The sequence below is a fragment of the Lycium barbarum genome, chromosome 8 (assembly GCF_019175385.1).
Source record: "Lycium barbarum isolate Lr01 chromosome 8, ASM1917538v2, whole genome shotgun sequence".
Classification (NCBI taxonomy): Eukaryota; Viridiplantae; Streptophyta; class Magnoliopsida; order Solanales; family Solanaceae; genus Lycium; species Lycium barbarum.
The window spans coordinates 123,386,749-123,530,927 of NC_083344.1; the positions used below are offsets into that span (position 1 = coordinate 123,386,749).

General features: G+C 37.2%; 7 protein-coding genes, 5 long non-coding RNA genes and 1 pseudogene across 36 annotated transcripts; 2 read left to right on the plus strand and 11 right to left on the minus strand.

The window, feature by feature from the left end:
- Positions 1–2,605: 2,605 nt before the first annotated feature.
- LOC132607085 (subtilisin-like protease SBT3) lies at positions 2,606–5,724 on the minus strand. The gene has a single exon (XM_060320904.1). The coding sequence runs from the start codon at positions 5,047–5,049 to the stop codon at positions 2,752–2,754; it is 2,298 nt and encodes a 765-aa protein (XP_060176887.1). The 5' UTR covers positions 5,050–5,724; the 3' UTR covers positions 2,606–2,751.
- A 9,348-nt stretch (positions 5,725–15,072) lies between these two features.
- LOC132607086 (subtilisin-like protease SBT3) lies at positions 15,073–18,781 on the minus strand (annotated as a pseudogene).
- Positions 18,782–41,488: 22,707 nt separating this feature from the next.
- On the minus strand, positions 41,489–42,313 carry LOC132608278 (subtilisin-like protease SBT3). The gene has a single exon (XM_060322327.1). It carries the CDS (start codon positions 42,311–42,313, stop codon positions 41,489–41,491), a length of 825 nt encoding a protein of 274 aa, XP_060178310.1.
- Positions 42,314–48,383: 6,070 nt separating this feature from the next.
- Positions 48,384–62,025, minus strand: LOC132608279 (subtilisin-like protease SBT3). Its single transcript, XM_060322328.1, has 2 exons — positions 61,569–62,025; positions 48,384–48,751 (listed from the first exon to the last, which is right to left on the minus strand). The coding sequence occupies exons 1-2, from the start codon at positions 62,023–62,025 to the stop codon at positions 48,384–48,386; spliced, it is 825 nt and encodes a 274-aa protein (XP_060178311.1).
- Positions 62,026–64,406: 2,381 nt separating this feature from the next.
- Positions 64,407–68,207, plus strand: LOC132607087 (uncharacterized). Of its 22 annotated transcripts, none has more exons than XR_009570181.1 (5): positions 64,407–64,847; positions 65,659–66,681; positions 66,754–66,912; positions 67,325–67,860; positions 67,951–68,207. It is a non-coding gene; the product is annotated as an uncharacterized LOC132607087 (long non-coding RNA). The 22 variants fall into 22 exon arrangements; XR_009570171.1 differs by lacking the exon at positions 64,407–64,847 and adding an exon at positions 64,856–65,414; XR_009570186.1 differs by lacking the exon at positions 64,407–64,847 and adding an exon at positions 64,856–65,336.
- Positions 68,208–72,925: 4,718 nt separating this feature from the next.
- Positions 72,926–74,853, minus strand: LOC132605402 (uncharacterized). Its single transcript, XR_009569172.1, has 3 exons — positions 74,676–74,853; positions 74,280–74,335; positions 72,926–73,243 (listed from the first exon to the last, which is right to left on the minus strand). It is a non-coding gene; the product is annotated as an uncharacterized LOC132605402 (long non-coding RNA).
- Positions 74,854–79,611: 4,758 nt separating this feature from the next.
- On the minus strand, positions 79,612–81,974 carry LOC132605403 (uncharacterized). Its single transcript, XR_009569173.1, has 3 exons — positions 81,412–81,974; positions 81,016–81,071; positions 79,612–79,929 (listed from the first exon to the last, which is right to left on the minus strand). It is a non-coding gene; the product is annotated as an uncharacterized LOC132605403 (long non-coding RNA).
- Positions 81,975–102,334: 20,360 nt separating this feature from the next.
- On the plus strand, positions 102,335–106,029 carry LOC132607094 (uncharacterized). The gene is made up of 3 exons (XR_009570196.1): positions 102,335–102,997; positions 103,901–103,966; positions 104,872–106,029. It is a non-coding gene; the product is annotated as an uncharacterized LOC132607094 (long non-coding RNA).
- Positions 106,030–106,064: 35 nt separating this feature from the next.
- On the minus strand, positions 106,065–108,350 carry LOC132607093 (uncharacterized). 2 transcript variants are annotated; one of them, XR_009570195.1, is made up of 4 exons: positions 107,812–108,350; positions 107,432–107,663; positions 106,294–106,524; positions 106,065–106,200 (listed from the first exon to the last, which is right to left on the minus strand). It is a non-coding gene; the product is annotated as an uncharacterized LOC132607093 (long non-coding RNA). The 2 variants fall into 2 exon arrangements; XR_009570194.1 differs by having other exon boundaries at positions 106,294–106,421; positions 107,812–108,344.
- A 937-nt stretch (positions 108,351–109,287) lies between these two features.
- On the minus strand, positions 109,288–112,061 carry LOC132607089 (subtilisin-like protease SBT3). The gene has a single exon (XM_060320905.1). It carries the CDS (start codon positions 111,744–111,746, stop codon positions 109,431–109,433), a length of 2,316 nt encoding a protein of 771 aa, XP_060176888.1. The 5' UTR covers positions 111,747–112,061; the 3' UTR covers positions 109,288–109,430.
- A 10,364-nt stretch (positions 112,062–122,425) lies between these two features.
- LOC132607090 (subtilisin-like protease SBT3) lies at positions 122,426–125,761 on the minus strand. Its single transcript, XM_060320906.1, has 2 exons — positions 122,962–125,761; positions 122,426–122,849 (listed from the first exon to the last, which is right to left on the minus strand). The coding sequence occupies exon 1, from the start codon at positions 125,354–125,356 to the stop codon at positions 123,056–123,058; it is 2,301 nt and encodes a 766-aa protein (XP_060176889.1). The 5' UTR covers positions 125,357–125,761; the 3' UTR covers positions 122,426–122,849; positions 122,962–123,055.
- Positions 125,762–130,607: 4,846 nt separating this feature from the next.
- Positions 130,608–132,586, minus strand: LOC132607092 (small ribosomal subunit protein uS12). 2 transcript variants are annotated; one of them, XM_060320908.1, is made up of 3 exons: positions 132,429–132,586; positions 131,235–131,390; positions 130,608–130,936 (listed from the first exon to the last, which is right to left on the minus strand). In XM_060320908.1, the coding sequence occupies exons 1-3, from the start codon at positions 132,431–132,433 to the stop codon at positions 130,717–130,719; spliced, it is 381 nt and encodes a 126-aa protein (XP_060176891.1). In that variant the 5' UTR covers positions 132,434–132,586; the 3' UTR covers positions 130,608–130,716. The 2 variants fall into 2 exon arrangements, with proteins under 2 accessions (XP_060176891.1, XP_060176890.1); XM_060320907.1 differs by having other exon boundaries at positions 130,608–130,984.
- A 2,215-nt stretch (positions 132,587–134,801) lies between these two features.
- LOC132607095 (interactor of constitutive active ROPs 2, chloroplastic-like) lies at positions 134,802–139,879 on the minus strand. 2 transcript variants are annotated; one of them, XM_060320911.1, is made up of 5 exons: positions 139,770–139,879; positions 138,136–138,225; positions 137,339–137,519; positions 135,263–136,894; positions 134,802–135,162 (listed from the first exon to the last, which is right to left on the minus strand). In XM_060320911.1, exons 2-4 carry the CDS (start codon positions 138,159–138,161, stop codon positions 135,278–135,280), a joined length of 1,824 nt encoding a protein of 607 aa, XP_060176894.1. In that variant the 5' UTR covers positions 138,162–138,225; positions 139,770–139,879; the 3' UTR covers positions 134,802–135,162; positions 135,263–135,277. The 2 variants fall into 2 exon arrangements, with proteins under 2 accessions (XP_060176894.1, XP_060176893.1); XM_060320910.1 differs by having other exon boundaries at positions 139,578–139,860.
- Between the last annotated feature and the right edge of the window lie 4,300 nt (positions 139,880–144,179).

The window sequence follows — 144,179 nt, forward strand, 5'->3', positions numbered from 1 at the left end:
AGATCTTTAATTTAGAACCACAAGATTCCAAAGTCTTTCTTCATTTCTTAACTACATGCCTATATAATCAAAATAATACACTTAAATTGAGACGGAGGGAGTATGATCTTATTGTTTTTATTTTACTCTCACTGAAATGACTTTTGGTACTTGATATAAAATGAAGTTCGCATTTTACAGGAGAGAAATATAAAAAAGATGTGTAAATCTCATCACGTCTTTAGTTGTGGTAAGGAAAATTTTGATAAATCATGTATATTTAGCTTACTTGCTGAAGGTCTTCGTCTAATTTTTTAAACTTTTTGCTTCATCAAACACTGTTGCATAAGATAAGAGAAAAAAGTACAATTTTGGGATTGTGACCTAATCTATTGGGTTGGTTGATCTACATATATAAAAAGTTAAATATTTTTACACGTATAGTCGACCAAAATTTATAATCTAGTGATATGAGTGGTAGTTTCTCACATAATAAATGTGGATACAATTTTTTTTTATAATTGTGATGTTCAGGCCAACTGGTGCGTAACTCGATTAATGTCACAGGCTACCTACTACGCCTCCCAGCAATAGTTCGATTCTCACTGTCCCTTTTCCCACATCTTATGTAATAGAAAATATTAACAAAAAATATAGACCACTCCAATATTCTAATTGATGATGAACAGAATTCTGATAAGCGTTTATCCCTTTTCCCCTTGGTTCAGAACATGATTCAGCATGCAGCTAGCTAGTCATCTAGAGTCTACTGTGAAAAAAATCTTTGTATTCTGTATAAAGCGTGCAACTTTTGTAGTGTCGTTTTCTAGCTGAGTCTTTACTGCTGTTAGTGTTTTGACTATTGACATGATAGTTGTTGTCTCTAGATAACTTCCTTTCATCTTTTATCGCTATTATATTTCCTTCTTGATATGGTGAAGTGCATGCTTTTACTGCAGAAGGGATCTTTCTATCCTGTTGTAGATTTCCCAAGTTAATATGGAATTATTAAAGATCAGTTGAATATAAGTTTTTTCTTAACTGTGTAAAAAATATTTATATAGTCACTCAGGGCCGAATGCTCATCTGGATCCTTTTCGCCGTAAAATTAGACTATATATGTATATTCAACTGATATTCTTTTTATGGGTATATAATAGATGTTGAATTATCTTGGTTTTTTGCGTTTACTTCTTTATATTTTGAAAATCCCCTTAGTGCCGTCATTGTTGTCAGTACCGACAGGATAGTCATACTCGGGTGTTAATATACAAACTCAGAAGAGGTGGCTACATTGCAAGTCTCATTATTGAACCAATTTTGGACAATTCAGCTTCTACTGACTTTCCAAAGGGAAGAAACATTAGTTACATAGTGAAAATAAATGTGGAAATCTCTGCTTTCTTAGAAACTTGTGGGTTTCATGTAATGTTAAAGAAGATAGACATATGGCTAAATGTCAAAAGCATTTTAAGCACAAAAAAGATGATGCAATTGGTAAACTGCAATTTCTTCTAAGAGAGTCCTTTAGTTGGCCAGCTTAATTTAAGATGCTATTGCTTAACTCCACTTTATATTTATGGGATGGAACAGATTACGTTGTGATCCAATTGTTTTTCAAGAACCTTAGGCTATGATCCAATTCTTAGCTATTGTTGATAGGAAGAATTTTTGAGTTTTGGCTCTGAAGGTTGACAATAACATGGTTGTCTTTTGTCCTGTTGATGAATCTCTTGAAATTATGTTATTGATAGCTTTTGATCTGTAGGTGATGTGTTCAAACATACTCTTTGAGGTCAATGGATATGTACTGAAAGGATAGCTATTTCCAGGTGTTGTTTGATCATCGCTAACTTTTAATCAATGCAAGATTTTTTATGCGATAATTTCTTGTTGACAAGGAAATACTTGCGCGTGCAGTCTCCATGTAAAGCCTACTGTATGAACGTTGCTGCTGATTAATGACCCCTGTTTCCGTTCTTGGCGGCTAGTAAAGATCTCCCTTTAATGTCTATTACTCTATTAGCAGAAATGGAATAGAAACCTCTGCCCTATAGTCATACTTAACTACTTATCAACTAATGCAATAGTGGTATGCACAGTTTAGAGCTTCAAACTAGACTTTAATCTGTCAAGGTACTACTATAGAACTCAGTACCGTATGTTTTCCCCTCTTCAACCGATATGACTGAACCTAAGTTCATTGGTTTTCTGTTTTGGTGTAGCTCTGCTTGTAATAAATGTCTGGGAGTGCAAAGAAGCTATAGAGTTGTAAGCGCTACAAATTTTCTAATTTCCTCGTGTGAAAGTTTATTTACATATCATTTGTTGGCTAGGGCAAGAGGTCTACTCAATACTTGTCAGTTAAACACTTCTTTGCATCAACATACTGTATTGTTTGCGCGAATTTGAAATTTACCATTAGTTCCCCTGTATAGGTCCAAGATAATCTTTTCTTCCTTAATCAGATTAGAATTTCAGTTATACTAGCACTGCATATTTTATGCAGCCATAGATTCTCCCATGAGTTCAATAAGAGGATATACTACTTCATGGTGATATCTGCAGAAAACATCTAATGATGTGAAACGTCTGATGACTTTCGGTTCTGTGTAACAACAAAATGTTAAAGAGCAAGAAAGCCTTGCATTATTGATGACCCAACAAAGACATATATGTCATGAATTGTCAACATGTTTCCAGCTACTATAACAGAACTCTCTTAGAGCGTTACAAACTTACTAGTGCAACAGTTTTGTCAACTGCAGCATTTCAGGTCCAGGCATCAATCTCTGGAGCTACTACTATAGGACTTCTTACAGTGTGATGACCGTTCTCATCCACCCAAGTGATTGAACCAGATTGTGCTTGGTCTTCTGTATTGCCTTTGTAACGTATGGTCAGAGTGTAGTCCTTCTTCTGATTTTTCTTCTCAAAAACCAAGGTCCGCGGTGAGATAGAAATTGTCGTGTTTTTTGGTGCTCTCACTTTTGCTTTATACTTAACTGCACCAGCTCCAACATTCGTGACTGTCCTCCTGAATTTCTGCTCCAACCAAGTGTAGTTACCAATTGGGCTAAAGAGAGCAATAAATGATGGGTAATTGATATCAGTGGATGGATTTAAGCAGTCGTGCTTAGCTGATGATCTAGCAATGGATTTGAATTGTGCTTCTGTGAAATTCATAGAGCAGAGAAGGTTCACGTAGTCTTGTGGAGTGGCATCATATATCAGGCCTGGATCAACAGCACGGTTTGGATCAACGAGTCCAGCTCCCATGGATAATGATGTGGCATATTTCTTATCATCCGCGGCTTTGATGGGTTTTGCAGTATTATCCAAAGGGTTGGCAGTGGTCATCATGGCAGACCGAATAGCTGACGGACTCCAATCAGGATGTGCTCCTTTCAGCATTGCAGCGATTCCAGCAATGTGAGGAGCAGCCATGGAAGTACCTGATAAAAGACGGTAATCACTATCTAAAAATGTATTGACACCAATAACAGCAGCTGAAACATTCGATGGCCAGGCTGCTAAAATTAACACTCCTGGTGCCACAATATCTGGCTTTGCAACTTGCAGATAGCTTCGTGAGGGGCCTCTCGAGGAAAATGCAGAAACAACTGGAGCTGGCTTTACATCAATATGTGTTTCCTGGAAACTGATGCTGGCTTTAGGTCTAACACTTTTGGTTGCATAGCCTATCACTCGTTTCCCTTCCTTGGTGCTTATCACAGCTCCACGATTTGTAAAAAAATTGGATGTCAATACATCTGGATCATCAGAAATATAGATGGCTCCTCCAAATCTTGACTCTGAGATAGCCGCCATTTGTTCCTCTACTTCTACTGCACTGCTATAACAAATTATGATGCTACGTTCAGCATTAGGGATTTGGGGTAATTGGTCTGATGAATCACAAGTGGATAAACTTTCATTCTTAACGAAAGCAAAATCCTTGATGGTGGTTCTCACCGGAAACAAGCTAAATCCAGCAATCTTTAAGCCATTCCCAAGAGTTAAAGTCCCGGAAAATGATCGGTCAGTGCTGCATGATGCCACGGTAAAGATCCAGGGGACTCCATTGGCTAAAGTTCCCATTTCAGGACCATTATTTCCAGCTGAAGCAGAGACTAAGACACCCTTCATCATGGCACCAAAAGAAGCTATTGCAATAGAATCTTTATACAATGGAATATTATCCCACCCATAAGAAATTGTTATTATGTCAACACCATCTGCAACAGCTTGGTCCATAGCAGCAATTAAATCAGAAGTAAAGGTTCCTTCTTCAAAGCTAAACTTATACACAGCTATCCTAGCCCGTGGGGCGATACCTCTTGCTGTTCCAGGAGCATATCTGAAATATGAGACTCCTTTAGCAAAACTACCAGCAGCAATGGAAGCAACATGAGTGCCATGACCATTAGTGTCTCTGGCAGAATTCATAGAAATCTTCACAGTAGGATCGCTAGCCAAAAGCCCCTTATTGAAATAATTCGCTCCAATGAGTTTTCTGTTGCACATTGAAGAATTGAACTGTGTTCCTGGCTTGCAAATTCCCTTCCACTTTTTGGGAACTTCAGATAATCCATCATCACTGAAACTGGCAGATTCTGGCCAAACACCAGAGTCGAGTACACCAATGATCACATCTTGACCAAAACCAGAAGCCGGCCATAGCCCAGAAGCAGGATTGAGCTTAAGAAACTCAGAGGTATGAGTAGTGTGAGCTTCAACAGTCCTATCTTTATAAGCCGAAAGGAAACCTGCTGAAGTCTTGAGGGATTCAAGCTCATCTTTAGACAAGACAGCACTGAATCCATCAATGACATTGTCATACGAATAAAGAAGTTTTGGAGCTAGATGGTGATCATTTTTTGAAATGGGAACTTCAATCTTGATGGAATCAATAATGGAAGAATGCCAGTTCTGATGACTAGCAAAGATTTTAGGCATAGAAGATGTGTCCAAGTGGACAATGTAAGTAAACCTCTCTGCTGAGGTTCCTAACAATAAAGAAGGACCAAAAAGAAACCAAGAGAACAGAAGAAAAGGTACTCCTAGCATAGTTTTTTCTCTGAACTTTGTGTTTTCCTACCATAAGAGAGCCTCCTCTTAATATACAGCCATAGGTTGCTGGTTTGGTGAAATAGATAATGCAATTTGACCAATTGGTTAGCTGTCATTTTCTAAGACATGTTGCTTTCTTTGAAAGAGAATAATGGAGTACTAGGAATTAGTTTCAGCCAGTGGACCTGAGGATATATTTGCTAGTCTAAATTAATGTTGTGTGCTTACTGTGTACACACTAAACGGGAAAAATGTTAACCATATTTCTAAGAATCGTAACAGAAACTATGTGACTGTGTGCTCATTGGCAATTTTTTTCTACACCACATATTGCCGGTGCCTTGACAGTTTTGACTATTATTGATGAGCAATTTGGTTCATTCTCAAGTGTCTTCTTTTACGTGGCTTATTAAACCTTCTAAAGCTGGCTTCTTTGATCAAACTTGGTTCATGGAATTAGCAAGAACTGCTGAAAAATTTGATCTATTTCCCTGCTGAAGCACAAACTGTTGTCATTAACACTAACAATGCAATTTAGCCATCTCGCCAAAATATGTCTACTTTGGTGGCACCATTTAACCTTGTAACTTAAAATGGTGATAACCAACTGTTAAATTTGTTACTGCAGCTAACAGAATTAGCCTGCATGTAGCTAAATTTTTAATGAGTTGATTTTGTTAGTCTAAATTAGAGTTTTTTGTGCAATATGATGGGGCTTGAATGGAGGGAAAAAGTACCTGATGAGAGTGTTTTAGTGGTGAAAGTTTGTCCTGTTGCTTTACAGGGTAGTGGAAGTACTATCATATGCAATCCTCAGCTTTGATTTTAGAATCAAATACTAACATGATTCTTGTCCCTATTTGTAAGTGTTAGCAAGTAGGGATGAAGTGTGAGAGGAAAGGCTCTTTACAATGACCCTCTATTTGTACACTTTCTCCTCAATTATTAGAAAGTGACTGCCTAACAATTACTCCATCCGTTCCAAAAAGATTGTCTTAGTTTGATTTAACACGGAGTTTAAGAAATAAAGGAATACTTTTGAAATGTATGATCCAAAACAAGCATTAGATATTTGTGTGGTTGTAAATTATCTCATCAAGTTAAATTGTTTATAAATATAAAAATGTGTTAATCTCTGGGACAAACTAATAAGAAAAGTAAGACAATCTTTTGGGACGGAGGGAGTACCTTATTACCATATCGTGGGATGGATTCCTCCAAACTACGGGTGGCATCATGACCTGTCCAACCTACTCAAGTGACTTGCCTATTTTAGCCCAATCCATTTCCTTTCATCTAAAAATTGGGCTGATATGTAGCCTAAATTGATCCATAGAAACTTTGTCAAAAGATTTTCAAAAAGATTTTTTTAAATTGATATGTTATATATAGCCATAATAAGAAGGAAAAAAAATAGTTTTATTAGGCACTTAAGAAATTATAAAAGAACAAACAAAGAAAGTAAAACTTACTAAAAATTGGGAGGGTTGTGTTATGATCCGCATTTAGCCAATTTTAACCCAACCAATTACAGCCCAAGTAATAACTTTTGGGTGAGTCAATAACTGACTCATTGGGTGAGTCAATAACTGACTCATTTATTAACACAGTCCATTTTGACCGCCTATGACATCCCTACTACAAACTTATCAAGAGGTCTCGGGTTTGATCCTGAGAATGAAGTTTTTGTTGGTAGGGAGCGTTTCCCCTACAATGGACTTTATGCCATACGAATACGCATTAGTCGGGATCCAAAACGAGTACCAGATACTGAGTGGCAAACCAAAAAAGTTACCTCAAACACCTTACTTGATTTCTACATTAAGAACTAGTTTTCAGCTTATAAAACCCTCTCACATAAAGTCTTCATTAGTCTTCCTGGCCTCACTAGAGTAGCGGAGCTACATAGGCCTCAAGGCGATCAATTGAAAAAACAACTATATATGTGTCAATCATTTTTTTTAATATATAATTTGGAATTAAATCTTGATTATTCTTAGTAAAATTCTTGATTTCGGCACTGATCACACCAATCTTGATTATCCTGGGTGAAATCTTGATTTTGCTCAACCTCGACCTACACAAGTGATTTTTTAACCCACATTTTGAAAAGTTCTTGCAGTTTGAATTGTAATCTCCTGGTTATTCAATTGTACCTTAGAAATTAATTAGATTTATGGTTAAAAAATTTAAATGGTTGATTGAGTTGGCACGCTTTATATGGATATGGAAAAGAAAAAGGCGCGTGGGCATGTTAACCAACAGAAAATGGGAATCGTGGGCCAGTGGTGTAGTAGCCCTAAATGGAAAGCCCACTATAATATACAATACCTTTACGGGCTGGGCCCATTAGCATATGCATATACATATAGGGAAAATTTACAATCCATAACTACATTTAAGACTTATTTATTAGTAATAGTTATTTTTTTTAATTATTTTTGGTAGCTTAATTATTTATCAAATTACCATTTATAACTTATTTTTGTAAATAAGGTACCTCTCTCCCACTTACCCACAATCTCTTTTTTTTTTCAAATATTTTTCTCACATCTTCAATTCACAACCGTATTTTACTCCCGTTATTCTTCACTATAATTAGCACGGTTTCTTCTTCTTTCTTATCATTTACCCAATCTCTACAGGTAACTAATTTTTGTTATATTATTTGTTGTATTTCTCTTCAATTTTTCATAAATTTCATCGTCTTTACCTTTATTTTTCGTTCAACTTTTTTAAAAACAATATTTTCAGCCATTGTTAGAGTATCTTCAACAAGCTCTAACTCTTCATTTTAATGGCGGATATTGATACTCCAAGCAAAAATACACTAGTGGCAACAAGAAAAGCAGTGGAGGATCTCCAGCCAATGGCTGAAGCTCAGCCATAACAATTCATAAATCTCCATGGATAGGCCGAAATAAGAGGAAAATCCTTCTCATGTTTGCTAATCATGTGGTGTCGTTTATCTTATGAGTGATGAAGAATAGTATTGATTATAGCAATATGATATTGTAGCATCATCTAGGAGCAAGAAAATAGGTTGTTGTTGTAGAAACACCATTGATGAGAGTTGTGGAGCTTCATGCCCACCAAGTGTTCGATAAAATATTTCAGTATATTCAGTGTATCAACAAACAATATATCTAATTTTCAGCATATTTCAGTGTATTATTTCGCTGTATTTAAATGTATTTATCTTTTTTTTGGTGTATAGCCTATTTTTACTCCACTTTGTTTTCACGATTTTTGTATTTCATTGCATTTCAATGTATTTCTGCATTTTGCATTTCTAATTTATGAAGTAGTTTCTGATATATTTCATTGTATTCCATTGTATATATGCATGCTACAACTTTATATTTCTTAAAAAATCAACCATATTTCATTATATTCCAGCGTATATTTTTCTATATTTGGAAGTTTTCAGATCTTTAGTGGTTTTTGAATTCAAAAAGTTTTGATTGTGATAAAAGTTGAGAGAGATTCGTGAGCTGTTATGGAATGCGTGAAATATGGTTGATTTAATTTAACTTACCATTTAAAAAGAAAAAGAAGAATATGTTCCAAAAATATAGGCTATTTTTGCTCAACCCGATTTTGTATTTCCGTGTATTTCAAAAAATCTGTTCCATAAATAGCTTCTGATTTCATTGGAGCGTGTTTACTGTTCACTGTATTTCTCTATATTTAAAAAAAAATAGAAATACACGCGTTTTTAAAGAAAAGTAGCTACACTTGGTAATTTTGCATTTTATAGTTATATTTAGTTAGAAGCCAATAAAAGGTAGCTATTTATGTAAGTTTCACTTCTTCTTTTTTTTTGCGCGGGTTGGCCTTCATTTGGGTGGTCTTTAATTTTTGTCTTTCAAATTGGTGGTCTTTAAGTTTTGTCTTTCGCCTAATAACCTGAGGTTGTGGGTTCGAACCTCAGCTCAGTAAAAAAAAAAAAAATCGTCAAGGCAGAACAAATTTTGCCTTAAGGCAGAATTTTGCAAATCCATCCATGCAAATTTGGGGATTAATGTCACACCCCAACCTTGGGAGGTGTGGCCGGCACCTGACACCCGAAGGGCCGAGCAAACCAACTGTGACATATGAACTCTATAACGTGAATTATAGGCCGACAAAGCCGCTGAATAATAATTGTAAGAAATATATCATGACAACTTGCAAGCAGAAAAGACCCAACAATACATATATGCATAACTAGGGCCGACAAGGCCACAACCAAGAAAGAGTCAGAAGGCCGGCAAGGCCAAACGCAATACCTGTACACTGACTGATAGTCTGTAAGCCTCTAAGAGCACTAATATGCATCAACTGATCGGGACAGTGGCCCCGACGTACCCATAGCCATACTTATAATACATATATATATATATATATATATATATATATATATATATATATATATATATATATATATATATATATATATATATATATATATATATATATACATGCATGCATCTTATTTAATGACTCTGACCAGCAGCTCTGGAGAATGGAGTGCGAACATCCCTGCTGAACTCTGGTATCCTATTGAGAAAGGTACACCAATCCGTCTACCGTACCTGTGGGCATGATCACAGCGCACAAAATGCGTCAGTACGAAAGATGTACCGAGTATGTCAGACGGTAAGTGTAAACATAACATAAGCATAAGAGATATAGATAACAGGGGAAGAGATGTAGAGACAACCTGAAATTCTGAACGAGGCCACTGAGGGCAACCATAACCATGACAGGAATATAACTGTATGCTCATAAAAATCATTCCTCACGGTGGAGGCTTATAGCATAGCATATCATATCATATAATAATATATATCCCTCTGTGGGGTGAGCTCATCATCATATCATCATCATCTTTGCCCAATTGATTAGTGGCAATGCACAGCTACGTGCCTACCCGGCCGCTTACAACACGGCTCGGTAAAGAAAGAAATACATCTAGGTGCACAGCTACGTGCCTACCCGGCCACCTACAACACGACTCGGTAAAGAAAGAAACATGTCTAGGTGCACATATAAGTGCCTACTCGGCTGACTATAGCACGACTCGGTAATGAAAATAAATACATATATAAAAGTGCACTGCAAGACTGACCTCAGAAGAGATATCATAAGAAGAGTCGGAGTGACCTATCGTTGTTACCCTCTGACTATCGTTATTGTCGCTACATTCTTTATCTTTCAATTCAAAAGACAACAACATGGAGAACATGTAAGATAATTGGTATGAGTTACACATGAAGTAGAGTTCAACTCATTCGGATGGTATATGATCAATCCAATTTTAGCAGAAACATTCCAATTCGGTGGCCAAAAGAGATATGGAAGCATGAAACACGTTTGATGCAATTATCTATGAAATAAAGATTAGTCAATTACAAAGAAGGGTATTCATCTCATATTTAGTGGAAACTTATGTCAATGGAAGGTCCATCATCTGTAAGTGATGGACAATAAAGATAAGGATGTGGGAATACTTTAATACAAGCTATTTCGGAGAAGAGGTAAGCTTAACTATTTCGGGATACGCCCGACTGAAGTTTTACTAAAACGTTTCAATCGATAACCAAAGAAACATGGAAATATGGATAGCACTTTAATATAAGTCATGTATGAAGTAGAGGGCTGCTCAAGTAAAAGAATATGATCGACTTATGTTTTCACGGAATGAATGTATAAATGAAACGTTCGTCGAGTTCTAGTCATGCCACAAAAGAGAAGAGAAAGCTTTACATACCTTGTTGATGGAGTTATATATGTTTCCCGAGTCCTCGAATGCCTTACGAACGATCACTTACATCATACGACCAATATGGGATCAATTCCAAATGCATAGCTTATGGAAATACTCATTGAGGCATTTCGTCGAACAACTTGCGGGCGTAAGTTCGTAGGGTCATTTGTAGTTTAATTTCTTCATTCAAGACTACCATTTTTCTTCTCCTTCACTCCTATTCTTCCTTATCAATCCATCCATAACTTCATAGCTCCAAATAATACATTTAAACCACAAGAAACAGCCCAAACAATCAAGTTCCTCCATAAGAGTTCCTTAGGGTTAATAAAGACTTGTCCTATGGCATTTCTCCTCCAATTTCTAGGTTAAATACTTGTAGAAGCTTAAGAGGACCATGAGAAGGGTAGAACATACCTTCAACTTCAAGAATCACTCCAAAACAGATATTACTTCAAGTTGGAGATTTCTTCTGAAAAGCGAAACAACGAAGAAATGGCGATTCTACGATTACCACGTGATTCCTTACGTTAAAGTTACTTTATTAGCCTTTGGATTTGCTTATGATTGATGGAGAAATGTTTGAGAGAGTATAGGGAGTGCTTAGGGTTTTTATCTTAGAGAAAATGAAGGTCCAAGATGATTTGTGGGTCTTTTATACAAAAGGGAATAAGCTGCCACCGACCTAGCGCACTATTTCCGCTGCAGTTTATGTCCCTAGACGGAAATGCAAATATCTCTCTATTCCGATGTCGTATCGATGAACGGTAAAATGCGTTGGAAACTAGACTCGTAGAGCTTCGATTTGGTGGGTGGATCACCCCGTAACTCCAAGTAGATTGAGATAAAAGCTCTTCGACATCTGACCCAAATTTCAGTGAAATTTACAAACTTAATTTGCGACGACCTTTGTCGACTTTCGTATTACAACTCGTTTGAGTACCAACTTAACAAGAGACCATTATACAATTCAAATTCTTCATATCATTACTTGCTTAGCATGTGAAGCACTCCTAATCTCTCCCAAAAGTGCAAGTTATTATATTGCTAACTTGCCGACTTTTGACGAAACCCATGCTTCTTTGATTCATCCACCCTCCAAATCTTCCGCCACTTACTAATATTATTTACAGACTCTTGTAACCATTTATATTAATAAGCTCAATCCCTTTTAACCTCAAGATAATTTCTTTTTGAACTTGCGTCGATTAACCCATGATGCGACTTTAACGTGTGAAAATTCGGGGTGTAACAATTAAGGCAGTATTTGCATAGATAGAATTTGCAAAACTGTACATACAAGGCAGAATTTGGGCCTTAAGGACAAAAGTTAAAGATCACTTATTTGAGGGACAAAAATTAAAGACCACCCCCAGCGAAGGACAATCCTGCAAAAAGCCCAAATCATTTTATCTATTTTAATAGGTTTCAGAGCCTCTTTGTTTTTCTCTTTACGTTTCTACATAATTCTCATGATGAGTATTACCTCGTTTACTTTAATTGTTCAATATTCGAAAAATAGATTTTTATTTTTACTGTCCACGATTTTAAAAATAGATTTTTACTTTTACTTGTCTACTTTCGTATATCAAGAGAAAAATAATTTATTTTTTCCTATTTTACATTTCAGTCTGTCTTTCCCCATGCCATAACAGACTCCTTTAACATCTTCTTCATTGAAGCTTTTCATCTTTGTTTTTCTATGTGAATGTCATACTAGTATTAATTTCTGTATTTCAAAACTTATTTGATCTTACTTGTTTTTTCTGCTCTTATTGGCATGACGTTTGGAATTAACTTGATATAAAGTTCACATTTTTATCAAGAGAGAAATATAAATGGATATGTGTAGCTCTCATCACGTCTTTAATTGTAAGGAAATTTAGCTTACGTACCAAAAAATATTCATTTCTTTTTTAAACTTTGTGATCATTTAAATACTGTCACATAAAATGAAAAGAAAAAGTACCATCTTTGGAGTGTAACCTAATCTATTAGTAGTTTGGTTGATCTAAAAATATTAGAAAAGCTTTATCTTTTTCCACCAAGGTTTATAATCTGGTGATATAAATGGTAATTTTTCACATAATAAGATGCCGTTTGGCCATAAATACCAAAAATAAATTCACTTTTTTTGGAACTTTTGAAGTTGGATTTGGAGTTGGAGTTGTGTTTGGTCATAATTTTTGAAATTGTAGTTTTTGATGAAATGTAATTGTAAAAAAGTGATTTTTTTTTTTAAAAACAAGTTTTTCTTGTTTTTGGTATTCCGGAACATAACTCCGGAGTTGTATTCCGAATATTTATGGCCAAACGCCTAAAAGTAAAAAAAAGTGAATAATTTTTATGGCCAAACGACTACTAAGTGTAGATTCAATTCTCACTGTCATTTTCTAGCTGTCTTTAGTACTGTTGGTGTTCTGACTATTGACTTGATAGTTGTTGTCTCTTGATAACTGACTTTCATCTTTTATCACTAAATATATTTATTTCTTGATACGGTGAAGTTCTTGCTTTAACTGCAGAAGAAGGGATCTTTCTATCCGGTTTTAGATTTCCCAAGCTAACATGGAATTATTGAAGACCTATTGAATATATGTTTTTTCTTAACGGTGTAAAAAAATATTTATATCGTCCGTCAGGGCGGAGCTAGGGGACGCCCATCCAAGTTCTTTTTGCTGAAAAATTACACTGTATATATATGGTTAGGTCAAAATTACTTTTATGTGCTTATAATAGATGTTGACAGTTGAATTCTATTGGCTTTTTCTTATATTCACTTTTTATATTTTGAATTCCTTAGTGAAAATTTTGACTTAGCCGCTGTCGTCAGTACTGACAGGCCAGTCATACTCGGGGGTTAAAATAAAAATTAAGAAGAGGTGGGCACACATTGCAAGTCTCATGATTGAACTTCAACTGATTATCCAAAGGGAAAAGACTAATTTCATAGAGGAAATAGATGTGGAAATTTCCATTTGCTTAGAAATATGTGGCTTTTCCATGTAATGTTAAGAAGATAGATATATGGCTAAATGTCAAAAGCATTTTAAGCACAAAAATGAAGAAGCAATTGGAAAGCTGGAGGAACTTTTAAGAGAGTATTTAGTTTGCATGCTTAGTTTAAGATACCATTGCTCAACTCCACTTTATACTTATGGAAAGGAACTGATTATGCTATGATGCAATTCTTACATATTGTTGATAGGAAGAATTTTTGAGTTTTAGCTCTGAAGATAGTTAGTAACATAGTTTTGTTTTGTCCTGCTGATGGATCTCTTGACAATAATGTTATGGATAACTTTTGATTGGTGGATGATGTGTTCAAACATACTCTTTGAGGTCAATGGATATGTGCTGAAAGGATAGCTTTTTGAAGGTGTTGTTTTACCATCAGCTAACTTTTAATTGATACAAGCTTTTTAAGCAATAATTTCTTTTTGACAAGGGAAAACTTGAGGAAGCAATCTCCATATAACATGCTCTGTAAAATTATCTTGTGAAACTAAACCATGGAAAGCCTACTGTATGAATGTTGCTACTGATTAATGATCCCTGTCGCCGTTCTTGGCGACTAGCAAAGATCTCTCTTCAGTGTCTATTACTCTATTAGCAGAAATTGAATAGAAACCTCTGTTCTATAGTTATACTTAACTACTTATCAACTAATACAATAGTCGTATGCCCAGTTTAGAGCTTCAAATTAGACCTTAATCAGTCAAGGTAATACTATAGAACTCAGTACTTATGTTTGCCCCAATTCAACCCATATGACTGAACCAAAGTTCATTGGTTCTCTGTTTTGGTGGAGCTCTGCTTGTAATAAATGTCTGGAATACAAAGAAGCAATAGAGTCGTAGGCGCTACAGATTTTCTAATTTCCTCATGTAGAATTTCATTAACATATCATTTGTTGCCTAAGGCAAAAGGTCTACTCAATGCTCTTATTCTATAGACAAAAAGCCCTTTCCCTCTCATTTGTCAGTTTAACACTTCTTTACATCAACAGACTGTTTTTTTTCTGGCCCTAAATGGGAAAATACCATGAATTTCCCAGTATAGGTCCAGGAAAATCTTTTCTTCCATATCCTGGGGCTCTTTACAACAGCAGGATTAGAATTTTTAGTTGTACCCTGCATCTTTTATGCACCATAGATTCTCCTGAAGTTGAATAAGTGGATGTATACTTCATGGTGATATCTGCAGAAAACATCTAATGACTTTAGTTTTATGTAGCAACAAAATTTTAAAGAGCAACTAAGTCTTGCTTTATTGAAAACTGAAAAAATATTATTCAACAATTACTTCAAACATGTGCTTTTCCAGCATGCTTCCACCTACTTAAACAGACCTCTCTTTGACAGTTACAAAATTACAAATGAAACAGCTTTGTCAGCTGCAGCATTTCAGGTCCAGACATAAATCTCTGGAGCTACTACTATAGGACTTCTAACGGTGTGATGACCGTTGTCTTCCACCCAAGTGATTGAACCAGATTGTGCTTTGTCTTCTGCAATGCCTTTGTAACGTATGGTCAGAGTATAGTCCTGCTTCTGACTTTTCTTCTCAAACAACAAGGTCTGAGGAGAGATAGAGATTATCGAGTTGTTTGGTGCTTTCACTGTTGCTTTATATTTAGCTGCACCAGCTCCAACATTCGTGACTGTCCTCCTGAATTTGTGCTCCAACCAAGTGTAGTTACCATTTGGGCTAAAGAAGGCAATAAATGATGGATAATTGATATCATCAGATGGATTTGAGCAGTTGTGCTTAGCTGATGATCTAGCAATTGTTTTGAATTGCGTTTCTGTAAGATTCATGGAGCAGAGAAGGTTCACATAGTCCTGTGGAGTGGCATCATATATCAGGCCTGGATCAACTGCACGGTTTGGATCAACGAGTCCGGCTCCCATGGATAATGATGTGGCATCTTTCTTATCATCCGCAGCTTTGATGGGCTTATCAGTATTATCCAAAGGGTTGGCAGTGGTTATCATGGCAGATCGAATAGCTGAAGGACTCCAATCAGGGTGTGCTCCTTTCAGCATTGCAGCGATTCCAGCAATGTGAGGAGCAGCCATGGAAGTACCTGATAAAAGACGGTAATCACTATCCAAAAATGTATTGACGCCAATAACTGCAGCTGAAACGTTGGATGGCCAGGCTGCTAAAATTAACACTCCTGGTGCCAGAATATCTGGCTTTGCAACTCGCAGATAGCTCCGAGAGGGGCCTCTCGAGGAAAATTCAGAAACCATCGGAGCAGGCTTTACATCAATATGCGTTTCCTTGAAACTGATGGTAGCTTTAGGTCTAACACTTTTGGTTGCATAGTCTATCACTTGTTTCCCTTCCTTGGTGCTAATCACTACTCCAGGATTGGGAAAAAAATTGGATGACAATACATCTGGATCATCAGAAACATAGATGGCTCCTCCAAATCTTGACTCTGAGATAGCCGCCATTTGATCCTCGACTTCTACTGCATTGCTATAACAAATCATGATGCTACGTCCAGCATTAGGAACTTGATAATAGGTCAGATGAATCACAAGGAGATATACTTTCGTTGTAAAGCACAGGCAATTCCTTGATGATGGTTCTCACTGGAAACAAGCTAAATCCAGTAATCTTTAAGCCATTCCCAAGAGTTAAAGACCCGGAAAATGATCGGTCTATATTGCACGATGCCACTGTAAATATCCAGGGGACTCCATTGTTTAAAGTTCCAATTTCAGGACCACTATTTCCAGCTGAAGCAGAGACTAAGACACCCTTCATCATGGCACCAAAAGAAGCTATCGCGATAGAATCCTGATACAATGGAATGTCAACCCACCCATAAGAAATGGTCAGTATGTCAACACCATCTGCGACAGCTTGGTCCATAGCAGCAATTAGATCAGAAGTGAAGGTCCCTTCGTCAAAACTAAACTTATACACAGCTATCCTAGCTCGTGGCGCAATACCTCTTGCTGTTCCAGGAGCATATCCAAAATATGAAGCTCCTTTAGCAAAATTACCAGCAGCGATGGAAGCAACATGTGTGCCATGACCATTAGTATCCCTTGCAGAATTCATGGAAATATCCACACTAGGATCATCAGCAAGAAGCCCCTTATTGAAGTAATTAGCCCCAATGAGTTTCCTGTTGCACAATGAAGAATTGAACTCTGTTCCTGGCTTGCAAATTCCCTTCCACCTTTCTGGAATTTCAGGCAATCCATCATCACTGAAACTGGCAGATTCTGGCCAGACACCAGAGTCAAGTACACCAATGATAACATCTTGACCAAAACCAGAAACTGGCCATAGCCCAGAAGCAGGATTGAGCTTAAGAAACTCGGAAGTACGAGTTGTGTGAGCTTCAACAGGTCTGTCTTTATAAGCCGAAAGAAAGCCTTGTGACTTCTTGAGAATTTCAAGTTCATCTTTAGATAAAACAGCACTGAAGCCATGAAGGACATTGTCATAAGAATAAAGAAGCTTTGGAACTGGATGGTGGCCATTTTGTGTAGCGGGAACCTCAATCTTGATGGTATCAATAATGGAAGAATGCCAGTTCTGGTGACTAGAAAAGATTTTAGGCATAAAAGATTTATCCAAGTGGACAATGTAAGTAGACCTCTCTGCTGAAGTTCGTAATAACAAAGAAGGACAAAATAGAAACCAAGAGAACAGAAGGAAAGGTACTCCTATCATAGTTTTTTCCCTCTGCATTTAGTGTTTTCCTACTATAACAGACCCTCCTTTTAATATACACCTTAAGAAACAGCTACAGTTGGCTGGTTTTGTGAAGTAGATAATGCAGTTTGACCAATTGGTAAGCTTTCATTTTCTAAGACTTGTTGGTTTCTTTGAAAGAGAACAATTACTAGGAAGTTAGTGCCAGTAGACCTGTGGAGACTTTTGCTAGTCTAAATCAAAGTTGTGTGCTTGCTGTGTACACACTATACAGGAAGAATGTTAAACCATGTTTTTAAGTGATCAATTGAGGTTGGAATATACAGTAATTAATACTAATGATTAAGTTACAAACACCGACTAGAAAAATCTTAGTTTATCTTCCTTTTTCTGGAGTTATATTATGTTAGGCATAATACATAAGCAGACTCTCAAACTTGGTTTCAGCTGGTAAGTATGCCCTCCAAAATTGGGTGTGCATAAGTATGCACCTCAACTTGTATAAAGTTGAACACGTAAATACAAATGTTGACGCGGCACATAAATTTTGGAGGTGTCTAGATGATCATTTTGTAAGTTGGAGCGATCAACTGACAAAGTGGAGACAAGTTGAGGTGCCTACTTGTGCACACCCAAAAAAGTTGGAGGGCATTCTTGCCAGCTGAGACCAAATTTGAGGGTCTATTTATGTATTACTGCTATTATTATCAGGATTTTGTGGTAAACAAATACCAACTAGAAAAATCTTTTACAATTATTTGGAAAAAGTTATATGGCCATTATTTGAAGAGTTTCGTTTCTTTCAAACAGGTTCTTTAAAACAGAAGTGCTATGAGATATTTTCTCAAAGTATCTTTTTCCTCACATAACACTTGCAAAAATTTTAAGAAAGATTTACCGAACATACAACTATTCAAAACAAAATCCTGTCCACACCTCACCTCATGTTGTCCTCTCTTAGAATCCCAACAAAGTCTTTCAATTCACTATGAAAAACCCACCTCTTCTCCTCTTCTTCTTCTTCAAAAGTCTTGTGTAAAAGATTCCTTAAATCTTCCTATCACCTCTCTTTTTCTCATTTAAGAGTGAGAAATATTTCAAGCTAAAGAAAATTTCATTCAAGACTCTCACTAAAAAGTCAAAAATTTCAGCATCTCTTTTGGTTTCTCTCCTATTTCTTCTAAATTTTGGGATAAATTTTATATGAAGCTGTTTGGCTATACATATACTCTTTTCGTCTCACTTTATATGAATGGAGAAAGTTGTTACTATTAGATTAGCCTTTTGATATCACGTATGAAGGAATGTTTTTTAAAAAAGTAAATAAGCATAGATAAGTATGGATTGTCATTGTCTGGACAAACACAGTGTTTATTTGGTGATAAAATTAGTACTAGCATTGGGAATTTGTAGCAAGTGGGACGTTTGTGTTGAGTTACGATGAAAAAAATGACCCTACCATATTGTGACTGATTGGTAAATGTCCTATATTGGAATGATTTTATAGTCACCCAATCATCCTGGGAGGTTCATACTTTTCATACTTTTCTAATGGCTGAATACATGTGCGACCCTTAAATTTGTTCGGATTTTTCATTTAAACACGTCAACTAAGAACAGAACTATGAAATACCTGAAGTCCGTGAAAACTGTGCTTATTGAACAAGATGCGCTGACATAGCACAACGCGTACTTTCCACCCCTTCTCTGTGCGTTAAATGCCTTCAAATGACTAATTCAGTTTTGTTTTTGCCTTTTCTTTTTCTTTTTGTTCCTTTTTCATTTTTTTGCTCTTTTTTCTACTATTTCCTCTCTTTCTCAAGGCAACTTTTCTGTCTTTTACAGAGGGTTCCTCGTCACTCAAATACCAAGTTTAATCTCTAGAAGCAGATTTATTGGAGGGAACATATATATATATATATATATATGCTTCAGAGTGAACATTTAAATGTGTAACTTGCATACAGATCTTGGATCCCCCACGTCAAGTAAACGGAAGGAGGACGCTAGATGAAAAAGTGACAATTGTTAGCATACATCAAGGTGCTAACTATGGCTGTAGATTGTTCTGCATTCAATTTTCTAGTTTCCTTCATGTGTTGGCTAAGGCTTTTTGAGTTATATTATGTTGTCAGGATTTTTTTTTGGTAAACACACACCAACTTGAAAATGTTTTACAAGTAAAATGTTTTATGGGCATATTTCTTTCAAAAAAGTTCTTTTCCCACTTACATAACACTTAAAAACTTTACCAAAAAGTAAAATTGTTCAAAACTGAATTCTCTCTTAAGATTCTTGCAGAAAAGAACAAAGTCTTTCAATTCATCGTGAAGAACCCATCTCTTCTTACTCAAAAGTCTTGTGTAAAAGTCTAAAAGATTCCATATATCTTCTCATCACCTCTCCTTTTTTCCTTCAAATTGAAAGCTCAGCAACTTTCTTCTGATTTCTCCTCTTCCTTTTAAGTTTTGGAATCGTTTTATATGAAACAGTTTGGCTAGATATATACTCTTTTTGTCTCATTTTATACGAATGGAGAAAGTTGTTACTATGAGATTAGTCTTTTGGAATAACGTATGAATACTATTTTATTTCAAAGTAAATAAGCCTAGACAAGTATAACTATGGATTGTCATTGTTTGGACAAACACATTTTTTATTTGGCGATAATAAACAGTACTACTAGTATTGGGTATTTTCAGCAAGTGGGACATCAGTCTCAAGTTGCTATTAAAGAATGACCCTACCATATTTTGATTGATTGGTATGTCCCATATTGGAATGATTTTATCATATTTTGATTGATTGGTATGTCCCATATTGGAATGATTTTATAGTCACTCAATCATATTGGAAGGTTCATACTTTTCGAATTGTATGCATGCCGATCCATTATCTCCTCTCCCTCCTTCTATACACACAGAGACTCTCTTTTTCCGTGTATGTATATACACGTTTCTATTGGCGCATATGTACTATTTTATACTCTTTTTTTGTATTAGTGAATTGCTCATATGTCATTAAATTCATCAAACCACGACATTATTGTCTCAGTTGGTATATTGTCTTTGTTATTTCATTTATTGTCGTTCAAAATTTGTATGGTAAGCTACCGCATGATATCTTTTTATTTCAACCCTACTGTATGAATGTTGCTACTGATTAATGACCCCTATTTCTGAGCTCTCCTACAGGGGCCGGCTCAATAAATTTGGTGGCCTAAAGCCAAATTTAATAAGAGGCTTTAATTTTTTATTTTTTTTTAAATTACGTATAAATATGTTTTTGAAATCTATTTTCATAACTTTTTGAGATGTAAAGTTGTTTTATTTTTATTTTTTATAATTAATTTCTTCTAATATTTTTTCAATTGATAATATATATATAACTAATCCGGTTAAGATCTCTTGAGACATTGTTGATTATAGGTTAGAGTTTATCAATTTTGGAAGACTTTTTTTTCGCATATTCAATTGTTCCAAGAACTGTTAACATTATTCTATAAGCAATATAGACATTAAATTAAAGAGTCATGTCTTTTTTTATCTAATTAAGTATATTAATTAGAGTATTATATTCTACTTGTACCATTTTTCTTTACTTTAACTCAAAAATAAATATAAACCCTCAATATCAAAGTTACTACTATGCTTTAAGGAATTTTCGAGGTCAAGGATATTTTTATAGACTAGTCTCTGAGCACGCGCGTTGCGCGTGTACGCTTTTTCTAAGATTACAAAAGCTTTGAGAACACCACATAAAAACATGTCGGACTTGAGAGATCCTACATCTTATTGCATACTTCTCTAGTAAATCAAAGAACTTAACGAAATATTTGACACGATGGAAGTATCCATTAAATATTTAGCTATTTTTCTATCCATGAAGAAATTACTAAAAAGAAATATCTTCATGTATTTACATCTATATTGATACATATACCAGAGAGGAAGCGATACAATAACATAATCATAGCTAGAGAAGATTTGGGGCAATTATATTAGGAACATGACTCAAGTAGAAGTAGGGATAAATTGCTAGCATGCTTTTTTGCAATTCAACTTTTGTCTCTCAACGTCGTATATGCATACATCAAATCAAATACTCAAATATTTGAATTTTGTCAACAAACGGTGAAATATCGTACGAACATCATATTGAAGCAGCTGTATTTATATGCTATGAAATATGGCCCAGATATCAACTGGAATTCTGCAAATCAACTTTAGACGAAATAAAATGTTGGAAAAATATAAAGACTAATAAATATATGTACAATCTTAGTTATCGTTGCTCTGCATACACCTTCCCCCTCCTCACAAATTTTCCTTGACTTCGAGCTTCGCCTTAGCTGATTCTAACTCCATCGCATTTTGTGTAGCAAAGCTTATTCCCCGCCGCTTCTTTCCTCTCATGAAATAACAACTTTATAATGCAGAGAAGTGCATCTGTTGGTTTTCTTGGATTGATGAGATAATTCATTAACATGATTGCCGTTATAATTTGTTTGAATAATAATAGCTCTACTCATTACACTTTGAAAGGTTACAATTTTTAATATAGTAAAAGCTAAACATCATTAGTATCCATTACTCAAAAGAAATAAATTGCTTTAATTATATAAGCTTAGTGCTTAGATACATTGTACTCGAGAAAATCAAAAGCCTCTACAGCTGACTCTCTTAATATCTCACATTTGATTTTTTTTATTTAACTTTTTATTTTTAAAACTTTTTATTAGGATGTATATTTACATTTTTATACAAAGATGTTTTTGGAATTGTAGTTGATTCAAGGAAAAAATGACTTTTAAGTTTTATATGGATGTTCTTATATGATTGAGCACTCCCTTTTTATGGCAGATATAATTTAAACTATGGATAAATATTTGACACAAAAAAGGTACTCTAGAAGTGATATGAAATGGCAATATATTATACATTTTATTAATTCATAGAATAAGAAAAGATTGTGAAACAATGACTTTAATAGCTAGTGGAAGCTCAAAGGAACAATCAGATAAAAAACGTGGAATTCAATTATAGAAAATGAATAGAATTTTTTTCTGATTTGATTCAATGCAGTTTAAAATTCATTACTGCTCCAGAAAAGTTTGATTCAACTTTCATGTAATAGAAATATTACTTCTTAATATTTAATGAATTAGATATTTTACTGCATTGCACGTGTATTCCATGCTAATTAGTACAAACTTCGTAGAATATTAGAAATAATATTTGAATAAGTATGATGAATTGCACTAAATTAGAAAGGGATGAATGCATGCTCAAATTGACGAATAGTGAGCTTATACAATTGGTATTCATTACCGTCGCAAATACTATCTTACCAGAAGTTACTATCAAGTGAAGTTGAAATGATACGCTTCATTTTCAAGAGAGAAAAGAAAAGTTTCTTAGCATTGTTTTCTATTACTTCGGTCACTAATACTATAGTATGTAGTTGTACACAACCAACAAATTGTGTAATCTTTTCTTATGCAGTTTTTTTAATATATCAAATATTCAGTTTATCTGAGATTTCAACAACACATAATTTAAATGTGAATATGATCAACACCACCTATGGTCACAAATGCTTCATGTCTTAAAGTTTTTGCCTTGTCTTTAAGAAATTGTAATCTCCGTCTTTTTATAGCCGCATACATATTAAGAAGTTGTCGTCGAATGAAAGTAGTATTTCGTAGAAGTTGTACGGAAATTCGATTAACATTTGTCTTTATTATGATGGCTACTAGATCATTGTCCTAAATTTCATGGTGTACACCTACAAAAAAAGGTAATAGTTATTTGTTATAGATATATTTAATAATTATTGACATAAGTTGCACGTATACGTAGCCTTAATTTATCCGATTCAAACTTGTGAGTCCTTTCATCTGTAAATGTGATAGAAAATATTAATTGAGTTGTGTGTGTGTGAGTGTAATCGTATTGTAAAATATAATACAATAATAAGTCAATATAGATGTGTTTTGTGCGAGCATGCAACTCCGAATTAGAGAAAATAAATTCAAATTTAAATGAAGCATTCTAAAATGTATCAACTTCTCAAGTTCTTCTTCTCCACATAGTCCATCCACCATTTTGTTTGTTTTTTGTATTATATATATATATATTATAGTATTTATTAGTATATTGTAGGTATATTTACATATGTTATACAACTTTATAATTAAAGTTTAAATATTTACTGACTAACAGGCTAATAGCAAGTCAGCAATACAGAATAGTGCTTTTCGTATACATATATATGTATAACTTAATATACTTATATATATGTATAACTTAATATATATTATAAGTATATACTTATATATATGTATAACTTATATATACTTATATATATGTACTATGTACTATATATACTTATATATATGTATAACTTAATATATATACTATATATACTTATATATATGTACTATATACTTATATATGTATAACTTAATATATATATATATATATATGTGTGTGTGTGTGTGTTTAAGTTAAAAGTGTCGGTAAAATGTTGTTGCATTGCCTCATGACCTAAAAGTGGATTATTTCCACCAACATCAATACCTAAATTAGGTGTTTCTTCCACAAAGGTTTCCTCATTAAGCGCACCCCTAACAATACGACTACTACTACCGGCACCACGTCTTAATCTCTTTGACATTATTAAATAGAATTAATTTAAATCACAATCAAATAAATCACAAGAAAATAAATTACAACAAATTAAATTGCTAGAATTAAATTGTGTAAATTAAATTGCGAAAAATAAATTTCTAGAATTAAATTGCGAAAAATAAAGATAGAGTTGGAACGAAGGTACCAAATTTCCGGATTAATTTCCAACAAAGTGAAGGCGGCTAGAATTGCAAATCCACCAAAGCTACTTCGGATTGTTGCAAAATCACCAACTCCACCAACAATATTATAATTGCAAAATTAATAATTGAAAGTTGAAACTATAATAAGACTTTGTGGCTAATTATTGCAAAGTAATTATAATTGAGAGATTGAGATTTGAGAGAAAGATGAAGAAGAGTGAATTGGTGTGAATTAAAATGAAAATGAAGAAGGGTTTATATAAGGGTGGGGATGGGTTAAAGTGTTAAAAAAAAATTTGGGGGCCAAAAATTAACAAAATGATCGTTTGGCCACAACCATTTTTGCAAATGGACCGTTGCCAACGGTCCATTAACGCACAGCAGTGAGCAGCCCAACGACTTTTTTATTTATTTTTATTTTTTAATTTCACCGGTTTAACCGGTCCGGTTTTGATTTTACCGGTTTAACCGGTTCCGGTTTCAAAAATATCAAAACCGGACCGGTAAAATTTTACACGGTTAACCGGTTCTACCGGTTCCGGTTTAACCGGTCCGGTTATCGGTTTTAACCGGTTAACAGGTTTACATATGGCTACAGAAAATAGGGACCCCAAAATACTAGGGGCCTAAAGCCCTTGCTTGGGGGGCTTTACCTTTCAACCGGCAGTGAGTCTCCTATTAATCTCTGTTGGTACAAACCGAAGAAAAACTTCTGCTCCATAGTCATACTTGTATACGGTAAAAATCGGATACGAGACAAACCGGAGGAACGAAGCCGGAGGAAGGAATGAGAATGTGGTGGCGGTACCGTTCGCCCTTGACCGGGGTAATGCTTGGACCGGAGCTGGGCATGAGCACTGACAGTCCTGCCTTCGACATCGTTAGAACATCCAAGCCCGATGGCCGGAGCATTCGTGGCCGTTAGGCCGAGTAGCCGTTGGTCTGCGTGACCGGTGTATGCGGGCCACGCGCTAGTAGCGTCCTGCCATAGTCAACTACCTACCTTGCGTGTGTCAGACGGCGCCGTCAGTCCAATCCCATCAAATCCGTGCAGAGCTGTCCTAGTTGCTATTATTTTACTAGTTCCCATTGTATGAGGACTCATGGAGGTAACACTATAAATAGGGCATATCCTCCTCCTTTAAGGGGGTTGGCTCCTTTGATATCCCAAGAACACTTGTAGTAGAAGAATTCATATATACAATCTCTCTCATTATTTGATTCGGCCAAGGCCACCCGTTATTATTATTATTGCATTCCATCCATCAAGTATCATACATTGTTCACAAACATTCGTATTACTAGCCAACTATCATCATTAGCCGCTTCACTAAGGAGCTCCCAAATATTTGTTTTCTCCTCCTAACACACATCAATAACAAAGTGCATATCTTATACCCATTTACAAATTTAATTGATTATCCGAATCCGGGGTAAACAGTTTGGCGCCCACCATGGGGCTAGGATAATAGTGGTCTTGGCCTTGATTTCTACCATATTCATCAAAACCAAAAGCGTCCCTACCCATCTCTGTGAAAACGGTCCAAATGGCTGACGTCGAACAATCCGGTCATGTCAATAATACCGAGATCGTGGCGAAAAACGAAGGGAGCGGACTGCGGGCATTGCCGAACCCCGCTGACCCGAACCCCGTTGATTCAAGGGAAGGACTCAACCGGCAAAATACCGTAGATCAAGAGAACGCCGCCTTACCGGCCACCGATCCACTAAACACTCACCATTCCGTTACGTTGTCCCGGGATCGGGGCCGGAGAGAACCGGACGCACCAAACGACGGCATTAACTTACGTTTAATTTTTGAAATGTTGCAGGAACAGAGGGCGGCAATCGCCGAGCAAGGATTAGCAATTGCCCAACTGCAGACCGGAAAGGGTGAAGCAGGTCCGGTAAAGGCAAAGGGTACAGTCGAAGCCGGAAGAAACGAAGCACGAATGGTTGAGAGCGACGGCTCATGAGCCGGCTCCTCAACTGAGGTCCTAAAGATGCTCGAAACTTTGGCGAAACGGCTGGACTCGACCGAAAAGAGGGTCGAGACATACAATTCTCGGGTGGACCAGATACCGGGGGCTCCACCTTTACTGAAGGGGCCGAATTCGAAAAGGTACATCTAAAGGCTTTTTCCACCGAGTGCGGCCCCGAAACTGATCCCGAAGAGGTTCAAAATGCCCGACATACAGAAGTATGACGGCACCATGGACCCGCACGAGCACGTGACCTCATATACTTGTGCCATAAAAGGCAATGATATGGAAGAAGATGAGATCGAGTCGGTATTGCTGAAGAAATTTGGGGAAACTCTGTTGAAGGGAGCGTTGACGTGGTATGACTATCTACCCGAGCACTCGATCACTTCTTTCGAAATGCTCGCCGATGCCTTCGTAAAAGCACATGCCGGTGTCATAAAGGTGCAGGCCCGTAAGACCGATATCTTCCGGATAACTCATAGGGACGATGAGCTACTACGGAAGTTCGTCACCCGGCTCCAGAGGGAACGGATGGAACTCCCCCAGGTGCCGGAAGAATGGGCCGCACAAGCTTTCACAAAAGGGCTCAACATGCTAAGTTTAGTTGCCTCGGCCAAGTTGAAAGAAAATTTGCTGGAATACGAGGCCGTGACATGGGCCGATGTCCACAACCGGTATGAATCGAAGATTCAGGTAGAGGATGATCAGTTTGAGCTCTCTCCGGTGAAGTTAAAAGTGGATAGAGGATTCGAGAAGTCGAGGAAAGGTTATGAAGCGAAGTCTGAATCATCAAAAGAAAGGTTTCGGCCATACTCCCACTCGGAGAGACCAAATTTCAGGTCGGAAAGGTCAAGGGAAAGCCCAAACCACCTCTCCGGTCGAGGTAGCAAGCGGGTCGAGCGCCCGTCAAACAGCCGGGGACTCTCTTTCAGAAGTGACGCCGGAATTTCCGTCAACAATAAGGGTCCACCGAAGATTTCGGAGTACAACTTCAACGTCAATACCTCGGGCCTTGTATCGGCCATCGGCCGCGTCCCGGATGTGCGATGGCCGAAACCACTAAGGTCAGACCCGGGACAGCGGGATCCGAGCGTGGTGTGTGAATATCACGAAACCCATGGTCACAAAACGGAGGATTGCCGCCAGTTGAGAGAAGAGGTAGCCCGGTTATTAAAGAACGGTCACCTCCGAGATCTATTGAGCGAGCGTGCCAAAAATCACTACAAAGAAAGGGAAGCTCATCGAAGGGTCGAACCGGTTGAACACCAGCATACAATCAATATGATAGTTGGGGGTATTGACGTCCCTCGGGGACCGGTAATGAAACGGACCAAGGTCTCGATTGTTCGTGAAAAACGCATCCGAGACCATTCGACCAGGGGCTCTATCTTCTTCTATGACGAAGACGCGGAAGGCATCGTTCAACCGCACAACGATGCACTGGTAATTTCTGTACTCGTCTTTAAAACTAAGGTTAAACGTATTTTGGTTGACCCAGGTAGCTCGGCCAACATCATCCGACGGAGAGTGGTCGAACAGCTAGGGTTGCTCGATAGGATTGTACCGGTGGCTCGGGTACTCAGCGGGTTCAATATGGCCAGTGAAACCACGAAGGGAGAAATATCGTTGCCCGTGAACGTGGATGGCACCATTCAGCAAACAATGTTCCATGTGATCGAAGGGGACATGAAATATAATGCGTTATTGGGCAGGCCTTGGATACATAGTATGAAGGCAGTTCCCTCAACACTGCATCAGTTGCTGAAATTCCCCACTCCGGAGGGGGTAAAAACCATCCGGGGCGAGCAGCCCGCAGCAAAGGAAATGTTCGCAGTAGAAGAGGCGACTCCCCGTCCCGAGGAGCCAGCTCAGGAAGAGAAGGGTACAATCGGAGGAGAGGTCCCCCAATAGCAACTATAGTATACTGGACCGGATCCAGTGCATGAAGAGGATGACTTGGGGATGCCCAGATCCTTTGTCATGCCGGATGACTCGGACGCGACCAAGTCCACCGTGGAGGAGCTGGAGCAGATCATCTTGTTCGAGTTCTTACCGGACAGAAAGGTATACCTGGGCACGGGGCTTACCCCGGAGCTGAGACGTAAATTAATTGAATTTCTTCAAGCTAACGCCGATTGCTTTGCATGGTCGCATATAGACATGACAGGTATATCACCGGAAATAGCGTCACACAAACTCAGCTTGGACGAAAAATTTCCCCCGGTGAAGCAAAAAAGAAGGCCCATGTCAGAGCAAAAACACGCCTTCGTGAAAGACGAGGTAACAAAGCTTTTGAATATAGGTTCCATCCGGGAGGTGAAATACCCGGATTGGCTTGCTAACGTGGTGGTGGTGGTGCCCAAAAAAGGTAATAAACTTCGAATGTGTGTCGATTACAAGAATTTAAACAAGGCATGCCCGAAGGATTCATTTCCATTGCCTCACATCGACAGAATGATCGATGCGACGGCCGGGCACGAGATGCTAAGTTTTCTCGATGCTTACTCCGGGTACAACCAAATCTGGATGCACCCGGAGGATCAAGAGAAAACATCCTTCATCACCCGTTATGGAACTTACTGTTATAACGTCATGCCTTTCGGATTAAAAAATACCGGTGCAACTTACCAACGCCTAGTTAATGGGATATTCGAAGAACAAATAGGGAAAACAATGGAAGTTTATGTTGACGATATGGTTGTTAAGTCCCTGGAAACAGAGGACCATTTAAAGCATTTGCAGGAAACCTTCGATGTACTCCGCAGATATAACATGAAACTCAACCCGAAGAAGTGTGCCTTCGGCGTAAGGTCCGGTAAATTTCTGGGGTTCATAGTGTCAAACCGGGGAATTGAAATCAACCCGGACAAGATCAAGGCCATCGAGGAAATCGAGGTCGTGAACAACATAAAGGGGGTACAGAAGCTCACCGGGCGGATAGCGGCGCTGAGTCGTTTCATTTCGAGGTCCTTGGACAAGAGTCACCGTTTCTTCTCTTTGCTCAGAAAGAAGAACGACTTCGTTTGGACATCGGAGTGCCAAGAAGCCCTAAGGGAGTTGAAGAAGTATCTGTCCAGCCCCCCGTTGCTGCACACACCGAAGACCGATGAGCCACTTTTTCTCTACCTAGAAGTCTCTGAAATGGCGGTAAGCGGCGTTTTGGTCCGAGAAGAATCAGGTACGCAATTCCCTATCTATTATGTAAGTAGAACTTTGGGGGATGCAGAGACCCGTTATCCCCATTTGGAAAAACTGGCATTAGCATTGGTAAGCCCTTCCAGAAAGCTCAAACCTTATTTTCAATGCCACCCCATATGTGTAGTAACCACTTACACTTTAAAAAACATCATGCATAAACCTGAGTTATCCGGTAGATTAACAAAATGGGTTGTAGAAATTAGCGGTTACGATATCGAGTACAAGCCTCGAACGACCATCAAATCCCAAATCTTGGCCGATTTTGTGGCAGACTTTACCCCGGCCATGGTCCCTGAGGTCGAGAAGGAACTTTTGCTGACCTCGGGAAAGATCACGGGCATTTGGCCTCTACATACGGACGGGGCCTCGAATCCTAGAGGTTTCGGACTAGGGATTGTCCTTAGGACCCCGGCCGGGGAGGTCATCCGACAGTCCGTTAGAACTGCTAGATTGACTAACAATGAAGTCGAGTATGAGGCTATGATTGCAGGTTTGGAATTAGCTCGGAGCATGGGAGCCGAAACAATCGAGGCAAAGTGCGACTCGCTTTTGGTCGTGAACCAGGTGAACGGCGTATTCAAGGTAAAGGACGAACGGATGCAGCGATACCTCTAAAAAACCCAAGTGGTACTTCATCAATTTAAAGAATGGATCATGCAGCACGTACCGAGGGAGCAGAACAGCGAAGCCGATGCATTAGCTAACTTAGGATCCTCGGTCGAGGGGGAGGAAATTAACCTCGGGACAACGGTGCACTTATCGAACACGGCCATAGAAACCGGGCACGCCGAAATATATACAATGGGCTTGACCTGGGATTGGCGCAACAAGTACATCGACTACTTGCGTGATGGTAAGCTCCCAAATGACCCGAAGGAGTCACGATTGCTACGGACCAAGGCTGCCCGCTTTTGTTTGGTGGACGGCCAACTGTATCGACGCTCTTTCCTCGGCCCTCTGGCTAAGTGTTTGGGCCCCGGTGAAATGGAATACGTGATAAGAGAGGTACACGAGGGAACCTGCGGCAACCACTCCGGTGCAGAAGCTTTAGTTCGAAAAATTGTCAGGGCCGGTTATTACTGGAACCGGATGGACGAGGACACAAAAAGTTTTGTCCGAAAATGTGACGGGTGTCAGAAGCATGCTCCGATGATTCACCAGCCCGGGGAGTTGCTGCATTCGGTCATCTCACCTTGGCCTTTCATGAAGTGGGGAATGGATATTGTGGGTCCGTTACCTCGGGCACCAGGTAAGGCCCGTTTCATTTTGTTTATGACTGACTATTTTTCTAAGTGGGTTGAAGCGCAGGCCTTCAAAAAGATAAGAGAGAAGGAAGTCATAGACTTCATATGGGATCACATCATCTGCCGTTTCGGCGTCCCCTCCGAGATAACCTGTGATAATGGCCCCCAGTTCGTGGGTGGCAAGGTCAACAGTTTCCTCGAGGGGTTGAAGATCAGGAAAATCGTGTCAACCCCGTACCACCCGTGTGCAAACGGACAGGCAGAATCAACGAACAAAACAATAATCCAAAATCTGAATAAAAGACTTGAAGCATCGAAGCATAATTGGAGGGAAATACTCCCGGAGGTGTTGTGGGCTTACAGAACCACATCCAAGTCGAGCACGGGGGAAACCCCGTTCTCATTGGTTTACGGAGCCGAAGCCCTCATCCCCGTTGAGGTTGGCGAACCGACCCTCCGTTTCAGGTACGCCACCGAAGAGTCAGACGGGCAGGCTATGGCCGTGAAGCTCGACCTCGCGGATGAACTGCGCGAAGGAGCGTCGGTCCGCATAGCGGCCCAAAAACAGAGGATGGAAAGATATTACAACCGACGAGCCAACTTTCGGCATTTTTAAGTTGGGGATTTGGTACTTCGAAAGGTTACCTTGCACACCAAGAACCCCAACGAAGGAAAGCTGGGTCCGAACTGGGAGGGACCGTACAAGATAACCGGTATAACGAGCAAAGGGTTGTATCAATTGGAGTCCATGGACGGGCAGCGTCTGCGTAATAACTGGAACGTGGCCCACCTGAAGAGATACCACTGGTAAGGTATGGTCCCCCCGTATTCTCTTATTGACTTTTCTCTTTTTTGCAGGAAGGCAAGAGTGGGACAAAATTAGAACCCGGACCTGAAAACACGTGTTGCACTCTTTTCCTTAGTGAGGTTTTGTCCTAAAATGGGTTTTCCGACAAGGTTTTTAACGAGGCAACGAGTACAACGTGTTACTTGACAAATATGAAGGGCAGTACCCGGATACCCGGTGTCGCATCCTCCGATTGGGAACATGATAGCACTCACCCGACCTTGGAGATCGGATAAGTTCTAGGGGAGTACTATGCCACACCAAGGATGATACCGATTAAAACAAACGGAGAAGCTCAACATTTGCTACGGCAAAACTAAGGCCCGGCCACCGGCCATAGCCTCCGATGTAAGGACCAAACGATCATAATGAATCGTGTCCCATCCAACATTTGCTACGGCAAAACTAAGGCCCGGCCACCGGCCATAGCCTCCGATGTAAGGACCAAACGATCATAATGAATCGTGTCCCATCTTACATTTGCTACGACTAAGGAAGAAAGAGTTAAAATTCTCATGTATACAAATATTTTGCAAACACAAGTTATCAAAAGATGGGATAACAGCTCTCTGTTAAATATGTTTTGCCTAGTCGATAACCATCGTATCTCGACACTACCTCATTCGCATACCCTACGCCGGGTACCTTGGTCGAAATTCGGCAAAGGAAACGAGATCACTACGATCCAAACCAAAATTTGGTAAGACACCGGCCCCAAAATATCGGATAAAACCGGCGGACACAATGAATTAACGACTATGAGTCGACCGGCCCTAGAACGGACCAACAACTATAGCAAAAACAGTAAACGAGTATTCAAACGAAGAAGCAAGAAAGATGCACTTTTCATTTATACAACGGATGTCCCTTACATCAAAAGAAAAACAAAGCCCTACAAAGGCAAAAAACAAAAACAAAAAGCAAGGCACAAGCCCTCATACTATCCGGCATGACTAGAGGTGGTTGAGTGCTCGAACTCAGTTCGCTCGGATTCATCTGACTCGGACCCGAGGGCACGATTGGCCTCTTCCTCCATCCTCTTGGCCTCGAGTATCAGGGCCGGAAGATCCGAGAGACCATGCTCAGCTTGCTCGAGGGTGATCCGCCGAGACTTTCACTTTTCATACTCGGCAACAATAGCCGTATGAGCCTCGACCGCCTCAACACTTCTCCATATTTCTTCCAAGTCGGTCTCAGCCTTGGCCAGTTTTGTTTACAGATCAGCCCAGTCCCCCTCAAGGACACTTATCCTACCAGTGGCTGTCACATCCCATTTTTTACCCGGAGGTTAAAATTAGAAGTATGACGTATTGGAGATTCCTGTTTTTTGTTTGTTGTTTTTAAGGAGTCGCCACCTAATTATTTATGGTGAATTAGGACACCTAAAGTTTATTAAAGTTATGTTTAAAGTTAACTCTGTTTAAGGTCTGCGAAACTTAAGATTCTAGGTAAGGGTTCAATTAGTCTAAAGGGAAGGTATTAGGCACCCTTTAAGACCCATTAAAAATGGTTAACCGACCGGACTAAAAATTAATTAGGCTAAATGTAAATATAGTATTATAGAAAAAATAAAGTGGCTTTGTAAGTATGGCTAAAATTATAAATGAACATGTAAGAATGCTATTTAAAATAGAACTTGTAGAAACAATAATTTGTAGAAAAGAGTACTTTTAATGCTATTTTAAAATGCGACTTAAAAATGTTGTTAAGATTTCAACTACAGATGTTATTTTAAAAATGAAGCTTGCCAAAGATAGTTTATATATGAGCAGACAAAAATGTGAATTTATGCAGCGTTTTGATAAATATTTGAAAAATCAAATGGTGAGATATTAATGATTTTTTTTTATTTTTTAGAAGTATGAATAAAGTACGAAAATAGTTAATGTGAGTTTTTATCTCTTTTATTATTTCTTATAAACTATACTCAAATCAAAGTATGTGCAATTTGGATAAAAAATCATTTACAAACGTATACGTTAATTCATATTGGTCTATTCGTTACGTTTGAATTCTTTAAGATAATGAAAATAAGTTATGATTCCCTTAGCTAGAAAATATAGTCATACTATTTTTAAGAATCAATTATTCTAAAGAATATAAATATTATAGATATTATAAATAGTTTTAACATAAAAGGGAAAGGAAACCTATGGAAACTAATTGTTAGTCTCTTTTTAAATCAACTATCTATTATTAAAACTAAACCCCATTAATGTCACTAAGGTTTATCTAAATTAGCAAGCAACAAAATGTTAGTCATACAATACACATTAAATGCACACAAAAACAAAAATAGAAGAGGAGATATAATGTAAATGGGCTCAGCCCATTTTCTTGGACTGCTGTGGTCTGTTGACTGTTGGGCTTCGGCCCAACAAATTCCTTCATATATTGCTGCAGATTAGCCGCTACTGTACGAGGCTGACTCGAGAGAAGTGTTGGGCCTTTGGCCCAACGCCGAAATGCGGAAGAAGATGACGAGTCGCTGGGACTCGTATGCGAGATATCATGCATAAAAAAAAAGGATTAGTACATGATTGACGAATAAAACTAAAACATACCTAATGTAAAATTTGAGAAGGAAAATGCACAAATGACCTTACAAACTGCATAGTTAGCCTATTATGAAGTAAGGGAGTTCAAATAGCAACCAATTTGTTCACAGAATCTTAAACAAGAAAAACAAACGACTCACGGGATGGGCCTCCACAACCTTAAAATTTGCAAAGAGGAAACAGGAAAGAAAAAAAAATAAAAGACAAGGCCATTTCTTCCAGTTTTTCAGAGATGAAGAGTCAAGCGAAAAAAGAATCCTGGCTAAATACCCAACAGTTTAAGACAAGAGGATGATACACTCGACTAGTGCAAGTATGCGTAGCATATGCAGTCTCAGTTGAACAACATAAAAAAAAAAAAAAAAAAGATTCATTTAACATGTAAAATCATACACCTCATTTCCAGGTGAAACTAAGTTGATAACCTAGAAGAGACTACTCATTTTAGAAGGCATGGAAATGAAACAAAAAAAAGCTGAAGGCTGCCTGATAGCAGAATTATATCACATAAGCCTACCACTGCACAACTAGACACGACCAGGTATAGAGATCAATCAAGCAGTGGCCTAACAGCGCAATTTTAACGGAAGGATGAAAGGCAAGAGTAATCAAAATAAACAAGCAACAAACCTTAATAGACAAACAACCACTATCTAACAGAACACCATTTTTAGAAGCAAGAACATGACAACATGGTGATCAATCACATAGGCATCAGTAACTAGATTCGAAGAAATATGTTAAGTTCAGAAAACTTGGACAGCCTTAGAGTCATGGACAGAAAAGATATTGAATGGAAAGGACTGAACCGACTTAATCAAACGCATACTAGATCACAATAAAAAAAACTGAACAGATTCAAGGTTGTATAACATCTAACCAAACATGTTCCATTATATATACAGCACAAACAACTTCAATTAAACAGATACAGCAGAGTTATTTAAGAAAAATAAATCTCTGTAAACAAGGTATATAGGCAGATTTTAACAATATACGCGTTGAGCAGAATTTGAATTCCCCAACTATAAGCAAATGATTAACATAGAATTTCCTGTGTCTAGGAACCAAAAGAGTAGACCATACAAGTGCTAACTCCTGCTACCAGAAGGGTCAGGTCTTGATTTTCTTTTTACTGCAAACAACCTTGAGCTTATCTGGTTATTTGAACCAATAGAAGATTTCACCTCAAGTCATGAGAATTAGGGGATGATATTCAGAAACAGCAGACATGATTTATTTCATAAATTTTCATAAATGAAACACTCGGACATAACTGATATCAGGGTCTAAGATATGTTTTTTTTTTTTCTATAACATACTAATCAGACAAAGATAGTACTAGGCCTAATATATGGTCTCTAATAGATCTGAGCATAGAGCACAAACCATAGACAAAATCAAATCAATAAATAACATCAACAGGTCATATAACCATTTCGTCGTATCAAACCAAGCAGATTTTCATGACAGGGTAAATTGTTTTAAAAAAAAGAATAAAAGAGAGACAACGCTGGCCTGCTCTAATCATACACTTAATATGCCTAAGATATACGCACTATGGGGTGTATATCAGATGTATATCAAATGTATATCTTCTTCTGATCTTGATAACTCATTGTATATCCTATGTATATCCGATTTTTAATAGATTCTACGTCCTGGAAATTCAGTCTCATGATCCAAACCACAGTATATGTCTTTCAAATCCGTCTATTAGCGATTGTTATTCTAACCTAACAGCTCCCAAACATCAAACAAATAATGCGACGACAGAGAAACTACATAATTAGAAAAGTAGCATAATCAACTGAAACCTTAACCAAAAAAACAGAAACTAAAGACCATGGGTAATAAATGTATCGAAGTTTACCTCTTGCGAGTGCAGTGAAGTGAGGCGTCGACGGCGTCGAATCTACTCTCTCGTTATGAATAGACTCGAACCTTGATCGAAACGAATCAACAGGTTCTATGACCAGAAGTGTTCAAGAATGAGCTAAAGTGGTTCAAAATGATTTTCAGGTTCCATCAATGGCTAACAAAAGACCTCTGAATTTTCATGTACTCGAATTTGAAACTATAACTGGGCAAACAGAATAAAATGTTTGGAATTTCAATCGATGTCAAGAAAACAAAATGGTATTCCCCTTTAAACACTCAACCTTCCCTTTTTCCAGAATCCAATCCCCCCTTTTTTAGAACAATTCCCCCCGAATTTATAGGGCTTCGTCTTTGGTTTAAGAAAAGAGAGGAGCGTATGATAGAGTTTAGGAGTGGGGGACAAGCGTGGGTATGGCAGGTGGAGATGGCAGGTGAGGGACAGGGGGTGTGTCAGACGCGTGCAAAAGGAGTATGGGAGAGAGGAGAGTGGAGAGAACGTGGGTGGTCAGAAAGGAAACGTGGGAGAGAGGTGAGTGGAGAGAACATGATGGAGAGAGAGAGGGAAGAGAGAAGAGGGAAAAAGGAAGACGGCGGAAGGGGATGGCGATGAGAGGAGAGAAAGAGGCGGAGGGAGGAGAAGTTGAGCGAGAGAGAAGGGAGCAGGGGAGGCGTGAAGATGACGATGACAATGACGGAGAGATGAAAGGAGAGAGATGAAGGGGAGAGAGGAGGAGCAGCGGCGAAAGAGATGAAGGGAGAGATGAGGTAATGAGGAAGAGGAGGGGATTAGGGTAAAGGAGAAGAGGAAGTGGACCGGGTCGGGTCAAAAGAATGGGCTGGTCGGTTTGGGCTGGCCCATTAATTTAAATGTGGGTTGAAAATGTGGATTGAGTATTAAAATGTGGGTTTATTTATTTGGGTATGAAAATAATATTGTATTTGTATTTCGGGTCATGAATTTGGCTGAAAATTGTTGTTCCTTCCTCCGCTATTTAATTATTCTTTGGGCTTCTAATTTAATAACTGGTATAATATATATATTGTGTAAAGATAATAAATATGTAACAATAAATATTTTGCAAAGTGTTGTCTTGTAATTAATTTAACGAGTCCAAACCCGAAAAAATGAAATGATGACGAATCATCTAAAATTTGTAGTAAAGTAATACTTGTAATGTCGAAAACAAAAAGTAATGATATTAGTAGTAGTGGCAATAAAATATTGTAAAAAAAATAAAGTATTTAGCTCGTTAGTAAATTTAGAAACCCGGGTAAATTAAATAAAGGGAGGGACAAAATTGGGTGTCAACAGTGGCCGCATCCAGTTCGGCCTTAAGGGCATCGTTGGCAAAAGCCGCCCCCTCGAGCTCGGTTCTTAGGCCTTGGCATATCCGAGATCGCTCCTCGGCTTTCTCTTCGAACACCCTCTTGCGCTCGTTGGACAAAGCAGCCTCAGACTCGAGCTGACGGTTCCTCTCGGCCAGGGTCGTTGCATCGGCATTCACTGAGTCCAGCTCCCCCCGGAGTCGAGAAACCGTGGTCTCCAGCTCATCTAGCCTCAAAGAAAACTGGGCTTTATCCCAGCTAAGGCCGATCTTCTCGGCCTCAAGGCTCCGGTTATAGTCGGTCATGGCAGCCAGTTCACTCTTCAAACGACGGTTTTCGTCCTTAGCCGCATCGAGCTCAGGACGGAGGTTGGCCAGCACGGCCGCCCGGTCCAACTCTTCCTCCTTCTCCTGAAGGAGATGCCGGTATTTCTCCGTTTCTCAGCCTTGGGCATCCAAGTGGCCTCGAAGATCATCTATCTCATGTTGGGCACGGATGAAAGCTTCATTAACCAGCACCACACTCTACAAGTAAAACAAGTCAGAAGGCTTAGGCGAAGTAAGGTTAAAATCCACAGATAATTGTACAAGGATGACAGAAGAGCTTACCCGGTTGCTTGCATGCATACCCTCGTTGATGAGGCACTGCCAAGTGAGCCCGATCATTTTGCGCTTGTCCGAGTCAGAGATAAGGGGCCGGGCGCGACAGAAAGTTGCATTCCTCGGGTACGGTGACTACGCCGATCTGGTTCTCCTTGGCTCCACGTTCGGGGCCGGGAAGATATTTACCAAGCTGTCTCTGGCCCCTGAATCGGAGATCCGGTTAGCCGGCCTTGTGGCCCGAGGAATAGGCAGATGACCAAAGCCCGCTGCTTCTCCGGTACCGGGGGGAGGGGGGGTGCTCGAGAACATATCATCAAAATCATCCACCCGCATAGCCGGGGTAGATGAACTTGGAGCAGCCTTAATATTTTCGGCAAAGGCCGAGGGCTCCGCAATTGTATCAGGCTCGTGCTTGGGAGACGGACGAGCGCCTGTGGGGCCTTCGTTCTCCGGTACCGGGGAGACTTCTTTATCGACTTCAACGGCAACCGCTTCCCCGGACCTCTTTCTTTGCAGGGGAGCGTCTTCCGAAGAGGTTTCACCTGAAATGTCGACAAATTCAATCGACCGAAGAGGAGCTGGTGAAAGTATTTCTTCCACACCTGAACGTGGAGCAGGAACCAAGAGACCTTCGCCGATGGAAGGAAGGGGCGGAACGGAGACCGCCTCCTCCGGTATTGAAGCCACGGTGGGAACGGAGCCGACTCTCCGAACAATGATGTCGGGCTCTGTCTCTTCCCTCGAAGGATGGGCAACACTCCTTGCCTTCTTCCTTTTCGGCGTATGCCCCTTTTCAGGGGGCCGCTTTCTTTTTGCAGCATCGGAGAGGACACGGGAAGAACCCGTTGTGTCAAATTCGGGTGCCGGTGCTGGAGGGGCGCTCCCCGACTCCGATCTGGGGGCTACCGAGCCCTTAGGCAAGCCTGAAAAGACAAGGTGTTAGCAAAGATCAAAGGACGAAATGAATAAAGGAGAATGCAGCAGAACAAAAATAGAAGGCTACCGTGATTTTGGGCGATCCATCGGCCATGAGACAGGTGAGCCCATGTCCGGTCGTCGTAGGGATGCTGGACGAGGAGCACGGTGACCCAATCGTTCAGGTTCTGGATGACCAAAGGAACGTACCCATTGGCTGGCAAAAGTAAGAAAGAAATGGTGAGAAAACAGAATCAAAATTTTGACGAAGCAATACCGGTGCAGATTGTTCGAGACTTCGGGCTTACGCTTGTTATTCCACTTCTCCGGAAAAGGCATGTGCTCGGCTGGAATTATGTCCTCGGTCTTCACCCAGAAGTATCGCCCCAACCATTCCCTGTCTCTATCTTCATCCATTTTCGAGAAGAACTGATTCCGGCTCCGCTTGGCCAGTTTCATTACGCCACCCCGGAACAGCCTCGGGGAGTAAAGGCGTATCAGATGGGCCAATGTGAACTCCTCCCCGACGTTGTTGGCTAACATCCGGAGACACGCTACAACCCTCCAAACGTTTGGGCCGATCTGAGCCAGTGTAACGCCGTAAACCCGACACATGTCGAGAATGACCAGGTCCACCGGGGGATCGAGTTTGAGAGTGAAGGGGTATGTATAAACATACAGGAACCCTTCACGATGGTCGGTAACGGATTCATCTGGTCCGGGGGCGAAAACCCGAACCGGACGATTGTCCCACCCGCAATCGGCCCGGACTATGTCGAGCCTCTCCTCGGTGATAGACGAGGGATACCGCCTCACGTCATATCCCCTATCTGAAATGGAGGAGGGATTCTCGATCTCAAGGTCTTTGTTAAAATTGAATTTAGCCGGTATATTATCCGAGGCCGTGGGCTCGAATTTAACCGGAGTCGCAGGCTCGGCCCCCGGGGACGATACCGGTGGAGCATCATGAGAAGTGGATTCAGTCATCGTTATAATAGGAAAGAAGGAAGGCCCAAGAGAGGGATTTTGGGAAAGATGAGGAGACTGTTAGCGACTAAAAGAAGGGGAAGCAGATTTGGTTCTTTTGCACGCTGAGTGAATCAATGAACAAGCTGCAGATCAGATGAGAAATCGATTGTGTGTGGTGCAAGTAGAAAAAATGCAGAATTGAAGTAGGGTTGAAGAGGATGCAGAGCGTGAAAATGGTAAAATGAAGGGGTAAAAGGCCTTATATAGGCATAGGAGAGAAACGGTTACCGAGGACGACCAATCAGATGGCGCCACGTGCCCCATCATTAATGAGAAGCGACTCGAAACGACGTGAAAAAGGCGGTTGACAGAAGTGGGCCACCAGGGTTGAGACACGTGGCCGATAAAAGGGCATGCGTTACGCGATCGTTCCCGCCAAAATGTGAAGACAACGTCGGGATGACAGAGCCACCAGTTTAAGAACTTATCCACTCCCCGTTACTCCAATAGATCGGAGATCCGGGGAGTGTGGGGGATATCTGTATATGGTAAAAACCGGATACGAGACAAACCGGAGGAATGAAGCCGGAGGAAGGAATGAGAATGTGGTGGCGGTACCGTTCTCCCTTGACCGGGGTAATGCTTGGACCGGAGCTGGGCATGAGCACCGATAGTCCTGCCTTCGACATCGTTAGAACATCCAAGCCCGATGGCCCGAGCATTCGTGGCCGTTAGTCCGAGTAGTCGTTGGTCCATGTGACCGGTGTATGCGGGCCACACACTAGTAGCGTCCTGCCATAGTCAACTACCTACCTTGCGTGTGTCAGACGGCGCCGTCAGTCCAATCCCATCAAATCCGTGCAGAGCTGTCCTAGTTGCTATTATTTTACTAGTTCCCATTGTATGAGGACTCATGGAGGTGACACTATAAATAGGGCATATCCTCCTCCTTTAAGGAGGCTGGCTCCTTTGATATCCCAAGAACACTTGTAGTAGAAGAATTCATATATACAATCTCTCTCATTATTTGATTCGGCCAAGGCCACCCGTTATTATTATTATTGCAATCCATCCATCAAGTATCATACATTGTTCACAAACATTCGTATTACTAGCCAACTATCATCATTAGCCGCTTCACTAAGGAGCTCCCAAATATTTGTTTTCTCCTCCTAACACACATCAAGAACAAAGCGCATATCCTATACCCATTTACAAATTTAATTGATTATCCGAATCTCGGGTAAACAATACTCATGAACTCATTCAATATAATTGCTTGGTAACTTCATACTCAAAGATATACGTTGCCATGTTTCCAATTATTTCAACTCAGTTCTGATCATGTTTACAAACTTATAGATGTTTGATTCCCTAATGTGCTCCCTCTCATTTTATTTTTGTTAGTTTTAGTTTAGAAATCATAAAAAAATTCTTCAAATTTAAAGTGCATTAGAAGGAAGGGTGAGGAGTTGTGATACATGTATGCACAGTTCTATACGGCAACAAAATATTAAAGAACACGAAGTTATCCTTAGTGATAACCCAAGAAAAAAACATTATTCAAGAATTACTTCAAACATACATGTGCTTTGCCAGAATGCATCCAGCTACTTTAACGGTACTCTGTTGGAGAGCTACTAACTTACAAATGCAACAGTTTTGTCAACTGCAACATTTAAGGTCCAGGCATTAATCTCTGGAGCTACTACTATAGGACTTCTTACGGTGTGATGACCGTTATCTTCCACCCAAGTGATTGAATCAGATTGTGCTTGGTCTTCTGTATTGCCTTTGTAACGTATGGTCAGAGTATAGTCCTGCTTCTGATTTTTCTTCTCAAACACCAAAGTCTGCGGAGAGATAGAAATTGTCGAGTTTTCTGGTGCTCTCACTTTTGCTTTGTATTTAGCTACACCGGCTCCAACATTCGTGACTGTCCTCCTGAATTTCTGCTCCAACCAAGTGTAGTTTCCATTTGAGCTAAAGAGAGCAATAAATGATGGGTAATTGATATCATCAGATGGATTTGAGCAGTTGTGCTTAGCTGATGATCTAGCAATTGTTTTGAATTGTTCTTTGGTGAGATTCATGGAGCAGAGAAGGTTCACATAGTCTTGTGGAGTGGCATCATATATCAGGCCTGGATCAACTGCACGGTTGGGATCAACGAGTCCGGCTCCCATGTTTAATGATGTTGCATCCGTGTTACCATATACAGTTTTGATAGGTTTTTCAGTGTTATCCAAAGGGTTGGCAGAGTTCATCATGGCAGATCGAATGGCTGTAGGACTCCAATCAGGATAAGTTCCTTTTAGCATTGCCGCAATTCCTGCAATGTGAGGAGTAGCCATGGAAGTGCCTGAAAGAAGACGGTAATCGCTATCAAAAAATGTATTGACACCAATCGTTGCAGCTGCAATGTTCGATGGCCAGGCTGCTAGAATTAACTCTCCTGGGACCATAATATCTGGCTTTGCAACTCACAGATAGCTTAGAGAGGGGCCTCTCGAGGAAAATGCAGAAACAACTGGAGCTGGCTTTACATCAATATGTGCTTCCTGGAAACTGATGCTGGCTTTTGGTTTAACACTTTTGTCAGCATAGTCTATCAGTTTTTCCTATTCCTCGCTGCTAATTACAACTCCAGGGTTCGAAAAATAATCGTCAGTCAATACATCCTCATCCTTATATTCATAGATTGTGCCTCCAAATTTTGACCTTGAGATAGCATCCATTTGATCAAAGATTGGTAAGATATCTTGTGCAATGCTAGAACAAATCATGATGCTACGTGTAGCATTAGAGACTTGGGCTAATTCGTCTTCCGACTCACACATAGATAAGCTTTCATTGTGAACCAAAGCAAAATCCTTGATGGTGGTTCTCACTGGAAACAAACTAAATCCAGTAATCTTTAAGCCATTCCCAAGAGTTAAAGTCCCAGAAAATGATCAGTCAGTATTTCCTGATGCCACAGTAAAGATCCAGGGGACTCCATTGGTTAAAGTTCCCATTTCAGGACCATAATTTCCAGCTGACACAGAGACTAAGATACCCTTCATCATGGCACCAAAAAAATCTATTGCAATAGAATCTTGATACAATGGAATATTATCCCACCCATAAGAAAATGTTATTATGTCAACGCCATCTGCTACAACTGTTAGGATTGGAAAAGTCTTCTATTCATAACCGGAACAGAATTACAATTGGAGGAGCAACTCTCACACTCAACTATTACAAAAAACCAATCCTAAACTTTAATACCTATATCTCACTCAAGTGTTTTCCTTACTGTTTTTCTCTCTTGCTCTTGGTGATCCTACAAATGATAGAAGGTTCCCTATTTATAGGGATGAAATGAACCTATTGATGTCATTTGTGACTCAAGCAAGCACTTGACAATTTGCCAAATACAAGGAAGATGTTTTCTTCCTTAAAACAAGGAATATGTTTTCTTCCTCAAAATAAGGGAAATGTTTTCTTCCTTGTTTTCTTCCTTAAAATGAGGGAGATGTTTCCTTCCTCAAATTATGGGATGGACCCAACAAATCTCCCCCTCCAGTCCCATACACCTGAAGGAGGGTACACTAGTTTTTAGTTTGAGTGTATGCCGACAAGTTCTTTGCACAATTCGAACTTGTCTCTTGGTACCACCTTGGTCAGCATGTCTGCAGGATTGTCGTTTGTGTTGATCTTGGAGAGCTTCAGTTCATGTTGCTCGACTGCTTCTCTGAGCCAGTGATATCGAACGTCAATATGTTTAGTGCGTGAGTGGTACCTCGAGTTTTTGCTGAGATCCATAGCGCTTTGACTATCACAATAAACTGTGTATTCTTCTTATCGGAAACCCAGTTCTTGAAGGAAACGTTTCAGCCACATAAGCTCCTTCCCAGCTTCAACTGCGGCAATGTATTCGGCTTCTGTGGTTGATAGTGCTACACACTTTTATAACTTGGATTGCCATGACACAGCTCCCCCTGCAAATGTGAATATATAACTCGAAGTTGATTTCCTGCTATCATAATCTCCTGCCATGTCAGCATCAGTGTAACCTTCCAAAATCGGTTTAGCTCCCCCATAGCACAAACATAGTCTGGATGTACCCTTCAGGTACCGTAGTATCCACTTGACAGCTTCCCAATGTATTCTTCCTGGATTTGATAAGTATCTGCTCACAACACCGACAGCATGAGCAATGTATGGTCTTGTGCACACCATTGCATATATCAAACTTCGAACTGCTGAAGAGTAGGGCACTGCTTTCATCTTCTTCTTTTCTTCTTCGGAAGAAGGACAACTTTCCTTGCTCAACTTGAAGTGATTTGCTAGTGGAGTACCAATAGGCTTGGTATTTTTCATGTTGAACCTTTTGATCACGCGTTCAACGTATTCCTCTTGTGACAAGAACAACTTCTTTGCCTTTCGATCACGAATGATTTTCATGCCCAAGATATGTTGTGCAGGGCCTAAGTCTTTCATATCAAAGAACTTAGACAAATCTTTCTTCAAGTTGTTGATCATAGTTGCATCCTGGCCTACTATCAGCATATCTTCCACATAGAGCAGAAGGATGATAAATTTTCCATCAGGGAACTTCTTTAAGTACACACAATGATCTGCAGTTGTTCTTTTGTATTGATGTTTCAGCATGAATGAGTCGAACTTTTTGTACCATTGCCTTGGGGCTTGTTTGAGACCGTAGAGACTCTTCCTTAACTTGCAAACGAGATGCTCTTTCTTTGGGATTCGGAAACCATCGGGATGCTCCATGTATATTTCTTCCTCCAAATCACCATGTAGAAAAGCTGTTTTCACATCCATCTGCTCAAGTTCAAGATCCATACTTGCCACCAATCCGAGAACCACTCGGATAGACATCATCTTCACAACGGGCGAAAAAATCTCATCAAAGTCGATTCCTTCCTTCTGTTGGAAACCTTTGACTACGAGCCTTGCCTTGTACTTCACGATATTTCCGCTAGCATCTTTCTTGAGCTTGAAGACCCATTTGTTCTTCAAGGCCTTCTTTCCCGGAAGAAGTTTCACCAACTCATATGTTTGATTCTTTTGTAAAGAATTCATTTCTTCCTCCATGGCCTGTCGCCAATTGGATTTTTCACGATGAGATTAAGCTTCTTGAAAGCTCTCTGGCTCCTCCTCGCTAGTAAGAATGATCCATTCTGTTGGCGAGTATGACATTTGAGGGATTAACCCTCGTGCAGAACGTCGAACTTGATTATTTCCGGCTGCGTCTTGGGGTGAAGGCTCCCTCTGCTCAAGAATTTCTTCGTTTTGATCATCATCAACATCTGCCGGATCACTGTTTTCTTGTTCATCATGGACATTATCATGAAGTTCCTCGTTGTTGAAAGGAATGTGTGGCGATTCAGGGACATCATCTGGAGCATGATAACTTCGTTTCTTGTTGACTGTTGGATCACACTCATGAAACTGGTTTTCATGGAACACGACGTCTCTACTTCGAATCACTTCCTTCATTTCGGGATCGCACAGCCTGTATCTGAACTCTTGATCTCCATAGCCGATAAAGATACACGGAGTTGATCTGAGATCAAGCTTCTGCCTCAACTCCTTAGATACATGCACAAATGCCTTGCACCCGAACACTTTCAAGTGAGAATATGAAATATCTTTCCCAGACCATATCTTTTCCGGAACTTGAAAGTTTAATGGGACTGAAGGTGACCTGTTTATAAGATAACAAGCTGTCAGAACAGCTTCGCCCCAGAATGGATTTGGCAGTTTAGCCATACTGAGCATGCATCAGACTTTCTCAACAATAGTGCGGTTCATTCTTTCAGCTACACCGTTATGTTGCGGTGTTCGTGGCACCGTTTTCTCATGTCTGATCCCATGTTCAGCACAATATGCCAAAAACTCCCGGAAAGTGTACTCGCCTCCATTGTCGGATCGGAGGCATTTCAGCTTCTTTCCAGTCTCCCTTTCTACCATAGCATGGAATGTCTTGAAACGATCAAATACTTGATCCTTCGATTTGAGACAATAAGCCCAAACCTTTCGTGATGCGTCGTCGATGAATGTCACGAAGTATTTGCTACCACCAAGAGATTCTTCTTCAATGGGTCCACACACGTCAGAGTGGACAAGGCTCAGCAACTCGGAACGATTCTTTCTGGTGGAACTGAAAGAAACTCTATGTTGTTTCCCGAATAAACAGTGATCACAGGGATCCAAAGTTACGTCTTTATCTATTGAGATGGCTTCTTTCTTTGCAAGAGTCGTCAATCCCTTCAGACTCATGTGGCCCAATCGTCTATGCCACAAGTTTGGCGATGTCTCTTCTTCAACTGCATTGAGACTCGGTCGATACAACTTTACATTGGTTTTGTAAAGAGTACCACAAATATGTCCTCTAGCAATAACCATAGAGCCTTTGGACAGCTTCCACGTACCATCCTTGAACAAATTTCCATACCCCTGTCGATCCAGAGCTACTCCTGAGATCAGATTCAATCTCAGATCCGGAACATGACAAACCTCTTTCAACACAAGTGAGCTTCCATTGCTGGTTTTTATGTGCACATCACCAATGCCAACAATGCTCGAGAAACTGGTGTTGCCCATCTTCACAACGCCGTGGTCTTCAGATTTATAAGTACTGAACAAATCCCGATGTGGAGTGGCATGGAATGATGCAGCAGTATCAATCACCCACTCAATATCATTTGTGCCCACGTGTAGGCATGCTTCCTCTCCGCATGTAACAAGTGCAATGTCTGGTGACACGGTGACCATGGTCTCACCATCCTCCTTGCTCGAACTCTGGTTAGTTTGAGGCTGCTCCCGTTTAAGCTTTCGACACTCCACCTTCTTGTGGCCATAATTGCCACAATAGTTACAATAGCCCTCGAACCAAGTGTTGGTATCGACGGACTTTCCCCGCTCTCGTGATCTCCCTCGAACTTGAGATCTTCCTCTACTTTGACCTCGACCTCTACCTTCCTCTTCCTCTACCTCCGCTTCTACCTCCGTTGCGTCCACTATTTTCAGAAACAAGGGCATATGATTGATCTACCCCGACTTCTTTTCTTCGCGATTCCTCGTTTATTAAGGCGTCCGTGACCATATGCATGGTCACCTTACCATTGGGGGCGGAATTACTGAGAGTGACGACAAGAGTCTCCCAGCTATCAGGTAGAGAACTTAGGAGCAAGATTGCTTGCTCCTCATCTATGAGAACCCATTCGGCTGCACTTAGCTGGTTCACGAGATCTTGGAACTGACTTGTGTGTTCTGTGACAGAGGTACCGCTACGTAGCTTGTGATTTACCAATCGCCTCATCAACAATGTTTTATTTCGAGCCGTTTTTGCTTGGTACATGCTCCCAAGCTTTTCCCAAAGTTTGTAAGCACTCGTTTCCTGCGCGACATAATGGAATACACTATGGTCAATCCACTGTCGAATTTGTGCGACCGTTTTCCTATTCATTCTTGCCCATTCTTCGTCTGTCTTCTTGTCGGGTTTGGCACCTTTATTTTCGAGAGGCTCGGCTAAATCCTTCAAATTTAATAAGTCTTCCATACGAGGTTTCCACATGTTATAATTTGAGGATGTTAGAGGAATCATGGTATCCGATGATGATTTCTCCATGATAAAGTGCACCTAATTTGCTTGTACTGGACTGTGGAAGCAGAATCAGGCAAAACGGGACTCACGGTTGAATCCGGAATGGTCGAAAACCTAAGAAACCGGTCTGACCAATCTGAAAACCGGACAAAAACAGAGTGAACCGGGCTGCACTAATTCAAACTGAACCGGGCCGGTTTAACCACTGGCTGGTTGAAAGAGTCAACAAAAGGATGATGTAGCAATTGGACTTTGACCAGATCTGGTTCTGGTCAAACGGGTTGGTCGGATTGGGTTTCTCCGGTCGTCTTCTCCGGCGAGCTGGTGGCCGGAAGGTGGCGGAGCGGTGGCGGCGATGGTGTACAGAGAAACTTTGACTAGACTTTTGGAGGCCTTCCGGTGGTCGAAAAATTCCGAAAAATATATATTCGGAATCCTCGGAACGAGATCCTTCTAATGGTATACTCAGACCACAATTTTGGGACAAAAAATTTTTGACTGAAAATTTTACGAAACTTTAAAAGATTGGCCTGGAAGATTAACCAAGCTCTTGATACCACTTGTTAGGATTGGAAAAGTCTTCTATTCATAACCGAAACAGAATTACAATAGGAGGAGCAACTCTCACACTCAACTATTACAAAAAACCAATCCTAAACTTTAATACCTATATCTCACTCAAGTGTTTTCCTTACTGTTTTTCTCTCTTGCTCTTGGTGATCCTACAAATGATAGATGGCTTCCCTATTTATAGGGATGAAATGAACCTATTGATGTCATTTGTGACTCAAGCAAGCACTTGACAATTTGCCAAATACAAGGAAGATGTTTTCTTCCTTAAAACAAGGAATATGTTTTCTTCCTCAAAACAAGGGAAATATTTTCTTCCTTAAAATGAGGCAGATGTTTCCTTCCTCAAATTATGGGATGGACCCAACAACAGCTTGGTCCATAACAGCAATTAAATCAGAAGTAAAGGTTCCTTCTTCAAAGCTAAACTTATACATAGCTATCCTCGCTCGTGGCGCGATACCTCTTGCCGTTCCAGGAGCATATCCGAAGTATGAAACTCCTTTAGCAAAACTACCAGCAGCAATGGAAGCAACATGTGTGCCATGTCCATCAGTGTCTCTAGCAGAATTCATGGAAATATTCACACTAGGATCATTAGCCGAAATCCCCTTATTGAAATAATTCGCCCCAATGAGTTTCCTGTTGCACAATGAAGAATTGAACGTTGTTCCTGTCTTGCAAATTCCCTTCCACTTTTTGGGAATTTCAGATAGTCCTGTCACACCCCATTTTAACCTGAGAGAGTTAAAATTAAAAGTACGACGTATTGGAGATTCTTGTTTTTGTTGGTTTTAAAGGAGTCGTCACCTAATTATTTATGGTGAATTAGGACACCTAAAGTTTATTAAAGTTATATTTAAAGTTAGCTCTGTTTAAGGTCTGCGAAATTTAAGATTCTAGGTAAGGGTTCAATTAATCTAAAGGGAAGGTATTAAGCATCCTTTAAGACCCATTAACAATGGTTGACCTACCGGACTTATGTTATTTAATTAAGACTAGAAATATAGATCTTGCAAAAACGTCCAACTAATTTAACGTAGTGATTTAAAATAACATAAATTTAGTCATTGAAAATAGCAGTAATAGACTGTAATTAGATAGTGAACTAAAGGATATCAAATTTTGCATGGTCAGCCAAGAAAGTCATTTATAAAGTTCATATTCCAAAATGGATTAAAGACTAGTAAGGACTCACGTTTTGAAAGCTCGTTTTTTTTTCCTTGAAAATGTTGCTGACGCCATTTTGTTTCTTATGAAAAATATAGAGTTTTGACATGGAAAAGGTTGAGACGTGCCAAAAAGGATCCAACTAGTATCTCATTGCCCCTTTCTATATGACATAACATCCTCCAAATTAAAGTCTTTGTCTAATTGCCCCTTTCTATATGATAACAGGTACTCTTCACTACTGCCTAAAAAAAACTATAGAATATTCCAACTAGTATCTCACGCTAATTCCGAGTTTTAAGAAGCAGTAAATATATAATAAAAAATAAATATTAGCCACACCAACAGATAATCAAAGATGGTATTGTAGAATAATGAAAGCCATTTTCGACTTTCACATGCGGTATGAATGCTCTGCAAGATGCCGCTTAGGCCATGTAAGAGAGAGTTGATGAAAGATATCGTATCATCGAGTCTCAAAGTGAGACTCTTCGGCTCCGGTGTTCATGCAAACAAAGAAAAGAAAATGTAAAGGATTAGAAAGAAAACTCGATTAAAGTGATTGTGGAGATTAAAGAAGAAAGTCAAAGAACTTATGCCGAACAAATTCAAAAATATCATATTCACCATAATGTGAACAATCTAGAGAAACAAGCAAATGCTAAACTGAACATGACCAGCTAGAATAGATGTGGAAGGTGCAAAAAAACTTATGGGACATGATTTGACGAGAAATAGGTAGAAAATAGATAAGGGAAATGTAAGCAAACAATAAACAAGTAAGGACACGCACTGTTACATTTTCCATATCTGTTATGGACATTACATTTCCATACCTAACTGTTATCCTTAGTTAAGACAGAATGAGATTGAGACAACACTAGAACATTGTAACTACTAATCCACAAATTCAACCGATTATCAAATGGACTGAGCAGGGCAGCCACCAGCTAGAGACTGTATGCAGATATTTAATCCCAAATTAGATTCGTATTAATCATTAGAGAACTACTCCAATCTGGAACTATGCTACACCAATATCTATATCGAATTAGTGTACGAACAAACAGTCTTGTTTTCCTGACAGGTATAATTCCAGCAGCCAAGCAGACGAGTACTGAAGACCACTAGTCACGTAAATCAACATAAACATCGATGAAGAATCCAAATAGGGGTGGCACTAGTCGAAGTTGGTTAAAACTAAACCGTTATTCCGAGAGAAAGGTGAAGACGACAGAGAATTGATAGTACTTTTTGCAAGTGCAATGAACTAAGGAAAATGCATTAACTCGAATGGAGTTACTCCTTATTCACACAAACACATAATCTCATTTATGCCAAAAATTATCATGAAGGAACATAACAGTCTACTTTTGTCCCTAATTTTAACTAACACTTCAGACATCATGAAATAGAAGAGTCGGTTCATGATTTGCAAAAAAGAATTTGAACAGCTATCATGTTAAACTATATATTCCGAACTGATCTATTCCAAAACCAACACATAATACACACCAAATCTCAAACATTATTTTCTAAATGCACACCTAATAGATTCAACTACAGGATAGCGACGCTTTTATCTGTTTAGTAGGAGGCAGAGCGAGATAAAGGATCGAAAATCATATTATAAACTTAACTGTATAGATTCATTCAACACTAATGCCTCGAACCAGAGAAACAGGACATAGAGTAGGCTAGTTACAGAAATGATTTTCGATCGCTTAAGTTCTCGTTTTGAAATCATCATAGCACACAGCAGTCCAAAACATGCTCAAAATCAGTCTACTACTCTTTCAACATGGACAACATTTGTATATATTTATCATAACCAACAACAACAAACTGGACATGGCAGCGGGATCAAACTTCTTTTTTTTTTTACCAGCAAGACCAACCAACAATCTCAGTTTTATTTAACCACAAACACGTAGTATGCTGTATGCACATAAGAGTAATTCAAGATCTCGCAAACATGATTTTCGGAGTAGAGTAATCTCAGTCATAGTTCAATAAGAATTCATAGGCATTGTTTTACAGAAATAGAGTCATATATCACACTTCGTCGCAGCATTCAAATAAGAGCAAGACAAACAATGAAAGACCTTTAAATATTATTTCTAGTATTAAAGGAACACCTAATCTTATTGGACAGAGACAACCATGATACAAGTTCAAATTTATACCACAACTGCAACTAAAGAAGGTAACACACGAATCTGCTCTAAGTTATTTCAGCTAACCCAAACGAACCCACGTTTAGACATGATCCCAGAAACTCAAACAACTTTAAAAATTATACCAATCTATCATATTTCCTCGAACAAGATAAGGGAGAAAGTGGTGTGGTATGGTAGCAAAACTTAACAGGAAAACTGAAAGAAGGAAAGAAAGTAAATGGAATTCAACACCTAGAACTTAAACAACAACCGAACGTGAAAACACCGAACTAAAAAAACGTAAGATCGATTTATACACTAAAATCATACAATAGCCAAAGTAGAGCTAAACTATCCATGAAATCAAACTAGCTAGTTCTTGATTTAAAACAAGCTAAAACAGAACTAGTAAATAAACATAACAAAGCAACAGAACGAAAATTGAACTAATTCATCCTATTTGACCAAAAATGAAGATATTCAGAGAAGAAAATTATACTAAAAGTGAACTACAAAATCAGTAATCTAACTTACGACATTAAAACTAAATTAAACTAAACTAATTACATAATCCTACATTGAACTGACAAAGGAGAGTTACCGACCTTTTGTTGGTGCAGTGAAATGGAGCGTCGAGGTCTCGAATCTACTCGAACACGACGAACAAACGATGCTTCGATTAAACCCAAAATTTTGGTTGTGTGAAAATATAGTGATTTAGAGTAATCCGGCTAAAGTTCACCGGAAAAGTGAAAACTACGGTTGGAAAATGGTGAGTGTCCCTAAACACTGAATCAATTCCTAAAATCCAAAAAAAATCCCCCCTTTGACAGAACAATTCGTCCTAGTTTTATAGGGTTTTCGATTCGGGTTTGAGGAAGAGAGAGAGGAGCGTAGGAGTCAGCGGCGTGGGGGACAAGGGGAAGTGGAGAGGAAAGGGAGAAAAGGAAGAGAGAGAGATCAGGAGATGAGGCGGATAAAGAGGAGAAAAGAGAGAGAGAGAAGGGAGGCGGAGAAAGCAAGAAAAGAGAAAGAGGAGAAGAGAAAGAAGTAGGGTTAGGGAAAGGAATTGGGCCGGACCCGAGTCGGGTAAAAAATAGAATTGGGCTGGTCCGTTTTGGCTGGCCCATTAATTTAAATATGGGTTAAAAATGTGGGTTGGGTATAGAAATGTGGGTTGTTTGTTTGGGTAGGAAATAATATTGTATTTGTATTTTAAGCCATTAATTTGCTGAAAATATTGGTCCTTCCTCCACTATTTTAATTATCTCTGGGCTTCTAATTTAGTAACTAGTACAATATTTGTTATGTGAAAATAAATAGTAATTAGTATATAGAAAGTAAGGATTTACAAACTGTTGTCTTGTAATTAATTTAACGATTCCAAACCCGAAAGTGAAATGACGATGAACATTTAAAATTTGTGATAAATTAATACTTGTAATGTTAAAATAAAAGTAGCGAATATAAATAGCAGTGAAAATAAAGTATCTAGCTCGTCAATAAATTTAGACGTCCGAGTGAATAAAATTAAATAAAGGAGGGACAAAATTGGGTGTCAACAGATGCCCCTCTTCGACCGAAGGTGATGTAAGAATCTTCGGGCGAAGAAGTTGACGTAGTAGCCAATTTTGTTTGGACCAACGAGTATGAGTTTTTTAAGAAAGTATGATTTAGGAAAATTGATGGAAAATATTATGAGGGCCGAAGGAATTGTGGAAAATTATGGCCGAATCTCAGTTTCGAGTTGCCTACCTATCTCGGGCTGCACGAGAATCAGGCCATATATAGTTCGAAAGTTTTTGTGGATTCATAATCTAGCGGGGGGGGGGGGGGGGGGGTTGTAGACAGGTGACGAGAACGTTCAAGAATGGAACACGTGCTTATAGCCTCCTAATTATAAATGTGGTGCACAACACACCCATAAGTAGGACTCTACTAGGCACGGTGTAAATTCTTCAAAGATGCCCCAGTGTTGAGTTATGGAGACACTGGGGTGTAGGAAGGAATATGAGATTGTGAAAAAGAGTAGATTTAGTAGAGTTTTAGCGGAGGATGTGAAAGAGAATTTAACCTACGTATCACGTGTTTGTGGACATAGGCGGAATTGAGTTCGAGAGTAGATTCGGGACCTTTGCTTGTGAGTTTGGTATTCCTCTTCAGCAAATTTGCCCCAGTTCACTGCGTAAGATAAAGTTCCACGTTGTGTTGCGTCCCTGCAGGTTGTATTTTCTGCCAAAACTGAAATTCATGTCAAAATTAGTAATAAAGTTGAAAGTGTAAAATTATAAAGAGTGTAAAATGATAGTAAATATGAGTGTGGGAATGAAAATGAAGCCGTGTGGCTAATGTTGTCTCTGGTTGTCTTCAGGGACTTGAATGAATGCGTGATGCGTATGCTGAGGATATGATAATATCTCTTGTTGCATTTGAAGATGATAGTGATAAGGTCTCCGGTTGTCTTCCAGGACTCGATGATAAATGATATTTGCGAATTTTAAGGTAAATTCATTAAAGTGGTAAGGTAGATGATGAAATAAAGGAATGACGTAAGGAGTAAAATAAGTGTATAGCCGTTCGGCTTATGCAGGTGAGGCCGTGTAGCCATGCGATGTCTCCGGTTGTCTTCGTAGGCTCAATGATAATTCCTGTAAAGTTCAGGGTAAAGTTGTTAAAGTTGGTAAAGTAAATGATAAGGTAGAGAGTAAAGTCAAAGTGTAGCCGTCTGGCTTATGCGTATGAGGCCGTGTGGCCATGCGATGTCTCTGGTTGTCTTCAGAGATTTGATGATGATTCCCGTAAAGTCCAGGATAAAGTTGTAAAGTGGATGATGTCTCCGGTTGTCTTCGGAGGCTCAATGATAATTCCTGTAAAGTTCAGGGTAAAGTCGTTAAAGTTGGTAAAGTGAATGATAAAGTAGAGAGTAAAGTCATAGTGTAGCCGTCTGGCTTATGCGTATGAGGCTGTGTAGCCATGTAATGCCCGGTCGTCTTCGGGACTTGATGATCTGTCTCCGGTTGTCTTCGGAGATTTGATAATGCGTCTCCGGTTGTCTTCGGGGACTTGATGATACATCTCCGGTTGTCTTCAGAGATTTGATGATGATTCCCGTAAAGTCCAGGATAAAGTTGTAAAGTGGATGATGTCTCCAGTTGTCTTCGGAGATTTTGATGTTGATTCCTGTAGAGTTCAGGGTAAAGTGGTTAAAGTAGGTAAAGTGAATGATAAAGTAATGGATAACGTAGGGGGTAAAGTAAAAGTGTAGCCGTTCGGCTGATGATGTTGACGGTATTGCGACAGGCTGAATTAATGACGCGTAATCCTGATTTGATTCGTCTTTAACCTACAAAATAGGTATATTCGTTAATGAAGTCATAAAGTTGTTCTGATAAAATAAAATTAAAGATAGAGTTAGAAATAAAGCCGTTTGGCTTTTGAGGCGAGGCCATATTGAGCCAGATGATGCTTTTCGGTCGTGATAGACTTGACATGTTGATCTCGCGGTCTTTTAATTCCTGCACTCAAAGAAAAATTCTTAGTTTGGGAGGGGGGAAGTTGATTCGTGTTGACTCGAAGCTTGTCGTTGTTGGCGCTCCATTCGTCTTGTTTGTTTGGATCTTGTGATGTCCGTTCAAATCTCGGTAGATGAACAGTAGTAAAACAATTGCAAGAAAGTATTTGATTTGGAAGGTAGGTATGTAAGTATATGTATAAGGAAATATAACTATACGTTATAAGTTGTGAAATATGTATGTGTAAATGTATGTATGTAAAGAAAGATATATATGTAAACGTATACCTATGTAAGTTGTAAAATATTCTGCCAACTTCAGATTGTGACGCTTCTAAAGTAATTGGTCTATAATACTTCCTGTCTGACAGCCTTAATCTTGTCGATGTCCAACCGTTCTTTCGTCTATATCTTTCCCAAAATATGCCCCAGTTTTGGGTTCAGAAGGGTGTGCTAAATTTATGTTGTGGTGTGACCGAACCTTATATAGGTTGCCTACGTATCCGCCAAGGAATCAGGTCAGAACGTAGTTCGTAGGTTCATAACAAAAAATGGTCTGAAGTTTTCTAATAAAAGGACCGAACCCGATGTGGATTGCCTACGTATCCCACCAAGGGAATCAGGTCGGCGTAGTTCTGCTATATAAATGGTAAAAGATTTGTTGGATTTTATCTAGGTGTGACGGATCTATATGTTAATAGTCTACGAATCCCGCCGAGGGAATCAAGCTCTGTGTGGTTTTCTTTGTGTAAGGACTTTGGATTTTCTATTATAGCGCAACCGAACCCTATGTGGGTTGCCTACGTATCCCCCAAGGGAATCAGGTCAGAACGTAGTTCGTACGCATGTCAATGGGAAAATTCTAACCTAGTATGACCGAGTCCCTATGTGGGCTGCCTACGTATCCACCGAGGAATCAGGTCAAGCGTAGTTCGCACGGGTATTAAAGGAAAGGTTGCAAACTAACCGTCTTACCTAATGTCGTCCTTTGACTTCTTCTTAGATTGCTAGCTTTCAGGCTTATGTCATCACCTATCGGCTATTTCAATTTCTTTCGAGTGGAATCTTGTTTTATCCTCTAAACTCTTTGTTGTATGTTATTTATTCGTTCGTTTTATGTCACAATCGTAGAGTTGGCAACTTTGAGTAGAAAAATAATAGATGATTAAGGAAAATCAGAAATGCATTCATAGTTTCTGCAATTTAAACTTCCCAACGACGAGGCAAAGCAACAAAAGTTTTGTGCGTGATTCAAGCCTCAATTTTAAAAAAACAATTTTACTACATGTTCAAACTACCAAGTCTCCCGGAGTAAGAATCCAATTCTCCAATGTCTCTCCTGGTTCGGCATCCCGGATGGTCGGTGTCTCGGTGTCAACATGAATCAACTCTTTGGGGATTAAATGAAAAGAAACATAAAGTGCAAACGATGTTAGTATCATTAACATATGTCTAGGTAAAGTCATGATCACGTAAAGTCAAGTAAGGCATTTAGCAAATAATTTATCAAATAGAGTCAAACAAGTTGTCAAACAAGTATATCAAACAATAACGCGTCCTAATATGCATGTGATCTCTTTGTGCCAGAGGTAGGCCTAACGTTTGTTTGAAGGATAAAGTGTGTCATAATACGTCATCCCATTGCTTTGATTGATTAAACAAATTCTATTTCCCCAAAATAAAGTACAAAAGTAGTGTAATATTTATTACATGTCAAATGAGTACAACATAAAGTGTTTCCTAATCTAAGTAAAGTAAATACAATTTCCTATGTCTAAATTTAAGCTCTGTTTTGTGATGTCATTGATCTTCGTCATTCATTGTACTCCAATGTAAATCCATACCTGTCATAGAAACGTTAGTCACTCCCTCCCTCCTAAAGTTTAATTAATTAGAGCAAATAGTCAATATTTAGGCACAGTTATCCTTCAAACGTGCATATAAAGTATGATTATTGTCGCTTGGGGTCGTGAACCCGCTTGGACGTTTGGGCAAAGTCATCTAATGGGCTTAATACACCAAGGGTATTAAACCTCCTAGGTCATGAAATGTATGTTCTTAATAAAGGGTGTTGGTTTAGCTCTATCTTAGGCTGACTAAGAGTTGTTTTCCTATGACACAAGGTTCCCCCAAGCGGACAACTTGGGAGTGGAAAGTCTGTGGCCGTCGACTGCACCGCCGATCGACTAAATCCACAAGATCGATCCAACTAAAAGGTAATTTGATAGTGAACGGGCGCGAACCGCGAAACCGTTTTAAGTGTGTGAATATGTGTGAGTTTTCCAGAAGTGGAGGAAATATGAACGGAATGACAGTTTTATCAAAGCAGTAACACATAAACAGTTTATATCAAACAAACAGTTTATATCAAGCAAACAATTAATAGCATGTAAAAACAGTTAACAAATGAAAAAGTAATTTCAAATAAGCACACAAAGCCTATTTAAACTAAGTCCGTTATGGTTAGAACCTAAGTAATCCCCAGCGGAGTCGCCAAGCTGTCACACCCCATTTTAACCCGAGAGAGTTAAAATTAAAAGTACGACGTATTGGAGATTCCTGTTTTTGTTGGTTTTAAAGGAGTCGCCACCTAATTATTTATGGTGAATTAGGACACCTAAAGTTTATTAAAGTTATATTTAAAGTTAGCTCTGTTTAAGGTCTGCGAAATTTAAGATTCTAGGTAAGGGTTCAATTAATCTAAAGGGAAGGTATTAAGCATCCTTTAAGACCCATTAACAATGGTTGATCGACCGGACTTATGTTATTTAATTAAGACTAGAAATATAGATCTTGCAAAAACGTCCAACTAATTTAACGTAGTGATTTAAAATAACATAAATTTAGTCATTGAAAATAGCAGTAATAGACTGTAATTAGATAGTGAACTAAAGGATATCAAATTTTGCATGGTCAGCCAAGAAAGTCATTTATAAAGTTCATATTCCAAAATGGATTAAAGACTAGTAAGGACTCACGTTTTGAAAGCTCGTTTTTTTTCCTTGAAAATGTTGCTGACGCCATTTTGTTTCTTATGAAAAATATAGAGTTTTGACATGGAAAAGGTTGAGACGTGCCAAAAAGGATCCAACTAGTATCTCATTGCCCCTTTCTATATGACATAACATCCTCCAAATTAAAGTCTTTGTCTAATTGCCCCTTTCTATATGATAACAGGTACTCTTCACTACTGCCTAAAAAAAACTATAGAATATTCCAACTAGTATCTCACGCTAATTCCGAGTTTTAAGAAGCAGTAAATATATAATAAAAAATAAATATTAGCCACACCAACAGATAATCAAAGATGGTATTGTAGAATAATGAAAGCCATTTTCGACTTTCACATGCGGTATGAATGCTCTGCAAGATGCCGCTTAGGCCATGTAAGAGAGAGTTGATGAAAGATATCGTATCATCGAGTCTCAAAGTGAGACTCTTCGGCTCCGGTGTTCATGCAAACAAAGAAAAGAAAATGTAAAGGATTAGAAAGAAAACTCGATTAAAGTGATTGTGGAGATTAAAGAAGAAAGTCAAAGAACTTATGCCGAACAAATTCAAAAATATCATATTCACCATAATGTGAACAATCTAGAGAAACAAGCAAATGCTAAACTGAACATGACCAGCTAGAATAGATGTGGAAGGTGCAAAAAAACTTATGGGACATGATTTGACGAGAAATAGGTAGAAAATAGATAAGGGAAATGTAAGCAAACAATAAACAAGTAAGGACACGCACTGTTACATTTTCCATATCTGTTATGGACATTACATTTCCATACCTAACTGTTATCCTTAGTTAAGACAGAATGAGATTGAGACAACACTAGAACATTGTAACTACTAATCCACAAATTCAACCGATTATCAAATGGACTGAGCAGGGCAGCCACCAGCTAGAGACTGTATGCAGATATTTAATCCCAAATTAGATTCGTATTAATCATTAGAGAACTACTCCAATCTGGAACTATGCTACACCAATATCTATATCGAATTAGTGTACGAACAAACAGTCTTGTTTTCCTGACAGGTATAATTCCAGCAGCCAAGCAGACGAGTACTGAAGACCACTAGTCACGTAAATCAACATAAACATCGATGAAGAATCCAAATAGGGGTGGCACTAGTCGAAGTTGGTTAAAACTAAACCGTTATTCCGAGAGAAAGGTGAAGACGACAGAGAATTGATAGTACTTTTTGCAAGTGCAATGAACTAAGGAAAATGCATTAACTCGAATGGAGTTACTCCTTATTCACACAAACACATAATCTCATTTATGCCAAAAATTATCATGAAGGAACATAACAGTCTACTTTTGTCCCTAATTTTAACTAACACTTCAGACATCATGAAATAGAAGAGTCGGTTCATGATTTGCAAAAAAGAATTTGAACAGCTATCATGTTAAACTATATATTCCGAACTGATCTATTCCAAAACCAACACATAATACACACCAAATCTCAAACATTATTTTCTAAATGCACACCTAATAGATTCAACTACAGGATAGCGACGCTTTTATCTGTTTAGTAGGAGGCAGAGCGAGATAAAGGATCGAAAATCATATTATAAACTTAACTGTATAGATTCATTCAACACTAATGCCTCGAACCAGAGAAACAGGACATAGAGTAGGCTAGTTACAGAAATGATTTTCGATCGCTTAAGTTCTCGTTTTGAAATCATCATAGCACACAGCAGTCCAAAACATGCTCAAAATCAGTCTACTACTCTTTCAACATGGACAACATTTGTATATATTTATCATAACCAACAACAACAAACTGGACATGGCAGCGGGATCAAACTTCTTTTTTTTTTTTACCAGCAAGACCAACCAACAATCTCAGTTTTATTTAACCACAAACACGTAGTATGCTGTATGCACATAAGAGTAATTCAAGATCTCGCAAACATGATTTTCGGAGTAGAGTAATCTCAGTCATAGTTCAATAAGAATTCATAGGCATTGTTTTACAGAAATAGAGTCATATATCACACTTCGTCGCAGCATTCAAATAAGAGCAAGACAAACAATGAAAGACCTTTAAATATTATTTCTAGTATTAAAGGAACACCTAATCTTATTGGACAGAGACAACCATGATACAAGTTCAAATTTATACCACAACTGCAACTAAAGAAGGTAACACACGAATCTGCTCTAAGTTATTTCAGCTAACCCAAACGAACCCACGTTTAGACATGATCCCAGAAACTCAAACAACTTTAAAAATTATACCAATCTATCATATTTCCTCGAACAAGATAAGGGAGAAAGTGGTGTGGTATGGTAGCAAAACTTAACAGGAAAACTGAAAGAAGGAAAGAAAGTAAATGGAATTCAACACCTAGAACTTAAACAACAACCGAACGTGAAAACACCGAACTAAAAAAAACGTAAGATCGATTTATACACTAAAATCATACAATAGCCAAAGTAGAGCTAAACTATCCATGAAATCAAACTAGCTAGTTCTTGATTTAAAACAAGCTAAAACAGAACTAGTAAATAAACATAACAAAGCAACAGAACGAAAATTGAACTAATTCATCCTATTTGACCAAAAATGAAGATATTCAGAGAAGAAAATTATACTAAAAGTGAACTACAAAATCAGTAATCTAACTTACGACATTAAAACTAAATTAAACTAAACTAATTACATAATCCTACATTGAACTGACAAAGGAGAGTTACCGACCTTTTGTTGGTGCAGTGAAATGGAGCGTCGAGGTCTCGAATCTACTCGAACACGACGAACAAACGATGCTTCGATTAAACCCAAAATTTTGGTTGTGTGAAAATATAGTGATTTAGAGTAATCCGGCTAAAGTTCACCGGAAAAGTGAAAACTACGGTTGGAAAATGGTGAGTGTCCCTAAACACTGAATCAATTCCTAAAATCCAAAAAAAATCCCCCCTTTGACAGAACAATTCGTCCTAGTTTTATAGGGTTTTCGATTCGGGTTTGAGGAAGAGAGAGAGGAGCGTAGGAGTCAGCGGCGTGGGGGACAAGGGGAAGTGGAGAGGAAAGGGAGAAAAGGAAGAGAGAGAGATCAGGAGATGAGGCGGATAAAGAGGAGAAAAGAGAGAGAGAGAGAAGGGAGGCGGAGAAAGCAAGAAAAGAGAAAGAGGAGAAGAGAAAGAAGTAGGGTTAGGGAAAGGAATTGGGCCGGACCCGAGTCGGGTAAAAAATAGAATTGGGCTGGTCCGTTTTGGCTGGCCCATTAATTTAAATATGGGTTAAAAATGTGGGTTGGGTATAGAAATGTGGGTTGTTTGTTTGGGTAGGAAATAATATTGTATTTGTATTTTAAGCCATTAATTTGCTGAAAATATTGGTCCTTCCTCCACTATTTTAATTATCTCCGGGCTTCTAATTTAGTAACTAGTACAATATTTGTTATGTGAAAATAAATAGTAATTAGTATATAGAAAGTAAGGATTTACAAACTGTTGTCTTGTAATTAATTTAACGATTCCAAACCCGAAAGTGAAATGACGATGAACATTTAAAATTTGTGATAAATTAATACTTGTAATGTTAAAATAAAAGTAGCGAATATAAATAGCAGTGAAAATAAAGTATCTAGCTCGTCAATAAATTTAGACGTCCGAGTGAATAAAATTAAATAAAGGAGGGACAAAATTGGGTGTTAACAAGTCCATCATATCTGATACTGGCAGATTCTGGCCAGACACCAAATTCAAGTGCACCAATGATAACATCTTGACCAAAATCAGAAGTCGGCCATAGCCCAGAAGCAGGATTGAGTTTAAGAAACTCAGGTGTATAAGTTGTGTGAGCTTCAACACTCCTATCTTTATAAGCCGAAAAGAAACCTGCTGACTTCTTGAGGGATTCAAGTTCATCTTTAGACAAAACAGCACTAAATCCATGAATGACATTGTCATAAGAATAAAGAAGTTTTGGAGTTGTATGATGATCATTTTCTGAAGTGGAAACTTCAATATTGATGGTGTCAATAATGGAGGAATACCAGTTGTGGGTACTAGCAAAGATTTTAGGCATAAAAGACTTGTCCAAATGGACAATGTAAGCACACCTCTGTGCTGAGATTCCTAAAAACGAAGAAAAAAGAAACCAAGAAAACATGAGAAGAGGTACTGTCTTCATACTTGTATACTTGTTTTCCTACTATGACAGAGCCTCCTTTTAATACACACTCTAAGAAATAGTCATGGTGGGTTATTTCAAATTTTCAATGGATGGTCACTTTACTGTTACTTAAATTGCACCAGCATCATTAAAATATTATTTGTAACGAAAATGTCACTCAACCTCTTTTTCTAATATCACAGTGTTAGGTTTTTGGATTTTTCCTTCCTAAGTGGAATTGGATTAATAAAACTCAATCCAATTAGGTTTTTGGGTTTTCCCTTCCTATGTGAAATTGGATTAATAAAACCCAATCTAATTTGAACCAGACCAATTTTGCCCAAAATTTTCTCTATATATAGGATCAATTTAGGTCTTATTTTGAGAATACAAAAGTGAATTCATAGCAGCAATATAGCGAGAAAAACGTGAGAGAGAAAGCAGATTTTCGTCCAGAAATTTTCTGCTACAGCAGTCCGCTTTAAACTGTGTTTCCCGATTCGTTAACCGTTGGATCGTGCTGAAATTTGAACTGGGGGTTCTCAACATCTGGTTATTCGATTTCAACGGTGGAGATCGGACGTTGTGGTCTGTAGCTCCAGTTGTCGAGTACGAACAGTAGCTCGTTTTTGGGGGTGATTTTTCTTCTTTCTTCGCTAATTTTGGTGCTATCTTTTATGTATTGTTGCTTCGTGCTTGGCTTTGTTGTTGTAGCCATTTGGAGAACATTGTTGTAACTCTTATTGTTTATGGTGGAGCTTTTGTGGGCCGGAGGTCCCGTGGATGTTTCCTCTTCACCTTGAAGGGGTTTTACCACGTAAATTTGGTCTCTTCCATTCGATTTATTTTTGCTTGCTTTGCTATTTTATTGTTGGTATAGCTGCTGCCCGGATTTCCATCTGTGCTAGTGTTTATTGTCTTTTCTTGGTTCAAATAGTGTGGGAAGTTTCGACTTGGGTATTTCTTCCGCAGTTACCTCGTCGTGCAATTTGGTTATTGCTTGTTTCTTCCCAACAAAGTGGTATCAGAGCCAATGGTTTGGTGGGACGAGTATGAAGATGGCGGGCTTGGCCCAAAGTGGACAATATCACATCATGTTAAGAGTATCTTTGGGCCGTTTTTGCTGAACAACTGGTATCAGAGCCAATGGTTTGGTGGAACGAGTATGAAGATGACGGAGTGTGGCGTGGGGTTCGGCTTAGTGCCTTTGCCGGTCTATGGGCCGGTTTACGACCTTCACCTATAGCTTTGAAGACGCATTCACAGCCTTTGGGCTTCGGTGACTGTAAATACTCTGACGATGTGGGTGGCACACAGACATGTTGAATCTCTGACCCGTGGTATGATAATGAGCCATGTGGAACGTAACTCATTTTTCTTTCCAGCTACCAATGTGGTACTTTGTTCACACACCCAACATACAGAACATTACTGAACATTTTTTTTATAACTGAAAAGGTTACTCAACTTTGCATTTGTATTGTAGACTTAATATTATGTCCATTTTCATTATGTGTCATTCGTTTCGTCCTAGTGGCTTTCTTCGATACTTTAGTAAAATTGAGTAACTTTTTTGTTACAAATAATAGTCTGATGCACTTTTTGTGATATTTGAGTAGAGTCGAGTGACTATTTCATTGCAGAAGATAGTTCAATAATTTCGAAAGATAGTTCAATAATTTCGACACAATAAAGAAAGTTTGAGTGATAATCCATGAAATAATTCCAACAACTTTGTCGTGTAGATAATGTAACCTGTCATTTTCTAAGTCTGCTTTTCGTTGAAGGAGAATAATATGGTTCCGTCAGTGACCTGTTAAAGTGGCGTGCTTCATGTGTACTACACTACACAAACAGGCTTCTCACATGGACCAAATTATGTTTGATGTGATAGATTGAGGTTATAATATATAGTTATTATCAAGTACTAAATAGTAGACCATATATCAATTGATTTATTTTTAAAAGTAGACCTTATATAAGAGACACATATATTATATTGTCAGGATTTTGACGTTAGATAAACATAAACTTGAAAAATCTTCAACATGTTTGTGAAAAAGAATTCTATGGACATTATTGAAGAGTTTTTTTTTACCTTCACAAAAGTTCTTTAAAGAAAGAAGTGCTTTGAGATTGTTTCTCGAAAATATCTTTTTCCACTAAGATAATACTTAAGTATTTTCAAGAAAGTTTTCAAAAAATTACAACTATATAAAAATAAAAATAAATATCCTTCCCACACCTCACCTTCAAAGTCTTTCAATCAATCAATTCACCATGACAATTGACAAACCATCTCTTCTTCTTAAAAAGTCTTGTGTAAAAGATTCCATAAATCTTGTCATCACCTCTATTTTGTTCTTCAAATGTGATACACACGGTAAGAGTCCATATTGGAATGATTTTGCAGTCAATCATAACATTGGGAGGGTTCATACTTTTCTAATTTACTATGCAAGCCAACTCATTCATGCCTCACCCCACCCTCTATTATTTGTGTGTCTACAAAGGATTTAGTTCATGTAGAAACAGAACTTTGTTCATAAAATGAACCTTTTACTTCTATTTCACTTTTTCTAGAAAGAAGTTCTAGAACGAAAGAGGAAACCAGGAACTAAACAGAAATGCACCAAAATTAAAATGCCATGTGCCTACATTAAAAATAGCTGCTCGAATAGTAATAACTCAAGACAGCTAAAAGTCCATGGCAACAGTATTTTGGAAAAATGGCAAATTAAGATCTTGGTTTCTCCTTCTTCTCCTTGAAGAGAACCAGGAGAGGTATATCAGAAAGCCTCACCACCTTGAACCTGACACCAGGAATATCTCCTACACTAGTAAGTCAGAAATCTCAAAAAATTTTATATATACACTCTTTTCGTCTTATTTTATACGAAAGGAGTTGTTACTATAAGATTAGCCTTTTGGAACAACGTATGAAGAATTTTTTCTTTTAAAGTATATCATATCTATATCTATATAAAGCAGGGACATGAGCCCGCTGACGCGGCGCTCTAAAAACCTAGCATTCCCATTTATCCCTTTTTACAATTTTTTGCCTTTTTCTGCTCTTTAAAATTACAGTTTAAAAAAACAAGCTTTTAACGAGAATTTCAACAGTCGCTTCTTTTCCTTGCGGGGAAAAAAATGCTCGCTGCATTTAACACAAAAAACGGTCGCTGCGTTTAACCCTCCTAGCAGAATAAATCCAAACGAAAAGTTCCTTTCCAAGCATGTTGAACATCAGTTTTCTAAGCCCAGAAAATAAAGGAGCGAAATAAACTCAAAAAACAGTAAAAATAGCACTTCACGCCTTGCTCTCCTTGGTCAGTATTTCTTCACCAGAAAATAGATTGAATAGCTAGGCCTAATTATCTAATATAGATAGCGTGATGACGATTCAGGTTAGTTGTTCTCATAAATTGTCTATTGAACTTCCTTTCATCAAGAATATATACATGTATCTGCTATCAAAATTTATTATCTGACTGATCGAAATTTATGCATTGATCACGTCATGTGCACTGTCCACCAAAATTGTTTATTTAAGTCGGACAGATTCAACAAAGGGTTAAAATGCTCTTTACCCACATGTTATCGATTTCATTTGTCATGAATACTCCATTGCTCTTTCTTTTATACTTCCAGATTTCAAGTATACATTCATGGTCCTTTATTTGCTATCATGCACAATGAAGGAGTTTTCAAGAACTTGACTTGAGCAGCATTCCTTCTGTCAGCAAGAGAAACCATGTTCCCCTACATATCTATGTGATTTTCATTCTTCTTTTTAATGTAAAGTTACCCCACTGCAGGTAAGTTCTTAAATGTTTCCCTTCATTTTTCCTCTTTTTTGTTGATTTAAAAACTTCCGTATAGTAATTATATTTTTCGATCAATGTCTGCTGAAGAAAATTCAAAATGTGTTCTTATGACCCTTTATAAATTCGTTTCATTTGTTGCTATGTATAGCAACTGATCTAAAGTTTGCATTATCAAACGCTTGGCGCTTTTAAAAAAGCATGTAGTCTACTCCATAATGATTCCGTAAAATCTGATGCAAAGCTTCCTATACTTGAAGATTTCTCTATTTGCTGTCCAATATTGTTTAGGCAGCCTAAAATGTTACACGTAATTGCAATGTTGGTGAGGTCTAAGAAATGTACTACCATTTTCTTTAGTCCTATCTGAATGTGAACTTGATTACTTTATTGGAGTTGATAAAATTAGGAGTGTTCATAAAGAAATTCGGTCTATATACCACATTCAAATTGTTGACGTTACTATTATTAGAACATTTTTACTACTTATTCTTTATTTTGTTACTGCTTATTCTTTATTGTTACTAGATTATTCTTTATTGTTACTAGATTATTTACTGCATAGGCTTTTATTTTAGTTTTCACTATTTTAGGAGTCCATCATAATCTTTTCCTTGATTTCTGGTGTAGTTCCACCGTAGGGGAGACTTTGTTAGTTTGCATTGTGTATATATTTCGATTCTTCATCAATTAATAAAAGTATCTTTTTGCTTCATCTTTCTCAGTTATTATAACTATTACTGATTTATAAAGTTTTTTGTTGCAGGTGTTGTAGAAAATCAGTAGTAATTCAACCGTGGAATGTGGAAATAGAGAATTTCAGAAGGTGTCTTGATATCCTTGTGTGTATGTATGTCGAGTAGATGCCTGTGTTGTTAGCATAACACTCTTTGTTGTTCTTTTAATTTGTTTTCCTTTTCAGATAAAAGATTGATTGTCAATGCTTTTAATTACTATAATGTTGTGGGTGACTAAGAAACGGGAACTTTTTGTCTATCAGAATCAATCATGTAGAGACGCTCCAAAGCAAGACGAATCTGTGTCTACCTACAACTTCAAAGCTCTCCCACTTAATAAAAAGGTACGTCAAGAAAACTTGGGGAAGATTTTATATAAGGAGTTCTGGGAACTGAACAACTATTTGAGTGTTCCGAAACACCAAGAGAGAAACCATAATGCCAATGGTAATCCGGACATGTATAGACTCTTATGTTGTTATTGTTATCTTTGAAATTCCAATAAGGACACATGAATTGTTTTGCCTCTGCTACATGAGTTCAATTTTCATACTGTAAAGAGAACTCATCATAATCCGCCAATTGATCTGTTTAATAAGGTTGATATTTTTCACATCTTTATGTTGATTGTTTCTATGGTGTACATTGTTTGGTGTTTCTTTTTTGACACAATATTGCAGTTATTACTATAAGATTGCCTACTTTTGTGTTGTAGCTCATCAAATAGTCATTAATTTTTCTTGATCTTTTTATTAGCTATCTCTTACATCTGAGCCCCAACCAGCTACTGCCAAAGTGCAGTTGAAAGCACAAGTCTATCCCGCCTTCCGTCAAAGGTTCCAGTTTTTTGTTCTGATCTTATTTAGTTAAACATAGTCTTGATTTTTTATTTCGTACATCTTTTTGGTACAAGGGCTCTAAAGAAAATGGATGGACTTATTTCCATCAAAATCGTGACGAAAGCAATAATTATATAGTGGTTCCTAGCTTCTTCCATCTCCATTCATGTTTCTAATAGGCTTTTCAAGCAGCAATATTTTCAGCATTATAATGGGTATAAACTTTAATCCTGTAAAATTCTTCTTTTAAGATAGTACACATGGAGAAGAGAAACTAGCTGATCTCAAAAGCAAAGGCAATTCAATTCGGTGGCGATGTGGGATAACTGTAGTTTGCCAGGTCTCTAACACCATCAATAATCGACACATCTCTGAAGCTCAGTGATGCATGCATGGTTCCAAATTTGCTGGATAATGGATTACCCTTCTCCACTTACGTTTTTGTTTGCCAAGGTTCGAATTGATCAGAGCCCCGGGGGAACTTTGCTTTTTCTTCTTATATGAGCCAACTTATCCCATTGACCTATATTTGAATTCTTGTAGGAGTTTGGGCATTTTTGGGGACAAAAACAGCACATTTCTTGATGTAAATGAAGACTTTTTTGCTATATTCAAAAGGCAGACTCAGGCGATGTAGCAATACCAGTACATAACAATGTCTGAACTTATCAAGTGTATTCAAATATTTAGCAACTTTATAACTTATATTTTAGAATCAATTTCTTCACATGTAAACCACCAGATACAAACAATGTTAATCACCATGTCATCATGTGAATAAAATGAGGAAGTGTTGTTTAGTGGGAGTTGTTCAGCTTTATTCATCAGTTTTCTTAGATTTCACTTAAATGTTATTTTCAAAAGGGAAAAGTATTGATCTAGCTTTTGAATGTTACATGTCTCAAAGAGACTGAGACATTAGTACTGTTGGGTCTCACATAGTCGTGATGTAAGCGCTTACCTCATCTTAGTCGTGATGTAAGCGCTTACCTCTTCTTAGTCGTGATGTAAGCGCTTACCTCATCATAGGAAATTCATTCCTATAAATAGGTAGCTTATGGTTCATTTGTATGAAATCATTAAGATCATTTGCTATACACATCCCAAGAGAGAAAAATCTAAGAGAAATACTCTTAGTGAAAGGCCTAAGTAAGAGAAGGTCTTTGAGAGAATTTTCTGTGGTAAAATTCTTGAGTGTAATTGGGATTGGGGTTGTGAGGTTGAGTGTTGTAAACACTTGTAATATTTCTTCTTTAATAAGATCTGCAGCAGCAACGTGGACGTAGCTCTCACATTGAGGGTGAACCACTATAAATCTGTGTGTGCTATTTATTCTTCGCTTACATCACGGCGTAAGTAGGTTCTGTCTAAGGAGGTTGGTATTTAAGTGGTCCAGCTGTGACCCTCCAATCTTTCCTGCGAACCTGCTTACAAAGGTCGGATTTGGGATTTAAATCCTAACAACTGGTATCAGAGCAACAGGTTGTGTTGTGATTTAGAAACGATGGGAGGCGAAGATGTTACGACGCACGGCATCGGTAAATTCGATGGTACAGATTTTGCGTTCTGGAGAATGCAAATTGAAGATTATTTATATGGCAGAAAACTTCATGAACCTCTGAGTCCGAAACCAGAGGAGATGAAACAAGCAGATTGGAATCTCCTCGACAGACAAGTTCTGGGAGTCATTCGGCTGACGCTATCGAAGAACGTTGCTCACAACGTGGCAAAGGAGAAGACCACCGCAGATATGATGAAGGTATTGTCTGACATGTATGAGAAACCTTCGGCAAATAATAAGGTATTTCTCATGAAGAAACTATTTCATCTAACGATGATGGAAAATGCTCATGTTGCTGCACACGTAAATGAATTCAATACCATTGTAAATCAATTGTCATTGGTAAAAATTGACTTCGATGATGAAGTGCAAGCTCTAATTTTGTTGGCATCCCTACCAAATAGCTGGGAGCCAATGAGAGCAGCGGTTAGTAATTCTGTCGGCAGTGACAAACTAAAGTTCAACGATGTTAGGGATCGTATCCTTGCTGAGGAGGTGCGCAGGACAGATTCTGGAGAGGCATCGACGAGTTCTGCTTTTAATGTTGAAAACAGAAGCAGAAATTATGACAGAAACTACAACCGAAATAGGGGCAGATCGAAGTCAAGGAATGGCAGGGGTCAATCCAGACCAGGACGAACATTTGATTGTTGGAACTGTGGAAAACCAGGTCACTTCAAGAAGAACTGCAGGGCGCCAAAGAAGGAGGACAACAAGGGGGCTGGAATCAACGCTGCTACGGAAGACATTGGCGATGCGTTGTTGCTATCGGTTGACAACCCGATAGACTCTTGGGTGCTTGACTCAGGAGCGTCCTTTCGTACCACCCCACATCATGATATAATGACAAACTACGTGGCTGAGAATCTCGGCAAAGTTTATTTAGCCGATGGAGAGCCGCTAGACGTTGTTGGCACGGGAGACATTAATTTGAAGATGTCAAATGGATTCTCGTGGAAGATTACAAAAGTTAGACATGTTCCAAAGCTGATGCGAAACCTGATCTCAGTAGGTCAGCTTGATGATGAGGGATATGATCTCAACTTTGGTAATGGGTCTTGGAAGGTGGCGAAAGGTGCTATGGTAGTTGGCCGAGGAAAGAAGATTGACACTCTCTACATGACGGCTAGCTGTCGTGATACTTGTGAGGACCCACAGCTGGGCGCTAACCATACTGTGAACCCCTGGGTACAGCTGGGCGCTAACCATACTGACCCCATGAACATGCGTACATACATACATACATGACATGCATACTCAGGTATTGTATGGGCAGGTGCCAACAGACAATTCGATATACGCTGCAGCGGCTGGTATCGAACCCGTGACCTCCCCCCTTTTGTTCTCCCAACGGAGACTGTGAGGACCCACACCCCTTGCGATGTGATGACCCCTGGGCCCTTGCGCCCCATGAACATACATGCATATATGACATGACATGACATACTCAGGTATTGTATGGGCAGGTGCCAACAGACAATTCGATATACGCTGCAGCGGCTGGTATCGAACCCGTGACCTCCCCCCTTTTGTTCTCCCAAAGGAGACGACTCTCACCATTGGTCAGTTAATTAACCGAGGACCGTCAGTTCCCTTGGATTTCAGAATTCCAGAAGAAGTCTGGAGTGGCAAGAAGGTAAATCTTTCATTTCTGAAAGTGTTCGGCTGCTTATCATATGTTCATAATGATGATACGGCTAGAAGCAAGCTTGATCCAAAATCAAAGAAGTGTTACTTTATTGGCTATAGTGACACCGAGCTTGGTTACCGATTTTGGGATGAACAAAATCGGAAGATCATCCGAAGCAGGAATGTTGTCTTCAACGAAGAGGTACTGTACAAAGACAAGCTGCAAAAGAATTCAGAATGTCAGGACAAGGAATCGGAAATAGTCGATTTGAGGGACTTTCCGACACCTGAGCCGCAGCCAGGTACAACCAAGGCAGAGGAACAAACAATCCGAGAAGGTGCTGATGAAAGTGCCGATTCTGAAACAAATAAGCAGACGCCAATCACAGAACTGCGTAGATCATCCAGAATCAGGAAGCCGATTCACAGGTACTCTCCATCCCTCAACTACATTCTACTCACTGATAGAGGGGAGCCGGAATGTTATGAAGAAGCAATGCAAGTCGATGAATCGACTAAGTGGGAGCTGGCAATGAAAGATGAGATGGATTCACTATCGGCAAATCATACATGGGAGTTAGCCGAGTTGCCAAAGGATAAGAAGGCATTGCAAAACAAATGGGTTTATCGGATAAAGGAAGAACCTAATGGAAGCAAGCGTTATAAAGCAAGGCTGGTTGCAAAGGGATTTCAACAGAAAGAAGGCATCGACTATACGGAGATCTTCTCTCCCGTAGTCAAAATGGTGACTATCAGAACTGTTCTTGGACTGGTAGCAAAGGAAAATCTACATCTGCAACAGATGGACGTGAAAACTGCATTTCTTCATAGTGATCTAGATGAGGAAATCTACATGCGACAGCCGGAGGGATTCAAAGTCAAAGGAAAGGAGAATCTGGTGTGCAAACTTCAAAAGAGTCTGTAGGACTAAAACAGGCTCCAAGACAGTGGTATTTAAAGTTTGACAGCTTTATGAAGAAAACTAATTTTTCAAGGTGCGAGGCAGATCACTGCTGTTACTTCAAAAAATTTGAAGACTCGTACATGATACAGCTACTCTATGTCGACGACATGCTAATCGTAAGAGCAAACCTACAGGAGATTGATCGGTTGAAAAAAGGGTTATCGGAAGAGTTTGCAATGAAGGATTTGGGAGCTGCAAAGCAAATCCTTGGGATGAGAATCAACCGAAGCAAGGAGGGCATCAAACTCTCACAAGAAGAATATGTGAGGAAAGTTATCAAAAGGTTTAACATGCATGATGCCAAGCCAGTCAGCACTCCCTTGGCTGGACACTTTCGGTTGTCAAAGGATCAGTCGCCGACAACCGAGGATGAGAAGAAGCAGATGGACAAGATACCTTATGCATCTGCAATCGGTAGTCTTATGTATGCAATGATATGTACAAGGCCAGACATTGCACATGCAGTGGGAGTTGTCAGCCGATTTATGAGCAATCCGGGAAAGCAACACTGGGAGGCTGTGAAGTGGATATTCAGATATCTGAAAGGCAGCTCGAGTTCAGCTCTGTATTTCCGAAAATCAAAAACAGGATTGCAAGGGTATGTTGATGCTGACAACGGTGGTGATATTGATAGCAGAAAGAGCACATCCGGGTATGTTTACACATTCGGAGGTACTGCAATCTCTTGGGTTTCCAAGTTGCAAAAGATAGTAGCTCTCTCTAGTTGTGAGGCTGAGTACGTTGCTGTGACAGAGGCCACAAAGGAAATGATTTGGCTACAATCTTTTCTGCGGGAATTGGATCAGGACCACGAGGGAAGTGTGCTATATTGTGATAGCCAAAGTGCCATTCATTTGGCAAAGAACCCGGTCTACCATGCTCGAACGAAGCACATACAACTCCGGTACCATTTCATTAGATCAGCTTTGGAAGATGGAGCGTTAGTGCTTGAGAAGATCGCAGGGAGTCAGAATCCAGCAGACATGCTGACAAAGGTAGTGACGATAGACAAACTGAAGAAATGTTCAGCTTCAGTTGGCCTGCACAAAGTATGAAACTAGGAAAGAGCTGCTGCATCGATCAAAGTGTGAAGACAAATTAAAATTAGTCTTCAAGTGGGAGATTTGTTGGGTCTCACATAGTCGTGATGTAAGCGCTTACCTCATCTTAGTCGTGATGTAAGCGCTTACCTCTTCTTAGTCGTGATGTAAGCGCTTACCTCATGATTGTCACGCCCCGAACCATGGCCTGGACGTAACACGGCACTCGGTGCCTGACTGCATGTGACCGAGCGAACCACATGGCCTGTTGAACTATCATGAGGCATACATGAGCGGAAATATAACGTGAATGCATGATGAGCCTTTATAAAATGTAGTAAGTCATAATACTTAATAAAAACACTTGTTTAAACATGAGTGCGGAAATAACATGAATGAGCCAAAAATGGCTATACGACTCCGAATGTCTGACATAGCATAACTGACTTGTCTAGTCTATGAAACCTCTATCATGAGTCTGACTGGAAAACATACTTACTGGGACAAGGCCCCCAGCATACCTTTAGATGCATAATTAATCATAAAGTAAAAGTTGACTAAACCCCGAATGAGATGGGGCTCACCAATAAGCTGATACGAGCAAATCCTAATGATCAGAAGCGTCGTCCTGTAAATCCGTACCTGCATCGTGAAATACAAGCCCCCGGGCAATAAAAAGGGGACGTCAGCACATTGAATGTACTGGTATGTAAAGCAACCGGAAGAAACAACATGGGACATGGAATAACATGATAAGAACTGAAACTGAAAACTTGGACATAAACATGAGCATGAGCATGAGCATGAGTACATATATATATATATAACATGAGTAAAACATGATAAGTGGGGAGAGAATTTCATAAACCGACAACATGATATCACCACGTGGATACGTGGAGTCTGGTACCTCGCCGGACCAGCAGAGCCCCTATACCTTGCCAGGGTATAAGGTAATAACGTACCTGATGGAACCATTCAGTGTGAAATTAAGGTATCGTCCTAACTGGGCGGAGCGATCCTTGTCCTATGGTGGCTACATAGTTTCAGGCTATCTGAGCCTTCTCGGTAATTCGTGCAACTCCCAAAAACATGAACATAATATAATTGGCTAAGAAGCCCATGATTTTCGTGAATTAACTTGTAATCATGATTCCACGAAATAACTTGTAACATGGTTTCGTGAATTAACTTGTACTTGTCTTGTAATCATGATTTCACGAAATAACTTGTAAACATGGTTTCATGCAATAATTTTGTAAACATGGTTTCATGAAATAATCTTGTAAAATAGTTTCATAAGATAACTTGTCATAATCTTGCAAACATGTTCTTGATTCATGAGTAATAAGAATATTTCGAAATCATATATATAATTGACTTGAAAACATGCTTGTAACTTGCTAGATAAAATCATAAAGTTTCATATGAACGTAATGAGAACACATGAGGAGGAATTCATGATTCATGGATTAAGCTGGGATTCCTAATATCAATAATGGAAGATTAGGAATACAATAACGAACATAGATACGAAATTCGTGTACATACATACATAATTACGGGCTACCAATATGTTGGATTTAATGCCCTAGGATTTGAACTTCATAGATTTTTACGAAACGGATCATGGGGAAGAACGTAGAGATTCCCACATGTGGATGGAAGTTCTACATACCTTAACTTCCCGCTTTTGAGCGTATCACAATGTTCTTCAATCCCTTCAACTTCAATCTATAGCAATACAAGCCATAGGGATTCTATATTAGCAACAATATTCATGTTTTGTTCATCTAAGCATTTTATCAAACACTTAGTGGGCATGAAGCTCTATGACCCTCATTAATGGTGTTTTCTTCACCAAATCCCAATTCTTTTACTTCTAGCCAAATCTACAATCTCAATTAGGTGTAATTAACATCATTCTTCATCACACATATGAATCCAACAATCCCACATCAACAATCCAACAATCCTAGCATAGTTCATATAATTCTCTTCAACAACCCAATTATTATTCTCCCAAGAATTCATCAATTCAAAACCATAAAGGATTAGGGAGTAGAAATATTACCTTTCAAGAGTAGTAATCACGAAATCAACACCCCCAAGTCCGATCTTGGGCTTAAAATGACGACAACGACTTGTACTACACTTTTTCCTTCACGAGCTTTGGGATTCGGGGCCTTAAACTTGGTTGATTTTCTACTTTCTCTCTCTAATTTCCCTTCTCTCTCACTTCCTCTCTCTAAAATCTGAATTTGGAGAAAGAAATGGGCTGCTAGGGTTATATTTTCCTTTTATACCAAGGGAAAATGGGTTTGACCCAACTTGAAAACGGGTTGAGACCTTTCTGTCTTAAAACGTCCATATCTCCTTATCCCGACGTCTCCTGTGAACCCACAACCTATGGTTGGATAGGTTTTTCAATTATCTACAACTTTCGTTCTTTGCGTTTTCCCAAATTCCCAAGTTATGATAGGGTTATGGCCTCCCGAAGTCAGGTGACCCGAAACGTATATACGGACCAAGATACGGTCACTGTTACGGTCCCGTAACACGAGGTACGGACCGTAACTTGGTACCGTACCTTGGTGAAAATTTCCAGTGAGGTTCTGGAAATTTTCGGGACGTTACGGTCCACTGTTACGGACCGTAACACGAAATACGGCCCGTAACGTCACCGTTACGCTGGCAGAACTTCCAGCGAACAGGCTTCAGTGAAATGGGCATAACTCTTTGCACAGATGTCCGTTTGACCCCCGTAAGAAAGTTTTCTCAAATTCCCAACGGATTTTCATGAAATTTGACTGGAAGGCAGACGTATCAAAAACTTAGCCGATTCTATAGGATTTCAAGTGCCTTACTATTAGCCATATTGAGACGATCATATCTCCTTGCTCCGATCTCTGATTGGCTTGATCCTTATATCGTTAGAAAGGTATTTCTACATACTACAACTTCATTGATAGTACCTTCCAAAATTTCAACCGATCAAGGAGTTATCGCTGCCCGAAATAGGCCTATCAACCATTTTCGCAAAACGTTCAAATCTTCCATGTTTCCACTAGAACTCTAATGATATGAGCTTAAACTCAGTCCCAAAATGCGGGGTGTTACAATATCTCCTCCTTGGGATCATTCGTCCTCGAATGATGGGTCATGGTTAAGAATATGGCTAGACATGGCTTGATTACATGAATGTGAAGGAAACATGACATGAAACATGGAGACTGAACTAACATGACATGGTTACATGGAAACGTGGATACTGAGACATGAACATGGGCACTGGATAGCTGACATGAGCGTGGAACATTTGACATAGCATGACATGGGGCATGAAAACTGACATGACATAGTTTCATGAAAACATTAGTGCCCAAACATGAGACATGAATAGCAAATACATGAACTCGAACGTGAAACGTGAGGCAAGAATACATAAGGGACATTATAACTCTTCTCCAAAATGTCATTAAGCCATCATTTTGTCGATACTCGTAATCCTTGCCCGACACACAACATATACCTTTCTTTCCTTAACAACTTTCGTCTCCTACCTCAAATGTCTTTGAAATCTCATTTAGAATCATTAAATATTACTCCTTACTCATCAACATGTCGTATACGTCATACCCTTCGTGGGTCTATTCGCGGTATGCTAACGGAGAAATTTCCTAGGTGTAACATTCTCCCCCCTCTGTTGGAACATACGTCCTCAAATGATAACATTCGGGATTCTACAAAAATTTCGCCAGAGTTTCCCCTGTAATATGGCACTACCAACCTGTCACAACAGCCCATAATATTATTGCCTCACAGGGCTACATCACAATAGCACTATACATTGGCCACACACGACCAAAAGCATGAAAAGAAAGCTTACATACCTCAAAATCTTGGTGCTTCATCATAAATCTCTTCTGTCTCACATTTGTGTAAAATTTCTGGAAATTTTGCGTCATTTTCAAACGCTTCTGTATCAACTTGACTTTCTCCATAGCTTGATAAACCAAACCTGGTCCTAGCAACTCTGCTTCACCAATTTATAACCAACCAATTGGTGATCTGCACCTTCGCCCATACAGAGCTTCAAATGGAGCCATCCCAATACTAGCTTGATAATTATTATTATATGAAAACTCAATGAGAGACAGGTGATCATCCCAATTACCATTGAAATCAAGGACACATGGTTACTGAACTAAATGAATACATGACTACTAAACTGTTGAGATACTAAATTGAATGTCTATTGAACTGACTGAAGACTGGCTGACTGAATACTGAGCTAACTGAATACTGGATTAGCTGAATACTGAGCTGGCATGAATACGTGAGTACTGGATTGATACCTGAGTACTAAGTTGACATAAATATCTGAGTATTGAACTAACATGAATATCATAACATGAGATCTGAATAGCGTATCTGTCTGACCATTTGTCTGAGGATGAAAGGTTGTGCTAAGGTTCACCTCCGTACCCAAATCCTTTCTGAAAGGATTTTCAGAAGTTCGCTGTGAACTGAGCACTAAAATCTGAAATAATGGACACTAGGGTCCCATACAATCCGAAAATTTCATTAACATATGACTTGGCATAATCTTCTTGTTCAATCTGTGGTCTTAACTGGCAAGAAGTGCACTGACTTCGTAAGTCTGTCCACAATCACCGAAATTAAATCATACCTCCTAGCTGAACGAGGTGAACCTGATACAAAGCCCATATTGATCATTTATCATTTCCAGACAGGAATCCCAACATTCTGAGCCAAGCCACCAGGCCTCTGGTGTTCGGCTTTCACCTGCTGACAATTCGGGCATTTAGCTACAAAATCTGCCACATCCTTCTTCATATCGTTCCACCAGTAAATCTCCTTGATATCATGATACACCTTAGTGGAACCTGGGTAAATGGAATACCTGGAGTTGTGAGCTTCTAACATGATTCGCTCTCTAAGCCCATCAACATCTGGAACGCATAATCTGCCTCGATATCTCAAGGTACCATTATCTCCCTCCTGTTCAAAAGCTAAGGCTTTCTATTTGTGAATCCCCTCTTTCATCTGCAACAAGTAGGAATCACCAAACTGCTTCTCTTTAACTTCAATGACTAAGCAGGAATGCCATGTTCTGGGCAATAACTCCACCCACTTCGGAGTCTGAAAGTCAAATTCCTAGCTTGGAGAAGTAGTGAAATTCTTTCACCTTAGTTCTCTTGTCTTCCTAAATCCTGAGCTATACTTCCCATACTTGATTTTTTTTTTTTTGAGATACTTCCTAAAATACTCATAGTACAGTTGTACGCTAAGTCTTTTACAAGCACCTTAGAGATTAGAGTCTTGTGCAATGGCACTACCCTTATGACACATAACTGGACATGATCTCATAGCTTTTCTGTGATCGCCTAATCGATAGTAATTGATCTTGACACGATTCGTTCGACGACCATTCTACTCACTTCGGGTTTCCTCTAAGATGAGGCATATTCCTTATGGATACTATCTCATTATGCCAACTTAACTGAACTGAGGTTCTTCATATCTCATACTAATCATTAAGGTCTTCAATTATCTCGTTGGACTTACTAGCGATTTATGCATCTCCCCCTTAGACCAAGGCTAACATCTTACACTTATAAATTCTTCTCTTCTGATGGGATTGCAATTAACATTCCTTATCTTCTGTAATTTCTTTGTACTCTACAACACTGATGATTTTTTTTTGACTCATATCTGAGCAATTCCTCATGGGGAAAACTAAATTTACTTACATGAACAGGTTGCTACTGTATTCGTAACCGGCATACTCCATCTTAACGACTTAACTCTGCTCACACTGTAACTATTAGGACAACCCCTTTTGACAACTCTTAAAGGCTATTCTTCTGTAGTTTGCTCCTTTACGGTTTAGCTGATTTCTTCTTCCACTAATCACTCTATTCTGAACTTAACTTAAGCCCTTGGTTTCTAACACACATTCGGATGTATCCGAACTGTCACCCACTCAAGGTGTTCATCTGAATAGGAAATCAAATTATATTTCTCAAGGTCAGCCGTACTCGTAACTTAGTCAAATCTTATCATTACTGTTGACATGGCTTTTCCAGACATATTACGAACTTATATCTTATTCTCCTTCTATTTCTAGGAAAATATTTGGTAGAGTTTCCTCTGTATTTCTTACTATCCCAAAACCTGCACGCAGAAAATACCAACAATGCCTCACAAGGCCAGCATATATACATATATCATATCATATCGTAGCCACACAGGGCTCCCAATTTCGACAACAGTATAAAAAAAAGAATGATGAACTTACCTCATATGTCCAACTCAAACTGTACCTGTTACACTTTCCTGTTTATTTTCCCTTTCAATCTTTAACTGCAGATAGAGTGGGTCCTGATGAGCTCCGGTAGAAAACTGTCTACCACCACTCCCTTGAGATCCTCCATGATGTACCTTTCTCAAGAACATACTTATCATTCAACATACCATTCATTCCACTACATCCCTTCTCGGGCAACTTACATTGTATTCCACTTTCAATAGTACTTGAAGTCTTATTCGTTACCAGTAAGTACTGCACAATTGTACCCCCTATGGGTAAACATCCTTACTTGGACCTTGAATTTTCTGTTCATCTCCTGCGCATTCGAAACGTACGTAATTCAAGAGGAAGAGAAGTTTCTTATTGCTCTAAGCTTCATGGCACGATCTAGAGTAGAAAGAAATGAGGCAATCCTGAATGTCTTGGTGGTCAACTGTTTATATGTGTGGCGCGCACACACATATAAAAGTGACCCCACTGGACACGGCTTCATAGACTCCCTAAGACACTTGAACCTAGGCTCTGATACCAAGCTTTGTCACGCCCCGAACCATGGCCTGGACGTAACACGACACTCGGTGCCTGACTGCATATGACCGAGCGAACCACATGGCCTGTTGAACTATCATGAGGCATACATGAGCGGAAATATAACGTGAATGCATGATGAGCCTTTATAAAATGTAGTAAGTCATAATACTTAATAAAAACACTTGTTTAAACATGAGTGCGGAAATAACATGAATGAGCCAAAAATGGCTATACGACTCCGAATGTCTGACATAGCATAACTGACTTGTCTAGTCTATGAAACCTCTATCATGAGTCTGACTGGAAAACATACTTACTGGGACAAGGCCCCCAGCATACCTTTAGATGCATAATTAATCATAAAGTAAAAGTTGACTAAACCCCGAATGAGATGGGGCTCACCAATAAGCTGATACGAGCAAATCCTAATGATCAGAAGCGTCGTCCTGTAAATCCGTACCTGCATCGTGAAATACAGGCCCCCGGGCAATAAAAAGGGGACGTCAGCACATTGAATGTACTGGTATGTAAAGCAACCGGAAGAAACAACATGGGACATGGAATAACATGATAAGAACTGAAACTGAAAACTTGGACATAAACATGAGCATGAGCATGAGCATGAGTACATATATATATATATATATATATATATATATATATATATATATATATATATATATATATATATATAACATGAGTAAAACATGATAAGTGGGGAGAGCATTTCATAAACCGACAACATGATATCACCACGTGGATATGTGGAGTCTGGTACCTCGCCGGACCAGCAGAGCCCCTATACCTTGCCAGGGTATAAGGTAATAACGTACCTGATGGAACCATTCAGTGTGAAATTAAGGTATCGTCCTAACTGGGCGGAGCGATCCTTGTCCTATGGTGGCTACATAGTTTCAGGCTATCTGAGCCTTCTCGGTAATTCGTGCAACTCCCAAAAACATGAACATAATATAATTGGCTAAGAAGCCCATGATTTTCGTGAATTAACTTGTAATCATGATTCCACGAAATAACTTGTAACATGGTTTCGTGAATTAACTTGTACTTGTCTTGTAATCATGATTTCACGAAATAACTTGTAAACATGGTTTCATGCAATAATTTTGTAAACATGGTTTCATGAAATAATCTTGTAAAATAGTTTCATAAGATATCTTGTCATAATCTTGCAAACATGTTCTTGATTCATGAGTAATAAGAATATTTCGAAATCATATATATAATTGACTTGAAAACATGCTTGTAACTTGCTAGATAAAATCATAAAGTTTCATATGAACGTAATGAGAACACATGAGGAGGAATTCATGATTCATGGATTAAGCTGGGATTCCTAATATCAATAATGGAAGATTAGGAATACAATAACGAACATAGATACGAAATTCGTGTACATACATACATAATTACGGGCTACCAATATGTTGGATTTAATGCCCTAGGATTTGAACTTCATAGATTTTTACGAAACGGATCATGGGGAAGAACGTAGAGATTCCCACATGTGGATGGAAGTTCTACATACCTTAACTTCCCGCTTTTGAGCGTATCACAATGTTCTTCAATCCCTTCAACTTCAATCTATAGCAATACAAGCCATAGGGATTCTATATTAGCAACAATATCCATGTTTTGTTCATCTAAGCATTTTATCAAACACTTAGTGGGCATGAAGCTCTATGACCCTCATTAATGGTGTTTTCTTCACCAAATCCCAATTCTTTTACTTCTAGCCAAATCTACAATCTCAATTAGGTGTAATTAACATCATTCTTCATCACACATATGAATCCAACAATCCCACATCAACAATCCAACAATCCTAGCATAGTTCATATAATTCTCTTCAACAACCCAATTATTATTCTCCCAAGAATTCATCAATTCAAAACCATAAAGGATTAGGGAGTAGAAATATTACCTTTCAAGAGTAGTAATCACGAAATCAACACCCCCAAGTCCGATCTTGGGCTTAAAATGACGACAACGACTTGTACTACACTTTTTCCTTCACGAGCTTTGGGATTCGGGGCCTTAAACTTGGTTGATTTTCTACTTTCTCTCTCTAATTTCCCTTCTCTCTCACTTCCTCTCTCTAAAATCTGAATTTGGAGAAAGAAATGGGCTGCTAGGGTTATATTTCCCTTTTATACCAAGGGAAAATGGGTTTGACCCAACTTGAAAACGGGTTGAGACCTTGCTGTCTTAAAACGTCCATATCTCCTTATCCCGACGTCTCCTGTGAACCCACAACCTATGGTTGGATAGGTTTTTCAATTATCTACAACTTTAGTTCTTTGCGTTTTCCCAAATTCCCAAGTTATGATAGGGTTATGGCCTCCCGAAGTCAGGTGACCCGAAACGTATATACGGACCAAGATACGGTCACTGTTACGGTCCCGTAACACGAGGTACGGACCGTAACTTGGTACCGTACCTTGGTGAAAATTTCCAGTGAGGTTCTGGAAATTTTCGGGACGTTACGGTCCACTGTTACGGACCGTAACACGAAATACGGCCCGTAACGTCACCGTTACGCTGGCAGAACTTCCAGCGAACAGGCTTCGGTAAAATGGGCATAACTCTTTGCACAGATGTCCGTTTGACCCCCGTAAGATACCGTTGGAAATATATTTCAAAGGGCTACAACTTTCATCAAGGAAGTTTTCTCAAATTCCCAACGGATTTTCATGAAATTTGACTGGAAGGCAGACGTATCAAAAACTTAGCCGATTCTATAGGATTTCAAGTGCCTTACTATTAGCCATATTGAGACGATCATATCTCCTTGCTCCGATCTCTTATTGGCTTGATCCTTATATCGTTAGAAAGGTATTTCTACATACTACAACTTCATTGATAGTACCTTCCAAAATTTCAAACCGATCAAGGAGTTATCGCTGCCCGAAATAGGTCTATCAACCATTTTCGCAAAACGTTCAAACCTTCCATGTTTCCACTAGAACTCTAATGATATGAGCTTAAACTCAGTCCCAAAATGCGGGGTGTTACAATGATAGTCGTGATGTAAGCGCTTACCTCATCATAGGAAATTCATTCCTATAAATAGGTAGCTTATGGTTCATTTGTATGAAATCATTAAAATCATTTGCTATACACATCCCAAGAGAGAAAAATCTAAGAGAAATACTCTTAGTGAAAGGCCTAAGTAAGAAAAGGTCTTTGAGAGAATTTTCTGTGGTAAAATTCTTGAGTGTAATTGGGATTAGGGTTGTGAGGTTGAGTGTTGTAAACACTTGTAATATTTCTTCTTTAATAAGATCTGCAGCAGCAACGTGGACGTAGCTCTCACATTGAGGGTGAACCACTATAAATCTGTGTGTGCTATTTATTCTTCGCTTACATCACGGCGTAAGTAGGTTCTGTCTAAGGAGGTTGGTATTTAAGTGGTCCAGCTGTGACCCTCCAATCTTTCCTGGGAACCTGCTTACAAAGGTCGGATTTGGGATTTAAATCCTAACAAGTACTTGATGAAATTGTTCGATAATTGGCTGATGGCATTGCTACAATCAGGTTACTCCAGGTTGTCCCTGATTGTTAGTACAACAAAATTCTTGAGAGATTATTATTATTATGTATCAGACGTTGAAGATGTGAGATGAGATAACTAATTTGACGAATCCTCTTTTTTGGCTAATGTCAAATTGTTCAGAAGATGGGATTACATTCTGACTATGACTACAAAGTAGGAAACACTACTTTTAGAATAAATAGTTTCATGCTCTTTTCTGGTTACTGCATTTGAAGTTTCTCATCCCTGGTAGCAGCACCGACTTTGTTTTAGGTACTATCCTTGGTACTTGCCTTTTTTTTTTAATCTTTTATTTTTTATTTTTTATTATTTAGCTACATTTCTTAGTGCTGTAATTTTTTTGGTTTGGAATGGGAATACTATATATGGTCTTGGTTAGGGCTGTTCACAGTTTTGGTTAAAATCAAAACCAAACCGAAAATTTAACCAAATCGAATAAAATAACCGACATTTGGTTTAGTTTGGTTTTAAATTTGAAAAACCGATAATATTTGGTTTGGTTATGGTTATAGTAAAAATAACCGAATAAATAACCGAACCAAACCGATAATTATATACATAAAATTTATAATTATTTATATGTATAATATTAGCTTTTCATAAATAATTAAAGATATTTTATACCTTTTAATTATTAATTTAATTTTGGTCTACTTATTTTTAAGGCCCATGTCTTAAAAGAATATGTCCAACAATTCAAGCCAACTCTAATAAGTCGTAAGCATAAGGGTTGTTTGTATTTTGAAACCTCTGTTTGACTTGTTCTTTTGAATCTAAACTGCGTTGCAAGTTTGGTCCACCTGATTTGCCAACAGCGTGTCTTTCCCTCAATATGCAGCAAAGTTCACCCTTGTGGGCCATGATGAAAAAAAAGCTTCATAAGAAATTTGAAGAATATAGAGAGAGAATATTTGAATTGTCACGGCTAGTCATAAACCGAAAAACCGAACCAAACCGAACCAAACCGACAATAACCAAACCGGTGGTTATTATTTTACTTGGTTTGGTTATGGTTTTAGACATTTAAAAACCGACTAAATTGGTTTGGTTATGGTTTTAACCAATAACCGACCCAAACCGAACCATGAACACCCCTAGTCTTGGTCACAAAGGTGTTTTATATGTTCGAAATAAAATAACATTTTTAATTATATTAAAAACTGCTTTTACTTGCTATATATAAAAATAAAAATAAAAGGATCTGGTTCATATTCGTTTGATGAAATTTGATTTTATTTCCAACATATTTCATTTTTTGGACAATATTTTTTCTTTCTTACCCAAAGTAAACTTTGGCATTATTTTAAAATGGCAATACGATAATATGCAATGATTTTATTTGATTATATATTAATCCTCATCCAATAATATTAAAATTTTCATTCAGTGAGAAGTTTTTTCAACGTACTATTCAAAAAATTATTGTTTTCGCAAAACAATTTGATTTTGTGGATATTGGGCGGATAACTTCAGTTTTGCACTTTTTAATTTACCATTCTTCTTTATTTCTGTCACGCCCCAACCCCGTAGGCCGTGACTAGTGCCCGATTTGGACACTCATATCATCTGTTAACTATAATTATTTATAATCAGCATATCATGAACTTATCTGTATGAAAGGCGGGATGTTATTTTTTTTTTTAAGCTGTCACAAATCTGTATGTCATAGGCTCCTGTCTCCTGAGGAGTTACAATTTTTAACATCATATATATATCTACGCAAGCCGACAAGGCTGCCACTATATGCAACATACCAAACATATTTATATATGCAAGTCGACAAGGCTGCCATTACGAATGGGTACGCCCCAACATAAGTCATAGTCATAAAACGCATCAACAACTATATACAGACCCACACAAATGTCCACAGACCTCTAAGAGTAATGACAGTATCATATGACGGGACAGGGCCCCGCCGTACCCCGAATAAACACTTATAGATACAACAAAAGGGAGTTATACCACAAGCTAGGCTCCGGAACAAAGGAGCAGTCCAAAATAGCTGAATAGGTATCCTAAGCTGGCGGATCTCCAAAACGAGCGTCTATACCTGCGGGCATGAACGCAGCCCCCCGAAGAAAGGGGGTCAGTACGGAATATGTACTGAGCATGTAAAGCATGAAACATAGTAATAGACTCATACTGAGACAAGGTGTATAGGACTCAATGCAACAAACAGAATTTCATAAAACTTGCCTTTGAACATATTTCATCTGTCTCGTTCTCATATCAATGTCAATATAGTGTTTTGTAATCAAAGCTGCATAATCATTCTGTATATAACATATATAATGTGTCCCGGCCCTTTAATGAGGGACTCGGTAATTATAATCATAGCATCATAAACATAAACATAGACGTGTCCCGGCCCTTTCCTGAGAGACTCGGTAATAAGGAATATGCCCTCCTGGCCACCATCTCCATATCATCATATCATCATATAATCACATCATCATATCATCATATATATATAACGTGTCCCGGCCCTCTAGTGAGGGACTCGGTGATTAATATAGTAAACATGCGCACGAAAATGTGTCCTGGCCCGGGACTCAGTGAAGGATATAGCGATAAGCACGAGCAGAATAATAAGCAACCACATATATGCAATTCATCTTTTGAGACTCAATAGATAAGCAACTAACCAGCTCTAAAGTATTAGGATAATAATCATATTCAATTCTTTTCAACTCTCATTACAAGCCATAGCAAGGAACGTTTCAGCTTTCATGTACATGTATCAATTTCCATGATGTAGTTTTTGAAAGTCAAGTATGCTTCTAGTCATGCCATTCGTTTAAGAGTAGGAACTTCTATACATCATTCATTAGTCAATCATATAGTAGGCTCGTGACAATAGCATTAAGGAAATATAGAATCATAAGTCATGCATGGAACTAGAGAATAGAATTTACCCCAAGGTTCATATCGTTTCATACTTACGTCTAGGACATGCCAAAAGAAAGAAAGAATAGGCTTTACATACCTTTAGCGTTTAGTCGTATTATAACCTGTACTTGCTGCCCAATGGTACTTATCCTATATCAAGATATCAAGAGCTACGAATAGTCTACGAGGGAACTCAATACGTACTTTAACGTTAACAATCCTTTTCAAACATTTAGACCACGTTTCGTTCGCATTCAAACCAACTACATGCAACCGATACAACATCAATAATCATATGTTCAATACCAATCCGGACAGCCCACATAACATTCCAAATAGCCCACATTCACAACATTCCATAACGATTCACATACGGCTATTACATTCTCAAGTTACTCCTAATAATCCGTAGCCTTAACGTTTTCGTGTAACAACTTTACAACAACCCAAACAACGTAAATACAATATATATTCTTAACTATCATTAGTCTTTCCAATTTAAAGAAGACAACATGTCCAAAACAGTTCCTAACCACAACACGTCCAAAACAGTCCCTAACCAACAACACGCCCAAAACAGTCCCTAACCAACAACATAAAGGTGCCCGGAATTCTTGCGAACGTTTACGAACATACCAAGCAAACCACATATGATTCTTACACATTATTTCATGTCTTCATTTCATATAATTTCAGTAAAATACGACCAGCAGTCACACGATAAATATATCACCAAATTCGTACACAAATAGCTACATTGTCGACACTATAACCTTACAATGACAACAACACATTTAACAACATTACCTTTACGATTCTTGGAACTGTTTTAGCATCATTTTTATTCTTACAACAGCCCACAAATCATTTCAATTTCAACTTGAATCATTGCACTTCACTTTCACTATATGTTCATAACAACATTCAACATTCAACATACACTAATTCACTTCTAACCTTAAAACAGTCCACAGTTTTGGACTGCTTGTATACTTCAACATGATTCGTTTCTTTAACACCTCAATTCACATATTCAACATGCATACAATACACCACAATGTCCATAACAACAACAATCAAAATATGGCACAAAACAGTCCATAACTTCTCCTAAAACAGCCCCCTACACGGCTTCAACACAACCACAACAACTTCATGCTTTTTATTTATTTATCCATAGTACAACACATTCAATTCATTCCCATCATAAAATTCATGACAACAACCATCAAAATACCAAGTAAAATCAGTTCACTATTTTACACAAAAACAGTCCACTACACGGCCATACTTCAACAAAACAACAACATGTTCATATCAACACAACTTCACCTCTAAAACAGCCTCTTCGGCTATAACCATATTTCAACACCAACATTCATAATTTCATACATGCAATGTACATTTACATATTCACAACACCTCAAAATTCGTCCTAAAACAGTCCACACGGTTCAACTTCATCATCAAACACATAGAAAATGATCAACTCTTACCTTAACAAGTTGGCTTCTTAACTTTGCTAGAATCTTGTGAAATGAACTAATACTTGTTCTTGTTGCTCCAATGGATACTCCACGTTGCTATACACCTTGATAAGGGTTGAAACACTTGAAGAAAATATATTTTTTTGAATCTACTTGGAGAACCCAAATCTGGCCGTGAGCTTCAAGGGCATGTATGACATGTTTATGGTTTCTTCTTCCCTTGAAACATAATGGTGAAGGTGTAGAACACTTTAAGGGTTTAATGGCAAGAAGGAACATAGAAGGCTGGCCGGTTTTTGGTGGTGGAGCTGCCATGGCCGTGGCTCTCTTTCTCTATTTGGTGAAGATGAGAGCTTCTCTCTCTTGTTCAACTTGTGGCATTGGGAAAATGAGTTGTGGCATGCAACTTTGGTCAACAAAGTTGGACATTTTGCTGCCCAAGGGGTCTTGAACGTTTCCCCCACTAAAGCATGGCAAAAATCAGATTTTTCCATGTGGTAGTGGGGCCCACACGGCCACTAGTGATAAATTTGTGGATATTTAAGTCTTAATCCCCACTTAATAATCCAACTTGCATCGTCCATATCTCCTTATCCCGATATTATTTTGACGAGAGGTTTGTTGCGTTGCAAACTAGACTCGATGAACTTAATTTTTGGCTTTTGAAATACCTTAAAACTCCTCATATACAAGGAGATATTCCTCCAACAATATGGGCTAAAAATCTGGTCCGAGATTTTATTGAAGTTGTTCCGATTCATTTCGTTTAACTTCTAATCCTCCTCCAACCTCATGTAACCTCTTATACATACATATACACACTTATATACATCAATAAAAATCCATATACACGTCTCGAAGGGTCCAGAGAATCACAATAACCTTAAACATAACTAGAGAACTCACAAAGCTTTGACGAAACTCCAATCGCAAAAGTATATTCATATCTTTTGTCCATCCTCTATATCATTACTAATAATCTCAATTACTTTAAAAGGTCACTCGCATTACCTCATATACATACTCATAGCGCGATTTCAAATCCTTTAGGTAACCATGTCACCTTGGGATATTTAAGGAAACCATATATACAACGATATTCTTACTAACTCGATTAACTTTCCTTGAACCTTCTTAACTCATTCTTTCTTGTTTTAATACAAGTAGCCCGGATTATTATGGAGTGTAACAATTTCATGCATATATAAATTAAAGAGATAAAATATCCTTGATTATTTCTTACTTTACATGTTTATTAAAGAAAAATAAAAATTAGTTTCAGTTATATTAATCTATTAGAATTTGAAGATCAAATTTAAGAATTTCTGTTTTAAAATGTTATAAGTACTATTTTACAATTTTAAAACAATGGCGTATTTTACTACCGCGCGAAGCGCGGTCAAATTAACTAATTATAGTAAGTGGGAAGCCTCGTAGTTGAAAGTTGGATTACGAAAATGTCCCTCAAAAGCTAGCTGACAAGTTTAGCTTTCATCTTTAGAAAACTACCTCTTATTAAATGATACTAAATTATACTCAAGTTAAAACTTATTACTCCTTATGTAAAAGAAAAATTGCTTATCATTGAATAATGTTAACCTCTACTTAATGTCAGCATACTAAATAGAAAGAGCTTTTCACCTTCTGCTAATTATGACCTGCGAACCTCTTCAGTGTAGGATAGCAATTGCACTAATATCCAAGTTCTCCAAATGAATTGTATATTTTATATAATAAATATTAAAATAGGTAACTGATTATATGGAATCATATTAAATGGTAAATAATGGCTACACTTAACTGTTACTTGGAAGAACGCTTAATCGGGCTTTTCGCCTCCAAAGGTAAAGAACTTTTGGTTTTCTTCGGTTAGCTAATACTCCTAATGAATTATCTTATCTAATCATTAAATGCTGCTCCATGATCATCTTATATAAATCTATATATAAATCAAGAATACGTATAACCATCATTGTGAGAAGAAACATTAGAGGAACAGAGTTGTAGATTTATAAGGTAAGTTCATTTTCTTTGTTACTTTCTGAGTTTTCACAGAAATGTATATTTTATAACGTAAGATTTTATTGGAATGCTTGATACTGTGAAAATATTCATAAAAATGTATATTCTTGTTTAAATAAAATTTTGAGTCGAAATTTTATACACTGTCAGTATAAACAAAGTTTTATATTAATGGACCATCAAAAGATATCAACAAGTAAGTCTTCTTAAAATTATGATTTGAAATTTTGAAAATAAAATTTACCTACTACAACACAAATAAAGATAATTTGAAGGTGTAAAAATTATTTACAGTACTGACACGTATATTAAGTACTATATGTAATGGCTGCCTCAGGATAAATGCACAAAAAGTGTTAAAAGTCTTCCACAATAGAGGCAATGCTTTGGGCATGCCTAAAAAAATTGTAATATTTATTAACAAAAGCACAAAGTTAAAATTAATAGGAAATTGTTGGGTATGCGAACAAAGTACCACATTGATAGCTGAAAAGAAAAAGAAGCTACTTATAACTTAATGATGTGAGACCTTTTGGGGAAATCCGTGCAGGCTTGGTGTTATATCCTGTATTTTCGTACGTCGGAAAGCGTGCGAGTTAAATGATATTAGTAACGGACATGAGGTTATCCCCCAAGCTTATAGGTGGTTAAAGTGACGGTACACATGTACCGTAAGGATTTGAGATTGAACAAATTGAAGAAAATTAAATTTCGTCGAGGTTCAAAATTTATTTGAATAAAATACGGTCCAAGCTATAATATTCTGTATTTTTGGACCAGGAAATTAAACCGTCCAATATGAGAGTATTCAAGAATGAAAAATCAAGAATTCAGGGTATACAAGGAATGAAGTCCCGAAATAATTTTGGATTTAACAAGGGTGACGACGATGATTGAAAATAATATTTTATGTGTGACAAATGAGGCTATGGACTACGTTATACTACATGATTATGATAACGAGTATATGAAGTGTGCTTAAGAAATTAATTATGCGTAAATGGTTATTTGATGAACTTAGTGAGAAGTTAATTATTTGATTATGGATTAAGTGGATGAATTATTTTGGATGTCACCCCCTAACGTGGCAGCAACTAGCATGACAAATTTATATATATTGTTATGTGGCATTCTTTAATTAAAGGGATTAGGAGTAGACATCATGATTCCATGCGTACACAAAAGGATAAAATATTTGTGCTTTGTAAAAGAGTTGGATTACAGCACATGGTATGTTTTATCATTACATTAAGCTAGGCATTAAATTAAGGTTTCATTGGTACTATAGTGGAGGACAAAGTGGATGTATGCAGCAACATATGACTATTGCTATGTACTAGTGGACACATTTTGGAAATGAATGGTAAGCATGGAGTTATTAATTTTGTGGACTCATTTAAATCCCTTTACAGATTTAATATTATCACTTGTTATTGAGGTGGAGCCAATACGGGCAGATTTTTCAATAATGACCCAACCAATTCCCCAAAGTAAAGGAAATTAGTAGAATAAAAGCAATTGACTAAATACAACTATAGATTTAGATTTCTTTTTCTTTTGTTGGGCTGGTCACGTGTAGGGCCTTGGGGGCTCATAGATGTATATCACCAAATGAGTCATCTTCCACCTTGTAGTTGAACACATAAACATTTTCTTGGAGTGAAAGCACAAAAAAACCACTCGGCCAAAGTTGCTTTTAGCCGAGCAATGGAAGCTTGATGGAGGGAAATTAATGTCTCAGAGTGTTGAAATTATTTAAGTAATTAGCAAGGTTAAGGAGTCAAGTTGATTAAGGTAAGATTTGATCTCTTTTATACACATTTTGGAGACAATTTAAGCTTGTATAAATTTGTAGATATGTGATGAATATAAGAAGTTGTAGATGTTGGTGTTGAAATGTAAATTGAACCGTGTAGGAGGCTGTTCTAATTAAGCATGGAAAAATTTATTTTAAGTAGTATTTTGGTTGGTGTTATCATGAATTATGTAATGAGAGTGGAGGAACTAAATGGTTAAAGTTGAGGTTGAATTTGTTTTAAGGGCTGTTATAGAATTTATGGTGATATTAGCACAGTTTTCTTGCATATTAATGAATGGCGTTGTTGTCGTGTGTGGGCTGGCATAAATCACGAATTTGGATGAAAAGATTGTATGAAATAACGTATAAGAATCGTATGTGGTTTGCTTGGTGTGTTCGTAGGTGTTCGCAATATTTTCGAGCATCTTTTTATGTTGTTAGTTAGGGGCTGTTTTGATATGTTGTTGTTCTTGTGGAAATAAAAGAATTGAAGATATGGTGGTGTCCATATGTTATTGTTGGTATTTCTGTGTCAACAGGAGAGCAATTGAGAATTCGGATAGGCGAATATATAAGGAAAATACTGCCGAAATTTCTGTAGACAAGTGCTAGCATAGGATTGAATTCCTAAGTACTTGTAGCTAACGTTTGGTATTCGTTAGCGTATTTGTAGACCTTGGGGAGCCCGAGGCGTAGATTTGGATTTACTTTAGATTGACTATCTTGGAGTGCGTACGAGGTATGTAAAGCGCAACCCTTCTTTCTTTTGGCTTGCCTTAGTTTTCAATAGGCTATATCATGAGCCTCGAGGAAATTCTAAATTCGAAATCCGAGCATGTTATGATCCTTAAATATATATTCCTTGGCACTCTTATGTATGATTTGATGAAATATGAACCATTATGTCTTTGAAATTGTCACGACCCAACCCCGTAGGCCGTGACTAGTGTCCGTGCTGGACACCCATACGTACCCAATAACCCAAATTAGCATATTAGTAGAATGTATCAATATAAAAGTCAGTTGGCGTTACTAGTTATCATAGATGAACAGATATAGCACGTGGAAGCCGATAAGGCTATCACAGATCATATTAACCCAAAACATATACATAACCCACATATATGTCTACAGACCTCTACAGGACACAACAGAATCATAAGACGGGATAGGGCCCCGTCATACCCCTGAATAGCGTACATATATACAATAGCAGAGGACTGTACCAAAATATAGGCTTCGGACAAAAGAGCGCTCCAAAATAGCAGAATATAGTCCTAAGTAGGCGGATCAACAAATCTGTCATCTGAACCTGCGCGGCATGAAAACGCAGCCCCCGAAGAAAGAGGGTCAGTACGGAAAATGTACTGAGTATGTAAAGCACGGAACGTAGTAAACAAAGTCATAACCGAAGCAGAAGGTACAAAAAATGAACGGAATATCCAGAATAGCAAAATGCTGATCATAAAGCATAAATAGTGCATGCAGAAAACATATGTCATATCTGGTCCCATTACGGAACAAAATCATGACCGGAACAGAACGTACAGAAAAACAAATGAGTATAATATCCAGATTATCAGATGCATATTTCCAGAACATAAAGAGTGTATGTAGAAACATATGCCATATCATATCCGGCCCCCGCCAAGGGACTCGGTGAACAGAACGTGGTCGCCACCCCGACACTGGCGCCACAACACAGCATAACTCCAGAGTAGGGAATAACTCCGTAACATATCATATCATATCATATCATATCAGAATGTGCACATGTCGATCATATCAGATGGCCATATCATATCATATCATCATATATCAGAATATGTGTACATGGCACAGCATACTCCACAACCCATGTACATGTATACCTGCCCCCTCACATCGAGGCGCGGCGAACAATGCAGTGGAATAAGCGTGATAACATATCCTGGCCCGGGCTCAGTGAAGGAAACATTGAGGCATCCACGAATGGAGTAGTGAGAAACTAATGCAAAATAAAATATAGCACATTTACGGAGACTCAGTAGCATAATTCAGATGACAAACCATATGACAGAAACGGAGCAGTAATCATAGTGTATGCATTTCGGATATCCCAATAGCATATGTCAAAATAAGCTTTTTGTAATCATTTTCATGTTTCAAAATACATTATGGGGCTTATCAAAATAATTCAAATGAATGTCATATATTTCCAGAGACTCAATAAGACCTATCGGATGACAAATCGAAATAATGAAATCGGACAGAATCATAGTGAGTGTATTTCGGATGTCATAATGGATTACGGAGAAATAACCTTTCTACGATCGTTTCCATGTTCCAAAATAACTTATAAGACTTAAGGGAGCATTTAAAACAATTTTTATTTAGTAGTTAGAAGAGTAGTTAAAACATTTCCTTTAGAACCGCTCAAAGGCAAATCATAGATACAAAAGGGTAAAATCGGAAATAGTGGTCCACCTCGGGACAACCGAAGCGAAGGGCTCGAATTACATATATTATGCCTATGGAATCACCTATAGAGGTCCTAGGGACATTCCATAACTTTCTAGACAATTTGTAAAAGTTTACATAATTCTTCCAACCAAAATATCCTTAAAGGATTCAATTCCATTGAATGATAAAGGGATATTTTCAAATGCGGATTCCGATGAACAGAGTACTTTCCGAGGCTCAAATCCGATCCTAGTACACCTAGGACATGCCAAAAGAAGAATCGGGATAGCTTTACATACCTTTTTCGCCCTTTACGCTAGTCCAAATTCAATTCCCGTTTCGTCAAAAATCTGCAATTGGTCACATTTACCAATCATCAATTTCAAGCCTTTAGGACTTGAATCTTAACTTATACTTTTCTACAAAAATTTGGGCAGCATTTCCCCTATACATATAGCACCCCCGAGAATTTAACTCGGCCAAAATAATTCAACAACAACACCAACAACGCCAACAATCATCACAAAACACAATATAGCATAACTAGTCTCCTTTCCAACATAGCGTAATAGTTTTCATTCCAACTTCACATTTTCAAATCAATACCAACCTTCTCATATTCATTTACTAATCAAGATCATTACAATACAATTTGAAAATATTTCATATCATTTCTACGAAATATTCACAAAATATACAAAGTATACAAATTTTTCACCAAAACCATAATCCATCCAAAACTTCTAATCTTCAACATACATATTCATAACATGTTTCCATCTTCCAATTTCATCAACCATAATCATAATTTACATCTTAACAACTTCATTTCCATAATATCACAAAATCATTCTGAAGTGACATAATCTTCTACATTCCAATTCAATACCAACTTAAACCATTTAACCTTCATTTACATCATAAGAATCACAACAACACAACTAACATATTAAACAAAATTAATTCATTTCCATTTCTATCTCCACACCACATGGCCATAATTCCCACTTCCAACTTCAACCAAATTCATTCAACTTTCATTTCCAATATAAGGTCCACCACAACTACAACTAGAATACAACATAAAATTCAACTCATCTTATTTATACAACATTACATACACATGCAAACCCACTTTGTAAACTTCCATATTTCCATAAATTCTACTCATTTCTACATACTACAACATAAACCAACCTTCATAACATAATAAAAATGGATTAATTCTTACCTTTTTCTACAATCTTCTTCACTTGACCAAGTTGTCAACTTGAAGAAACAAGTGCTCTTTCTTCCAAAATAATTACACCAAGTTGTAAAGGACCCTTGAATTAGTGGAAATATCACAAGAAAATAATTTTTGGAGAAAGATTTCAAAGGGGCAAAAATCATTGAACATGGCCGTATGGCCTTATGTTCTTGCTCTTCATGTTTTGTTTTTCTCCTTCTCTTATTCTTGAAACTTCTATATGTTTCAAGACAATTAAATGGTCCCTTTTATTTATTTAACACATGGAAATTAATTAATTTGGTGGGCTTGGGCCATGTATGGCCGGCCACCCCTCTCTATTGGGCCTAAATTTTCTCTTCTTTTTTTTGGGCCTAACCCGGTTGGTCCCGAGTTGGGCCTAGCCCACTGACCTTTCGACCTTAAAACGTCCATATCTCCTTGTACCGACGTCACCTGGGAACCCACGACCTATGGTTGGAAAGCTAATTCAATTATCTACAACTTCTATTTCTTGGTATATTTTCAAATTCCAAACTTATAATACCATGTTTGCCCCCCAAAGTCAGGTCACCCGAAAACGTTTTCTTAAAAATATTCGTTTGGAGGGCTTCCACTTTGATTTGGCCCAAGGGTCCTTCATGAGTTGTGTTTAACTTTACATATGTGATTCATATGGCTTTTCAGATGTTCCAAAAAAAATTCTCGATGTGTGGGCCCCACCTCAGCTTACAAATAATTCGACGTTCAAAAATGCGGGATATAACAGAAATAATCGATTTCCGAACTTTGCATAAAAAGGTTTCACTTTAAAGAACTTTGTAATTTGTGAACGCCATATCTTTCACAGAAAGGCTCGGATTGCTTCAATATTTTTGTAGAAGTTGTTTATATGGCATATAATGAGTATATTTTTCATAGGCGGGCCCGACTCGGGTCAATGCCCATCCGTGAGTCCCGCGACTTTCCTTTATGTAATTCAGACGACTTTTGAAAGAATTTGGTATGATTATCATTTCGAATTTTCAAGTATGGTTATTTATTTATATTTGAGTCTATGATAATGATTTTATGCATATGGTTACTCATGACTCTGCTCGTGCGTTCTGTTATATCTTTCGCCGGTTCTGTTATCGTGCGCGCTTTGATATACTCCGGAGTTATGCTATGTTTATGGTTCACCGAGCTACTCGCAAAAGAGGGTCGGGTTCCACATATATTTGGTGTTATGCTGTGTATGGCGTTATGTTGTGATGTGATATGTGACGGGGATACGGAGATTCGAAATATTCTAGTGTTATGCTGTGTTATGGCGCCATCGACGGGCGGGCGACCATATTCTTCTGTACCCTACGCATGACTTACATATTTTTGAAAGTAAACAAATTTGGATATGTTGGATTTATATTTATGTTCTGTACTACTATTTCGTTTATGCCTCAGATTTGTTTCTGTATTTTCTGCTTTGCATACTCAGTACATATTTCGTACTGACCCCCTTTCTTCGGGGGGCTGCGTTTCATGCCCGCAGGTACAGGCGCACAGTTTGGTGATCCACCAGTTTAGGACACCCTCTTCTGCTGTTTGGAGTGCTCCTCTTATTCCGGAGCCTACATTTTGGTATATATACTTGTTTGATGCATATGTATATATTTGTTCAGGGGTACGGCGGGGCCCTGTTTTGCCATATGATCCGTTTGGTCTGTTTAGAGGTCTGTAGACGTATTTGTGGGTGTGTGTGCCTACTTCTGTACAGATGTGTTTGTATGACCCTGCTCGTTATGGCAGCCTTGTCGGCGTGCACTTCGTATATGTTTTGGGCCGTTGCGCCATTTGATAGCCTTGCCGGCTTTTTGATATATATATATATATATATATATATGTGTGTGTGTGTGTGTGTGTGTGTGTGTGTGTCCGCATACGGTTGTGTTGAAATGTGTTTGATACAGTTTGATATAGTTTGAGACGGCATATAGTATTTATGGCCGTATATGCTATTTGTGTGTGATACGATTGAATAAGTATGTCAGGGTGCCCAACTAGGGCGCCAGTCGCGGCCTACGGGGTTGGGTCGTGACACTTGGCCCAAAGCGGATAATATCACGTCATGTTAAAGTATCTTTTGTCCAATTAGCCCAACATTAGCGATTGACTTTTAGTGGGCAATTTGCAGGATTGCCCTTTGCGGGAGTGTTCTTTAATTTTTGCCCCTCAAATTGGTGGTCTTTAACTTTGTCCTTCATTAAAAATCCTTTAGTTTCGGGTTCGAACCCCCGCTCAGTCAAAATTTTTAAAAAAATTCGCAAGGTAGTAAGGTAGAGTTTTGAAGCAAAATTCTGCCTTGCGATTTTTTTTTAACTGAGCTGGGGTTCGAACCCACAACCTTGGGGTATTAGGCGAAGGGCAAAACTTAACGACCACCAATTTGAAGGGAAAAAATTAAAGACCACCCCAAATGAAGTGTAATCCGCGCAAAATTAGCTTGAGTCTTTGCTTGATTTTGTCTAATATTTAATGTTTTGACGTGTTAAAATTTTTGAAGTCGATGCAGTGGATAAATGAAAAAAATAAATATTCATATATAACATTTCGGTGATTTGTGCTAATGTTTTTCTTGATTATAGCAGGGGGAGTTACACCGGCGTGAAAAAAATAGGTATTCATATCAAGATATAACTCATTATACATTGGATTTCCATTGCACGCGCCGATGTGAAAAAAAATAGGTATTCATATCAAAATGTAACTCATTATATATTTTACCTGCCTAACTAAATTTAGTTGTTCAATTTTGCAAGTTCAAATAATATTTAATCATTTGTTGTTCAACAAAGAATAAAGACGTCATTCGAATAGGTTAACTATTCATCTATTTTAGCTTGTACTTTTTCAATTTAATCTTTTTGTTACTCAATGCATTGCAGTTTTAGTATTATTTATATAGCGTATATATTACCTGCATGGGACACACGTGTTCGAGAAACTAGTATGTATATATATATATATATATATATACATATACATATACATTAGTTTCTCGGCACATGCGTTGCATGTGTATATCATGTCATGTAGTACATGTTACAGTAAAGCAGTATCAATAATGTTAAGATAAAATTTTGAGTAAATAATTATACATGAAAAGAATAAAGTACAAATTTCTGTGAATGATTAATGTGGATTGTCGAACGCTCAAGATTAAGATGATTGGATATCGTTTGAACCTACAAAGATGTGCAATCAAAGTTAAATTACATATATGCGACTTTCTTGATTATTTCGATTATATGAGGTGCAAATATGTAATTATGTACATATCTCACCTAATACCTTCTTATGGACAATATTCCTGGTACATGTTTCTTTCAGCTGTTCGATTAATCTGTCATAGCCAAATGTCTCATTGGAGATATTAATATCCCTCTTAAGAATGCAATGTAAAGTTGTTCATTTAGAAGAAAGAGAACAAAATGAAAAATGGGGGAAGGGTGTACTAATATCTTGGCTTTCTTGAACTTTTCCATCTGGTTTAAAAGCTACCAATTTTTTTTTTTTTGTATCATCATCTTGTTGTGATTCCTTTGAGCATTCATCCAATTTCCTCTTCAATACTTTGTGAATATATCAGATCTGTAAATTACAACTCAACACAAGATCCAATGTGTTATGCCAACTAATACATCTGCACTTTAAATAATAGAGTAGTATTAATTTAATACGTAATATCAAACCAGACACGTCTGCACCTTTTTATGAACGTGCACATCATTTTATTCAGGTGTACTACAATTTCTTGCCTAACTGGTAAAACATCACAGAAATTAAAAGTAGCGCAATACATAACTATTAGCCTGAAAAGAATACCATTATATGGAAGTAGTGCATTGTTAAAGATTAAAGTGCAAGAACGCATACCTTCACCAAGACACTGAATCTTTTGTCCAATTTAGCAGTCATGCATGTGGAGAGCCTTAGAATGGAAATGAGGACGACCCACAAACATGAGGATTTCGCGTTGTAGTTTTTTCAAGTCTTGTGTGATATCAAATAATCCAGCTCATTTGCAAAACCAAGCTTAGAGAGGTTTTATTTTGTGACTATTCGAAGCAACACATTGTTATCTATATTTTATGCAGTGAGATCAATAGCTTGAGAAACCATAAAATATTTATGATCTGCCTCTAATCTAACAATTGAAAAGACAAGAAAAACACCATGTACAATAATTATAAAAAAATCAAGATCTGCAAAGCAATAGTCTAAATTAATAGAAGAAGACGAATCAAATTGACTAACTTCTACAAATTAACTACCAGAGGATATGCAATTGCTCTTCTGCATGCTTGTTGTATCTAGTTCTGGAGTTTTTGCAGTGCCACAAACCTCCTGATCAGTTGGAAAAAGCAATTGAAATGTGAAAACGAAAATAAATAGAAGAACACAACATGTAACTTGCTGAAGTGCATATTTACACTTGCATCAAAGTTACATTGCATAGTTGTTGAAAATTACATTTGCTAGACAGTATATCTATGAGCACCATCTTGTTAAATGGCGACAAGCTGCTTCTTTCATGGACCTCTAAAAATTATTAATGATTATCAAGCACAAATATTACTCCAATTTCACCTTAAGGAACTCAATTTTACAAAACTAAAACTTTTTTTCAACAAATCTTATCTTCCTTCAAACCAAAGCAATCTGGTTAATGACACAACTAATCATATTCGATTTTTATGATATGGTAATCAAACCTCTATACCCAACGTTTAAAAAGACTATATTAAGAGATATGCATAAAATGGCTTTAAATCTTAAAAGTGTATCAATATTACATTGCAGAGATGTATAAAAATATGCAGAATACCTAAACACCCACCGAAACTTGGTGCGTTTTATTCAAATTCTTCCTAAGTGCCCCCTTGTACTTGATTTTTATTTATAAGCGTTATCCCCTCAAACAATAACTGGTCCGAATTAGCTCTCTATTTGGCTTTCCTACAATCCAAGAAATTTGAAATGACAATTAGCGTGTGAGAGTGTAAAAATAACAGTCACGTCATATTAATTTGATGTATTCAAAAAGAAAAAAATAATCTAAAATACCATTTCCTTTTATATTTAGTCATTGCAACGGCTATTTCTTATCTCCTCCCATATATCTTCTCTATTCCTCCATTAAAATATAGCTACTAATTTTCTTCTTTTACCATTTTTCTTTTTCGGGGGTAAAAATTATAGAAAAATCATACAAGACCAAGTATAGTTTAAGGTGGATCAGAATAAAACGCGTCATGTTTAGTGGGGTCTTTAAGTATTTTGCCTCAAAAATACATATGTTTTATACTCCCTCCGGTCCAAAATAATTGAGTTTTTAAGTTGGGATACATGGATAAAGGAATTCACTTACTCCTAAAAGTTAAGAGGGTTTTTGACTGATATATCCTTAATTATGATGTTCTTCACTTTTTAGGTTGACATAACTATTATGAGATATGGAAATGTGGCAAATTTGGAAAAGAGAACTAAATACTTTCTTGATTTTGTGAAACATCAATTATTTTGACCAACTTTTAAAATTCAGACCTCAATTATTTTGGACTGGAGAGAGTAGTATATCTCTCTATATATATCATACTTTATGGATTGGAACTACTCTAAATTTTATTTTTTCTTCTCTAACTAGACAATTCAAGAAGTTGCTTTTTCCCTTTTTTTTAGTTAGTAAGGTGATTAGGTTTTTAAGAAGGGTATATATGTAATTTAACTTTCAAGTTAGTTAGTTCATGCTTTTAATATATATATATATATATATATATATATATATATATATATATATATATATATATATATCAGGTAAACTCATGTTGACCAAAGTGGAAGAAGATGAGATAAGTAAATGACAATTCACTAAAATTTCATCTTAATGAGATCATTAACATTGTACCAAGTGCATCTTTAGAGTGTACCGAATCAATATAGCTACCTTCTTCTGACACAACTACACAATTTGAATTAGTATCAAAAGTTCAGCACCTCTAGGAGAATCTTGATGATTCTGAAATTGGATCTTTCCTGTGATTCCTGTCGGACAGCTGGCAAAAGAAATCTTCTTCTGAAGATATGCTCTTTCTATCGTAATTGTTCTGTCATAACTCATAACATATATTGAATTAGTACTAGTATTTTATCACATCCTTGTCATCGTTAAACAATTTTCCCCTTTTTGATGATGACAAGTGTAGAAAATTATGACTACTATGATACTAATTCAGATGAAAGAAGACAATTTCCCTTGCATACTTGCATTCCCCCTGTTTCCTCCTGTCTTCGGGACCCCTATTTTAAGCACTCAAAGACTCTCCTTGTTTCAAGGAGTCCATACTTTCTATTTTGTCATCAGCAAAATAATAGATACAAGAAACTAGCAAAGAGATAATATTTGAATAAATCAACTAAAACCAGAAGTATCAACAACTTATAGTAAATTCCAGAATGTCACAAACATTCGAAGCACAGAACAATGTCTAATAGTAATATCAAGAATAACAACCACAAAAACATTCAAACAGCTGATAAGCAGTATCCATCTAAACTCAACCCACTGTTAACAGAAAAGCATCAATATGGTAGCATCAATATGGGCCACAATAGTATATGAGGATGTTGATGAAGTTCTGGACTAATTCATCCGATCGATCGGTTGTTAATTCTCTTCAGTGCCTGATAACTGCTGGACCACACGGTCTAAGCGGAGCACCACTTTATCAACACTAGTGCTGGTTTCTTCGGAGAGTTCTTTGATCGTATCCACTGTGACAGTTGTTTCAAGTACCATCTCCTTCAACTGAGCCAATTCTTCCTGCATGATGACTAACTTGGCGGCTGAAACTGGGCGATCCAAACTATGAAAAATCTCATTGACGATAAGCTCAATGCATTCTGATTCATTCCTGTAATGACTAAGAAGAGTTTAAGATGTTAGACCTTTAAAGAAAAAAGAAATAACTTGAGGCAAGACAGGTTTAAGAGTATCCAATGGGAGTGTCTATATTGCAGAACAAAAGGATTGTTGGAATTTGGAAAGTGACCAAACACCAAAAATAGAGTCCACTTTCTTGTATTCATGTTGAATTGAAAAATTATTATTTCTCACAAATGTTTAACTTAGTGATGTCTCAGTCTGTCATAATTTGCAATTGGAATAATTCAACTATGCAGGCATTACATAGACAGATTAAACACTAATTGTTGGGTTCTCTGTGGTGTGGATAAGAAATGCAGAGTTGTTTTCCCCAAAAGACACTAGGAGAAAGGAAGCAATTTGATCAACACCTTTTCACATTGAACAGGTTGTGACTTTCTGATAAGGCACAACAACACTTGTTCACACTACCCATCGTTGATTATATATACAGAGGCATTGACGCAGTTTTCAGCATCAAATTTCTGCACCTATTCTGCATATTTTCTTACGAACAAGATAGAGTCTTTCCCGTCGTTCGTGTTACGTCTCGTATTTTTATACATTGGAACAACCCGGATTAACTATGATAATTTAAGGCCAAGATTATTCCGGGATTTGAAGTCGGGACTTTGGACCATTTGATTTTATTTTGAGACATAAGTTATATATGAAATTGTTGGTATTGAACACTTAGGAAAAATTGGGACCACAATTCATAAAATTGGAATTAAAAATGTTGTGCAATAATTGACCCTTTTAGCCGTGTGGTCCATTAAATGGTCCCACACCTTGTGTGGCCAATTTTAATTGGTCCAACACATGTGTGGGCCCAAGGACACATGGAGGAATTTTGTGGAGGTAAAAAGAGGACTTCTAAGTCATCTTTGTCACTTTCAACACTTAGTAAAATATCAAGAAAATTGAAGGCCATCACCAAGCACCTCACGGCCAAGAACAAAGGAAAACCAAATCAAATTCAAGCCACTCCAAAATTATTTCCTTGATACAAACCCACTATATTGAAGCCCCTAAGTAGCGTGAAAGTATTGTTTGGGTCATCCAACCAACCATTATGTCAATTAGCAAACCCTAACTATTTGGTGGATTGAAGAAGAAAGGTATGTTTTGCTCTTGTTTTTGTGTTATGAACATTTTATTCATGTTATGGTATGTTAATAGGAATGGAAATCATGAAATATAGTATGATTGGAAGTGGGTTGTGTGATGGGTGTTCTAGCCGTGTATATGGGTGTGAGAAATGGAATTGATGAATTAATTCTATATTATGTTAGATTGGTCTCAAGTGGGGAAAAGAATAAAAATCATCGATACATGTATATGTATGTGTAGTGTGGACGAATGTGGGTCATATAATATGTCGAAGATCGCATTAATATCGCTTAACGTTTCAATTGTCGTCGTTATGAATTCTAGTTGGAAATGAGCAATTAATAACTCAAGATTGATGTTGAGAATTTGTGGGCTGTTTTGAGGATAGTTGTGTGTTTGACGTAAATTGTATATTTTATGAAAATGACATCGTTATATTGTGGAGTGTCGATACAAAACACGAATTGAAATTGAGAAATGGGCACAGTGGACTGCCCTCGGCTAGGGGCTGTTTTCGGCCACTTTTGGAAAAAAAATAATTATGGATTGTTGGAAAAATTGTATAAATTGCTTAGAATGTCTTGAAATGTTTTTGGTATGGGTTAGGGTTAGTATGTGAGCGTATAAGCGTCGATTTTGGCTTGAAGGTAAGTCGTCGAATTGAATTTATGAAAGTTGATGAATGATGGAAAAGAGAGCTATTATTGTTGTATTACCTTTCGGATTGATTATTAATGTTGTTAGGTTGGTTGTTGTTGTTGTTGTTGATTGATACGGCCGAGTTAAATTCTCGGGGTAGCCCATTTACAGGGGAAATGCTGCCCAAATTTCTGTAGAATTAAGGGCGAAATTGGAATTTAACGCCCAAAGAGTCTTTAGCTAATGTTTGGCATTTTATGGCTTATTTTTAGATCGTGGGCAGCCCGAATCATAGTTTGGACTTAGCTTGAGTTGGATCATATTGGAGAGCGTTTGAGGTATGTAAAGCAACCTTCCTTTTTTTGGCATGCCTTAGTTTCACATAGGCTAGATTAGAGCTTTAAGGGAATTCCAAATTCGAGATCCGAGCATGTTATGATCCATATATATATTCTTTGGCACTCTTATGTATGTTTTTATGAAATATGAACCATAATGTATTTGAAGTAATCGCTTTCCGAAATTCGCATAGAAAATGTTCACTTTAAGGAATTTTGTAATCTCTGAATGCCATATTTTTCGCATAGAGGCTCGGATCGCTCCAATAATTTTTATAGGAGTTTGCTTGATGTATAATGGGTATGATTTTCATAGGCGGGCTCAGTTCGGGTCTATACTCGTCCGTGGGTCCCGCGACGCCCTTTATGTAAATTCGACAACTTTGAATCAAAAAGTGATAATTATTATTCCGATTTCGAATATGACTATTTTACTTATCCTTCGGATTTATAATAATGATTTTATGCATATGATTCCTCACTACTCCGCTCGTGCCTACTATGATATCGTTCGCCGGTTCTGTTGTCGTGCGCTTTTTGATACATTCCGGTGTTATGCTGTGTTTATGGTTCACCGTGCTCCTCGCTCGAGGGCCGGGTTCCACTTATGTTTGGCGTTATGTTGTGTTTGGCGTTATGCTATGTTGTGATGTGTGACGGGGATTCGGAGATTTGAAACTTTCTGGTGTTATGCTGTGTTGTGGCGCCATCGACAGGCGGGCGACCACATTTTCCAGTGCCCTATGCATAATTTATACTTTGGAAATAAACATTTTGATATGTATTATTTTCTATATATCTGATTCGATTATTATTCAGATTTATTTCTGTACCTTCTGCTTTGCATACTCAGTACATATTTCGTACTGACCCCCTTCTCCGGGGGCTGCGTTTCATGCCCGCAGGTACAAACGCACAGCCTGGTGATCCACCTGTTTAGGACACCCTTTCTGCTATTCGGAGTGCTCCTCTCTTTCCGGAGCTTATACTTTTGGTATATATATTTATTAGTGCATTTGTATATATTCGTTCATGGGTACGGCGGGGCCCTATCCCGTCATATGATTCTGTCGGTCTGTTTAGAGGTCTGTGGACATGTTTGTGGGTTAGGGTTTTTCTGTATGGATGTATGTACATGTCGTTTGGGCGATCCCATACGCCGAGGCGGCCGGTCCGCATATGTTGTTTGGGCGATCCTATACGCCGAGGTGGCCGGTCCGCATATGTTTATATATTGCTTGGTTAGCCCTGTGTGGCTTTTGTTGGTATTTTCTGCGTGCAGGGTATATTGGATAGTCCGTAAAACAAAGGAAACTCTGCCGAAATTTTCTGGAAATTACCTAAATTTGAAATAAAGTCTTGTCGGCTTCCGCCATATACTAGAATGAGTTGATAGAATCTGAGATAATATTTGATAGATGGGTTCGGGTGCCCAGATCGGGCACTAGTCACGGCCTACGGGGTTGGGTCGTGACAGTTCGTGACTGTCTTCAAGTTCGACGAAGTTATTAACGTTTGACTTACATCTACTCCATTAACAGGTATAACTGTTCTGTCCTATAACTGTTCTATCCTAGTAGGAAGTAATCCAACATTCGAGTACAGTGAGGGGGATTAAATTCTTTAGGGAGACACACAACAAATTTTGTGGGCTCAGATAATCAATTAACGTTTCTGTTTTTCTCGTTTAATTGTTTTCCAGATTATTTCGTATATTATGGTTTACTGTTTTGAACACACGAGACTAACACTAACTTTATACTGATGAAGTGACTTCCTTATTCTTGTTATTTTCTTTATTTAAAAGGGATGACATCTTCATTGGAGTAAATGAAGAATTCAATAGAACTCAAGAAGCACCAACTGTTGAATTCTTTATCATTGACCATGCCAAAGTCATGAAATAAACACATGGAATCATCAACTAATCCATCTATCTTAAAAACAATAATAATAATAATAATAATAATAATAATAATAATAATAATAATAATAATAATAATAATAATAATAGATAAAAAGTTCCAGACCATGTCTCCAGGCTCCAGCAAAGAATGAATAATTTAGCTCAACTTACCCATTAGCTGTCTTTCGCACATCCTATCCTGATATACTTGCTGCTTTACGGAGAGCCTCCCTCCACATCTTTACCTTTTGCAAATTAGCGGTGCCCGTTAGATTTGCCTCGTACTTGTCTAAAGATTCACCAAAGCTATCCCTCTGATTCCTCACATCTGAAGGGTCAACATGGTAAAAAACAGGAATTGGAATCTGACCCTTATTCTTAACGCATTCCATGATCATTGAGAGTTCATCCAAGCACCAACCTGATGATGCATAGTTCACGGAGAATATGATAATGGCAATTCTTGATTCCTCAATGGCTTTCAATAGTTCAGGTGATATGGATTTCCCTCTATCAAGTTTCTCATCATCTTTGAATGCATAAATTCCTCTGCATTTCAGTAATGTGTAAAGATGGGACACAACGGTTTTACGTGTATCTGCACCTCTAAAACTCAGAAACACATCATGTTTCCATTTTTGGGACGTTTCCTCTGAGGAGTAATAAGCCATGGAAAACTTTTGTAAACTCAGTAATCAGAGAAGTACTGGACTTGTCAACTCTTTGGGTAAGGAAAAAATGAAGAGTTGTCTGAGTCTTTGGGGAAAACATAACGAAAGACCAAGGCAAAAACCTAGCAATTACTCATTAGCAAGGTCAACATAAAAATGATACAATACATTAAAAAACAATCCTACCAAACCAACCAACCTGGTATAAAATAATGTTTAATTTTATGCAATAACTAGTTTCTCTGACCAACCAATCAAAGTGCAAATTTACTCTTCCGTTTCAATTGTGTGATAGCGCGCTAACCTTTTCCCAACCTAGTAAAGGGACGACTAGTGAATAGGAAAAATCTCGGTTTACTGAAGAGTTTAATTAGTGCAAGAGATACCAAGCAAGGGGGATAAATTCTTCCAACTGCTGAGTCTGTCTATAAAAAACATGAATCGGCCTATGTTAAGTAAGGGGGAAAGTAAACATTCGAAGAGGTGTATGGTAAGAGACCAAATAAGCCCTTGAACTCACCTCCATTAAACAACGAAATTTCACACATGATAAGCTATCTTTTGTCAAACAGTTACCATTTTTTAAACCTTGATGTTCAGTTAAACAAATATCACATTGGGACATAATGGGTATATAATTATAGTAAGGATCCTACCAATTTTTATTTTTCCAGAGAGCCCTTACCAGCACACTAACAATCCATAAAAACTTACTCGAGTGTTTATATCAAACCATATCAATTTACTATGTTTAATGAAGTAATAAGGTGAGAATGCACATCAGTTAATCATGATCATGATTCATGGTTAAGCAAAATAGGTTTATTTGCAAATACATATCATACATCTACTAGTTTGATATAAACACCGATGAGGATAAATTTTTACCCTAATATTCTATACCCAATTGTCCTTCCCCACTTTACTTGTCGTCTCTCCGTCGTCAATGGCCTCCCTCTTTCTTCACTATTACTATGTTTTCCTCTCGTAATGTCAACCAACGGCTAAAGTTTCCTTCTATGGCTAGTTGTGGCTTTGCCTGGAAACGTCCTTTGCATAGTGACTTTTACCTCCATGGATTTCTGGGTCTTTGGAGGAAAGAGACTTGCCGAGACACCTTCTGGTTAGAAACAAGTTACACAAAAATCATATAACATGAATTAGTAGTGCATAGATTATACTACAGCAATAAAAAAAAATTAGCGCTGATAATCTGTAGTCCAAAAAAGCATATACAGGGTAAAAATAAAATATGTTCATTAACTAACCCAAGAAAATTGGAAGAGTGTCAGTGACGAGTTTGAGGGAAAACGGCTAAAAAGGAAAATAAGACAAATTAAAACGGAGCAAGTAGTTTGTTTTAGTAGGGTTTAACCTGTAGTTAATGCTCAAAGCTCAAGTATTTTACAAAATAGAAAGTATGCAGCTTTTCTTTGTCCTTTTTTGTTTTGGGGTGGGGAGTGTGGCCTGAGGGGAGGAGGTCAGGGGCAGAGCCAGCATACGTTTAGCGGGTTCGGCCGAACCCAGTAACTTTGGTTCAAATCATCTATTTGTCTTGAAAAAACCATTGAATATGTATAAATTGCTACTTTAGAACCTAGTAACTTAAACGAATTAGAATCCCGAACCGACAAACTTCAAATCCTGGCTCCGCCTCTGGAGGAGGTAACAAGATGCTGATCGGTAACACCATGAACTTAATGGCAAAATAAACCAAATTTCCATTGCACAGTTCCTAGATTAACAAATAGTTGCAATAAAAACTCAAGACAGGTAAAAGTACATCGCAAAATTTTGGCGAAATGGCAAATTAAGATCCTGGTTTCTCCTTGAAGAGAGATAGGAGAGATACACCAGAAACCTTCATAACCTTGAACCTGACACAAGGAATATCTCCTACGGCATAACCCTTTCGACCAAATCCAGCAATCAACACCTCATTGTTTCTTCAATGTAGTTCAAACAACCATCATTAGGAACAAATGCAGCAATCTTCTTCCTATTTTTGATCAATTGAACCCTAGCTCATTTAAGAATAACAGAGTTGGAGGAAAAACTTCTGCTCTATAGTCATACTTATCAATTCATGTACTCAAAAATTTGATGCCATATTTCCAGTTACCTCAACTCAACTCTGTTCAAGTTGACAAACTTATGGATGTCTGATTTCCCTAGTATATTATTCCCTCTTATTTTATTTGTGTTAGTTTCTGCTTAGAAACCATACAACTAGAGGGAGGTGAAGAGCTGTAATGGTTGTATGCACAGTTCAGAACTTCAACATAGACGTTAATCTGTCGAAGTACTACAATAGGACTTAGTACTGTATGTTTTCCTCTCTTCAACCAGTGTGACTGAACAAGAATTTGTTTTCTGTGTCTCAAAGTGTGCAGCTATACTTGTAATATTTGTTTGGAAATGTCTGTGTGGATACAAAATCTATAGGTTCATAGACGCTTTAAGTTTCTAATATCCTCGTGTAAATTTTCTTGACATATTTTTTGGTTGGGTAACGGAAAATGTTGGCTCAATGCTCTAATGCTATAAATAATAGGTCCAAGATAATCCTTTGTTTCAGATCCTGGCGTTCCTTACAACAAGACTAACAATTTTCAGTTGTATTAGCTCTGCATTTTTTTATGCAGCCATAGATTCTCCCGAGAAGTCGATAAGTGGATATACTACTTCATGGTGATATCTGCAAACTACGTCTAATGGTTTTAGTTCTATGTAGCAAAAAAATGTTAAAAGCAACAAAGTCATACTTTATTGATAACCAAAAACATATTCAGCAATTACTTCAAACATGCAAAAGCTTTGCCAGAATGCTTCCATCCACTTTAACAGAACTCTCTTGGAGAGTTACAAACTCCCCAAGAGCAGCATTTCAGGTCCAGGCATCAAGCGCTGGAGCTACTACTATAGGACTTCTTACGGTGTGATGACCATTCTCTTCCACCCAAGTGATTGAACCAGATTGTGCTTGGTCGTCTGCAATGCCTTTGTAACGTATGGTCAGAGTGTAGTCTTGTTTCTGATTTTTCTTCTCAAACACCAAGGTCCGCGGAGAGATAGAAATTCTCGAGTTTTTTGGTGCTCTCACTTTTGCTTTATACTTAGCTGCACTTGCTCCAACATTTGTGACTGTCCTGCTGAATTTCTGTTCCAACCAAGTGTAGTTCCCATATGGGTTAAAGAGAGCAATAAACGATGGGTAATTGATATCATCGGATGGATTTGAGCATTTGTGCTTAGCTGATGATCTAGTAATTGTTTTGAATTGCGCTTCTGTGAGATTCATGGAGCAGAGAAGGTTCACATAGTCTTGTGGAGTGGCATCATATATCAGGCCTGGATCAACTGCACGGTTTGGATCAACGAGTCCGGCTCCCATGGCTAATGATGTAGCAACCCTGGTAACGAGGTAATCCGTGGTCTTGATGGGTTTTTCAGTGTTATCCAAAGGGTTAGCAGTGGTCATCATGGCAGATCGAATGGCTGAAGGATTCCAATCAGGATGTGCTCCTTTTAGCATTGCCGCAATTCCTGCAATGTGAGGAGTAGCCATGGAAGTGCCTGAAAGAAGACGGTAATCGCTATCAGAAAATGTATTGACACCAATCGTTGCAGCTGGAACATTCGATGGCCATGCTGCTAGAATTAACTCTCCTGGTGCCATAATATCTGGCTTTGCAACTCGCAGATAACTTAGAGAGGGGCCTCTAGAGGAAAATGCAGAAACAACTGGAGCAGGCTTTACATCAATATGTGTTTCCTGGAAACTGATGCTGACTTTTGGTTTAACACTTTTGTCGGCATAGTCTATCACCTTTCTCCATTCCTTGCTGCTAATTACAACTCCAGGGTTAGGAAAATAATTGTCTGACAATACATCCGGATCTCCATAAACATAGATTGCACCTCCAAATTTTGACTCTGAGATAGCCGCCATTTGATCAGAGACTGATAAGTCTTCTTGTGCAGTGCTATAACAAATCATAATGTTGCGTGCAGCATTAGGGACTTGGGCTAATTCGTCAGATTCATCACAAGTAGATAAACTTCCATTGTTAACCAAAGCAAAATCCTTGATGGTGGTTCTCACTGGAAACAAGCTAAATCCAGTAATCTTTAAGCCGTTCCCAAGAGTTAAAGTCCCAGAAAATGACCGGTCAGTACTGCCTGATGCCACAGTAAAGATCCAGGGGACTCCATTGGTTAAAGTTCCCATTTCAGGACCATAATTTCCAGCTGACGCAGAGACTAAGATACCCTTCATCATGGCACCAAAAGAAGCTATTGCAACAGAATCTTGATATAATGGATTCTCACGCCACCCATAAGAAATGGTCAGTATGTCCACACCATCTTCAACAGCTTGGTCCATGGCAGCAATTAAATCTGAATCAAAGGTCCCTTCTTCAAAGCTAAACTTATACACAGCTATCCTAGCTCGTGGCGCCATACCTCTTGCCGTTCCAGGAGCATATCCAAAATATGAAACTCCTTTAGCAAAATTGCCGGCAGCAATGGAGGCAACATGTGTGCCATGACCTTTAGTATCCCTTGCAGAATTCATTTTAATTTTCACACTAGGATCATCAGCCAAAATCCCCTTATTGAAATAATTCGCTCCAATGAGTTTCCTGTTGCACATTGAAGAATTGAACTTTGTTCCTGGCTTGCAAATTCCTTTCCACTTTTTGGGAATTTCAGATAATCCATCATCTCTGAAACTGGCAGATTCAGGCCATACACCAGAATCAAGTACACCAATGATAACATCTTGACCAAAACCAGAAACTGGCCATAGCCCAGAAGCAGGATTGAGCTTAAGAAACTCAGAGGTGTGAGTTGTGTGAGCTTCAACAGGTCTGTCTTTGTAAGCTGAAAGATAGCCTGGTGACTTCTTGAGAGCCTCATATTCATCTTTGGACAAAACAGCACTGAAGCCATGAATCACATTGTCATAAGAATAAAGAAGCTTTGGAACTGGATGGTGGCCATTTTGTGTAGTGGGAACTTCAACCTTGATGGTATCAACAATGGAAGAATGCCAATTACGGTGGCTAGCAAAGATTTTAGGCATAAAAGATTTGTCCAGATGGACAATATAAGTAGACCTTTGTGCTGAGGTTCCCAAAAACAAAGAAAGACACAAAAGAAACCAAGAAAACATGAGAGGAGGTACTCGTATCTCCATGGTTTCGAACTCTCTACTTGTGTTTTCCTACTTTGACACAGCCTCCTTTATATACAAACAGCCATGGTGGAGTAATTTCAACTTTTCAATGGATGGTCACTCAACAGTCACTTTAAGTGCCCAACATCACTAAAATATAATTTGTCATGACTTCTTTTTCTAGTATCACGGTCAGTTACTGAACAATTTTTTTCATAACTAAAAAAGTTACTAACTTTGCATATTTGTATCATACACTTAATATTACGCCCACTGTCATTAACTCGGATTTGTGTCCCTCCAAGTGGCTTTCCGCGATACTTCAGCAAAGTCGGACTAACTTTTTGGTTACAAATAATAATTTGATATGATATTTAGGTAAAGTTGAGTGACTCATTTGTTACAAAAGATAGTTCAGCGAAGAAAGTTGAGTGATAATCCATGAAATAATCCAAAGGGCGCTGTCGAGTAAATAATGCAACGAGCACTTGTTACGCTGTCATTTTCTAAGACTGCTTTCTTTGGAAGAGAGTGATATGTTTCAGACTTTCAGTCAGTGGAAAGAATATGGACATTATTGAAGAGCTCTCTCTTTTTTTTTTTTTTTTTTTTGAAAAAAAAAAAAAGGTTTCTTTAAAGAAGAAGTGCTTTGAGATTGTTTCTCAAAAATATTTTTTCCCCTCACATAACACTTAATATTTTTAATAAAAATTACAAGTATTACAACTATACAGAAAAGAAATCCTCCCCACACCTCATCTTCATGGATTCCTCTTTTAAAAATCTCACAAAATTCCAACAAAGTCTTTCGATTAATCAATTCACCAAGACAAATCCACCTCTTCTTCTTAAAATATCTTCTGTAAAAGATTCCATAAATCTTATCATAACCTCTATTTTTTCCTTCAAATGTGATACACATGGTAAGAGCGGGAAACACATTTTGTAATATGGTGACAAAAAATAGTATTATAATACTTAGGAGCCATTTGGACATGGTTTGAAACCATGATTTAAAATCATGTTTAGACATGTAAATTAGATATCTTAAGTTGTATTTTCTGTTATAGATATAAAAATCCCAGAAGTTGTGAAAACTATCAAAACATTCTCAATTCTTATACAATCTTACCAAATGAGCAAGTCATAGTTCATAACAAAATTAATACGCTACTAGAAGGCCTTTCTAAAAAATACAACATCAATTGATCAAACTTTAATTCAATAAAAACGAAAATTTAACATGAATAGTAATATAACTACTCTTTAATATAATCCTCCCACATATTAGACATAAATAAAGGTTGGTGAAAATTAATAAGGTTGGTAAATAGTTAGTGGGAATAATTGTTAAAAATATTTACTAATTTATGGATCTTTTTTTATAAAATATAAACTCATGGGTCCAGTTTTATATTTAAATTTTTTGAAATCATGGTTTGAGACCCCAAATCATCGCATGATTTAGGGTTTCAAACCATGAGATGAAATGTGTGTCTAAATGTTGGTTTCATCTCATAGTTTTAAATCGCATGTCCAAACGCCTGCTTAGCAAACAATTACATTGGGGGATCATATTTTTCTAACTTACTATGCATGCCAACTCACTCATTCCCCACTTTATCCTCTATATGTTTTGTGTGTCTATATAGGATTTAGTTCATGTAGAAACAGGACTGTTCATAAAATGAACCTTTTACTTCAATTTTTTTTTTTTCTTTTTCAATTCACTTCCTTCTACTGCTACTTTTGACTAAAATGCTGATTATTTGTGACCCTTGAGTGGTTACTGGTTCTCAGACTTGAGATTGACTAATACAAAGGTGTCATTACTTTTTTTTTTTTTCCTTCTTTGAATGGAGCTAAAACACCCATGAAAAGGGTGAAGTTATTGAAGAGCTAAAACACCCATTAATTTCAAACACTAAGACTGCTTTCTTTGGAAGAGAAGGATATGTTTCAGTCAGTGGACCTGTGGTCACTTTTGTTACTCAAAAAGAATTCTGTGAACATTATTGAAGAGCTTTTTTTGAGAAGTGCTTTTACATTGTTGATCAATATATCTTTTCCCACTCACATAACACTTCAATATAAGAAAATTAGATGGCCTAGGCCCGTGCTGTGTACGGGCCCAATATTTTAGATTATAGTGTATATATGTGTATGTAGCTGTCTTTGAATAGTGATTATATATATACACTATATATTATGTTCAAAACACAATTAATATAACATTGTAATTTGTGCTTCGTATCTAAAACTTTATTAGATTAGTGTTTGCTACGAACACAAAGTCTACACGTTTTTTTTACATTATTTTTTTTTAATATGTGATTCACTTTTTTTTATATTGCTTGATTTTGTTAATATGGGGTTCACTTTTTTTTCCCGTGAGTTTGGAGATAGTGGGTTCCGCTTTTTTTACTTTTTTTTTAATGTTCAAAACACAATTAATATAACATTGTAGTTTGTGCTCCGTATCTAAAACTTTATTGTATTAGCGTTTGCTACGAATATAAAGTATGCACGTTTTTTTTTTTTGACATTATTTGTTTTTTTAATATGTGATTCACTTTTTTTTATATTGCTTGATTTTGTTAATATGGGGTTCATTTTTTTTTCCCCGTGAGTTTGGAGATGGTGGGTTCCACTTTTTTTACTTTTTTTTTTAAATATTGGCTGGTTTGTGTTTAATATAGGGACCACACCTTTTTTTTTAATATTGGTTGGTTTGTGTTTAATATGTGGGCCCACAATTAGCATTATAGTTTGTGCTCCGTATCTAAAACTTTATTATTAGTGTTTGCTACGAATATAAAGTCTGTAGGTTTTTTTTTGACATTGTTTGTTTTTTTAATATGAGATTCACTTTTTTTTTATATTGCTTGATTTTGTTAATATGGGGCCCAGTTTTTTTTCCCCGTGAGTTTGGAGATGGTGGGTTCCACTTTTTTACTTTTTTTTTTAATATTTAAAACACGATTAATATAACATTGTAGTTTGTGCTCCATATCTAAAACTTTATTATATTAGTGTTTTCTACGAATGCAATGTCTGCACGTTTTTTTTTTTTGACATTGTTTGTTTTTTAAATATGGGATTTACTTTTTTTTTATATTGCTTGATTTTGTTAATATGGGGTCCACTTTTTTTTTCTCCGTGAGTTTGGAGATGGTGGGTTCTACTTTTTTTACCTCTTTTTTTTTTAATATTGGTTGGTTTGTGTTTAATATGTGGGCCCACAATTTTGTTTTTTTGGGCCCACAAACGGACGACGAAAAAGTGTCCTACTATGTTCAAAACACGATTAATATAATATTATAGTTTGTGCTCCGTATCTAAAACTTTATTATATTAGTGTTTGCTACGAATACAAAGTCTGCACGTTTTTTTTTTACATTGTTTGTTTTTTTAATATGGGATTCACTTTTTTTTTATATTGCTTGATTTTGTTAATATGGGGCCCAGTTTTTTTTCCCCGTGAGTTTGGAGATGGTGGGTTCCACTTTTTTACTTTTTTTTTTAATATTTAAAACACGATTAATATAACATTGTAGTTTGTGCTCCATATCTAAAACTTTATTATATTAGTGTTTTCTACGAATGCAATGTCTGCACGTTTTTTTTTTTTTTGACATTGTTTGTTTTTTAAATATGGGATTTACTTTTTTTATATATTGCTTGATTTTATTAATATGAGGTCCACTTTTTTTTCTCCGTGAGTTTGGAAATGGTGGGTTCTACTTTTTTTACCTCCTTTTTTTTTTTTTTAATATTGGTTGGTTTGTGTTTAATATGTGGGCCCACAATTTTGTTTTTTTGGGCCCACAAACGGACGACGAAAAGGTGCCCTACTATGTTCAAAACACGATTAATGTAACATTGTAGTTTGTGCTCCGTATTTAAAACTTTATTATATTAGTGTTTGCTACGAATACAAAGTCTGCACGTTTTTTTTTTTAACATTATTTGTTTTTTTAATATGGGATTCACTTTTTTTTATATTGCCTGATTTTGTTAATATGGGATCCACTTTTTTTCCCCGTGAGTTTGGAGATAGTGGGTTCCACTTTTTTTACTTTTTTTTTAATGTTCAAAACACGATTAATATAACATTATAGTTTGTGCTCCGTATATAAAACTTTATTATATTAGTGTTTGCTACTAATACAAAGTCTGCACGGTTTTTTTGACATTGTTTATTTTTTTCATAGGGGATTCACTTTTTTTTATATTGCTTGATTTTGTTAATATGAGGTCCACTTTTTTTTCTCCGTGAATTTGGAGATGGTGGGTTCCACTTTTTTTACTTTTTTTTTTAATATTGGTTGGTTTGTGTTTAATATGTTGGCCCACAATTAACATTGTAGTTTGTATTCCTTATCTAAAACTTTATTATATTAGTGTTTGCTACGAATACAAAGTCTGCAAGTTTTTTTTTTGACATTGTTTATTTTTTTAATATGGGATTCACTTTTTTTATATTGCTTGATTTTGTTAATATGGGGCCCACTTATTTTCCCCGTGAGTTTGGAGATGGCGGGTTCCACCTTTTTTTACTTTTTTTTTTAATGTTCAAAACACGATTAATATAACATTATAGCTTGTGCTCCGTATCTAAAACTTTATTATATTAGTGTTTGCTACGTACAAAGTCTGCACATTTTTTTTTACATTGTTTGCTTTTTTAATAGGGGATTCACTTTTTTTTTATATTGCTTGATTTTGTTAATATGGAATCCACTTTTTTTTCTCCGTGAATTTGGAGATGGTTGGTTCCACTTTTTTTACTTTTTTTTTTAATATTGGTTGGTTTGTGTTTAATATAGGGATCACGCTTTTTTTTTTCTAATATTGATTGGTTTGTGTTTAATACGTGGGCCCACAATTTTTTTGGGCCCACAAACAGACGACGAAAAAGTGCACATCCGGTGCATTTTTTTGCGCGGATTGCCCTTCGTTTAGGGTGGTCTTTAAATTTTGCCCCTCAAATTTGTGGTCTTTAAATTTTGCCCTTCATATTTGTGGTCTTTAAATTTTGCCCTTTGCTTGGAAAGATGGGCGAATACATGAAGTTCTGGGTTCGAACCCCCGCTCAGGCATAAAATAAAAAAATAATTTCGCAAGGCAGGACTGGGGGAGTGTATGCCGGATCCAGCATACAATCTTTAAGAAAAAGTTAAAGTTATGCCGGATCCGGCATAACTAAAAGTCTGCCCCTCAAGGCAAAGTCTGCCCCCTCCGGCAGACTTTTAGTTATGTTTAACTAAAAATTTACCGGAGAGGGCATACAAAATTTAAACTTTGCCTTATAAGGCAAACTTTTAATTATGCAAAGGAAAACTTATGCCTTATGGGGCATACTTTTAGTTATGTTTTATGGGCACACTTTTAGTTAAAGCATTCCTAAAGGTTTACCTTGAAAAGTTAAAAAAAAAAAACATATATATGCTTCAAGGCAAAGTTTGCCCATAAGGCATAAGTATGCCCCCATCGGCATAAGTTTGGTAATTCCTTAACAAGTTTATGCCGATAGGGGCATACTTTTAATGGGCAAACTTTTATGCCGGATCCGGCATAAACTTGTGAAGGAATTATCAAAGTTATGCCGGAACCGGAATACTTATGTCAAGTCTGCCCATAAGGCATAAGTATGCCGGGTCCGACAGAACTTTGCTAATTCCTTCACAAATGTATACCGATGGGGGCATAGCGAAATTTAAACTCTGCCTTGCGAATTTTTTTTTAAAATTTTGACTGTGTGGAGCTTCGAACCTGAAACCCATGAAATTTAGCGAAGGACAAAATTTAAATAAGGGCAATTCTGCGAATTGCTTCTAATATAGTAGAAAATTGTTAGTGTTACAACTATACAAAAAAACAAAAAAAAATCTTCCCCACACCTTATCTTCATGGATTCCCCTCTTAAAAATCTCACGAAATTCCAACAAAGTCTTTCGATTAATCATTCACCAAGACAAATCCATCTCTTGTTCTTAAAAGATTCCATAAATATTATAATAACCTCTATTTTGTCCTTCAAATGTGATACACATGGTAAGAATGAGAAACACGTTCTGCAATATGGTGACAAAAAATAACATTGGGGGATCATACTTTTCTAATCTATTATGCATGCCAACTCACTCATTCCCCGCCTTATCTTCTACTCCCTTCGTTTCAATTTATATGAACTTATTTGATTGGACACGATATTTAAGAAAGAGGGAAGACTTTTGAAACTTGTGATTCAAAATAAACCTTGAAAATTTGTGTGGTTGTAAATCATTCATAAAGTAAATTTGTTTCCAAATTAGAAAAGAGATCATTCATTTTGGCACGAACTAAAAAGAAAATAGGTTCAAACAAATTGAAACAGAGAGTATATATTTTGTGTCTATATAGGATTTAGTTCATGTAGAAACAGGACTCTGTTCATAAAATGAACCTTTTGATTCTATTTTTTTTTTTTCATTTCACTTCCTTCTTGTGCTACGTTTGATTAACATGCTGGTAGAAAAGGGTGAAGTTACATCCAGTAGACTAATATCTGTCGTCCCTATCTAAATCAATTGTAAAGGGCGCGTTTGGAAATTCAACCACTGTAAAGTTTTTAGTCCTTAGTTTTATTGCTGTTCCTTGTTCTGCTAAGTATCTGTTTGCCCAACGATAAAGGAATAGGTTGTGTGATAGCTGGGGATTTTCATCGCTAGAACAAGAAATGTTTCATGCACATAAAACTTGTAAGGGTCGTTTGGTTCGAAAATAAGTTATGCTGGGATTAGCTACGCTGAGATTAGTTATCCTGGTATTATTTCTTATTAATTGTTTGGTATGTTGTATTAAAACTAACATATATTGCATAATTTCTAAGAAAAAATTGTTTGTTTACAAAAATACCCTTCACCTTGCTTAGCTTTTTATAGTTTCTTTGTCGTTTCATTCTTAAAAATAAAACCTCCACCTTCTTTAGCTTTTTATTTTCTTTAAAAAAAACATGAATTGCACTCATATTTGTTATATTTTTTGCATCATTAATATTTACCTGATATTTCAGAATGGATTTTAACTACTTGTCTAGTGATTTGGCATCGACTTTTCTTTATGAGTTATAACACCGCATAAAATTTTGTCCATTATAAACACACATGGTTACACACACACATATTTATATATATATATATATAGTCAAACAAAAACCACATGTAAAAAGTCTGTTCATTAAAGAATTTTAGGAAATACCTACAGGAGAAAAGTAGGAGAAAAGTATTGTTACTAAAAGTTAAGACTGAAGAAAATTGGATATTAAAGTTCCATAATTGCAAGCTAGTAGGGACTATAATTCTTAAATGGCAGTCTGAGGGGTTATATTGTTACTCAATACCTAAGGGTTAGGCAGCATATGCGTGCTTTTTATCTTTAGTTTCTCCCTTTTGATAATTTAACAGATACTCCATTAAACATAGCAACCGAGAAGAAAAATCAATTTAATAGAAAGCTTGATTCAGGTAGCAAAACGGTTTAAGGATATCACGGGTACTTTTATCAATTTAAATGTTTTATCCTGGGATAACTTATCCTGGGATTGTTATTCCACCCCCTAGCAGGTATAAGTTATCCCAGTGCTATTTTTAATCTTGGGATAACTTATCTCAAGATTAATTACCAAATAAGAGATAAATCGGTACTAATTGTTTATCCCAGATTATTTATACTTATTCCTTATCCAAACGACCCCTTAACACTTAATTATGGTTGCACTTTAATGGATTATGATGGGATACAAGTTTAAATGGATTATGATGTGACATAAGTTTAAATGGATTACGATGTGATATAAGTTTTAATGGATTATGATGTGATATAAGTTAAAATAGATTATGATGTGATATATGTCTCTTGAGAGAATGTAAAGACATTAGTTGCATAAATGTGCCATCCTTTGACCAAATAACTTGGAATCCGCCCAAAAAGTGGACGTAGGAATCAAAATAACCCAATTTAAAAAAGTTATTAAAGTAATGTTTGCGCACTAAATTAGTGCGCAATAGGACGAAACTATAAATTTAGAGTTAAGTTCTATTGCGCACTAATTTAGTGCGCAATAGGGGTTATATTTTTTATTTTTTTTCAATTTTAAAGTTTTGAAATTTCACGTTTTTTTATACTTTAACTAAATATTAGTCATATTTCAAAACGCCAGAATATCAATATTTTATAGGCAAAATACATCAAATCACCCTTAAACTATACCCAAAATGTCGATATCACACCTAAACTATACGGGCGACCTATTACACACCTAAACATTTAAAAAATAAAATTATTTACCCTTGCAAACTGATGACCACTTGCACAATGAAAAATGTAATACACTCGTCTGTCAAATTAGCACCACGTCAGATTTCTTTTAAATTTTAAATTATTTTTTATTTTCTTTTTATTAATTTATTTTTCCTTTATTGTAAAATATAAATAACCCCTCAGCCCCCACCCTTCTTCTTTATCTTCTCCATCACTAACCCCTCAACCAATGCCCCATCACTAACATCACCCAAATCTCTTTTAGGGCGGTTCGTGCAATTTCTTCATTATTTAACAACAATAAAGAAGAATTATCCAGTCCATTTGAAGGACTGTTGGTGCAATTTCTTCAACTGAAACAGAGCCCGAATTATTCTTCAGTTGTAATGAGCCAGAACATGAAAAGGATGAGATAAACGAAAATCAAGTAGTAAATGAAGATGATGACTTTGACTTTGCTTTTGTTACCACAGGGTCAGATCCGTCCACAAAAACTTATTGTTAGACGACGTCGAATTCAAATACAAAACCTCTTGTAATTTGGAGAAGGTTTCGACTCCACTGAAGGTTCCGTTAAGGAAGCTTTTCATCGAAGATCATGAATTTACGATTTAGAAGGAATTCCTCCGGGAACATACTGTGTGTGGAGGCCGAGAGCCGTGCAGGAAAAGAGCAAGAATATTAGAAAAGCTTTATCTTTTTCCACCAAGGTTTATAATCTGGTGATATAAATGGTAATTTTGATGCCGTTTGGCCATAAATACCAAAAATAAATTCACTTTTTTTTTTTTGGAATTTTTGGAGTTGGAATTGTGTTTGACCATACTTTTTGAAATTGTAGTTTTTGGTGAAATGTAGTTGTAAAAAAGTGAAAACATTTTGAAAAGTTTTTGGTATTCCCGATTCCGAATATTTATGACCAATCGCCTAAAAGTAAAAAAAAATTGAATAATTTTTATGGCCAAACGACTACTAAGTGTAGATTCAATTCTCACTGTCATTTTGTAGCTGTCTTTAGTACTGTTGGTGTTTTGACTATTGACTTGATAGTTGTTGTCTCTTGATAACTGACTTTCATCTTTTATCACTAAATATATTTATTTCTTGATACGGTGAAGTTCTTGCTTTAACTGCAGAAGAAGGGATCTTTCTATCCGGTTTTAGATTTCCCAAGCTAACATGGAATTATTGAAGACCTATTGAATATATGTTTTTTCTTAACGGTGTAAAAAAATATTTATATCGTCCGTCAGGGCGGAGCTAGGGACGCCCATCCAAGTTCTTTTTGCTGAAAAATTACACTGTATATATACGGTTAGATCAAAATTATTTTTATGTGCTTATAATAGATGTTGACAGTTGAATTCTCTTGGCTTTTTCTTATATTCACTTTTTATATTTTGAATTCCTTAGTGAAAATTTTGACTTAGCCGCTGTCGTCAGTACTGACAGGCCAGTCATACTCGGGGGTTAAAATATAAATTAAGAAGAGGTGGGCACACATTGCAAGTCTCATGATTGAACTTCAACTGATTATCCAAAGGGAAAAGACTAATTTCATAGAGGAAATAGATGTGGAAATTTCCATTTGCTTAGAAATATGTGGCTTTTCCATGTAATGTTAAGAAGATAGATATATGGCTAAATGTCAAAAGCATTTTAAGCACAAAAATGAAGAAGCAATTGGAAAGCTGGAGGAACTTTTAAGAGAGTATTTAGTTTGCATGCTTAGTTTAAGATGCTATTGCTCAACTCCACTTTATACTTATGGAAAGGAACTGATTATGCTATGATCCAATTCTTACATATTGTTGATAGGAAGAATTTTTGAGTTTTAGCTCTGAAGATAGTTAGTAACATGGTTTTGTTTTGTCCTGTTGATGGATCTCTTGACAATAATGTTATGGATAACTTTTGATTGGTGGATGATGTGTTCAAGCATATTCTTTGAGGTCAATGGATATGTGCTGAAAGGATAGCTTTTTGAAGGTGTTGTTTTACCATCAGGTAACTTCTAATTGATACAAGCTTTTTTACGCAATAATTTCTTTTTGACAAGGGAAAACTTGAGGAAGCAATCTCCATATAACATGCTCTATAAAATTATCTTGTGAAACTAAACCATGGAAAGCCTACTGTATGAATGTTGCTACTGATTAATGATCCCTGTCGCCGTTCTTGGCGACTAGCAAAGATCTCTCTTCAGTGTCTATTACTCTATTAGCAGAAATTGAATAGAAACCTCTGTTCTATAGTTATACTTAACTACTTGTCAACTAATGCAGTAGTCGTATGCGCAGTTTAGAGCTTCAAATTAGACCTTAATCAGTCAAGGTAGTACTATAGAACTCAGTACTTATGTTTGCCCCAATTCAACCCATTATACTGAACCAAAGTTCATTGGTTTTCTGTTTTGGTGGAGCTCTGCTTGTAATAAATGTCTGGAATACAAAGAAGCAATAGAGTCGTAGGCACTACAGATTTTCTAATTTCCTCATGTAGAAGTTCATTAACATATCATTTGTTGCCTAAGGCAAAAAAGTTCAACTCAATGCTCTTATTCTATAGACAAAAAGCCCTTTCCCTCTCACTTGTCAGTTTAACACTTCTTTACATCAACAGACTGTTTTTTTTTTTCTGGCTCTAAAAGGGAAAATACCATGAATTTCCCAGTATAGGTCCAGGAAAATCTTTTCTTCCATATCCTGGGGCTCTTTACAACAAGCAGGATTAGAATTTTTAGTTGTACTAGCCTGCATCTTTTATGCGCCATAGATTCTCCTGAAGTTGAATAAGTGGATGTATACTTCATGGTGATATCTGCAGAAAACATCTAATGACTTTAGTTTTATGTAGCAACAAAATTTTAAAGAGCAACTAAGTCTTGCTTTATTGATAACTGAAAAAATATTATTCAACAATTACTTCAAACCTGTGCTTTTCCAGCATCCTTCCACCTAGTTAAACAGAACTCTCTTTGACAGTTACAAAATTACAAATGAAACAGCTTTGTCAGCTGCAGCATTTCAGGTCCAGACATAAATCTCTGGAGCTACTACTATAGGACTTCTAACGGTGTGATGACCGTTGTCTTCCACCCAAGTGATTGAACCAGATTGTGCTTTGTCTTCTGCAATGCCTTTGTAGCGTATGGTCAGAGTATAGTCCTGCTTCTGATTTTTCTTCTGAAACACCAAGGTCTGAGAAGAGATAGAAATTATCGAGTTGTTTGGTGCTCTCACTGTTGCTTTATACTTAGCCGCACCAGCTCCAACATTTGTGACTGTCCTCCTGAATTTGTGCTCCAACCAAGTGTAGTTACCATTTGGGCTAAAGAAGGCAATAAATGATGGATAATTAATATCATCGGATGGATTTGAGCATTTGTGCTTAGCTGATGATCTAGCAATTGTTTTGAATTGCGTTTCTGTAAGATTCATGGAGCAGAGAAGGTTCACATAGTCCTGTGGAGTGGCATCATATATCAGGCCTGGATCAACTGCATGGTTTGGATCAACGAGTCCGGCTCCCATGGATAATGATGTGGCATCTTTCTTATCATCCGCAGCTTTGATGGGCTTATCAGTATTATCCAAAGGGTTGGCAGTGGTTATCATGGCAGATCGAATAGCTGAAGGACTCCAATTAGGGTGTGCTCCTTTCAGCATTGCAGCGATTCCAGCAATGTGAGGAGCAGCCATGGAAGTACCTGATAAAAGACGGTAATCACTATCCAAAAATGTATTGACACCAATAACTGCAGCTGAAACGTTGGATGGCCAGGCTGCTAAAATTAACACTCCTGGTGCCAGAATATCTGGCTTTGCAACTCGCAGATAGCTCCGAGAGGGGCCTCTCGAGGAAAATTCAGAAACCATCGGAGCAGGCTTTACATCAATATACGTTTCCTGGAAACTGATGGTAGCTTTAGGTCTAACACTTTTGGTTGCATAGTCTATCACTTGTTTCCCTTCCTTGGTGCTAATCACTACTCCAGGATTGGGAAAAAAATTGGATGACAATACATCTGGATCATCAGAAACATAGATGGCTCCTCCAAATCTTGACTCTGAGATAGCCGCCATTTGTTCCTCTACTTCTACTGCATTGCTATAACAAATCATGATGCTACGTCCAGCATTAGGAACTTGGGATAATAGGTCAGATGAATCACAAGGAGATATACTTTTGTTGTAAAGCACAGGCAATTCCTTGATGATGGTTCTCACTGGAAACAAGCTAAATCCAGTAATCTTTAAGCCATTCCCAAGAGTTAAAGACCCGGAAAATGATCGGTCTATATTGCATGATGCCACGGTAAATATCCAGGGGACTCCATTGTTTAAAGTTCCAATTTCAGGACCACTATTTCCAGCTGAAGCAGAGACTAAGACACCCTTCATCATGGCACCAAAAGAAGCTATCGCGATAGAATCTTGGTACAATGGAATGTCAACCCACCCATAGGAAATGGTCAGTATGTCAACACCATCTGCGACAGCTCGGTCCATAGCAGCAATTAGATCAGAAGTGAAGGTCCCTTCATCAAAACTAAACTTATACACAGCTATCCTAGCTCGTGGCGCCATACCTCTTGCTATTCCAGGAGCATATCCAAAATATGAAACTCCCTTAGCAAAATTACCGGCAGCAATGGAGGCAACATGCGTGCCATGACCTTCAGTATCCCTTGCAGAATTCATTTTAATTTTCACACTAGGATCATCAGCCAAAATCCCCTTATTGAAATAATTCGCTCCAATGAGTTTCCTGTTGCACATTGAAGAATTAAACTTTGTTCCTGGCTTGCAAATTCCTTTCCACTTTTTGGGAATTTCAGATAATCCATCATCTCTGAAACTGGCAGATTCAGGCCACACACCAGAATCAAGTACACCAATGATAACATCTTGACCAAAACCAGAAACTGGCCATAGCCCAGAAGCAGGATTGAGCTTAAGAAACTCAGAGGTGTGAGTTGTGTGAGCTTCAACAGGTCTGTCTTTGTAAGCTGAAAGATAGCCTGGTGACTTCTTGAGAGCCTCATATTCATCTTTGGACAAAACAGCACTGAAGCCATGAAGCACATTGTCATAAGAATAAAGAAGCTTTGGAACTGGATGGTGGCCATTTTGTGTAGTGGGAACTTCAACCTTGATGGTATCAACAATGGAAGAATGCCAATTGCGGTGACTAGCAAAGATTTTAGGCATAAAAGATTTGTCCAGATGGACTATATAAGTAGACCTTTGTGCTGAGGTTCCCAAAAACAAAGAAAGACGCAAAAGAAACCAAGAAAACATGAGAAGAGGTACTCGTATCTCCATGGTTTCGAACTCTCTACTTGTGTTTTCCTACTTTGACAGAGCCTCCTTTATATACAAACAGCCATGGTGGAGTAATTTCAACTTTTCAATGGATGGTCACTCAACAGTCACTTTAAGTGCACCAACATCACTAAAATATAATTTGTCATGACTTCTTTTTCTAGTATCACGGTCAGTTACTGAACAATTTTTTTCATAACTAAAAAAATTACTAACTTTGCATATGTGTATCATACACTTAATATTATGCTCACTGTCATTAACTCGGATTTGTGTCCCTCCAAGTGGCTTTCCGCGATACTTCAGCAAAGTCAGACTAACTTTTTGGTTACAAATAATAATTTGATGTGTTATTTAGGTAAAGTCGAGTGACTCATTTGTTACAAAAGATAGTTCAGTGAAGAAAGTTGAGTGATAATCCATGAAATAATCCAAAGGGCGTTGTCGAGTAAATAATGCAACGAGCACTTGTTAACCTTACAGTCAAACACTAAGTTTTATCAAACAAAACTTACTTCGGGCACCTTTTCAACCCCTAAAATGACGATCCGAACGTCTACATATCCTTGATGTATTGGGCCTACATTATTGTACGCAGAAAAAAATATCAGGTTATATATAAAATATTGACGTTTCGGAGTCTTGACACACGACTAATCATTGGTCAAAGTATGGAAAAAACACTAAGTTTTTTCAAACAAAACTTACTTCGAGCACCTTTTCAACCCCTTTAATGACGATCCGAACGTTTACGTATCCTTGATATATTGAGCCTACATTATTGTACACAGAAAAAAATATCAGGTTCTATATAAAATATTGACGTTTCGGAATCTTGACACACGACTAATTATTGATCAAAGTATGGAAAATAACACTAAGTGTTGCAAAAAATAAAGTTGGCCAATTTTTTTTTGTACTGTTTATATAACGCAGTATTTTACTCTGTTATACAAAAAAAAAATGGTACTTCTATAACACAGTATTTTACTGCGTTATAGAAAGAAAAAAAAAATTGGTTCTTCTATAACGCAGTATTTTACTGCGTTATAGAAGTACCAAAAAAAAAAAAATCTATAACGCAGTAAAATACTGCGCTATAGCACTTAACGGCTCCGTCTCCGTTAGTGCTATAGCGCAGTATTTTACTGCGCTATGGGTACTTTAGTAACTTTTTTTTTTGTTGGAGTATTTTGGTTCAAAATATTTTTTTTTGGGCATTTTGGTTCCGGACTCTACGTTTTAGTCAGTGGACCTGTGGTCACTTTTGTTACTCAAAAAGAATTCCGTGGACATTATTGAAGAGCTTTTTTTTAGAAGTGCTTTTACATTGTTGCTCAATATATCTTTTCCCACTCACATAACACTTCAATATAAGAAAAATTGTTAGTGTTACAACTATACAAAAAAAAAAAATCTTCCCCACACCTTATCTTCATGGATTCCCCTCTTAAAAATCTCACGAAATTCCAACAAAGTCTTTCGATTAATCATTCACCAAGACAAATCCATCTCTTGTTCTTAAATATCTTCTGTAAAAGATTCCATAAATATTATCATAACCTCTATTTTGTCCTTCAAAAGTGATACACATGGTAAAAATGAGAAACACATTCTGCAATATGGTGACAAAAAATAACATTGGGGGATCATACTTTTCTAATCTACTATGCATTCCAACTCACTCATTCCCCGCCTTATCTTCTACTCCCTCCGTGTCAATTTATACGAACCCATTTGACTGGGCACGACATTTAAGAAAGAGGGAAAACTTTTGAAACTTGTGATTCAAAATAAGCTTTGAAAATTTGTGTAGCTGTAAATCATTCATAAAGTAAATTTGTTTCCAAATTAAGAAAGAGGTCATTCATTTTGGCACGGACTAAAAAGGAAATAAGTTCAAACAAATTGAAACAGGGGAGTATATATTTTGTGTGTCTATATAGGATTTAGTTCATGTAGAAACAGGACTCTGTTCATAAAATGAACCTTTTCATTCTATTTTTTTTTTTTTCATTTCACTTCCTTCTTGTGCTACGTTTGATTAAAATGCTGGTAGAAAAGGGTGAAGTTACATCCAGTAGACTAATATCTGTCGTCCCTATCTAAATCAATTGTAAAGGGCGCGTTTGGAAATTCAACCACTGTAAAGTTTTTAGTCCTTAGTTTTATTACTGTTCCTTGTTCTGCTAAGTATCTGTTTGCCCAACGATAAAGGAATAGGTTGTGTGATAGCTGGGGATTTTCATCGCTAGAACAAGAAATGTTTCATGCACATAAAACTTGTAAGGGTCGTTTGGTTCGAAAATAAGTTATGCTGGGATTAGCTACGCTGAGATTAGTTATCCTGGTATTATTTCTTATTAATTGTTTGGTATGTTGTATTAAAACTAACATATATTACATAATTTCTAAGAAAAAGTTGTTTGTTTATAAAAATACCCTTCACCTTGCTTAGCTTTTTTATAGTTTCTTTGTCGTTTCATTCTTAAAAACAAAACCTCCACCTTCTTTAGCTTTTTATTTTCTTTAAAAATAACATGAATTGCACTCATATTTGTTATATTTTTTGCATCATTAATATTTACCTGATATTTCAGAATGGATTTTAACTACTTGTCTAGTGATTTGGCATCGACTTTTCTTTATGAGTCATAACACCGCATAAAATTTTGTCCATTATAAACACACATGGTTACACACACACACACATATATATATATATATATATGTAAAATCACTGTAGTCAAACAAAAACCACATGTAAAAAGTCTGTTCATTAATGAATTTTAGGAAATACCTACAGGAGAAAAGTATTGTTACTAAATATCTAAAGATTAAAAGTTAAGACTGAAGAAAATTGGATATTAAAGTTCCATAATTGCAAGCTAGTAGGGACTATAATTCTTAAATGGCATAATCAGATGTGGTTAACGAGTCTGAGGGGTTATATTGTTACTCAATACCTAAGGGTTAGGCAGCATATGCGTGCTTTTTATCTTTAGTTTCTCCCTTTTGATAATTTAACAGATACTCCATTAAACATAGCAACCGAGAAGAAAAATCAATTTAATAGAAAGCTTGATTCAGGTAGCAAAACGGTTTAAGGATATCACGGGTACTTTTATCAATTTAAATGTTTTATCGTGAGATAACTTATTTTGGGATTGTTATTCCACCCCCTAGCAGGTATAAGTTATCCCAGTGCTATTTTTAATCTTGGGATAACTTATCTCAAGATTAATAACCAAACAAGAGATAAACCGGTACTAATTGTTTATCCCAGACTATTTATACTTATCCCTTATCCAAACGACCCCTTAACACTTGATTATGGTTGCACTTTAATGGATTATGATGGGATACAAGTTTAAATGGATTATGATGTGACATAAGTTTAAATGGATTGCGATGTGATATAAGTTTAAATGGATTATGATGTGATATATGTCTCTTGAGAGAATGTAAGGACATAAGTTGTATAAATGTGTCATCCTTCGACCAAATAACTTGGAGTCCGCAACTTAAATGATTCAAAAAGTGACTGTGGGGATCAAAATAACTCAATAAAAAAAATAGTTATCAAAGTAATTTAGAGTTAAGTTCTATTGCGCACTAATTTAGTGCGCAATGGGGGTTGTATTTTTTATTTTTTTTTTATTTTAAAGTTTTGAAATTTCACGTTTTTTCATACTTTAACCAAATATTAGTCATGTTTCAAAACGCCAGAATATCAATATTTTATATAAAACCTGATATCTTTTTCTGCGAACAATAATGTAGGCTTAATACATCAAGTATACGTAAACATTTAGATTGTCGTTTTAGGGGTTGTAAAGTGCCCCGAAATAAGTTTTGTTTGTTTGGAAACTTATTGTCTTTAGGTTTAAGTGTTTTATTTATAATTAGTTTAGAATGTCACGCTAGTTAGTTATATACGATAAGATAACGAAAAGTAAAATAATATTTATCATTAAGAAATAGATACGCAAAAGTATACTTAATTTTTACTTAAACCATGCATCATGCACCCAAGTTGTTTTCTCAATGCTCCCACCTAGGTTTGATCCCTGGTGGTTGGCATAAAAAAAAAGATGGCTAAACCACCGAGCCAAGTTGGTGAACGCTACAATAGAGACACTTTTTATTTTTTTATAATGTTCACTAATGTCATCTAACTTGTTTTCATAAATTGAATTTCGAACCTTGAAATTGACATTGAAAACATCATTACCACGAGATTACCATCTTCAAATACATTTTTTATCACTAGATTTTACTAAAGATGAATGAAAATCGAGCACCAATTTAGGGCAAAATTCATATTAAATGTGAAAAAAGAGGTTTTTCTAAAAATTGGCGACCAAACCCCCCTCACGGCAGTTTGCGCGGCTAGATCTCGCAAAAATACGCAAAAAAAAAAAAAATCACCTAAATCGAACGTCTGAGCGCAAAGTTATTACCGTTTAAAATTTCACCAATTAATAATTACCTTTTCTCCCTATACTCATTATTTGATAATTTTATCTTATCGATTTATATAACTACTTAAGTCTACTGGATAAAAATTTTATGGGACTTGTATAACGCATTAATTTACTGCGTCATTCAAACAATTTTTTTTTAAAACAATTTTTTTAAACCTAAAGATAACAAGTTTCCAAGTAAACAAAACTTACTTTGGGATACTTTTCAACCCCCTAAAACAACAATCTAAACGCTTACATATACTTGATGTATTGAAACTACATTATTATTCGCACAAAAAGATATCAAATTCTATTTGAAATATTGATACTCCGACGTTTTGAAACATGACTAATCTTTAGTCAAAATATGAAAAGAAAAAAAAACGTGAAATTTCAAAACTTTAAAATTAAAAAAAAAATACTCCTATTGCGCACTAGGACTCAACTCTAAATTTACAGTTTGATCCTATTATGCACTAAAAGGTTACTTTGGTAACTTTTTTTTTATTGGGTTATTTTGGCCCCCACCGCTACTTTTTGGCTCATTTAAGTTGAGGACTCAAATAACTTGATCATTCTGAAGAACCCTCGTAGAAAACTTCTTCCTCATCCAATATAGCAAAGGCCATTTTTTCTCAAAGCGCAAGGCATTTTACAACCTAAAATGTATGCAATTTCTGTTCTTTTTTCTCTTCTTTTGTGTGTGTGTGTGTTTTGGGTGGGTTGCGGGGGTGAAGGGGGAAGCAAGATGATGTTACGTAACACCAGGAACTCAACAGAAATGAACCAAAATTCCAGTGCAAGGTGCCTATATTAAAAATAGTTGCTCAAAAAGTAAAAACTCAAGGAAACTAGAAGTCCATGGAAACAGTATTTTGGCAAAATGGCAAATTAAGATCTTGGTTTCTCCTTCTTCTCCTTGAAGAGAGCCAAGAGAGATACACCAGAAACCTTCACAACTTTGAACCTGACACCAGGAATATCTCCTACGGCATGACCCTTTCGACCAAATCCAGCAATCAACACCTCATCATTTTCTTCAATGTAGTTCAAACAACCATCATTAGGAACGAATGCAGCGATCTTCTTCCCGTTTTTGATCAATTGAACCCTAGCACATTTACGAATAGCAGAGTTGGGCTGCTTAGCCTCAATACCTCTACAAGTCATTTCAAATAATTTTGACTGTTTAGATACAAGGCCATAAAACAATAAGGCTAAAGGAGATCAGCAGCCATAAATCTCCGAGTATTTTCACTTTTGAAGTTGTATTTCAAATTTGAAAAGTACTTTTAAACAAGAACATTATTCCAAATATTTTTTGCAAAAAGTATAACCAAACACAACTTTCCCAAATAAAGTGAAAACTATTTGGAATCTACGGCCAAACGCCTGCAAAGAGAACTTACATCTTCTCAAGCACAATGCCTTTAGCATGGGATGAACCAGCAAATGGCTTCTTCCATTCATTTCCAAGATGGGACTTCTTGTAGGACTTGTCAGCCCATCTTTGTCTTCTGCGGTGGGACTTCAGCTTGCGTCCAGCTCCCATACCACGTGTCTTCCTGAAATTTTTACCCCATTGAGAGACAACATCACGAACAGAACCATTCTTCGTTTGTGTTTTCTCACTTTGACTAATATATTCTCAAGTACTATTGGAACATCTCAACTATTACTCAATGTTGGTGGATGAAAAAGCATAAAACCGAATTGGCATTCCAATGCAACATGGAAAATTACCAATCTATACAAACAATGATCTTCTATATCAAAACCCCAAGTGCTAATCGTCTTAGCATCATAGAATTTGTCAATATAATCTAGGAAAAAGCACATTAAATTCCTTTCAGGTTAATTCAGGTCATGGAAAATGTTAGTATCTCCGTCCCAGAATTTTCTGAATACGCCATGCTATCTCCTTACATAAAAGTGCTTTACGCAACAAAGTTAATAAAACTTAAATCTGCTAACTTCATGCACCATCAAGTCATGCAACAGATCTACTGTTCCTATAATCACCAATTTTTTATATAACTACTACAATTACATTCTTCTAAAACAATCAGATACTTATTTCTCATAAATTGAGCAATTCAATGAAAAATTATTACATATGAGGCAATGGACAAACTATAATCCGCATCAAATGTTTACACATACCCCTTCTGTCCCAATTTATGTGATACACTTTCTTTTTTAGTCTGTGCCAAGAAAAAAAAATTATACATTTCTATATTTAAAAATAATTTAACTTAAAAACTTTCCCTTTTATAGCCACACAAATATTTATGGCTTGTGTTAAAGCCCAAGTTTCAAAATTCTTTCTTTCTTTCTTAAACTCCGTGCATAGTCAAACTATGAGATGAAAGGAGTATAATTTAACTAGTATAAATCAATATATACATTTTTAAGCAAACAACAACAGAACCCAGATTTCAGGATATATATATAAAAGGAGATAACAATAACAGGAACCAATTAAAATGAAGTAAAAAAACTGAAACTTGAAATACAGATAGCAAAGTTTTTTAATAATGTAATTTGTAGATAACTATAACACATAGAAAATGATTTAAAGGAGAAAAAAGAATAAAGCATACCCCATGTTTGCAGAGTGAAGAGAAAGTCAAAACTTCAAATTAGGGTTTGAGAGGTTGATGAAGAGGCAGCCGCTCGTAAAACCCTAATTTCTTTATAAACACCTTTCAAATTTGTGAAGTAAATTGAATTGGATCTCTTGGATTGGGCTTGGAGAAATTGGGCTCAAGATTTTGGGCTCGTGGAATCATTTTTATAAGGGGAAGTTACATAAATTACTTATATCCGCTAGCCAATATACTATATGTATATGAATATTATACTCCATCCGTCCCGTTTTAAATGTTGCTTTGGCTCTTTTAACGGTCATTAAGAAAATGATAAATATAATGTATAGTTTACTAAGTTACTCCTATTTAATAAAGATAAACTAATTTTTCCTCTTAAATATTGTGCATATTTCTTTAATGTTAAAGGTCTATTTGGAAACCATTGTCACATTTAATCTTGAAAACCTAAAGTGACAATTTTTTTGGACAAATTGAATTAAAATGAGACCAGGGGAGTACATCTTTTGTCAATTTTTTGAGCTAGATGGCTATTTATGTAAATTTTCCTTCTGTTTTAAAATGTAATTTTAGGTTTGCACTTTCTTGTTTTAGTCATAAGAATATACTAGTGTTTAGAGGAAAAAAAAAGGGTTCTTTTAAAAATACTTTGGCTTGTTAAAAGGAGCATACTACTTATTTTTTTAGGCAATCTTAATATCTATCTTTTTTGATTTACCACATCTTCATTGATTATTAAGTAAAAACAATATTTAGCAAAGTGCGATTCTCATAACTATGAAACTTGGTAGCATATTTAGCTTATATCAAACTAGTTAGAGAGAGTAACAGTAATTACTTCCACTTTTATGTGCCTAATAACGAGTGTTGTGTTTAAAATCCACTAAAAATTAATAGTATAATCTTTAATTAGTGTATTATTTTCTAGCATGAAATTGTAGTAAAGTGAAGTGTATCTAGTGTACTTGGGTTGAGATATACCACAGTCCCGTCATTACCACCAAGCTTAAATTCTAATGCTCTCAATAGAAATCTTTCACACAATAAATGTGCGATCGAAATTTTTGTGATAATTTGTTTCTTGTAATTGCTTGTTTCTCTATTATAGTGAATTCTTAATTTTCTTTTTGCTCCATGTTATTCCCTTTCACACTAGTGTCTTTCTTTTTTCTTGGTTTTGTTGTCATTGTTGTGACCCTATTATTGTAGCTAAGAAAGTAAAATATCAGACAGTTGAGCCTGGAATTAGACTGTACTCTTATGAAACATTTTCTATTTTCTTTTCCTTAATACACGGTGTATCGATGTGAGACTCCCACAAGTACTACTGTGAAACACTTCCTCTCGTTTTTGCTATAGATCAACTTTTTTCCCTTCTAGTGATAAAGAATTTAGCATTAAAAAGAGTACAAGTTGATTAACTCACTTCCACCTGCCAAAATATCAGTTTTTGTTTTTCCAGGTTATGTGGATAGCCATTATTTCGAGTTGTCATTCCTAAGCTAGTAGTAAGTTCTTTACAGAGGCCATATCACCTAACCTACATATCTACAACTTTTCCTCAGATGGATGGAATTATCAAATAAATTTTGATATTAAATCTTATAAAGTATCGGGTTAAAGCTATTTACAGAACCTTTTTTTCTTACCTTTATGTTGCCAAAGGTTGGCATCTTCCTTAAACAGTAGACCGTTGCACATAATGAAGATGAGTCAAGAAACAATCTATGAAGCACACACTACATCAAGTCTGTATACGGCAAAAATCGGATATATGTTAAACCGGTAAGACCGGAGACCGAAGGAAGAAAGGGACAAGCACGTGCACGAAGACTTTCTTTCTGGACCGGAGGAGTGCTTGGACCGAAGAAAGGAGAGGACATCATTTGGTCCGGTTTCTCCATAGCCGAGTTGATCGTGGCCGTTGGTCCGTTTGATCGTGACCGTTGGTCCGGGTGATCCGTTACACAATTGTCATGCGTCAATACCGTTCTGCCACATTGTACTGCCAATCGTACGGGTGTCGAACCGTACAACCAACCTTATCCATTTTAGGGTTTTTCTTTATTCTTTAGGGTCTTATGTTGTATGAAGCCCATGAGACAAAGTTATAAATAGGGATCATTACTCTACTTTTAAGGGTTGGTGGATTGAGTTCTAAAACATTTGTAATAGCAATAATATATAAACCTCTCCCTCTCAAAATTTGATTTTGGTTCAGATTATTGTGTTCATCTTTTAGATCTGTTCAATCAAGCAATATTCATATATATAATTTTAGATAGCCGATTATTATTAACTTCTTCATAGCATATCCTTATATATCTTTTTTCTACCAAATAAATTAAGGCTTAACCACATATCCTATACCACACTCATAAATTTAATTGATTATCCAAATTTGGGGTAAACAAAGTCTGCAGTGAAAATTCATCCAGATTTCATCTTCAGCATAAAAATCTGAAGGAACACACACACTAAGTTCTACGATTAGTCAACTGCCCTGGGGTTTATTACACTTAGCAGAATATTGCTGGAACGTACAACAGTCTATATATGAACGCTTCAACGGCAAAATAAACTGAAAATTGCAAATGAAGTTACATTTCTTACAATCTCCTAAGGAAGCATATGGCAGGTGAGATTATAGAGGTCTCATTAATTCTGGAATAGCTTTACAAAAATCAGCTAAGAGATTTTTCCAGGAGGCCGAAGCTCATCAAAATACCTGACAAGGGGAAATAGTAGATATATTAGCAAAAACTGAAAAACGAAAAGCCAGATTATTGTTATTAGAGAAGACAAAAAACGTTTATTTGAAAGCAAACCTGCACGATATGCATCTATTTGTGACCCTTTTTTAATAAACTGCCAATCTTCTTCAACATATTGCCATTCTTCTTCTTGGGTGAATAACCATCATCCATATCTTCAGATAACGGAGAACGCAGCTTTCCACCGATAGTATGGTAGTCTAAAGAGCCTGTTCTCTCGACGTATCTTCCATTATTGCTAGTTGATAGCATAGCTGCAGCTGCTTCAGCAGCCTTTCTCCATTGATCAGATTGTACTTTTAACTTTCTCAACTCAGCTTCCATCTCGGAGTTAGTTGCCTGTGCTGCATTCAACTCCTCGATGACCCGTGCTGCTTTTCTACCACTTTTATCTGCTTCCTCGGTCAAATAGCCCATCTTCATCAGAGCCTCTCTTTCAGCAGTTCTCGAGGCTTCTGCTAAGGCAAGAACCTCGTCATTCTCCATTTCCCTCTTCTTGATTTCTGACTTGATCATCTCATTTGCCTTAGCAGTACTCTGCAACTCTGCCTCTTTATCAGATAAACTTGCCCTTAAATCTGCCAAGATTGACTCCGATTTTTTCAGTTCGTCTAGTAATTCGGATTCTCCATCAGCTGCCTGTATTTCTTCAACTTGTAATTTCAGCCCCTTATTTTCATCTGATTTTTTTTGTATTTCAGCTTCTTTGTCCATTAATTTCTTCTTTAACTCTTCCATATCTGCTTTTGCAGCATTTAACTTTGAGTTCCATTCAGTCTCTCTTCGAATCGATTCAGACTTTGTGCACTCCAGTATCTCATAAGCACTTCTTATCTGCAAGGTGTTCTGGATGCATTCTTCCTGATACCTTCTCTCAGAATTCTCCAATGCAGCCTGTAGTTGATTTACCTCATCTTTAAGACTACCGCGCTCAGTTTTGAGTTCATCAGCATCCACATTAATTCCTTTTTCTTGTGTGCTTTTGCTGCATTGCTCAGACTGGAGTTTGTTGACAAGTTCCTCCAGTTCAACCACTTGAGTCTTTGAATTCTCCAACTCCAATGACAAGGATTTGCAAGCCTCCATTACCTTCAGACCTTCACGGCGTAGAGTATTGTCCATCATCTTTGTGACTTCCAGCTCCATCTGAGCTTTACTCGCTTCTTCAAGCACAGTAGCTTCAGATTCCTTGCTTTCGTTTAACTGGTTTCGCACTTGCTCAAGCAATATAAGGGTTTCTTTGAGTTGTACCCTTAAGCATTCGGTCTCAGCATTAGCTGATTCAGCATGGCGAGTTTGAGTAGCTTCAGAATCAGCTACTATATCAAGCTGAAGTTTAAGCTTTTGGATTTCATTTAGAGCAGAAGCCAGAGCAGCAGAGTCCAATTCTTGCTGCTTCTGTACAGCCTCAAGTTCAGATTTCCATTCTCGATCCCGATCTTGTGAGATTTTACGTAGCTCCAGGAGTCTAGCTTCTTCAAAATCTGAACGCTCAAGCAGCTGCTTCTCAGACTCCTCAAGCTTCTCTGACATGGCTGCAAGCTGCTTCTTAATTTCGTCAGCCTCTTGTTGAGATGTTTTCTTCAATGATTCTGATAAACTGAGCTGTTCCTTTGCCGCCTTCACCTCTTCTTGGAGTTGAGCAAGTTGGTCTTCCAAACCGGACATTCTGCCTGGACGTTTTTGCTGTGCTTTACAAAATAAGAAGAATGAGCATTGTAGTAATATCGGATGGCCTTTAAGTAGGAAGAAAGCTACTAAAGAAGCAATAATCTATATAATAGATAGAGAATTTATGAATTCACGACTTCCGTGTTTAATGAATGTTATACAATTATTTTCCACCATAACAGAATGACAAGTCCAACTGAGCAAAGAAAGCTACAGTACGCAGAGGATTCTGCAGATTTTATGCAACCATAAAGGGACAGTCTAACTGCTAACTATAAGAATGAGATAAACAGCAAATTTAACAGCTTAATAGAAGGAAAAAAAATTATTGGCGCATATTTGATATATACCTTGTCTCAGTAGTGATAACCATTGACGAACTTTAAAACTAAGGTTTTTAACTTTCTCCAAGTAATAGTGTAATACCGTAGATTTTGTGCCAAGGAAAGATTTAAGTACCTCCATTGCTGGACTTCGGGGTGACCGGCGACCAATAACTTTAGGACTCCTGTCCTTTGGTGTCCTGCAAGCTGGATTTGGAGATGAAACAGAATCAACATCCGGCCCTGAAGTTTTGAGCTTTCGAGCTGTCTTCGCTGTAGATGGAGATGTCCTTTGTGGCACCTCAACAGAAACAGTCCTTCAGCCAAAAACATGTGAGAAGGAGAATAAGCTAATCAAACGGCAAGCACAGACAAAAGAGGAACTACCAGCAGAGAATGATTTCACAACTGCCATGCAAATTAACTTTACAGAACTAAAGCAATAGTAGTATTTCTTTTCTTATAAATTATAGAACTTTAAACGATATAGTTCTTCAAAGATGGATCTTATAGCAAATATCTGCAGCAGCAACATGAAAAGACAAAATGGCACTTTGAATTATTCTTACACCACTCCTTCCTTCCCTCAGAGTCACTTCACTTTTCTTTTTTCTGAGATAGCAAAGCTGATGACATGTTGATTTTCAAAGCACAGTTCAGTTATGACTTATGAAAATCTCAAAAGCATTAGCACACTCGACTTATTGCTTAAAGGACCAATGCCTCAAGACAATCACCATCTGCTGTTTTAGAAATCAATTTGGCTATGTAAGAATGAAATAAAAGGGATGAATTTAAAACGAGAACTTATGGTTGAAAATTAGTTAAGATACTGATCTAACAACATAACCAATAAATCAAGGGGAAGCAAGAATAAGGCCTTTGAATTACTTGGAAAGATCAACAAAAGCAGAGCGAATGAATTAGAAATACCTTCCTTTTGGTGTCTGCATATTCATTTCCTCTCAGTAGTAGATGTAGAAATGACAAACTAAATTCCCTTTCTTCAAAGACCAACCTGACCTGCAACACGGGAGACATTTCAGAGGATTCCTTGTCTGAGAAAGAAATGCTATTGTATGGACATATGCAAAATTATAGACAGATTATGGTTCATGAGGGATCTGAAAACTTTAAGATTTAAAATGCATATAAAACAAAACAAACTGCACTATACATTAAAGAAAACAACATAAAAACTGCCTCCACTCTCACCAACAAACTTACTACCGGAGGAAGAAACCAAAACAGAAAAAGGAAAATTGGAAGTCAAAGAAATTTGCAATCCAAGAAAACAAAAACTATCATTATGTAAGCCATTTATCAACTTTCTTAACTTTTACTCCAACTTTTACTCCAGTGCTTATACTATATAGCTAAAACATCTGTGGGACAACATGGTGCATAAGAAAATGATTTTTGAAACCACATTTTGGCAAACATTTCAAAAGTCCCCATTTTGACACATAAACAGATAATGCTTCTTAAAAAGAAGGGAAAACAGAAAGTCCATCAAGTTGCAAAGGTACAACAGAATCAGCACAAAAATAAGATCCATTAATAGCTTTACCCAAAGGGATAAATCACGTTTACACTTAAGATAAAAAGTCACTTGGGGGACATAGCTTATATTTATGTAAAATGCAAAGCAAAACCAAATAACTTAAAAGTTATTCAGGGTGATATTATCTCCCATTCATGTTTATGTCAGGTAATATTATCTCCCATTCATGTTTATGTCAGGTGATATAGATCTAAAGAAATTAAAAACTCTTCATTGCCCTCTCCAAGTAGGCCACAAGAAAATAAAAAGAAAGCAGTTTCATCTGCTTGTGCAAAACAACAAAGCCTCCAAAACAGAGCTCCAAAGCTATGTCAACCAAGCTACGTTGTAAAACAAACACAAAATTTCTTCAAAAACTGAAACTTTATCAATAAAGAAACCGACCCACATGAGAAATCAATGCTCTCAGCAACTAAAAATTTCATATAAGCAGAGAGAAAGACCAATCATTCCAAATAACAAAACCCAAAACCTCCAAAACCAGAGCTCTGAAGCTATGTCAACCTACATTGTAAAAGCAACACAAAATTTCCTCAAAGACTGAAACTTTATCCAAACAGAAACCAACCCACATGAAAAATCAGTGCTCTAAAGCTATGCCAATCTACATTATAAAACAAACTCAAAATTTCTTTTCAGACTGAAACTTTATCAAAAAAGAAACCAATCCACATGAGAAATCAATGCTCTTAGCAAAATACAAAGTACACCAAACACATACAAACAGAGGGAAAGACCAACATGTAAAAGAACAAAAAGCAACCATTCTTTAACATTTCTGCAGGTAAATGAACAGTTTCTTTAGACTTACCAAAAAGATCTCAACCAAGTGAAAAAAAAAAATCAAGAAAACAAGCTGGAACAGTTCCCTTTGTGGGGAAAAATGAGAAAGAAAATGTGGCTCAAGCTTCAAGAAAAATGAAGCAGAAGAAAGAACCCTAAAGAGAGAGGTGAAGAACTCGAGGGAAGCTTAATTTGCGTTGGTACAAATAGACACACAAACCAATTAGCAGGAGAGTAGTAGCTAAGCTCAACGCAGTTTCCCAAGTGACTGGTCTAGTCCACTGTCTTCTTTTCACTTACTGTGTTTGTTTTTGTCACTGTTTGGATAAAGAAAGTATAAAACGAACTTAACTAGAAAAGAAATGCAAGATAATAAGGGCCTGTTTGGAAAGCCGCCAAGGTAATTGGAATTACGTGTAATTACACAATTTGATTTGTCTGTTTGGCCAAGTAATTACACAGTTAAGTGAAAATTGAGTGTAATTGCAAGGGTGTAATTACACTATCCAATTCTAAAGGGAGGTTGAGAATTGGGTGTAATTACACCCTGTGATTACATGATTACTTTTTAGTTTGTTTCTTTTTTGTTTATTTTAATTTCTTTTTTATCTCTATTCATTTAATTTCTTTTGATTTTTAATTTATTTTTTATTTCTATTATTTTAATTTTTTAAAATATATTTTTCTTTTTATATTATTTATTTTTCATTTCTTTTCTTCTCATTCTCAACTTTTACTTCTTGTGGTTCGATGTAATTGCTCTTTTTTTTTATTATTCATTTAGCATAACCGCGTTATTATTGGAAAGAATGAGTCATTAACAAACTTGGCATATAACGACGTTATTAAAGTAGAATTTCGTTGTGAATGAGGTTATAGACTTATATTTTCCCTTTCTTTTAAATTATTTACTTAAGTTACGTTGGAACTTACTTATATAATGTTGGAATTTGAAATAAGAGTATTATGCTACACTTTTTCTTTTGGATTTTGAATTTAGGTTATATTTTTAATTTTAAGTTATTTGCTTTTATATTGCATATTGTTTATTTTTTACTTCCATTTGATGGATTTTTTGTGTCAAACATTCAATCCATAACGTTCTCACAAAAAAAAAGTCTTCTTTTAGGTTTTATAATTAATTAAAATTAAATATTATTAATTTGAAAAATATATATCAATTATTTTTTACAATATTAGTTACAAATATATGATTATTAATTAATATATTTTCAAGAAACAATGTGTTATTAAATAACTAATTTAATATCATTTATAAAGGCAAATATTTTTTAAATATTAATTTTAAATTTTTTATAATTAAATTTTATTTTTAAATTAAACTAACTGTGTAATTACACTTGTGCAACCAAATAGCACGCTTGTAATTACACTGTAATTACATTAAGACAAACAAACAGGTCATTGTAATTACACTACTGTGTAATTACTAGGCTGTGTAATTACAACCCTAGTAATTACACCAATTCCAATTACCAGGTGGCTTTCCAAACAGGCCCTAAAATCCTAAAACAACAACAATAGACCAGGTGTAATGTCACAAGCCGGGGTCTAAGGAGTGTAGGATGTAGCAGACTAGTGGCGGCAAATGGGCGGGTTTAGTCGAATTTGATCTGGTTGAATAGGGGTTGAACTTCTTTTATTTTTTGCACGGATTGCCCTTCATTTGGGGTGGTCTTTAATTTTTGCCCTTCAAATTGGTGGTCTTTAAGTTTTGCCTTTCAAATTGGTGGTCTTTTAGTTTTGCCCTTCGCTTAATACCACGAGGTTGTAGGTTCGAACCCCAATTCAGCAAAAAAAAAAATCGCAAGGCAGAATTTTACAACCTGCCCATGTAAGGCAGAATACGGGCCTTAAGGCAGAAATTTGTAAATTCTGTCCATGTGCAAATTCTGCCCGTAAGGCCCAAATTCTGCTAAATTTTGCCTGAAAGGAAAAAGTTGAAGACCACCATTTTGAGGGGTAAAAATTAAAGACCACCCCAGCGAAGGTCAATCCTGCAAATTTTCAACCAGCCCATATGTCATGTGGTTAAAATATGAGTTGGGTGATAAATGGGCTGGTTGGTTATGATTTAGCCCATATTATATTAGTATAATAAGCACACCTTACCCTACCTTTGTAGAGAGGTTATTTTTGATACTCAAAAGAAATATAACTTACGCAGGATTGTAAGAAAAATGAGATAATATACAAATCAAGTACAACAACATATATTAATACTCAATGGAGAATAGGAAAACTACGTGATACCTAAAACATACTACTGCTAAACGAACGACGACATTTAGGTGTCAACTAACCTTCTATCGTGATCCTCGATCTTCATATTTTTCTACCTAATATCATATCATGTCCTCAGTGAACTAAAATTGTGTTATGTATAGTAAAAATGCTGATATGTAGAAATTAATGCCCACTCTCGGGGAACAAGCGCTTGACTAGGCTCTCCCTAGTTTGGACCGTTTGGTAGTCTCCTTGCCAGACAAAATTTTCAATATTTAAATAAAATAAAATAAATATAATATATATTCTTTATTATTTATTTTAGTTAATGTCTCTTAGGCTCGTTTGGTTCGAGGGATAAGCATAAATAATCTCAGAATTATATTTGAGATGACTTTATTCCGCATTTGATTGAGATAAAATCGCGGTATAACTAATCCATGGATTAATTATGCCGGGAGTGTTATTTTATCCCTGTAGAAAGGTGGAATAACTTATCCTGGAATTACTTGTTTCCAACCAAACGACCCCTTAAGGTTAAGTTATTTGGTTTTGATATAATAGTGAATGGGCATAATATTTTTCATGAGGCCGCTCTCATCAGAACTATTCTCATATATTTTTCTCGCATTACGTGTGCAAAAGGCAAGAGGCTAGCCTTCTCCTCCTTTTCTTAGCAGTATTATTTAGGTATCGCGTACACTTATCGCGTTGTAATTGGTATGTTGTCGTAAGCCTGGCAACCGGTTCCAACCGGAACCGGACCGGTAACCGGTTAGGGAACCGGCCGGTTCCGGTTAAAAAATCGGAACCGGTTAACCGGTTCCGGTTTACCGGTTCCGGTTTACCGGTTTGAAACTCCAAACCGGAACCGATCCGGTTTGGAGTCGTTAAAACCTTCTTTTTTATATTTTTTGTATTATATATATACTATATAGTATCTATTAGTATATTGTAGGTATATTTACATATGTTATACAACTTTATAATTAAAGTTTAAATATTTACTGACTAACAGGCTAATAGCAAGTCAGCAATACAGAATAGTGCTTTTCGTATACATATATATGTTTAAGTATACTATATATATATATATATATATATATATATATTATAAGTATATTCTTAGTATATTTTAGGTATATTCCCAACTTAATAAAAGTAAAAATATGAACACAAGTAAATAGAAGAAAGCTCAATGAGCCATATATTTTAGGGAATTCTATATAGCATAACTAACTCTACTACATATTTATATATAGTAGCTATAATTTAAAATAATTACATCCCATAGCTAAAAGTTGTATGTTAATGACACTTATTAGCTATTAAGCTAAAAATACAGAACTCTCTCCTGCTCCTCCTCCTTCTCCTCTCTCTAACGTCTACAACTCTCTCTCTCTAACGTCCCTTCTGCTCTCTCTTCCATTTTCTCTCTCCTTACCGCCACCACCATGGCCGACGTTATCGGAGTTCCGCCGGCGGTGGTGGTTGTCGGAGCAGAAGAAGACGGCTTTATTGTAAAAGAATTCCTCAAATTCATAAGAATCTACTAATCTACTGTGCACAAAAACCCAACTAAAACCAAACTCCAGAACCACATGAATAGCTTCGCCATGGCTCTCACCTTCAAACTCTCTCTCTCTCTCTGGTGTCACCACACAATTCTTCGGAAAGAGAGAGAGCAGGAAAGAATAAAGAAGAATGGAACTATTGATGGAGTATTTGTAAATGTGAAGGTCTTGCTTTTTTATTGGTGCTAATCTTTTGTCTGTATGAATACATATAAAAAAACATAGATCTCAAGAAATAAGGATGGAGGAAAAGGAAACAGAAGTTGGGGAAGCTTAACAGAACATGGAGAAGAGCAAAATGAGCCATTATGTATCAATTAAAAAGGGTCGAGTTAAGACACACTATCTCATTTTTCCTCCAGATCTGTCGCCACCATCGGCACTGCTCCTTCCCCTTCTTTCTTCGGTCATCATCTTCTCCAGATCTGTTGAATTTATTTTTTGTATTGAGTATTTGAGTGTATTCGTTAGTTGTTGTTGAGTTCTATGTTGTTGCTGTTGGCCGTGGTTGTTGTTGTTGTTCGTCGTCTCTCTCTCTTCTGACGACGACGACTTACAACTCCGCAGCGGTCATATCTGGATGGAAACAATCAGATCTGGTCAGAATTTGGCCGGAATTTTATTTATTGTATTCAGTTTTGAGTATATTCGTTAATTTTATTTCTTGTATACAAATGAATACAGTGAATTTTGAAGTGTATACAAATGAATATAGTGAAATTTATTTCTTTGTATTCAGTTTTTTAGTGTATTCATTAATTTTTTTAGTGCAAAATTCTGTGTTTTGGGGTGTATTTTGAAGGATTTTT

Excerpts from the sequence above, each read along its gene's own strand:
- LOC132608279 (XM_060322328.1), bottom strand. The coding sequence starts at position 62,025 with ATGAAGACAGTACCTCTTCTCATGTTTTCTTGGTTTCTTTTTTCTTCG. Across the intron at positions 48,752-61,568 it reads TGTCTGGCCAGAATCTGCCA|GACTATCTGAAATTCCCAAA; the intron begins GTATCAGATATG and ends GGGGTGTGACAG.
- LOC132607085 (XM_060320904.1), bottom strand. The coding sequence starts at position 5,049 with ATGCTAGGAGTACCTTTTCTTCTGTTCTCTTGGTTTCTTTTTGGTCCT.
- LOC132607090 (XM_060320906.1), bottom strand. The coding sequence starts at position 125,356 with ATGGAGATACGAGTACCTCTTCTCATGTTTTCTTGGTTTCTTTTGCGT.
- LOC132607092 (XM_060320907.1), bottom strand. Across the intron at positions 130,985-131,234 it reads GGCATTGTGCTTGAGAAGAT|AGGTATTGAGGCTAAGCAGC; the intron begins GTAAGTTCTCTT and ends AATGACTTGTAG.
- LOC132607095 (XM_060320911.1), bottom strand. The coding sequence starts at position 138,161 with ATGAATATGCAGACACCAAAAGGAAG. Across the intron at positions 137,520-138,135 it reads ATGCAGACACCAAAAGGAAG|GACTGTTTCTGTTGAGGTGC; the intron begins GTATTTCTAATT and ends TTTTGGCTGAAG. Across the intron at positions 136,895-137,338 it reads CCCGAAGTCCAGCAATGGAG|CAAAAACGTCCAGGCAGAAT; the intron begins GTACTTAAATCT and ends TGTAAAGCACAG.
- LOC132607089 (XM_060320905.1), bottom strand. The coding sequence starts at position 111,746 with ATGGAGATACGAGTACCTCCTCTCATGTTTTCTTGGTTTCTTTTGTGT.
- LOC132608278 (XM_060322327.1), bottom strand. The coding sequence starts at position 42,313 with ATGGTCCCAGGAGAGTTAATTCTAGCAGCCTGGCCATCGAACATTGCA.